Source organism: Lethenteron reissneri, chromosome 25 (assembly GCF_015708825.2).
Source record: "Lethenteron reissneri isolate LAM-NWPU_2019-01 chromosome 25, ASM1570882v1, whole genome shotgun sequence".
In the NCBI taxonomy this organism is placed as follows: domain Eukaryota; kingdom Metazoa; phylum Chordata; class Hyperoartia; order Petromyzontiformes; family Petromyzontidae; genus Lethenteron; species Lethenteron reissneri.
Window position 1 is genome coordinate 17,501,550 of NC_083803.1, and position 144,179 is coordinate 17,645,728.

Here is a 144,179-nt window from a genome sequence, read left to right on the forward strand (position 1 = left end):
TCACGGCGAACTCACGCTCTGAAAGGCTGGCGATAATTTCAATTAATATCAACATGACACTGGTTCATTGATATCGATCACCGATTAAACACTTGAACGCAGAAGAATTGCACTTTTAATTTTAAAATCCGATCCTGCAGCGAACAGGCAGGGTAAGGCTGATCGCTTGTCTGTCTGTCTGTGAGTCTCTGCGTTTCTGTCCGCATGTCTCTTTGCGTGTCTGTTTGCATGGCCGTATGCCTGCTTGCTAGACGATGACTAATTGAATGATTGTTTCATAGATTGATTTGATTTATTGAACGCTTCTTTAATTTAAAGTGTTAATTTGAAATGGATGATAATTGATGCCCTGCACAGCCAAGCTAAAATAATTAAAATGATTACCGGAAATATATATTTATATATCTTGCGAGGAGAATGGAGCAGTGGCAGAGTGGTTTGTGCACTGTGCAAGTCACGCGGCAACCTGAGTTTGATTTCCGGCTGTGGCAAACATCGGTTGTTGAGTGATATCTCAACCAGCATGGGGAAGTATGTTCACATCGGCCCCACGGCCGTCATCTACTGCTGCGAAATAAATTATCGCGTGATACTGCGGTGACCGCTGGATTTAATTGTTTAAAAAATGCAAATAAGTTATCTTTATTGGGTAGGAAAAGTTTTAAAATTCATAGAAGTACATTTAGAAATGTCCTTTATGTTATTTGTAATACATTATGTTATGATGCAGTGAGTGAGCAGGACAAATAAGCAACTTGTGACAATTTCCATCCAATCACGGACAGCTGTAATAATGATCAGGCACGCTTCTGGACAAGCGATGCATCAATCACACTACATTGTTTTGGAGGACACATTGGTAGGCATATAACTTTAGGACGAAATATCATTCCCACAAGTCCAGTTATTCTTCTTACCTCCTCCATGGAAACTCAGGAACCCAGTCACCTGGAATTATAATGTCAGCTGAAAACAACTGCTCTGTTAATTGAAATTGATAAATCAATAGGGGCAACATAGGGGGGAGGGGGTTGCTTTGGGAACACCCGAATTGGTGTGAGATGTCAAACGGACTCGATTTGAGACCGTGTCGGGCCCTGTATCCCACAGCTGGGTGGGGTCGTGAACCCGGAGCGATGTCGACGCACGGCGCGCCGGGCTCAGACTCTCGTGCACAGCTCACGGGGACCGCCGCAGACGCTTTGACGGAGATCGCCGCGGTTCGCTCGCTCGCTCGCCGACGAGGAGGAGGAGGGGCCCGCCGGGCGGTGCGGTGCCCGAGTCGTGTTCAAAAGCAACCTTTTTTTTTACACATTACCTTCAGCCACACAGCCCTCTGGGAGTGTAGAAATTCAGAGGAATTGGTTCAACGCAAACAAAACTCAGGATCTGTTGCAACATTCAGTGTCTCGACATCAAAGTGAGGCGTGCTTGAGCCAATTCTGGTGAACTGCTCGATGTCTAATATTCGTGCAGTAACACAGATGGCAAGGATCTTCTCTGTTAGAGATTGGTACATTGCGGACATCACGTGACCGTCAAGGGAAGTCGTGAATGTGCCTGGCAGCTCACATTTGCCACAGGTCTCGATGGATGAGACTGGTGACAGAGTGGCAGTGAAAGGCGTGGATCACACCCGAGGGGACCACCGCCGTGGAGACGGAGCCAAGAGAGGAGTCCATGGGCAGCAGCAGCAACGTGGATGGATCGTTGATGGATCGTGGCATCGCGGAGCCATGAGGGATGGTGATGCAATGAGGAGGCCTTCGGCCGATCACGGAGAAATGGAATTCTGGCAAGTGGCACTGCGGTAATGAACTCGGTGTTTGTGTCCACGCATTTACAAACCAAAGTTGGCAAAAAGAGGGCTTATATAGGTACATATAAATTAACTAACGAGTGTGCATTCTCTTGTTATCCTGATTGTGTTGCGTGTTTATCGATATGGTAAAGTTATTTTGCCTCCAAACGTCTAATATTGACGTTTGCAATGAAACTCGATATTTTAATGTTGCGGTACCGATAAATTACAGATATTGAGTTTCAGCGGTAAACTTCATTGTTCCAATAAATTGTGCCTATAAACGATTAAGCAATTACGCGGCTTCTAAAACAATACCGCTTGTATTTGTCCTGGATTGCGGGTCTAGGATCAATAGTTGACTTCGATGCTGCTGATATTCTACAAGATGAATTGTACAAACGCCACCAGCGTGGCGTCAGTAGTGGCAATGTCGCAGTGGAAGACTCTAAATGGAGCCCCAGCCTTTTGAAGAACCCTTCTCGTTGTTGAGCCTCATTTGAAAGATATAATATAGTACCATGCTACGGATAATCATGCACGCATATATATATATAAAAACCAAAGCAAAGTGGGGGGGGGGGGGGGGGGGGGCTTTGTATATCTAGGAGATTGTGAAAGGGAAATGATTCACGTGGTAAACTTGGCGGAGGTCACCTCGTGAGTGATTTGCCGGAACGTCGCCGGCGTCATTCCTCTAATTGGGGTGTCGTCGTCTGGGTAATGCTGGAGGAGGGTGACGTGCGCGTGAGTGATGCAGCACTTAAACATTTAGCACTTCGTGACGGTGGCGACAACAAACATATCCAGAAATGTACTTTTGCGGTGCCAAGTTCTCAAGTGGGAGAGGCCGAAAAACGATTCCACTCGGGTTAAACCCACGCACGCTATGGTGAACGCGTGGGCAGGCACGAGTGGGGCAATCACGCGGCCAACATCACCCCATCGAGGCACCAGCACGGGCTGGGTGGTGCCCACACGGCTTGGGATCGCCTATCCATATTCGCATCATAATTCGAAGCCCTTGGTACATCCACTGCCTGATGAAGAGCTTGCCACGTCATGCTCAGTCGCGGTATTTGTTTGACCATCATTGACCACGTGGGTCGGTGTGGGTTGGTGTGAAGGGGTGGCCCAGGACCGGGTGGAATGTCACCCGCCACTGGTGTCAGTGATGGTCGGGAATCGAACTCTGTTCGCCAGATTCGTAGCGCCCTGTGCCATTGTTGAATGCCTCGATTATAAACAAATATTTCTGTTAAGAGGTCCTTGGCCTTTACAGTGTTGTTTTTTTTAAAGTAACTTAATGCCGAGGGAAAACAACTGCGGCAAACGAACGCTGTGGGTGAAGACAGCCTGGGACAAGTGGTGCGCGCGCGTGCATTCTTTTATTCTTGCGCAAACAGCTAATCCTGCCCACTTGACTTTATTGGGATCAGAGGTCGTATTATTACGATGGAGAGGTGCCGCTCCAGGGTGAGAGTAGGTGAACAAGATTATTGCAAGGTGTTTACTTTGTAACCGAATGCGCCTATAGAACAGTGTCAAACGCAGCACGCTATTGGGGTGCTTTTTCCCTCGCCACGTGGCACGATTTCACCAAATCGTGCGCCTCCTTCGCACTCCCGAGATGTTATTTTTAGGCCAAAGATATTTTTCTATCGGGGATTTGGGTGGCGCCAGCTGTCCCGTAATGAGATGCATCTCATTCTGGCTTCCGTGAGCAAAAAAGCCGCCTGCATCAGGTGCCATCATCGCGCCGACTTCGCCGCGGGACCCGTGGGAGGAATTAAAACGTGTGCGCAAGGGGAGGAGAGCTGCGGACGTGCACTCGGAGAGACGGCCCCACGAAATCTTCGGCGCCAAGAAACACAAAAACAACGCAATAACCCCCCCCCACGCACGCGGCCGATTTACCCATTTTGGACGCCAAAATCGATTGCAGGGTTTAATTTTTCACGTTCACATCATGAATCCATTATCCTCTCAACTTGGCCCTATTTTCAGAGTGTGTTAACTATATTGCCGTTATATTTTGTGTTTGCTGCAAATGGTGATAGAAGCTATGTGTATGTGACGAAGTGAACTTAAATGTGATATGTACGTACATTGCTGAATTTATTGTGTTACACGTTAAACACGGCATAGAAAAGCTGGTGATATGTTTTTTACTTTGTATTGCCAGAGCAATGTCTATAACATAAATACAAACTACAAATATAAATAACCTATACTGCGTTGGCATGTGTTGGTAATTTGAACTGTCTGCTGAATTAAAAAAAATAATACTACGAATAACAAAGAAGAGACTATGTGCATGCAAAAAGTGTTTTTTTACGTGGTGGGAAGATCAAAATAGGTAAATTGTATTTCTTCAAATCGTTAGAATATCCACGTAGGAATATGATGTTGCGATCGTGATTGCGAACAAGTCACCGACGATAGTGGCGTGCGCAGTCGGAGACTGCTCCGATCGGCACACCCAGTAAATAGCGACAATTCGTTGCGGATAGAACGCCCTGTTATGCCTCGGCGCTTTACTACGCGATAAGCGACTTGCATCGCATCTCGATACATTTGAAAGGGCACCCCCGATGGCAGCTGTCCCTGTGCCACACAACGTAACGCAGCAGCTGGCCTGCAAGCGGGCCAGTAGGCGGCGTAGGCTTTCAGCGTAGCAGGCTTTTCGGGACCAACATGATTCGTGCTCGATTTGTGGGTCGGATTGCGAAGAGTAAAATGCTGCGTGTCGTAAACCCTCCCTCACCCGACACAGCCAATCAATAACGTTGTCAAGCAAGCACACGTGTCAATGTATGGCTGCTTCAGCACCACCGGTGTGTTGGAGAGCGGTCCAGGGCTTTTTCACCATTCTGGCAACAGCCTGGTGATGCTGGCTGTAACTACCAGCGACACGTCACCACCCATTTGTGTTACACGTTGTGCATTGCTCTCCAACACACAGGTGGTGCTGAAGCAGTAATACATTGGCCACGTTTGCTCAAGTTATTTTTTTTATTAATCGGCTGTGTTGGGTGCAGGAGGGTGTACGACACACATTTTACTCACGCGATCTGACCCACCAATCAAGTAACAGACTGTTGGGGCAAGTGCTGTTAGCGAGCACCTGTGAAGGCCGCCACGGCACACAAAGGGGTGGGTGGCCAGCACTACGTTCGGCCGCCTTTGTCTCCCCAGTACTGATGTTTACACACCGCACCCGGTATTCATTTGAGGCTGAGCCGACCTAGACGAGGCCCGGGACTGGTGCAGTTGATCGTCACCGATGTTGGCCGTGAGCCGGAATCAAACTTGGACAGTCGGGTTCGTAGCGCAGCGTAGCGCTAACCGTTGCACCACCGCTCCCCATACACACACACAGGCACACGCACACGCACGGACGAATGTTCACGGACATGCAACCGCAAATGACGTTTACTTGATAATTACATTATGGGTCTCATTCCTAATGTTGGCAAATAAATCGATGATGATCAACATTTGTGCGTTTTGATGAGGATAATTGAATTGTCGATGTGAGGACGTTCAGGGTTCGTTTACAGGATTGATTATGGGTTGTAGTTTGTTTGTGAAATTTCGATAATAGTCTCTGTGGTGTACGTTCAATGTCAGTGCATTTATTATCGCTCTCGAAAATCCTTTCAGCCAGGAAATAACCGTTGTCGCAGGAAGATTCAGGCAGAAATTAATGCGTCGTGCTTGTAATTATAATTAAATACATGCACGGAGAATTCAAAGTGTGTAAATGATGTTTAACTTCAACTTTTGACCTTTACTCTCGCTTGAATGCGACTCTGTCTGCCCATCACAATACAATTGTTGCAGAGGTTGTAATTGTGCGGCTGTAAACAGAGCGCGATGAAAACCTTTTCCAACATTGATTTTGATGCGGACAACGGGGGGTGGGGGGGGTCTCTGTCACCACGGGCACGTCTTCGTGAAGTGCGCGCCCCAGGGGCTGTCGCTCTTCCCCTCCTTGTCGGCGGTTCAACTCCAGCCTCGAGCTGCTCGCGGCCGAAGTGGGCGTAGCAGACATCGGCTCGCGATGGCGCAAGACGAAAACAAAATGGCATTGAAGCGGAGCGTTTTCAGGAATTGCTGCAAATGACAGAAACCCCACTCCCCACTCCATGATCAGCCCCCACTTTCTGAAATCCAATTCCCCTGCCTCCCCACTCACACCGCCAGCTCTCTCACCTCTTGTCCGTTTGGGGCCTCCCCGCTGCGCATTGTTCATCCAAGCATCGCCTCGGAAGGTATTTAGCGGCAATCTCGCGTCACCCCGTCAAGAGAGGCGCCCACCGCGGGTCGATCCCGCATCGTCCCCGGCCCCCCGCCCCCCCCTCCCTCTCCCCCACTCCGAGCGAGTTCCCTGCCTCCACCCCTGGGCACCCGCTGCGCTCATCGTAATCAGGGCCCATCGACAGCCCGAGCGTGGACAGCAGCAGCAGCGGCAGCGGCAGCAGCAGAAGCGGCGGCGGCATTATAGCAGCAATTGGAAATTGACATGGTTTGGAGGAGATCCTCCCCTTCTGACAACAGAGGCTGGGGGTGCGGGGATGCAATTTAGCCACCCACCCCTCTCCCCCTTTTCTAATGAGAATAGAATTTTAAAAGAATTCCCAGCTTTGGCTTTTCATACCTCGACTTGGTAGCCCTCCGTGCGCGTCGTGACACTAATAGAAGCTCTGTGCAAATACGCGAGCAGAGAAATAATTCCTATATAAATACAAAAAAAAACATCCAAATGAGTGTTAATGAAAAAAATGCCGCGCGTGAATGTGTAATGAACGACTGATTTTGACCTGTATTTATTTAATGGTGTGAGCTTTTGACGTGTGATTTGCTTTCATATGCTTGCAAATTACTCATTCCTGGGCTTGTGCCAGGTCACACTTTCTTGTACATTCCATCTGCTTCTCCTACCCAGGTGAAAACAAATTTAGAAAAGTTGTGGGGCAGGTCCCTTGCGTCTCAAAGTGTTGCGGGGCGGGAAGGCGGGGAAGGGGGTGGAGGGGGGTGGAGAGAAGAAATGAAAAAGCGTTCGATTAGCGTCACAGAGGTTCCTCGTAGCAATTTTTCGGATTTGTCTTGCTCGGGGTGGGGTGGTTTGAATAATTGAACGCTCGCCTGAAGCTGGCACATGAAGCGCACCAAATCCGCAGAAGGCACCGCATGCCGTAATTAGGTCTATATGCCACACCTGGAGCGGGGAAATTTGGGTCTTGGCATGGAGTCGCACCACACTCGCTAATCGAAATCTGCTCTTCTCGTATTATTATTATCTCGCCTGCACAAGGAGACGGCTGATGGACGTGGAAAGCGGCAACTTTCAAACGCTCGCACGCCGGTGTGTGCCGTTTTCGTTGTCCCTTTGTGGCATTAACAACAGCTTGATAAGGATTAAATACATCGCTGGCCAATTTTGCATTACGCTGAGCTCGAATTTTAAATATGAAGGCGTTCAGGTCTTCATTTGTTTGGCGGTGAGAACGCAACGCAAGATTTGATTCTTTTTAAGCTTTCTCCAGTCAAATTTTAGAAATGGACCGCCTGCGTTCTTTTTGCATTCCAAAAGGTGATTGATGCAAATGCCATCAAACGCCTCTTTCTGCACAGTTAAATAGAGAAGTGAGAGAAAGTAGAAAACTTAAGAAATGTGTGGGTTTTGTCACTGGGGTTAACTTGTCAGGGCTGGAGATCGGCCGTCCTATTTTTTGGGAAAAACGCTCCGCCGCTGAACCCGGCGTGTCTGGCTAGAGCCGGGCCCCTTCCTGCCAGGTGGAATCCCAACGCGGGCCTCGCGCAGCGGAACGGAAGCTCGCGGCCGTTACAAAAAGCTGCCACCGCCGTCACCGCGACCCAGGGCTGACTGGTGGTGACACTGCCTCCTTACATAATGTCAGTCAGCTGGAGCCTTTATTTTATAGAAAAAAAATCAAAAGGGAATTCCTGCTCCAATGAGCAATGAGGCAGTGCTAATGTTCTATATACATCTCGAAGCCAGAGGTGGAAACCCTACATTCCTATAGCAGGGACGAGTCTATAGGTTCACTTCCCCACAAAAGTGGTACCAATTTTATTGACCGTGAAGGGATAATGGGTCAAGTCAGCCCCAACCACAATTTGAACTCACCAGTGAGACACACGAATACCATCGCCTCCTTTGCAAGAGCGACCTGGATGCAACCAAATTACGACGAGCCGATAAGTGACCATCACGATAAACGACCACGATCGATTCAATGCTAGATGATGGCCTTCTGGAGCTGTTTCGATGTAACCAGAGTTGCAGGTGACCGAGTGACGTGGCTCAGGCTGCATTACGCGACCATACTTCCCCACGCTGGTCAGTGCGGGCTGACCCAGCAACGGGGGGTGTTTCACTCACACGAGGTCGACAAGAGGGAGAGGCGCTTTGTCTGGCCGTCCACCTGTGTAGGTTTTGGCAACCGCGTCATGTGCCGCTGCCACGTGGTCACTTACCCAAGCCGCGCTTTTCACCTGGCGGCCCGTGGACCCAAAGGCTCTGGCGGGGGGCCCGCCGATCTCTGGCACCGCGGAGAGTTGTGGACTCAGTAAGACAAGGAGATAGAATCGTGAGATGAGATAGAAACAAGAGATAGGGGTTGAGACAGCTGTAGACGAGCGATGAGAATTAGTGAGGTGAAAGCGAGATAAACATGACAGAGAGAGAGAGAGAGAAAGAGATGGGAGATCTGAAGACAAGAGGTAAAGATTAGATGTCACGACGCCATGTGACATTACAACGCCTGTACACGCGACGTAATATGTCACGCGTACCCGCCAGCGCACGTGAATTTCCCCGTGCGGAAAGTGTGTGGCCTGCGGGCCGAGTGCAGGAGGCTCCGTCACCCCGGGGTGCCGCTGGACCCTGGTGACGGAGGGCACGGGACACTGTGTGCCCGCGAGTCGTGGGCCACCGGGGGCCTCCGGGTCACTACCAGGGCCGGCTCCGGCTGCTGCAAGGAGCAACTCTGCGACACGGCTTATTTGGACCCGCGCGCCAGCGACACGCTGCATGTGGATGTTGCACAGGGCAAGGTTAGAGTACGGATTCTATTGAGCCCGTAGCTCCGTCACATTTGTGTTGCTGACCAAGGTACACACCTGTATCTATCCTGGGCATGATACACAAGTCACAACGTTTAAGTGCAGTTAAACCTCTCTGCGCTGGACTCGAGTAATCTGGAATTCGGGCATAAACCGGAAGGTTACCCGAATGAAATGAAGATGAAGTGAACACACACACCGATATGAATTAAAAAAACAATCCAAAGCAACACACAGAGTGTCCGAAGGAAAACGTTTTCACGAGCGTGTAAAAGGGAGCACAAGCTGAAGAATGTGCAAAGAAGCGTCGGGAGTCGCGCGCTCGTAATTCGACGGGAAGAGACGGTGACATTGAGAGCGTTGGGAATGGTGAGCGGGCCTGAGTGGAGCGGCGTCGCTGGCAAGGCTCTTGAGCAACAACAAGGAGGAGGTGACAGCCGAAGGAGGGAACGCATCCGAGAGGATTGCGACAACGGAGATGGAGCAATGAAATCGGCCCTTGTGTGGGGGATTGATGATGGATTGTTGCCTTGCGAGATCGTGACAGATGGCGATGGTTAGGGGAGGCCTTCGTCCAGCAGTGGAAGGCATTTGTCTGTGCTTGGCTCGTATCTAAAAGTGACAAAAAAGCAAATGCGAGGTATCGTTTCCCTGACAAAAATCACTTATCAATTTATAAGAAACTTAAATTAATATAAAATGCATTTGTTGACCCTCACAGATGAGAGCTGTTACCACCACGGATACACACGTGCGGCGATAACTCGAGGGTAACTATAGGCATCTGAAAAGCAATGTCTGTTGTGCGTAGAAGAACAAAAACAACACTGGCCAAGTTCCCTGACTTTTTGTGAACTTGATTGTCCAAAGCGTGTCGGCTGGCCACGACCTGGCATTCCGCAGCCAGACGTGATCGGTGTTCCTCACGCAGAACGTGCGACGCCCGGGCTATGAGGGAGGACAACGCGGAATGTGTTGCGCTGGACGAGGGCTCTCGGGGTTGGACTGCTGCTTTGAAACCCTGCCACCTTGGCTAATCCCTAGTATTTCCTGCCTTGAGAGGAATGCGACCATTCACTTAGACAGACCCCACCAGTCTCCCCCTCCCACTCTGCACAGCCACAAGCACCCTGCAGCTATTGAGGGGTGTGTGTGTACGTGTGCGCGCGCGTGTGCGTGTGCGCGCGCGTGTGTGTGTGCGTGTGTGGGTGTGAGTGTGCGTGTGCGCGCGTGTGTGTGTGTGCGTGTGTGTGCGCGCGTGTGTGTGCGTGTGTGAGTGTGTGTGTGCGTGCGCGCGCGTGTGTGTGTGCGTAGTGTAGTGGTTAGCGCGTTGCGCTACAAACCTGGCCACCCGTGTTCGATTCCCGCTCACGGCCAACACCGGTGACGATTATCTGAACCGGTCCTGGGCCTTCCCTAGGTCGACTCAGCCTCTAATGAGTACCTGGTGCGATGTGTAAACTTCGCCATTGGGGAGACAAAGGCGGCCGGGCGTGGTGTTGGCCACCCACCCCCTCGTGTGTCGTGCCGGCCTTCATAGGTGCTCGCTAACACCACTTGCCCCTACAGTCTGTTATAGGCTACACGGGTGATCTTTGTCTTTGCTGCTATTGTTTTGGGATAAATGCCTGAACAAGTCTCAGTGTCTGTCATTTTAATTTCCCCCCTCCTGCAGATGTGGCGCTGGGACTGAAGGCTGCCGAGGAAGTGAGTACTCGAGTGCGGCGAACAGCGGCGTCATTTTTATACCCAAAAAATACGGTCATGAGGAAATTATGTTTTCTTCCTTGCACCCCATCCCCCATCCACAGCCACACCGCCCCCTTTCCCTTTCTGAGAAATCTCCCCGCTCCCCGCATTGAACTTGACCTCGGCCAACCCTGGGCACGGGCGCGCGAGTGAGTTTAATAGAAAGCACGTTTGCTGCGGAATGTGCTGGGGCCGCGCAGCTTGGACAGGCGCGGCGGCAGCTGCGCGGCCCCCCCCCCCGCCCCCCCGGAGTGCGCAGGGCGGCGGGGGTGCCGGCCCGAGCGACGAGGGCCCCCCGATCTCGGCCCGTGGTGTCCACCCTGCGACGCAGCCGCGCGTGGCTTTTTGTTTGGTGGGGGGGGGGGGGCGGTGGCGATCGGCGCGCCGCCTTAAGATGTCCTCGCATTCACGGCCGTGAGCGAAATCGTTGATAGCGGCCCTTTAAAAAAGCACGTGCAGATGCGAAAACGCACATTTTTGCAAAAGTTTCAGAACGATTTGGTAGGTCAAAGGGCACGATCCTCCAGCAGGCAACCGCAGTGGCTCCGGAGGGTTCTGTTTCTGTCTCGTGTGTAATTAGTTCGTCGTTGCGTTTGTTGAGGGGGCCTGGGGGCAGGGGTTATAATTGCGTGGTGCCACTGCATTTGACCGGTCCTTGTTGACAAACTTGTGCCAATGGGTAGATGTTACAGATAGCTTGAGGTGGATATCACGCCTTTCAGTTTTGTGTTACATCGATAAAAACGGTAAACTTTGAAAGTAAATAATATTTTTTTCCCACTTGAATAGGGCCGTTGTGCCCGCTTGCCCACCCGCCAGGGCTCGAGTTAAGACTCCGTGTTTAATCTCCTTGGTCCCTTTATACCTCTCCTTAAACGATATTATTTTAATAATTGTAACAGAAATTATTAATTGAAAATATTTTACGGGCAAAACTCCGTTGGGAGATTGAAATCCCATTTACAAGGACATTGCTGGTTAATTATTATTAATGTATGAAATTAATTAATTTAAAGAAATGTATAGGAAGAATTCCTTTGAAAAATTGAAACAAATCCTACAGGAACTGTTAGAAGGTATCCTACAGCATCCCAAAGGCATTTTAATGTCTTCCTACGGGGCCCATTTAAAATGATCTGTTTTGTATTTCTGCATAGGAGCAAGGATTAATGGACCGATCTCCAACTGGTAGCGCAGACAAAAATATCTTCACAAAAGAAGCATGAATTTTACACCGTCTATAGAAGTGTCATTCGTTACAACCGAGGCACAGCCCGATGCAGAGTAACGTTACACTCCAGCATTGCGGTCTATTTAATTTTCCGTGATATTTACCACAGCCTTGTAGGCTTTTCCTTCAAACGATACTTGACTTATATGTAAACGCAGACGTTATTGCGGCTGGTGCTGCCTTTTAGGTGGTCACACGGCACCGGTGAACGGCCATTTCTGCGTGCTGTGTATGGAGTGTCGACAGCACATAGACATGCACGCTTCGAGGGCCACCCCATGGTAAAACTGCGGTTTGGAAGCTTTCATTTCATAAGTGGCTCCACAAGGCGGCTGCTGCCGCTGCTGCTGCCGCTGTCTCAGGCTCTACGCCTGCTTCCTTGCTGCGCCGTGTTGTGTCTGGCTCCGAGCTGCTGTTTGTTACATGGATGGGGGGTAGGGGGTGGAGAGGGTTGCCGAGTCGCGGCCAGACGGCTTGATTGGTGGCAGTCCCGTCTGGGGTCTGGGGCAGTTTTGGGTGAAAGTGAAGAGTAATGGGGTTTCGAGATGGCAGGCAGCCGAGGCAAGGGGCGGAGGAGGGGCGGGCTGCTGTGGAGCTGCGCAGGTTGTCGGCAGGAGAGGTCGGCACAACGGGAGGGACGAGCAAAGATCTCTCTCACTTGGCAGAGTGCGCGACCGCAGCTCGCAGCCCGGAAAGCGCTTCTCGCGGTGATCTCCCGGGCATCGTTTTACCGGGCGGACCCTTACACCCCCCCCTCACCCACCCCCAACAGAACCCTTTGCGCTGTTATTGTCGGGGTTGCCGGCTTCAGGGGTGCACATTTGATTTCAATTGTGTGGCATCGACGGGGCGATGTAGCGATCTTCAGTCGTTTCGCCAGTGGCCACGTTTTTATGAACGCCAAACATCGCTCAAATATTTATCAAATTCAGCGGGCCACCCTGGATTTCTCGGTTGACGCAGAGTCGCGCTTGTTAAAATTTAATGGTTTGGAAATTCGGAGGTTATCACTTAATAATAATAATAATTCTAGTTGGTTATATCAGCCTAACAAAAAATAATTTTTTTTTACGTTTGTTACAACACGCTTGTAAACGCCACCACTGCAAGAGTCCGGGGTTGCTGTGAAATCTTTTAAAAAGCGGCAATTTAATCGCTCCGTTCATTCTGAGCTTTAACATCTGAAGTGTAAATTGCAAAAAAAAACTTTATAATAAGGTGCTGCGCGCAGAACAGAGGCATGTAGGGGAAGTACAAAGAGGTTTTTTTTATTGAAATGAGATAGAACTGTTGCCTCAACGCCATTTATCCTCACTTCCAAATCAAGTCCGTCACACACAATACACGTGGAGAGACCGTTCCGTTTGAATTATGATACGTCAGGAATCATCATTTTATGTTTCGCTGCGAGAAAGCGCGGCTTTCCACCGCACACAGTATGCTGCACAAACGACGAATATCACTTTAATCTCGTTTAAATAGCCACCAACAATAATTTTCAAATTCATTCTATGAAAAAAAACCGGTACGTCAGTATGTAAATCATTTCTAAATGTGCCGGGTGCCAGCGTTAGCATTGAACATATTAAGTGCTTCTTATGATTTGTATTGTTTTATTTTTGAACCATAGCTGTATGTTTTTGCTTTAGCAGATTGTATTTGAGTAGATGTAGCAGGTGATTATTTTAATGATATAATTATTAAACGATTGTTTTACAAGAAATGTATGATTCTTATTGAAATTAATGAAATATATAACAATAAAAAATCAACAAAGTGTGTTATCTCATTGGACACTGCCGTGGCAAAGGTAGGCATTGCTTGCATGGAATCCCAACCTCACGACAAAATTGCCCAAGCCAACACTGTAATTATGCAAACCACTGCGTAATTGTCTGTGCCTTAATGTCTCATTTTCCTGTCATTTGATTTGCCCCGAAGTCCACCGCTGTTTGTGTGTTTTCGTGTCACCCTCAGCCCGACGAGGGGCCACTGGAGGGGGGATGTGCGTGTGTGTGAGGGGATGTGTGTGTGGGGGGGGATGTGCGTGTGTGTGAGGGGATGTGTGTGTGTGTGTGAGGGGATGTGTGTGTGGGGGGGGATGTGTGTGTGTGTGAGAGAGGATGTGTGTGTGTGTGTGGGGGGATGTGTGTGTGTGTGTGTGAGGGGATGTGTGTGTGTGAGGGGATGTGTGTGTGGGGGGGGATGTGCGTGTGTGTGAGGGGATGTGTGTGTGTGTGAGGGGATGTGTGTGTGGGGGGGATGTGCGTGTGTGAGGGGATGTGTGTGTGTGAGGTGGATGTGTGTGTGCGTGAGGGGGGATGTGCGTGTGTGTGAGGGGATGTGTGTGTGTGTGTGAGGTGGATGTGTGTGTGCGTGAGGGGGGATGTGCGTGTGTGTGAGGGGATGTGTGTGTGTGTGTCTGGGCGGATGTGTGTGTGTGTGTGACGGGATGTGTGTGTGGGGGGGGTGATGTGTGTGTGGGGGGGATGTGCGTGTGAGGGGATGTGTGTGTGTGTGGGGGGATGTGTGTGTGTGAGGGGATGTGTGTGTGTGTGAGGGGATGTGTGTGTGGGGGGGGATGTGCGTGTGTGTGAGGGGATGTGTGTGTGTGTGTCTGGGGGGATGTGTGTGTGTGTGTGAGGGGATGTGTGTGTGTGAGGGGATGTGTGTGTGTGAGGGGATGTGTGTGTGTGTGGGGATATGTGTGTGTTTGTGAGAGGATGAGTGTGTGTGGAGGGGATGTGTATGTGTGAGGGGATGTGTGTGTGTGTGTGAGGGGATGAGTGTGCGTGTTAGGGGATGTGTATGTGTGTGTGAGGGGATGTGTGTGTGTGTGAGGGGATGTGTGTGTGTGTGAGGAGATGTGTGTGTGTGAGGGGATGTGTGTGTGAGGGGATATGTGTGTGTGAGGGGATGTGTGTGTGTGTGAACGAGGGTATGTGTGTGTGTGTGTGTGGGGATGTGTGTGTGAGGAAATGTGTGTATGTGAGCGAGGGGGTATGAGTGTGTGTGAACGAGGGGATGAGTGTGTGTGTGTGAGGGGATGAGTGTGTGTGTGTGAGGGGATGTGTGTGTGTGTGAGGGTGTGTGTGTGTGAGGGTATGTGTGTGTGTGTGTGGGGATGTGTGTGTGAGGAAATGTGTGTGTGTGAGCGAGGGGGTATGAGTGTGTGTGAACGAGGGGATGAGTGTGTGTGTGTGAGGGGATGTGTGTGTGTGTGTGAGGGTGTGTGTGTGAGGGTGTGTGTGTGTGAGCGAGGGGACGCCACGGCCACCGCCGTCGTTTTCCCTACGCAGTCGCCGCTCGTCACTGTCGGCCGAGTTCGCGCTTTAATAAACTCGAGCGCGTCACATTGGGCAGCGTATCTCGGTGTCAGCCGCGCTTCAAATAAAGCCAGATACATTCCCATCTCGCTATGCAAAAGATGCCCTTTAAGCAGCGTCCCGTTGCCTTGCCTCGCCGTGTCGGGTCGTCGAGAAAATTGTTTCAAAATCTGTTGGGACATCAGTGTCACAAGGAACAGAGTGGTTTGATGCAGACAGGTGTTTTACTGCATTTGTATGCCTCTCTTCAGATGATCTGTGACAACATTTTTTTCTTCCAATTTCCCCCCTCTCCCCCACCACCACACACACTTTGAGCTTAAATCAATTGTTATGGAATATTCCTTTGTTGTGGCTCTGCAGCGCACGGGCTCGCACGAGAGCGCACATTGAGGTTTCCCGTTTGTGGTTGCACCCAGTTAGCAGGCTGAACTCTGCCATGGTCAGCCGAGAGAGAGAGAGCGGCCAGAGGGCGGCCAGAGAGGGCCTCGTGGGTCTGGCCGCTGCTGCGGTGTCTTGAGGCGGCTGCGACTGCTGCGGCTGCTGCCCGTGATGTGCCGCGGTGACACAGCGCGCATGATTATTCACTAGATGTCACTGCCTGTTCAAGCTCGGCAGAGTTAGCAATGGGCGAGGCTCACGGCGGCCATGAAATTCGCTCGCGCAGTTGTGGCCCCGCGTTTGTCTCAACACACACACACATTTTTATTGTTTTCCCCGCCAGCCTTTGGCCAACTGAAACGCGTGTCTCTGCCACAACCTAAACTTGTCCACTGAATATTTGCCTCAGATGAAGTTGTCCGTCATCACAGTGCGTCAAGTTGCATTTGCCGGATTGAAATAAACCGAGCGTCCGAAGTGGCACGTCTCTGTTAAAGCTACGCAAGGCGGCTGGCTGCAGGATTTGGCGAGGCAGCGGGGCCCACGGGTTCCGCGCGGGCCCTGGAGGCGCCCGGCTCACTCAGCGGCCCGCGGGGCTTGAGCCAGGCAGCCAAACGTTGACGGTGAGGCGTGCGTCGCAATCGGCTTTGGACCCCGTCACTGGCCTCGTGCATGCCGCCCTGGGGGCCTGGCTGACGTGGCGCTGACCCCCTACCCGGCGAGCCCCTGGCCTGAGCCCAGGTGCTCGTGAGCGGCACAGGGGCTCCGAATTCCTCGGGGAGCGCAGGTAGAGAACCATATCTCATTTAGCCACTTCATCCGTTGTTGCTATTAACTGCTACCATTTAAACATAAATTATTTGTGACAAAGGTGCCCACTTATTTTTTTTATGAATGTGATTGTTTTGCTTTCATTTATTTATAACATTAGTTTATTCATGTGTATATTTTTTTGCTGTGAGTAGAAACTTTTCTGCAAGCATGACGTGAGCGTATGAATGTCCGTAAAGTACAATTCGGAATTATTGATGGAAGAGTGAAAAAACCCCCCACACGCAACACAGCATTCACAATAAGTGGCTACGCAGTCGCTTCGCGATCTTGGCATCAGTGGCACCACTGTGCGCCTGAGAGTTTCGCGAGTGGCACACACAACATGTTTTTGCAGAGTTGTGCGTAAGCCCCTCGGGAAGCGATTGGCTGAATTGGCAGCAATGGGATGCGACGGAGCCCAGCCAGCTTTGTGAGTTGATGGTTAATCCAATAATTAGACCGGGTGCCCGGCAAGGGATTAGGTGCTCGTTTATAAAATGGCACTCGCGATACCAAATGCTAAATTGCTCTTTGACAAAAGCATCAGAACAAAGCTGGGCCCAGCCTGGGGCCTGTGCGCATCTCTGTCGTCATTCCTCTTCGCTTTCCTCAGAAATCAATTAATGTGCCCACATCTGCTTGAAACAGCTAATTAAGTCCCCTTTTAACATTTATCTTATGATTTAAAATATATAAACAGTATATAAATACTTGGTAAAAACCGGTATTACGCTGTCTCCTGTAACGTACTCTGTTGGTGCATCTTGTGAAAGGTACAAAAGTTAAACATTTCCCAACAAGCACGTTTCCTGTCTGCGTGTTTTGATTCTTCAATTGGTAGAACACAGTGTAATATATCAACTGTAATATTTAACTGTTTTGTACTGATCGTAATAATTCTACATTTACCCAGGGAAGCTTTCACTTTTTGCGTCAGGACATCGTTAGGATTGCCCTTCTGGAGACATGAAGATGGAGTGTTTTTAATGTTTAAAAACATTCCCTATTTTCAACATTTTAATGAAGAGCCCTACATGGTTAATCCTGCGTAGTGTTTCTGTCCTCTTGACAACCCGAGCACCTGCTTATTTCTCTATTTAAGTCGTCTCATCCATTGCAATCCATTGCAATGGTACAGTGGTTAGCACACTGCACCAGGAACCTGGTCACCTGCGCTCAATTCCCAGCTACAGTTGATACAAATGCATGCCTCCCTCGCTTAAAAAAGTTCACATCGGCAGCACAGTCAACCCAACATATTACTTCATCCATCAGTGGATTGACAGAGTGCTGTAAATAAGTCCTGTTAATGTAAATGCATTGGCAAATGTATATTCTATGTATTACCAATGTTGCACCACGTGTCCATGATATACCTGTACGGTTTGTCATCCAATACCACAACCTCAGATGCACTTCAGCATTTTTAGGTCTGAAGCCTGGACATATCAATGTCCAAAGCCTTCGTATAATGAAATAAACTGTTTGGTGAAAAGGAGGCATCATGTCAATGCCAATTTAAATAAAAATTGATCAATTGGGATATTTCGAATGATCGATATCGACTGCAGGCAATTGAAATTCAGGCGATGCCAGTAGTGCTTTCATCCACATCTGTGACCCTCTCTAGGGCATAACCTCCAAACCAAGGAATCTTGTTCCGTGTTCACATTCACCGCGGTTTCAACACATCACCAGCTTACAGTAGTTAAATAATGCTCATAATAGGTGCTATTTAGAGCTTGTGGCAGACCACGACTCCGTCAATGATAATGAGATTATTCTGCTTTGTTGCTGAACTGTTGATGTTCAAAGCATAGTGTTACATCGCATTGCAGAGATGGACTTGAAATACGTGAGATTAAGATTTAAAAACAATAATCGTAAAAAGTGTCAGACTTTATCAAGGTAGCTGAGAAGCCTTTGACTCGTGTTCTTCCATCTGACTCCAAGGTTCAACTGTCCAACATCTTTATCTCATCAGCTTCGTGTTCTGATGGTCCTCAGAAACACTATCAAACAAGCGTGCTGTCCTTGGAGGGTTTGTCCCAAGTGCTACATTGCGAACAGAAAACGTCTCAGTGAGTACAACTTTAATGGATAATTACCTACATTTCAACCCCCCTCAACCCCCGAATGATTCAAGCCCTGTCCGAGATGGCGCTCTGCCGATTAACTCTCCACTGAGCTGCTCAGAATAAATGTAATGCCTCTTTGCAAAGTTGATAAACGATAGAATAAATAATCACTGGACATCAATGGTTTTCCAGTACGATGCCTCGCCATCACGTCGTCTTCTGGACTCAGGGTAAATAGCCGATACGATCATCTTGAAGAACAACAGGTTTCTCAGTGTCACCAATGACTGTTTTTTGAGGATACACTTTTAAATTGCGTCTTCCCCTTCCACATACGTTGTGCTTGTGATGATCACGACAATCACAGATAGGCCTGTGGGCGTCTATTATAAGCGTCCGTGAAAGTTCTTGTTTGCTCGTGACAAGGCGAGGGCAGGTTTGAATGATTCCCGGTAATCATTCGTCCTTTCCGCAAGGGCGGGCCTAGACGAGTTGTCACTCGAGCAGCGTCACGGAAGCAAGGCCCGGCTCCACAGCAGGCCCGTGGCCTCTGGGTGTCAAACGCTCCCCTTGTGCGGGCCACGCGGAGCTCAAGTGTAGAGGCCAATGCCATTGGCGGCACGTGGCTCGGGCTGAGAGCACTCGGCCCAGACTTTGTTCACCCGCTCTGTGGCCTTGACGCGCAGTCCGCACAGAAAAAAAACAAGCCAGACGCAATCCGTTATCGACATTGATTAAATAAAAAAGATATATATTCTATCCCCCTCCCAAAGGTTATTTTCACATGCTTGCCTATGGCTGACTCCTTAACAAGGCCCTCCTGGCAGAGCCCCATTAGTCAACAGGCGGCGGTGGCCGCCGTCTCTGAGCCGACGGTGCTAAAGGTCGAGCACGGCTCGGGGAGAGGGGGGCTCAGCTCACCGGCCTGGCGCAGGGCCCAGAAGCGCCCGGAGGTTCGCTCGGCGGGGCTGCGATGTAAATGAAAGTCTATTTTTGAGTTGGGAACTGGCTTATTTTGCCGGTATCAGCCGTACAGCTTCCCCTGGATGAAGCTTATTTTTCAGTGCGGTAGTGATGTGTCATCGCAAAGGCACGTAACGCAGGCCACCTGTGTATCCACCAACGGAACGATCCCAATACTCCACCGGGTGTGTCTTTGGAACGAACGCGGTAGAGCTTGGCAGAATAGACTCGGGCAAAGGTCCACACGCAGTTGACTTGTGCTTCGCGGACGAGAAACAATCTGTGCTCGCCGAGTTGTCACGCAACCGGCAACAGGGGGGCCAATCGGGACCGAGAAAAGGCCCCCTTCCTGCGGCGGTCCGCGAAGCTCCATCGCGTTCAAGGCGGCCGCGGCGTGAGCTGCGTCGCGCCGTCCCGTCGCCTTCATCCAACCGCAATTACGCGGCGATGCCCGGGCCGGGGCACCGTGGCCTCCTCCTCCTCCTCCTCGTGCTCCTCGCCGCAGGTGGCAGCGGCCTCCTCTGGGGGCCTCGGTGGCCTCCGGAGTGAGGGCGCAGGATGGAGACGGTTCGCCTTCTGAGGAGTGGAAATGTTCAGGGCGTGGGGGCGATTGTTGGCCCAAGGGCGTCGGGAGCAGGTCGGCATGTCCCTTCCGGGTCCCGCTCTGTCTTGGCAAGTGCCAGACGCGCACCCCGGGGGAGCGTCATCACAACCCTGGCAGAGTAATCTGGCCCTCTGCTGCTTGGATGTGATGTCAGTATGACCTTCGCTAATGGGGCGTCGTCGCTCAAACGCAGGGCAGAGTTGCAGGGGACCGGTGAAGGGCGCTGGGCTGGGGGGACGGGTGGGTGGTGTGGTCATAGTGGTGGGGGGGGGGGTAAGTGTGGAGTGGCTGGGATTGAAGTTGGCCATCTCTTAGCTGGAAATCAGGGACTCTGCCCGAGCTACAAAGATCTAAAAAAGAATGTCCCTTTTTGAGGTGTCACGCGCGGTGTGTGTGTTCACACTGCTTGGTCATTGTTGATGGAGTGGTTACTTTTAAGACTCGCCTGTGCAGAGTGTGGTGCAGGTGACCGGCTGCCGGATGTAGACAAACAACTGCCGATGTGACGGCTTGTGAAGTGACACCCCGCATTGAAACCATCAAACAGCAACAGTCAGGACCGACTCTGTTGCTGCGTTCGGCTACGGAACGCAATGGCACGCAGTGGGGTGCCCGGCTATCCATAGCACAATGCACGAGGCTTTGTAAAATATCAACGTAAGCAAGGACATTTATATATCTGTAACTCTTATAACCTAGGCTATCACGGATGCACAAAGTGACATTTAATTTTATTGCAGATAAATGTTCATAATGGTGGCGTTTGTGTTTGCATGCACACGACGCACGCGGCGGTAGGGAGGGAGGGAGGGAGGCGTGCAGTGGTTTGTGCACCACGCTACGAACTCGGATACCCAAAGCTCAACTCCCGGCCACGGCTAATATCAGTGGCGAATAGAAAACCTCGACCAACCCCGGGCCCCGCTCCGCTGTCACCAAACCGCAGTGACCAGGGTGATCAAGTATGGTCAAACAAACCCCTTGACAGGTCGTGGCGAGGCCTTCACAGAGCCGTGGATTGACAAAAATCAGATGTTGACATTGCTATTCACCACTGCCAATGAATTTGCCTGAATGCTTCATGTTAATTTGTCCATTGTGCTGCCTGCAGTCGGGTGTTTTTCTCGTTTTGCGAACACATTGTGGGTGACCTGCCCGCGACGCTCCCTCTTTGTATCACGGTGGAGGGGGGGGGGGTGAGCAGGGAGATGCAGGGTCAGCTCGCCCCGCAAGGACACGCGGCGCAGATTCTCACCCGCGGCGTCGTGAAGCGGCACGGAGCACGGTCGGCGTGGACGATCTCCATCCAGCCGTGGATTGAGACTGGCCGGCGACGATCGTGGCGGCGGCGGCGGCGGCGGTGATCGTTGTAAGTGTCTACGTCTGAGGCCGCAGACAAAGGGGATGAAAAAAAAAATCTGTATTGAGAAGAAACAGTGCATCTGCTGCGACTGCAACTCGAATGTGCACGTAGACAAAGGGCACAGCTCCCCTGGGGTCCACCCTGAACCCTTCCCACCACTCTTCACCACCAAGGCTAATTAATCCCAAACTGTGGCAGCGGATAGAAGAACAACAGGTTAATAGAAATGAACGTGTGCAGAAGCTGGCCCTCCTTATTTACAGGAAGGGAGCATATGGCGAGATGAAAATGTAAAGCATTATTGCAGGTTTTTTGCGGTGAAATATAGAAGCCTGTTGTAAAGGGCTTTCAAGTAGAGCGTGTTGGTTTTCCCGTAACAGATGGCTGAAAGGGCTTCTGTTTTAAAGGTGGAGCGAGTGAGCCCAGCCACACACGGCACTTTATTAGAGAGCATGGTGAACCGTGAGCACCGCTGACTTGAGAAAGTTTCTTGAGCCCGTTTTCTCTCGTTAGAGCCGTAAAAAAAAAAATAAAGCAAATTTCGCTCTGACACGTGCCCTTGGCAATCCCGCGAAAAGCACATCACTGGTCAATTTGAGCGATGTTTGCATTGGATGGGAGACATTGGCAATTTTCTTGCAGGAGACGTGCCGGGGATGTTTAGAATAAAATGCCTCCTTGCAATGGTTCATTTTGCAGCTGTGTTTAATGGGTGGTGCGCATTTCCACGAGCAATTGTGCCCCATCGCTTAGCGCTTTCTGGGAAATCTCAACAGCCTGCGACTCGCCTAAGACACAGACGCCGGAACGACTTGAGACACCTTTTGGCACGGTGCAGCTTACAAAGCACAATCTTAGCATAGACACAACAATGTAAGGCTCTTGGTTGGCGAGGAGAGAAGACAGATTACATCTCCCTGGCCACGGACGACTTTTTATTAAAAAAAAAAACTGGAGGTCGCAGTAATTCTTAAGACACGATATAAACAGCCCAACATCGCTGACTTCTTTTAGTTTCTTCAAAGTTGTTGTTGTCATTATCATCGGTGGTTACGGCAACTTTGCCATGAGCACATTTGTGATGATGACTACTTTCACAATTTATGTTTGTTCCTTTATATTTCCAATCAAATGTCTTTGGAAAACATCTTCGCATGTCTCTCTGTCGGCCTTGGAGAGAGCGTGTCTCCTTGCCCGACTCCTCTTCCGATGTGCATTCTCTTACTTGGTTCGTGTAATATTGGTTTTGATAATTTCTCCCTGTTTTATTGTGGCCTTGGTTCGTGAAGCTCGGATGACTGCGTCCGGTTTGACTCAATCAAGTGCCCTTCTCATGGTCTACAGCAAGCAGGGCACAATCCGTGTTCTTTACTTTCATTTGTCTCTTCTTGGGTATAATTTCCACACGCGAATTTCCGAGGAGAATGCGGATATAAGCACACGTGGTGGAAGCGCAGCTTTCCTTCACTCTCAAGGGTTGTGTTTTTATGTGGCTCCTACTCGGATGCGAAATGAGTAGATTGTCCCAATCGTGCTCCAGAGCTCAAAAAACCCTCCGCTGACTAAACCTGTATCAGGCAAAACTTGGCTTAGCATGACGGAAATGATGATGATGCGTGCTCGCTACTTCTCTTCTCTTTGAAGTAGTGAACCTGAACGAGTGTCTGCGAATGCGCCATTTGTAGAGGTGGCACGGCGCTCCTTGTTGTTTGTTTGGGCGCCGATGGCTCCAACCTTTAGAACGGTGCCACGTGGTCTGAGACTTTGCCAAGCAGATGGCTTTTGTGCCTCGTTAAAAATGCCACGCGTTAGCGAGGTCCGAGGGCGGCACACCACCTCTGGAACTCAACCAGATGTGCATGCTTTTGCTTTAATTGGAATATTTATTTATTTAGGATTTTGAGCCCACGCTATTTCCGGTGGGCCGTTGTCACGCTCGAGTCTCTTTAAATTCGCCCAGGCTGATTTCAGTAAGCTGGCGGCCAGGTGCATTGAATTTATGAGGGTCAGTCAAAATGCGAGTCTACGTAACTTGCAAAGAGGGTTAGAGATTAATCCGTTCGGATCTTTGTATTTTTTTGTCGTCCATAGCACATTTCCACGACCAATGCGCACCAGTCTAAGCCAGGCTTGTTCAGTTCAAGCTCTGGGTCTGCGTCACGTCGTGGGTTGCCGTCCCAACACCCCGCGAGCCCTGAGGCTCTTTTGGCTCAGCTGCTCCCCCCCTCCGCATCACTCCCCCCTCCCTCCCTCCCTCCCTCCCTCCCTCCCTCCCTCCCTCCCTCCCTCCCTCCCTCCCTCCCTCCCTCCCTCCCTCCCTCCCTCCCTCCCTTCCACAGTCAGTGAGTGGGATTCACAATATCTTTGTTCATAAGTGTTATCACAAGCTCGGGTAGGATTGACCAAATGGTTACCAACTTTTCTCGGTCCGCAGGCCAATATGGGCCCTCAAACTAGATGTTTGTATGCAGACCACGGCACAGCAAAATACACGGAGTTTAGTGAAATGCATCGCACCTGCAACAGAGATGAGGACTACTTTCCACCAAGAGTGGTCAGTAGACCACAGATTTGGAACCAACGGGTCAGTCTATACTAAGTTGAAATCTATGATTTATTTTGTGTATTATTTCAAATGTTACTTTGAATCTTTTTTTTTATCAATAACTTTTATTTTATTCCAGTTGTGCTGTTGGCATCATGTCATGAGATGAAGTATATTTTCTAAGAGCAGTGAATCACACCGTGTTAGATCAGTACCCTTTGAAGTAGATTTCACAGAACTACTTTTGAGACCCCCTTCAATTGGCTTCTTATGTGCACTGCAGGTGCTGCACTCTTCAAGGCACCCTTTTGCCGAGATTAACATTATTGGTTACCCTTCTGAATATTTGTATCCTATTTTTTTAGTGGCAATATAACCCTAAACACAGCCAGAAATACATATTAGCTGGTAAGAAAGCGAATTATTCCCCTTAGGGTAGAAATATTCAGGAACATACAGTAGATTCTAAATATACATCTCCTTTGGATAGACCCCCCTTGCCATTGGAATGCTGAATTCCAACCACTGACTCAGAGATTGTGAGCAGGAAATTAGCACCGCCTCAATGCTCATTTAAGCAGCAAATCACTCTGATTAAACATTACCACTGCCTCAGCGCTCTGACCCATCTGATGCGAGCCCTTTGACCCCTGACCCACCTAGCCTCCTCGGCCGCCGTCTGTTTGTGGCACGGACAGGGCCTTGAACTTGACCTGACCCAGCGATCCCGTGTGTCGCGACAGTTCCAAGGACGGCCCGGGCAACCTGGTGTGTAGAATCTTTCTCAAAAGCGAGCCGCTGTCCCCGTCTGAGATGCCCACTCGCCGTAGTGTTGGCCGGACAGGGCTGCTGCGGGAGTGCAGAGGGCCAAGCCGTCGAGCCCGTGAGCAGCGGCACCGGGGCTGGCTCACTCTTGAGCGGCAGCGCTGGAAACGCAGCGCTCGCGTGCAACTTGTGCTGTGAGAGCACTGGTGAGGTCACCGCTTGATCATTTTCAGATTTCTTGTCGTTGTGCACAAGGGTAGGCTATTATGTCGCATGACATGGTTGATATATATATATTTAATTACCACTTATACTAAATTCTGCATTCGTCATTAGTGAAGCACTTGCTTTGCTGGTGTCGAGTGGGGGTATACATTTTTTTCTTTGAGGTAATTTATAAATGACCGTTGTGGTGGTGATGATTGGATTAATTTAATTCTGCGTTGCAGCACATAAGAGAGTAAGATCACTAATACTCACAGGTTAACATAACACGCTCAATAGAGCACTTTCTCTTTTAGAGATTGCTTTTTTGATTAGTGTATGAGTTTTTATTCATGTACATGAGCTGCATTTGATAATTGTAACACTATTTTACACGTCAATCCACTGCTGGATGAAGCCTCCCTCCCACCAATGTGCTTTTGGCCGTGAGGCTCGTTTGACCATACTTCACCAAGCTCACCATTGCGAGTTGGTGGGTGACGGGGTGATGGGGGGACCCGGGGCTGGTTGATCTATCCGCTGCCACTGATGTGTTGGCCATGGTTGGGGTCGTCGAGTTCATTGCTCAATGGACCAACCACTCCACCACCTCGAGATCTGAGCTCGTGTGGCTATATTTGTCTTAAATAAAGCGTTAAGTGTTAATGCTACGTAGAGTTTTTGCCTTTCCAAGTCTTCTGTGGCAGGCATGTAAAATGAAATACCCTCCATGTATATTCTATTCATTCTTCAAGTATATGCATTAGTTGATATTGCAATTTTTTGATTTTGCCATTGCAAAAAAAAATTCCTCCATTTCATATTTTCTTGCAGATATGTCTCTGCTGACCTGAGCTGCATCAAGGTCCCGATGTCCTCTGGGGGAAAAGAATGAAATGAAGCCCTACGATCCTAAAGGTTGTATGTCATTAGCCTCAAACATTATGATAAGCGAATGGTGGAACTTTTCTTTGAGTTATGTTGAAACATCTCCCCTTTTGAAATATCCTTGAAAACGAATAGACAGTGGCTTTTTTAAAGACACGAAGTTCACGCCTTTGCCTTCCTTCCTTCAGTCAACCATCTGAGATAAGCTGGCAGGAGACATTTTAATAAAAATATGATGGCAAGGCACAAGCACTGTGGTAGCCTGACAATAAAACGGGAACGTGGAGCTGATTGCGCGTGTGGCTCAGCGGACTGCTACAATATAACCATAACAGCCGTGATTTTTATGAACTCGCCTTGTGAGCGGCTCTTTACAAGAATGCATCGTCCCTTTCAGTTTCTGCTCCTACGGGCCGTTGGAGGAGGATAAAAGTTTTTACAGTCCGCCGTGCGAGTCTGTTTCTGGTCCCGTGCCTTGTGATGGATTGTCCGTGGCACGCTGGCATTCTACATATGCACGAGCCGCGGACGGAGCCAGCCGGATGGTAATTGATGGCACGCTGACACGTTACGGTTATTCCTTCGGTGGCTAGGAACGCCGGTAATGGATAAGCCCATCTCGCCAACGTGATTAAAAGATTTGTCAAAATCCCGCTCTGAATAGGTCGTTGACCAAAAACAAGGACCCTTGCCTCGACGAGCGGCAGACTGTAGATTAGTCTGCGATACGCGGCAGTATTTAGGGAAATGTTTTATTCATTCTTAATCACATTAAACTGACAAAGGGATCGATCAACAAACGTTTGATGCCGCGGCTGAAAAATGTTCACCTTGCCGCCGCAACTTCTGTCGAGCATCTCAAGGTCACTGGAAATTAACTTTCGGACGCGGGCGGAGGTATCTTGGAGCGTGGCTGGCACCGTAGGGCAGAGATCAAAGGTGGCGCATAATGGCACTGTGCTGCTTAATTAGCAGATGTTTCTGTTCATTAGACAACAAGGTTATTAATATTAAAATCCAATTAAGTTCCTTTGCACAGGTTTATAATTAAGAGGCACATTGTCTAAAAAAATTAATATACAATGTAGCGCATTCAATGTCTTGCTTTGTTTCCGTTATATTTCGCTCTTTGAACAAAAAACAGTGATGGAAATGCACAAAGTGCTTTTTGCGTTTTATGAATTTGGACAAAAGCTACGGTTCTGAGAGCACTTAATTTTGCGTGACGGAGATGTAATCGCTCACTTATTGATGTTGTCCTTAAAGGGAAGTGCTCACGGGCGCACGTGAACACGTGTTGGGCGTCCCGTCCGCTAGCGCGCTTTGCCGCACAGCGCCGATCCGCAGCGTGTCGCGGACTGTTCGTGGCAGAGAGTGGCTTGGAGCTAATCAAAGCATGTCAATTAATAAATTCGTCCCATGCGACGATTTCTGCCGCAGCCCGTGCGAAAGGGCGTGTTTTTTATCCATCAAAATACGTTTGTTGAAACATTTAAGTTGCTGAGGACGGCTGTTTGCGTTGTGGCCGAAACGTCGCGAGAATTATTTTATTATGTTTTATTTTTATTATTTTATTATTTCCATTCTACGTGACTTTACCGAAAGAACCAAGAAGATGAATCCCTGCAGTCACGAAAACTTTAAATCGAAATTTGCTTTTATTTGTTCCACGGGTGATGCTGTTTAGCTAGCTGCCCAGATATTTTACAGGGGAGATCCGTGGTGTACGTGAGCACAGCAACAACAGGAACATTTTATAGCACGAAACATCCAGCAAAATTTCAACACAGTGTCCACGCATGCGGGCAATGAGTTAGGTTTGCTGTGCTTTCAAGTGAGAATATAGTGCCTACGTTGCCATAGCAATATAACGCGACGCTTAGCAGTGATCCTTGTAGGTGAGATGAATATATCCAAGTCCGCGCCAGCATACGGACGGACGGACGTAGCAGAACGTGCCCACATTTATTTTGTGCAGAAGCCACAGTCCACAGCTCTACGTGCAATCAGCAATGGACGAACGTTAAAATGTCAGGACGGCAAACCTGGGCACACAGTCTGCATCGCTTTGAAAGTGGTCCTCTGCGTGAGTTTACACGACGAGTGGCGTGCTACGTCTAAATTCTAGCGGTAGACCCATTTGACAAACGGTGGTCGTGCGATGGCATCGAGGAGTGGGTGGAGTTGGGGGTAGAATACTACCCCACGATGCCACCCGCCCGAGTTCGATCTCCAGCTAGGGTCAACGTCGGTGGCACGCGACGTCTGCACCGGTCCTGGCCTCACCTCCTCCCACCCCTTTACCAACATACACTGACCGGAATGGTGAAGTATGGTCAAACAATCCAATATGGCTCACAGGGACCTTCATCCAGCAGTGTATAAGCAGGAGTCTGTGTATTGCTATTGTTGTGATGCCTATTTGTATGCGAAAGGGGAGGCCCAAAGGATGAAACCATTCGGTAGCGAAAAACTCCCCCCCTCCCCACTCGAGACAATCCCCATAAATAAAGAAAATGGCATAATATACTTGTTTTTAATCGACCTGCTATTTGGGATGGTTTTTCTTCGTTTGGAAGTTGTCCAAAAGGCAAAATGGTTCCGAAGAGAATGATGTTCGTATACATTAAGTATGAATGATGTCAAGCACAACAGGCCTGTGTTTTTCTGCATGGAGAATGGAAATGATAGCGGAAGTCTCAAAATTGATGGCTGTATCTCCGTACCATATTTAAAATGTTGACGTTAATGGTGATGTTTATAAGTTGCCCGGGCGCGTTGGCCAAACATGTCAATTAATTTAATTTTCATGAACAAAGAGCAACGAGCAATGCATGGCCTTCTGAAAGGAAATGCCACAGATGAACTGCAAAATGCCGACTCGAGACACAAATTGCATTTGTTATGAGCGCAAACTGTTTTTAACAACTCCGCTAAAGCGTGTTGGAGGGTGCCGTGATTTTTGCGTTGAACCTCTTCAAGAGGGCTCGCCGATCAGGCCTTCCACGGTCGCAGAGAGGGGGCATGACTGATTGTAAGTGGGATCACATTACAGTTGCAAGGAACCGTTCGGTTAGGCTCGGTTCATTATCGAGCGATTTGTCATAATTTATTTATTTACATAATCTATTCGGAGAGGACATAAAGCGTACTGTACGCAAAAAATGCAGCATTTGAAGCAAAAGACTTCAAAGTGGAAAAAAGAAGAAAAAAATCTGATGCGCTTAATTGCTGATAAGATTGATGTGGGATTGTTGGTTAACGCGAAAAAAAGACTCAATTAGCAGGCAGACTAATGGCTGGGCAGTTATTAAGCTGCTTAATGGGGCAGTGAGTGACGGATGGGGGTTGAAATCAGCGGGAGGCTAAATGTGGCATCGACAGCAGCCGTGGGGGCCTGCGAGTGTGGTCGAGCCGGGCCGAACCGTCACCCCAGAGCGGCAGCGGCGGCGGTGGAGTCTCCTCCCGCCAGGGCGTCGCCCCTCCGCTCCCTCATTCGCACATCACCACCGCCGCTCATCTCCTGCAGGCTCTACGAGCGGGGTTGCTTCCACGCAAAAAAAAGACAAAGATCCCCCGTATAGCCTTAACAGACTGTTCGGGCAAGTGCTGTTAGGGAGCCCCTATGAAGGCCGGAACGGCACACGAGGGGGTGGGTGTCCAGCACCACGCCCGGCCGCCTTTGTTTCCCCAGTGGCGATGTTTACACACCGCACCAGGTACTCATTTGAGGCTGAGTCGACCTGGGGGCGGAGGCCCAGGACTGGTTCAGCTATAATCGTCACTGGTGGTAGCCGTGAGCGGGTTGCTCACGCACAGACGCGCACTCGCGCACGCACGTGTATTGTGGGGTGGCAGCGCCAGGACTCTGCGACGTGTCTTTGTGAGCGTCTTAGATCGCCCGCGCAGCGATGCCACGCGGGCGATCTCGGGCTCGCGACAGCGATTGTGGCGGCGTGGCCTAGACGGTTCTCAAGCCCAAGTATGCTCACCCCCCAAGGCCCAAGGTCTGCTGGCTGGGAGGCCTTATCAGCCGATAATGTGTTTTTGGGGAATGTTATCAAGTTAACGTGCCGTCCTTCAGAGGGCATGTCCCGTGCCCCTGCTCGGTCACGTAAAAGATCACACTGTGCTAATTTGAAGAGCAGGACTTTGCGAGTTGGTGTTATTTTTAGTTAAATGTGACCGCTAACCACGTGAAAACTTGCTCAGTGAATTTGCTAACCTTTATAACCTCTCAACACTGCTATCGCATACATGTTGTTTCAATGTTTTCTTTTGCAAAACTAATTGATTTACATTGATATTCTATTTTTTGTATAGAAATTATGACTCATTGCCGAACCAGGGAGATGGAGTCCCTTTAACAATTTCACCTTTGAAGCCTTGTTTTGGCACTGCTGTTGGGGCTCAGTGTGACTCACGGCACTTGTCAACACAAATGTTCTCTGGTCGTCATCAGCCATTGTCTATCCACTGCCGGATGGAGGCAACTCCACGCCATCACCATCCCTCACAGCCCAGTGCCGTTACAATCCACGATGGCCTCGCAATACCGTGTCAGTCATCGGGGTTTTTGAGCATACTTCACCATGGTGGTCAGTGCGAGTTGGTGACGGGGGCTCGGAGAAAGCCAGCACCACTTCAGGTAGCAATTGCCACTGGTGCTGGCTACAGCCGAGACTCTCACTCGAGTCTGCGGCGCATAGCGCAGTGCGCTCACCACTGCGCGACAGGGTCCACCCCCAGTATTGCATCGCTTGAGGTCGAGGCCACCTCTTCATGTCCTGCACAATTCTTCCATGGTATTTTACAATTGGACTTCGGTTTTGCGAATCACTATCACGACCACCGCAACTATCTTCATCGCCACCACCACCACAAAACGACCGCCAGCGCTCCCATGGTCGCCATCCGTAGCACCACTATTGTGATTTCGCAATAACATTGGCTGATTGCGCAATCACTCTATGATTATTACTGGTGCCACGTGATTTATCACCGGACAAAGCCCCCACCCCCACCCCTCAGAATCCCCGTATCCGCCAGTGATTAGGGAGGCCGCACTTGAGAGATGATTGGTAGCGCAAGGGGGGGGGGGCTCGTCGATGCTTCCGCAGCCCATGCCGTTTCAGGGACAAGGGCCCCCCCCCCCTTCCTGCAGGTCACACGGCACCCAGCGCCAGCGCCCCCTCCCCCACGAGTCACTCGGATCCTCGCCTACCCCACAACATACGACGCGGGCTCCTAGCACCGGCCGTGGCTGGCAGCAACCTGGCCAGCAACGGTGCAACGGATTGTCTCAGGGTGTTCTGTGTGTGTCCCACGGAGGATGGTGAAGACTCTGAGAGCAGTGCTGAGGTTATCGGGCATGCTGGGGTGTGACCGGGGTGCTGGCTGACTGGTCACATCCTTAAGGTTCAAGTCGAATACCCAAGGCAATTGAAACGTGCAGGCCGTTAACGGGTGCCTCTGTCATTGTTCAAAGGATCATGCCATTGTGTATCCATGTGATGATTAAAGTGGCACGTTTTTTATTTGCCCAAAATGACTAATTTATGGATGCGATATATATTGAAGTGATAAAAGCGTTAAAGTTACTCGTATTGAATCATCGAATGGCATGGCAATATGCGCACACTAATTTGGTGGCCAAACTGTTGCAAGGTAATAGTTGACATGCAGCAGGCGAGAAGTCGACTCCACCCCTCCTCACTGTAGCATTGCGAAGTTTGTAGCACCGGCTCAGGAGGGCCGCTCATGCAAGTTGACACCACCCAGTGACTGCGCCTGGAGATACCTCGACTTGACTACGGCGTCACTACGTCATTTACGTTTTTGTTGTACTTTTGCAATTACGTAAAACCCCTTGTAGGGTTGCTTTGGATTACAACGTTCTGCTGTGCTACAGGAGGCATCATACCCTTTCCCGCGGTGTCGTAGGAAGGCGTTACGAGCGCGCAAGAAAAACAGATTAACAAATGAACACGCTAATGGCGGTCGGTTGGTTCCGGATGCTCAGGCGCACCTTGATCAATTGCCGTGTAAACGGCCATTGCCGTCACTTCCAGGAGTTGAAGCCCTCGTCCCAGAGACTTTAAACAAATAACGACAATTTGCAGGCGCGTTACTGTGAGTCCCCCTTGTTTTTTAGCAACCAAAATGGAGAGGAAAGGTGTAAACAATGACCCTCTCTAGACGGCGGCGTAATTGCTGCAGATTGTAATTTATCATGGCTAATTTTGGGCCACCAGGGAAAGCCTGTACTGGAATTAACGGGCAAGTCTCTCGTAAAGAAGGAAAATGTCCTTAATTTAAAACTTGTTTTTTTTACCCTTTATTCCTCTGAAACTAATTAGAATTGATAGGAATGTTGGCAAGTGAAATGTCATTTTTTACCCCAGAAAGCAATATTTCCTTCTCAGCAGAACTAGCATTTAAGTAAATGTTGCATGAGGTGGCGAGCATTTTAGCACTTCCGTTTAACGTGCGCTGTTTAAAAATACCACGATTACTTTTTGTAACTATTTTTCTCTTTCTCCACAAAAAACGCCAATGTCATCATTTCCATTAAAATAAAACACGTACAAAGCGGAATCGTGTACAAAATATTTACCAGTCGAGCATGGGAGTTAGTCTTATGGATTAAAATTACCAGATGAATAGGAATAAATAGTGCTTAACAAGGAACGTATTATTTCCAAGCTATTACCGTGTGTTAAGCCAGCGTTCAAGGTGTAATTTTAAATGGCCGTTCAGCTTTGAGTGTTTTATTACCGTTTCAGATAATACAGTTTAATTATTTTCATTAAACCCTTTTAAACTTATAAGCCGTGCACATTTGTTACTAATGTTTGCAATTACACTTCCCGGCTGGAGGAGTTGCTCGCAAGTTTCGCGAACACAGACAATTACCGGTGTTTAGGTAAACGCGTGTGCGTGTATGTCTTTGTGTGTGTGTATGTGTGTGTATGTGTGCGTGTATGTCTTTGTGTATGTGTGTGTGTGTATGTGTGCGTGTATGTCTTTGTGTATGTGTGTGTGGTTCTGGCCACCCACCCCCTTATGTACCGTTCCAGCCTTCATATGTGTGTGTATGTGTGTGTATGTCTTTGTGTGTGTGTGTAAGTGTGTATGTGCGTGTGCGTGTGTGTATGTGTGTGTGTGTATATGTCGGGTCCAAGCAAGAACATCTGCTGGACTATATAGTGACGGAATAGCGGATGCGGGTCCATGTCCTTGACACCGGGACCTACCGTGGAACTGATCTGCCCACTGACCATCGACTTGCCATCTGTAAGATGCGCCTGCCATTCTTCCACTCCGGTGGTAGGTGTATACTCAGGACCCAATTCAAACCCTTAGTGGCATTATCTCAGCTAGCGGATGAAAGTTGCAAGTGATAATTTCTTCATCGCTTGAGGCTGGGGTTGGCATCGTCACCTATTCCTCCTGATGTCGAGGGGAAATGGGCGAGGATTAGGACTGTGGCTCATGCAGCTGCAATGGCCGCTTTGGGTACACGGTCCAGACCTCCCCAGAGACCCTGGCTGACAGAGGAGGTGTTCAAGCTGGCTGAGAAAAAGCGACAGGCCCACTCTCATCGGCTACAGCATCCCACGTCAGAGAATGAGGAGGCTTACCGCAGCCTTCGCTCGGAGGTTTGGAGAGCCATGAGGCGCTGCAAGGATGGGTGGTGGTCGTGGCTTGCTGAGGAGATGGAGTCTGCCTCAATGGTCCGCGATCACAAATCGCTCTTTAATGCCATAAAAAAGTAACCTGCAACGCCAAACCTATTACCATCATTAGGGGAAAGAACGGTGATCCAATCTTTGACCCCCAGGAACAGGTTTTCAGATTTTCTGAGAATTTCTGTGAGGTCCTGGGGGAGGTGAAATTCCTCAGCTTGGAAAACAATGTGGGACAAAGTGGGGATGACCCGACCGAGGCTGCGGTGCCTCAAATATTAGAAGAAGAAGAAGTCACCCCCTGTGAGTGGCTGGCTGAAGTGCCATCTGTTGAGGAAGTACTGAAGGCGATCCAGAGTCTGAGACCAGGAAAGGCACCGGGCAGAGATGATCTCCAAAGCGAAATGCTGAGGGAGGGTGGCGTTTGTGCACAGACTACCCTACATGACATCATAACAACAGTCTGGACCACTGGATGGGTTCCGCAGGATTAGAAGGATGCCCTTTTGGTCCCCCTCTTTAAGAAGGGGGACCACACAGACTGTAACAACTACAGGGGCATCTCTCTCCTCAGTGCGCCAGGAAAGGTCCTGGCAAGGATTATTCAACATCACCTTGCGAGGCATGCTGAGCAGAGGCTTGCGGAGCCCCAATGCACAGATTTCATATTTTCTGTGCGTCTGCTACAGCAGAGGTGTAGGGAATTTCAACAAGACCTACATATTTGCTTTATTGATCTGGTCAAGGCCTATGATACCATAAGTAGGCCTGGGCTCTGGGTAGTTCTTCGTGCTTTCGGAGTCCCTGACCCTCTGCTCACAATTATTAAGCGGGCCCTGGGTAAAACTACGCGGCTGGGAGTCGGAACCATCCCTGTTCACCTTGGGGTGCGACAGGAATGTCCTCTGGCTCCCACATTATTTAACATCTAATTTGACCACGTAGTTCGTGAAGCCTTCAATAGTTGTACCGGATGAATTTCCATTTGCTACAGATATAATGGGAGGCTGATCGATGCCTGGGTGCGGTCAAGGGATGGCTCCCTGTTGGTCAACCACGTTATGTATGCCGATGATTTGGTAATTGCTGATCATTCAGAGGAGGAGTTGGAGACCCTGCTGCTGAAACTGGAGCGTGCAACTAAAAGCACATTCCTGGGTATTTTGTACCATGGGACACTCCACCCCCACAACTCCCAATCGGTGATCGGGCAGTTGTGGAAAAAGTGGAGAGTTTCCCATACCTGGGCAGTGCGCTCATGACCGGCTCCGGTTTAGAAGCAGAGGTCTCACTCCGAATCAGTCGAGTGGCAATATCTTTTCATCGGTTGTGTAACACTGTCTGGAAGCTACCTGTTCTGTCGCTCCGCACGAAGTTTCAGGTCTTTTCGGCCACGGTCATTCCCTCCCTTCTCTACGCTTGCGAAACGTGGACCCCCCTAATGGAACATCTTCGCCGGTTAGAAACATTTAGGCTGGCCTGCCTACGATCCATCCTGGGTTTAACCAAGCTGGATTGTGTGAGGAGCTCACAAATCCTTGAAAGATCAAGTCCCATCGGTGAGCTCCTCCGGCAGGCAAGGCTGCGTTGGCTGGGTCATGTAGCCCGCATGCCCAGCCACCGCATGCCTAAACAGCTTTTGTTTGGCCGGATAGAGGGGGCTAAACGGGCGCGGTACGGGCTAGAGAAGAGATGGAGTGATGTGGTACAGGAGGACGTGGAGCTGAGTAGACTTGCCGATGACTGGTACCAGCGGTGTCAAGATCGGCCTCAGTGGAGGAGGCTCGTGAAGGACGCTACTGGGCAGTTGGAGGCAGTCCGCCCTCCAACAACAACGGAGGGCGGAGGAGCGACGCTCACAACAACGAGCGGAGCGCCGGGTGGCTAAAGCACAGCAAGTTGGCCCAGTAGGGGGCACATGTGGTGCATCAGCCAGTCATCTCAGTCAGTCAACCCGTGGCACCTGGGTCTGCCCCGTGACCTCCTGCCAGCGGGCGTTCGACACTTCACGTGGCCTCAAGGTGCATATATCCTGGCACAAGCGTCGTGGTGACGTCACCGCCACTTAGTGGCGAATGGCGGTTGTTGTTGTATGTATGTGTCTATGTGTGTGTGTGTGCACCTCTTGGTAAGCGCGACCCGCCGCGCTGCTGCTGCACGGCGTCTGGGCGCCAATGACTCTGGCGGCGGCAGCGGCAGCAGCGGCAGCAGCCACCGCCAGGCCACGTGGCACCGCAATGGGTGACGTCGTTCATAGAAATCAGGCGCCGTTATTTCTTCAATTGATCGTCATCACTTTGCATCACTGGTTGAGGTGCCCTTACTGCCTCAACGTGCACGGCTAATTTGATATACGGGAAGACGATGGGGTGGAGGGGAACCATACACACACACACGTTCTATATTACATCTGTAGATTGGTCAAATACGATGGTGGAAATGTGCAGGTACAAACGAATACGATTTCAACATCAGTGCTTGAGCGGGGTGGGGGGGAACCCTGTTTGCACCTCCCTGCGTCTCACGTCCGGTCGGAGGCTGCTTCTGTTTCGCGCAGCATTGTTTCATGAAGCGATAAAGGCGAGCTATTAAGTACGTTTGCATTCAGAGATTTGTAATTTTAAAATTTGCGTTTCCAAAACAAGCAAAATGCCTGCCTGCGGTTTAATACAAAATAGATCAAAAAGTCCATCAGTGATCTATCAATGGCTGAAAATGCGCGTCCGTATAGTTATAGTAATGAAACATTCACATGTTTTTATCGCGATAGAATGTTGCGCGCTTATTCTTTTCGTCTCGAACGTCGCGGCAAGCGGGAGGTGGCGGCGATCCCGGCGGCCTCCGCTGTCTCCCCGGGTTTGCTCCGTGGAGCAGGAACGCGATCGGGGCGCAGCAAAAAAAAACTGTCAGGTCGGCTGAGACGTGTGCGACGTGTAATTATGATAATACACAATCTGCCAGGGAACGGCTCGTGTATCCCGTAATTTAAACGTCCGTTTGGGCATCTTCTTCCCTTTCCCTTTAGTTTTATTTTATTATTTTCTGTTATTATTTTTTTGTTCACACCACGCCAGGGAATCCGTTATCTGTGCACTCTGTCCGTTATTGCACAGTTCGTGGCTACCATCCTCGCCGTGATTTTTGTCTTTTTAAGAGTAATTTAAAGTGTAATTTTAAGTGTAATTGTTGCAGGCAGCCTGTCTGCTGCACGGCCGGTGGATTATGAAATAACAGCAGGACAAAGTGGTTACATAGGAGGCATTTGTTGAAAAGTACAGTTGCTCATGAGAGAATAAAAAACGGTAATTTTCTTTGTATGAAATGCTTGCAATTATCAAATCATGTACATGTTTCTGTAGAACTGAAAAATAATTGCCTGTTTTTGGAAATTGTATTTTGAATGATTAATTACGACCATGAGACGGTAAACGCAAAAACAAATGCTATATCCTGAAGATTTCGCGTCACATTTAATCATTGTCTTTAAGCGTCATAAATAAATATGAAGCGGTCGTTTTGCGAGGTGATCAAAAGTCGCGCAGCAAAATAACGGCGTCAATATTTTAAAGAACACCCATTGCTTGCCGAGACGCTTTGCAGCAGTTGTCTGCGCAGCGGCGGCTGCCATGATCGACGTGCGTTGGTTTGCCGGTGCGGCGGCGGCGGTCCGAGCGGAGGGTGCCACGCGTCCCTGCGCCGCGCGCCTGTGCCGCGTGCCACGGTCGCACCGGCCCCTGGCGGCAACTCGCACGAAGTCGCCGTCGCGCGCCCCGACGCACGATGGCTGCTCTCGACGACCGCAGTCGCAAATTCCCCCGCCCCCCCTTGGCGTTGCACAAACGGCGGCCGTGCCTCTCCGCACGTTTGAGCGAAGGGAGCCAGCGTGCTCGATCGGGAGGGACGCGTGCGCGCTCGCGTGCGCGGGCCTCCGATGAGGAAGCCTCGGACACGCTCGGTGTGCGAGAATCGCTTATCGCCACATGTTCGGCCGAGTGATCGGGACCCTTTCTTCTCGCGCTCACTTTTTTTTTTCTCATCCAGAAGGTGCCTCTGGTGCCCACATTAAAGGGCAGAAGCTCCAGGCATGTTCAATTAACGCTGGCAAACACCCGAGACTTGTAACATAAGATTAATGAATATCGCCCGCAGTCTCTGTAGCATTCAGACAATTAAGGCTTTGTTTATCAAAAACAAGTTATATTAGGCACAGGACACTCTGAGTAATTATTCATAATCCTAACAACTCATGTGTAGCAACCTCATTTTTGCTTTTAATTCTTTCCCTTAATTTCTCTGCATAAATTTGCATAAACTTTTATGCTTGGCTGCAAAGCTTTGAATATTCATTAGCGAGAATAATTAACTTATGCAGCGCATTAATGTCGCGCCGATTTGCATAATTTTAATTTCTTCGGTGAAGTTTTTTTTGCGTGTGAAATTTTTATTTATTTTTTCGTAAAAAAAATGTCTTCAAGCACCAGTAACCTTCAGCACAGAGGGAATGGAAGTGCCAGCCATTCAGGTGTCGCCTGGGCCGATCAGAAAACCTGCCGTCGGATCTCTGGGTTCCCAAATCTCGAGGAAGGCCGCTTTCCTCTCCGCGCTTGAATAAACGAGCCGCAGGAATTGAGCGCTTGCGGCTTAACAACGCCACCATCGTTCTGCAGCGGCAAGGATTGTGGTTGGGATTGCGGTTCGGATTGTGGTAAGGAAGCGATTGATGGGGTTGGCTAATGTGCCCTGTTGGGCTGTTGGGCCCTGAAGGATGCGCGGCGAGAGAAGCCGGGGAAAGCGGTGGGGAGGGGGGGGATAGAGTTTGGGGCGAAAAGGCTTTGACCGAGGACCCGGAACCTTGGATTAATTTGATTTGGTTTCTAATGTCGCGGCAGTAGCTGTAGAACATGCTTTTCATGGGGAAAGAATCTAGGCAATTAAAAGCCAATCGGTCCCTAAATAAACGCTCTAATGCAGCGGACGGTTCGCTCGGTCAGACTGAACACGGCCGCCGCCTGTAATAATTGGCAGATTAAAAATGTTGCTTTGATATTGGCGCTTCATATTGATTCTCATGCTCTCTGTTCTTCAGAAGCAGCACTTGAGTGAGTTAATTGGATAAACGTTAAATGTTTGCCCTTCATTTCACTTTTTTTTTAAGTTTGTAACAACAGCGTGGTAGGAGGGATAAGCGTGATTGAAGACGCGAGCCTTCGTCAACGCCGAAGCACATTACCGGATCCTTTCTGCACCTTGTAAAACGAGATTGCAGTGTTTGAAATTTTTGAATTACCTGAGAATTTGTATAACACTTGTGACTCAGTACTGGCTATAAAGGGAAGCTTGTGTTTATATACCAGAGAGGCTTTATGCATAAAGCATTCGTGCTATGCACAGTCCTGCGGTAAACATTACACTCTGAAACAAAAACACATTTTTGTCCCCGGGTAGTAAGTGTTAAATCCTAAATTGCTTATGCCTCAAAAGTACAGAAAATGGCTATTATGCCCCACAAACTTTGCTTTTGTGACCAGGACAGTGGTATTTAGAAATGTAGCTATTTTCAATGAGAAAACGTGGTGTGCACGTAAAGTTCTGGTCACAAAAGCAAAGTTTGTAGGGGAATAATAGCCATTTTCTATACTTATTAGGCATAGGCAATTAAAAAATAACATAAAAAATAACACTTGCTATCCAGGGACAAAAATCGTGTTACATAGTGAATTATCAGTCTGTCAGTTTTTGAATTGTGGGCAGATTGCAAACCTCCACGCTCATCATGAACAAATCATGAAGAGTGGTAGCCAAGCAGTGGATAGACCACTGCCGCTGCTGTTAATATCTCAGAGTTCGGTGATTACCAGTGACTTGAAAATGTCGGCAGTGATAATTCAGCCGCAACCGGCCCCAAAAAAGAGCAAATTCAGTAATTGACTTTTTTGATTGGATTGTGTTCTCGCAATTGTGTGGTCAGCGCTGTCTCTGTCTTCTTTTACCAAATGTGCTGCCTCCTGCTCATCCCCTGTCTCATTTATTTGCCTCATCTGCACCATCTACCTCATTGTGTCTCGTTCATAGGAAAGTTTCTACGAAGTTTGTGCCCGAATCGATGCGTGCATTGATTTGATTATTCGTTTAAAATCAATTTAAACAATGAATCCATAGATCACCACATGGCCTGGCAGCCTCTCCTTGTGAGTGACGTCGCAGGGCCTCTCTAGGTTCGTCTGACCGCAGAAGCCAACGAAGGTTGGAATTTGCATCGCTGCAATCCTGGAGCCTCACCGAAGCCCCTCGCGTCCCACCAGACAACCCCCGAGCATTCTTCTCCTGATCCAGGAAAGCCACACACTGGCAGGTGTACGGGCGGCCCCAGTGGCGTCGTGTGTCACTGGCCATGGGCCCTGGTGTGAGGAATGAAATGGGCCCCACCTCCTGTCCCCCCCCCACCCCCTCTACTGGGCCCTTCCGGCCCATGGATCCCAGCGTCTTTGTACCACCTGCACACTCGCGAGCTAGGCCGCTGGCCAGCCCTGAGCATTCGCGTGATTGTACGATTTCATGCACCACACAGTTCCCTGTGGCAGTTTGGCAGCAAGAGAGTTCAAGGATGCACCTCACCTGAGAAATTACGGATGTGTTGCAACGTGAAGTTACGCTATCTTACTTAGGAGATTGAAATGCTACTCTCATAATTATATTTGCATTGTGTGTGCATATATATAATATTAATAACTAATTAATGAATGAGTGCTCAAGGGGATATTATTAACAATTTATGGCACTGTTATCTCCAGTCGTAACCTTTAGGCTGCGGGGTATCACAAACACACTAAAGACATTTGAAGGATTGTGTAACAAAATGATTAAATATTTTTACGACCAAACTTTGTTAATTATTTTATGTAAAGATTAAAGAGAATTTCAGTATCTTAACCAATTAATAAACACTCGGTAAAGTTTCAGCCACAATAGTTCTCAGACTGGAAGGAAAAGGTGAGTATTGTTTCTGTCTTCAGAGCCTTTTCTATGTCAACTACTTGGTGCTGCTGATGAAGCCACAACCGGCACATTCGTGTAAAATCAATTGAAGACTTTGGGTAAAGACGTGACAACGGTCAGATTTTCGATAACTGCGCTGTGATCTTCAGAAACTTCAGTTTGGATGACACCGGCTTAGAGTATGGCTAAACGTCTACAGTTATAACTACAACTGGCGCGCTTGTGATTAAAATTCACGTTTACATTGGAGCGTTGTGGCCAAATTTAGTGTTCACTTTACATAACGGAGTACGAAGCACTTGCCGTAAATTGGTGCATCGTGCACACGGTCATGCGCGCGCTAACACGCGTGTCGCTTTGTGCGTGTGGGCGCGTCGGTGGCCAAACAATGCGACGGCACGAAAGCGGCCAGCTTGTATTATCCTCGGCCTAATGACACTAACGAAGCCACGCTCAGAGAGCGGATCCTGTTTAGCCAGGGACAGGATTATATTTCTGGCCGAGGAGCTGAACGGAGGGGGCGTGACATTTCGGTAATGTTTTAATCAAATTTTCATGAGTGGCTGCGTGCAATTAAAAAGCTGTCACTTTGTTTGAACCCGGCAGCTGTCGGACATTTGAAACCTCCGGATTATGCTTATAATTTCACGCAGCTTGATCGTGGCGTGGGATTTACATAAAGAAGGTTATTTGTATGGATGACCTTTAACCTGCTGTTTAAGGGGTCATCTGACCCGTGCGGGGGGATGGACTTGTGCAGCTTATTGTGGCGGCTGTTTGAAATGTGCATGGCATGGCGGTTTTAATTGGTCCGGTTGTCAAGGTGGCCGCAGAGTTCTTGTCATGGAGGGCCCACTGTGGCTTGCAGCCCACCCAGAAGCAAAAACAATTTTCCAAAATTAGCCCACTTGTGCCCCGTTGGCCTTTTGAATCGGCAATAATCCCTCCTGAAGCACTTGGCCAAACATTTCACAATGGGTGACTGTAGCGATTTGCGAATATTACATTTCCATAGGAAGCACATGTGGGAATTTTAGCAGACTCGCCCAAGTGTTTGCCCTGACCATATTTGTACAAGTTGTGAGCTCTGGAATGTACTGTTACTGCATGGGGCAACTCAATAATTGATGTAATTCGCTAATTGATGCTAAATAATTTTTATGTTTTTAAACATGTTAAATGTCTGAAGCAGCTGACGGGTAACTATGAGGAGCTTGTTTTGTTGAAAACATTATCATAATCATCGGCCATAATCCACTGCTGCATGAGTGCCTCCCCACACTCACACAAGGTTCCATGATGCCACAGATACATCTCACTCTTGCACATGACCCATGACTGCTGGATTATTGCAGCGGTTATCCTCCCAGGAGTGTTTACCGCCATTTCATCATGGCTTTAATTGATTCACCACCATCCCTTCTGGGGCTAATGGGCACCCCCCCCCCCCCCCCCCCATTTTGCAGCCTACCCCCACTATGACATTCTTTTGGGGGCTGAAACTCACAGACTCAGACCTGCTGCACTAAACCATGCTTTTGTGATCCCCTCTATTTTATTTTCCTCGGTTGCGGGCCTGGTCCTGCCGCTGCCTCCTGGCCCTTGCCTGACTCCGATTCCACGTGATGAGGCCTCTCCCAGGGCCTACCGTGGTCCCATGGTGTGGTGTCGTGCCTCCATTTTCTTTTGGATGTCTTCCTGCCACCATTTTGGTAGAGTGTCTTTAGGTGCTTTTGCAATTAGATGCTCTATAAATACAACACTTGGAAAGACACATTGGGAGGGAATTCCAAAGTCAAGCAGTGTGAGGGAAGAGAGCAGAACGAGAAGGGTTTGACTTGAATGATGGTGGCTGAACAACGTTGATAACATGAAATGGTCTGGCAGATCAAGTACTCAACACACGTGGAGGAATCAAAGAATGAAGTTCACGGAGACGATAACCGTGGTCGTAGTGATAGAAGAGTGATAGAGGCGGCGACTGACCCGCGGGCGAGCGAGCGACTGTGGAGTGAATCAGCGAGTGCTGGACCATCGATCACCCTCCTGGCCGCTGCTTCACGTTGAGTTCTATGAGGTGCAATGAGGTGGGAATTTTCTGCTCCACCCCGGGTATGGCAGCAGCAGGATTTCAACTACACACCTGTCAAGCCATACGATTTACCCGTATTCTTGTACAGGGAATAAAAAAGTGTTTGTTTATTTGCTTGTGTTTCTCCCTTGTGATGGGACTTTGTAGGATGAACGTTGATTTATAAGGGCACGGGGTGACCAATAAGGTCTGAATTTGTCCGTAATAAGGTAGGGCACTGATACGGGGTTGACAGGTATGCAGCGATGGTACATTGCCGAACGTGTGGTTTGTAAAATGATAATAATTGTTCAGGGTTAAAGACGACGACTGTGGCATGGAAAAGGAAAACAAAAGCTTTGTTGATTCCTCCTTAGCCCGATTACTAATACGTACTGTGTGGCTATTTCATGTCAAGTCAGAAGAGATTGTTGTGCCCGGCAGATTAACAGTTTTACTTTGGCAGAGAAATTACATTGTTAAATGTGATGGAAGGGACTGTGCTTTGCCCAACCTTATGCAATAGTATCACTGACTGGGTTTTTAAGAGTGAAACACAAACGAGTTTTTTTGTGTGGCCCCATTTGAGGATTGTTTTCAAGGCTGTGGTCATTGATGCCGAGGTATCTGTGAGTTGTGCAGATAAATGTCTATAACAGTAAAACCTTTATAATTTTTATTGATAGTAAACGATGTTATTCACAAATGATACCGCAAACTACTGAACAACATGTCATAAGTAAATGACAAATAATGAAATATTTACAATCACAATGTGAAGTAGACAGTCATATTCGAGTCACCAGCAGCGTGAAGCAGAGGTGGGAGGCTGACTCTTCAACCCAAGAGACGATTTTCGTGCGATTGAAGAGTTCATTTGTTTTATTGTAAAATTTAAATCGAAAAACGAGAATGAGAGAGAGCCCTAGTCAAGGACGTGGACGCACGTGGCGTTCCAGTGAATGGATTCACCCAATTCCATACAACAGATACGTACACACCTCTATATATAGCTTTAGAATTGATATTACAATAGCCAGGGATAGTGTCTTATACTTCCTCGTCACATCGAATGTTCTACATAAGATCTGCATAGCTTCACGCCGTGTCCCCACCGTGCGCACATCAGCTACCCATTGATCGTCTTCTAATCTGAGTTATTTTGGGGTATCATTTCATTTATTTTTTATTGTAATCTTTTCTGTCTTAACCCGACTCTAGCTTACCCCCGAATTCCGACTCATCCGAGTCTGGCTTCGTGAGGTTTCAGTGTACCGTACATTCTGATGATGTAAATTTGTTTGATGCATGAAGTGTCCTGTCACCTGCACAGGAGTAGATCACATCACGAGTTTGAAGATGGTGAGATAATAAATAATGCAGATCCTTGCGGAACGCCAGAGATACTGGATGCAAGTATCATCAGATTGACCACCATCAACTATTGCCAACATTGACCTGTGAGCAAGCGAGAATTACAAGCTTGCAGATTCGAGTAGACTTCAAATGACAGCAGCTTAGCAGGCGGTGCGCAGGGTCAAGGGCTTTGGTTGCAGCTCCTCTAAATGAGTTTGAACGTTGACATGATGATTTTCATACACCTTCAAGTTGGGTAAAACAAAAAGAAAAATCAGCAAATATATATTTTTCGCATCGTACAAAGCAGAGGCTATAAGTTAAACATCTATTCAGATTTAGTGTGCGTGCCAAAACCGCCCACGCGGACGAATGGTGTCCCCCTTGACGTATATTGTGTAAATGTTGCAAGTGTTGTACGTATTAGTCAAATGACTCGTAAACATTTTATGGCACATTAGTACATGTCTCCCATTAAATAACTTATAAATATTCTCTGATTTACTCTAATATTCAATAAATATTAAAGACAGCTATTAGGTGAGTCTCACGTGTTGTTAAAGTGTGGCCCCGCTCACGTCTCTATCTGTGACGCGCAAGACAAACACGGCGAAGAGCTGTGAGAGGCAGAAGCGAATTGGGTCGGGCGATTTGCGTGGAAAATTTAACTAGTGACACGTGGACAGATTGCCGCTAACTAACGATTGATTTCACGGATTAAAAACAGAACGGGGCGCTTGGTTAAAAATTCATAGCGGAGGACTGCCATAAATGTCCATTGCGGATGAAGTTTGCTGATGGCTCTGATGGCTTGCATGACGCATTATATCAATGGCCCAAATTTAATCAAGCGGCATGCCAGCAGTGCGCGCCCCATAAATCACACCTGCTTACCATGTTTACTGTAGTACTGGGATTCAAATAACGCGGACGACGGCGACTAGACAAACGGACACTTTTGTGCCTGCGAAATCGCTGACGCCCTGGCCTGCTCCTCATTTTAATAATGACTCTAAAGCGCGTGATATATACGCGCGCTCGCCATTCTCCGCATGAACAATAACGCGCGCGCTCTCGCCGGCGGTGATTTACGTGCGGCGCCGGAACGAGGCCGCCGCGCTCGAGCGCTGGCGACCGGGCAGGGAGGGTCGACTCTCGGGGTGCGGGGGAGGTGGTGCCAGGGGTGCGGGGGAGGTGGTGCGGGGGTACCGGGGGTAGGTGGGTGCTCAGCAAGGTGGTTGGTTGTGGCAATCGCAAGGAAATTCTGGCAGTCTGTTTGGTCTGGGCTGCACCCTAAATCCGCGGGTACCATGGGGGTTGAGAGGGTGTTTATTCTCTCCCCCATCTCGTCCTGGTTTTTCTAGAAATGAAGGTGGATTTGCATTGCAGATGCCGGAGGGGGGGGGGGGGGGGGGGTTGCGTGGCACATCAGTCATGGGGAATGGATGCGAGTGATCTTTTCCTATCCTCTCTGCAGGGCCGCATGCCGGGAGTGTGACATTTAGATGGATTACCGACAATACCCAACGCAAACTTCTGCTCCCTTAATTACCGCTTCCCAACCACGTGATTGTTTGCTCAGGATGACAAGTCAATTAAACAGCCGTCACTCATCCCAAAGTCTTAATTTCTGACGGTCCCCCCTTCATATGAGGGATTAGGTTCATGGCCATCTACTTAATTAAGTGCAATTACCATGTGGTAATTGCTGCACTATACGTCTAATGGCTGATCTGCGATTATTAACAAATGTTTTAATTTTTGGATGTTTTAATATAGTGGGTAGAGGTAGAGATCTGTTGTAAGAATATTATAACCGACGCTGTGGACACTCGTGAGGTCCCGGAGAGAACTTTAAGTGGCTGCTGCTCTGTTTAAATCTGGCGAGGCTGCCTTAGATGGCACGGGCACTCGTGCAGCCGTGTTAAACTGTAATGTAACAGTTTATCAGATTAAAACGGTAATTTTGTAATGCCGTTTTCCTTTTAAGCTTAACCTTCCAGAATATCGTCAATTCTAATATATAAGTTTTATTAATTTATACACTGAAATTTAAACAGAAACAAACAATTGATCATGTAACAGATTTTACACAGTCCTGTTTTTGTACTCTGATGAGCATTGACTGATTTGGCCACTCCAGCTGGTCAGTGGACATCCTCTGGTTAATGGACATCCTCTGGTTGGTGGACATCCTTTGGTTGGTGGACATCCTCTGGTCAGTGGACATCCTCTGGTTGGTGGACATCCTCTGGTTGGTGGACATCCTCTGGTTGGTGGACATCCTCTAGTTGGTGGACATCCTCTGGTCAGTGGACATCCTCTGGTTGGTGGACATCCTCTGGTTGGTGGACATCCTCTGGTTGGTGGACATCCTCTGGTCAGTGGACATCCTCTGGTTGGTGGACATTCTCTGGTTGGTGGACACCCTCTGGTCGGTGAACATCCTCTGGTCGGTGGACATCCTCTGGTCGGTGGACATCCTCTGGTTGGGGGACATCCTCTGGTTGGTGGAAATCCTCTGGTCAATGGACATCCTCTGGTTGGTGGACATCCTCTGGTCGGTGGACATCCTCTCGTTGGTTGACATCCTCTGGTCGGTGGACATCCGTTTTATCCCTCAGCTGCTATTCCACCATAATCCTCGACCATCAGCCAATGCGACACTGGGTAACCACAGCATCGCTAAAAGAGGATGAGCCTCCGTTCGTGATAATGGCCTCACAAACAGTGGCAGGGGAGTAGCTGCCACTAAGCGGGTGATCAGCTGCCACAACGGGATCTGGAAAATGTTGCCAGAGATAATAACGAACCAGATTTAGGTGATCTTCTAAAACATCAGCTGCACTCTGCCGGCCACGTAGTTTAAAACTCGAGCAGTAATACATAAATAATCAACCAATATTCACAATAATTAAGTTTTTTTTTACCTCGAATGCAAATGTGACAGGTTTGATCGGGGTCAGGCTGACTGGGAGTAAAACTGAACATCACACTGCTTCGGAGTGACGTGGAGTCTTCTCACCGTGACGAGTTGGAGGGCGAAGGGGCAGCCCTGCATCTATTGCTCACGCCACTGTTGGCGGTAGGGCCCCACGGAATTCAGGAGAGGCCCTCAGGAGGGGATGTGGCACCAATCTTCCACGCTGCCGAGATGTCTTTATAGACGTGGGATACCCACACTTTACCCCACCACATATGTCCTGCTGATCGACTGACTTTGATGTAGCCGTGTATTTATGCCGCTGGGTGACAGCGCCGCGAGGTAGAATCGAATGGGTGACCTTTGGATTGCAAGTCCAGTGCGATAAACATTGCACCACCGTGGCATGCTTCTTCTTTTTTACATAAAAGAGGCTTAAATGCAATTTATCTTGGAGCGAAGGTTATTTCACACTCAGAGTGCACAGGTTTTTGCAATGGAAGGGGCCATGGACTTGAGCATTTAGGTTTTTTTCCTCCACAATGCAACTTAACATACATTAATCATAGATATCATGTCTCTGTAATAATGTTAGAATGACTTCCACAAGAACTGTGGAGAAAATAATTCTGTTTGTTGACCTTTGTCAAGAGGCTGACTTTAGGCATCGAAGGTTCATAGGTTGTGTTGTTGTTGTTGATGAAATAATGCATGATGCTGTTTCCATTGCAGTTTCTATTCCATGTCACTTTGAACCGGTCGACAGCATTTGGAGATGCCTTCGTATTTAGACACTTCGTAAATTAAAATTATTATTATTATTATTTAAATGCTGTCCGATGTCTCTTGCGCAGGATACACTGGCGACGGGCGCAATGAGAGCTCGTCACTGGAGACTGTTTAAGGGCCACACGATCGATCCACTGCTGGATGAAGCCTTTCCCAAGCTACGGCTTCCTTCCCCCCGCACCTCCGATTCGCACGGTGGGCTACGTGCGGTGCAACACAAGTTCCACATGCGTACATCTGTCTCTCACGATCCTGCGATGCAATAATAAAAGTGGCATCCGCAAATGATGCCATTTCACCGCTCCATCTCCTCAGTTCACGTCCTCTTAGACACGTGCTATCCCTTGGCTGCCACGCTGTTATTAAGCTTGACCATCGGGCCCCCTTCCCTCCGGCGGCGGCGTGCCCTCCACTCGCACGTTGTCAACAGTAAATGCTGCGTCATCACCCTGCACATGTCCCCTCAGCCACGTGGTCCTCTTTCTGTTTCCCACTGACATTCTAAGCATCTCGTCTCGCTCCTCTACACACTTGCCAGTTTTCATTCCACCCCTAAGTCAAGGGCCGGGGAGGGGGGGGGGGTTAATCTTACACATGGTCAATCTACTGCTGGATGAAGGCCTCTCCACGCCATCATAATCATGGAGATTGTTTGACAATAATTCACCACACTAGTCAGTTGTGGGTGTATGGGTTGGTGAAGGGGTGAGAGGAGCGGAAGACAAATTCCGATACCACCACCACCACCACCGCCACCACCACCACCGCCACCACCACCACTACCACCGCCACCGCTGTTGGCCGTGGCCGGAACCCAAGTTGGAGGTTCAGAACGCGGCGTGATAATCGCTGCGACGCCACTCCGCCCCTTGCATTCAGTTTATTTCATCGGCATACACTGCAAGGCAGAATAAATTACTTGGCAATGACTTTTAAAATGACTAGACCAAGTTCAAAAGGAGTCAAACCTATCAGTTGTGCGGACTGGCTCGTGCTGCTGCTGATATTCTTGGGCAATGTTTAGCGATTAACAGTGGGGTTTTTTCCCGCGCGTGGAGGCACGCAGTGCCATGCTGCGTCCTCACGCCATTATTCTTGTCATTATTAGCGCTTCGCTGCACTCTGTGAGCCATCATGAGCCGCTGTCGTTCCATAATCGCTGCAGAAAATTCCACTCACTCATCTCATCGGGGCCGCTCGGCGGGGCCGCTCGGCGCGGCCGCCGAACTCGCCGCTCGCGGCCGCGGCGCTGCCGGTTTTAAATCCCGTTCGGGAGGCCGGCTCGGACCTCAGCCACTTCAACTCTCCGGGGTCAATAAAATGAACACCACTTTGTAGAGGGGGTGGGGGAAGTCAAGAGTGCCTGTTCTGTCGGAAGACTCATCCCCACGCTCGGAGGGTGGAACTTCCATCACTGGCTCCGGGCTGTAAACGATAGAGGAGTACCTCCCGCCACTCAGTTGGGCAAGAAGTCACTTTTGATGTTGACTTCCCACTCTGAGCGTAGACCCCAACCAACTTGGGAAGCTCCTGCTGCTGCTGCGTGGTGGAGGAGAGGGACATTGCGATGGGTTTGGTCACGAGGGCTGTGCTGGCTCCTCTTGGCGCTGAGCTGGCAGCACCCCAGGCTTTCTCGGGGCATTCCGGTTTCCTCCCAAGTGCAAATTACTCACGAAGGGATTGGCCGAACATCCCATTGCAGCAACCTTTCCGAAAAAGTCTCAATACTCCACAGCGAGGCTTTTGCTGGATACATAAAGGACATCATCGTGATAATTGTTATTATCTCATTTTGTGCCAGCGGGATTCGCCTCCTCGCTCACGGCACCGCGCTGCCTACGACCTCTCCGTGACCTCTCCGTGCAGAGGAGAGTTTGCCCCGTTGTGGTATTTCGTGTCCGCGTTCTGGCGCACAATGATACCGCAAACTGCTCCGTCGAGCCTCTCGTCTGCCCATGAAACCGTGCTTTACAGGAATGTAAGAAACTTGTCATCTAACAATAACAATTGTCATGCACTTACGTTCATTCCCCAAACAAAGCATGTGTTGCAATGCCAATCTTTTCCCCGTGCTCAGTGCCACAAATGCCGACTTTATTGCGCTGGTGTGTTACCACTGTTGTTGGTCCAAGATGACATCGTTGTGAACTCTCTACCTCTTGACCACTGTTGGTGCCAAGCAGATTCTATCCTGACAAATAACGGCGGATTTCTCTTTCCATTCTCTCCACTATTACGGACTGACTCTTAATTTAGCTTCAGTCTTTGTTTGAGCTCTAAACGATGACAGCGATGATTATTTCTGAGCACTCGGCATCGGGGAGTCGTCTCTCTGATCCTGTAGGGGCTTTGAGAACGCGTTGGATTTTAAGATCCCATCGGTTAATATTAAAACACGTAATAAAATGACTTCTGACAATATTTATGTAAAAAATCGAATGATAAACAAATAACGTGACACTTTTTATTTTGCTTCAAGATTTCCACTGCTTCTCGTCTCGTTTGAGGTTTTCCGAATGCACAGTCGAGCACAAATAAAACAAAGCCCCTTTTAAAGTAATCTGGATTTTGCAATTATGTAAGCTTATGCGTTTACTTACATGCCCACTGCTGCATTGTAGTACAAATGATCTGCGTTGTTAATTAACTCATAAACAAATGTACGTTTATTTTGAAAGCGACTAATCGTTGATATTTCAGATGCCTGGAGAGTAATGAAATTGTAATGTCTCAAAATAAATTATTTGGATTACGGGAAAGAAATATAAATGGAGCTAATGACTTTTTATATTAAAGGTGTTTATTTTATTCATACCCATATTTTTCCAAGGCAGCACATTATTTAAAAAGGTAAAATATATATATCACATTCATCAATAACATAGCGGTTATTTAATCTATTTCATACTAACCCCGTGACTTGACACAATATGGAGGAGGCATTCATCCATGGCAGTTAACTATTATTATTCAAAACTAAACTTATGTACCAGCAACAATGACAATACCAATCTTTAAAATAAACGCAGATGATCACTGCAGATGGATGGTTTGGCAGAGACACCAACCATAAGCTCTGGAGCCCCCGGGGATTAGATGCCCTGATGTTTCTGCTACGGAATTTACAAATTGCCTGGGACAGGTGTGAACTGTGATTTCAATCTGACTCTAACACGATTCAACCTCTTATTTAATTCACTCCTATTACACACACACACCTGGGGGAAGGGGAATGGGAAAACACGTTGATGCCCGCTCCCATTTAGCGCACCTTCGCGCCCGGCGTACTTCCACAGACAAAGCCTTGCAGCCCACGAGCGCGCGCTCAAGGGCCCCTTTTAATTTCCGTGAGTGGCTCGAGCAACGCGCAGGGCCGCCCGTCGGCAGCTCGGCTGCGGCCGCAGCTCAGACGCGTCTGAGCATCGCGTCTCCCAAGTCGTGATGCTTGCCGCTTGTGATCGCGCCCCCCTGATGCCGCTGGGAGTCGTCACCACAGCACGCGACTGTGGCCGCTGAACAAAAAGGGCACGGTCAAGATCCTGTGAGAATGTGCGCGCGAGTCGTTCTGTCGTGTGCCTGTTCCCAATGCGAAAGTTACCCTCATGCCGAATATGGAACGTCATTCACGCCATTCTACTATCACTCGTCCCCCTCGCCTGAACACGCTGGTGTCCTTACATACCAGTAACCCTCTTGCTGATTGTTCACTTCATTGGTGAATGTTGGTTTCCATGCGCCGTGATGGAACCCGTGCCTTGCCGCCCCCAATAACCTGGGGATGAGCAGTGCGTCTCGAGCTGCGAGAGGCAGAAGCTGCCGAATGGGCGCTGACACGAGACACAGACACGGCCCACGCCGCTCCACGCGGCAGCAGCGGCAGCAGCAGCAGCAGCAGCCCTCCTGCCCCTTCCGCCTGTCACCTCCCGCCCGATGGAGCGCTCGCACCTTGTGGTGGTTCTCACGCGTTGTTTGGAAGTGGAGATGGCGGCGCGACCTGTGACGGCCGCGCGGCGCTGGGGGTGGAGGTCTTAGGCAGTGGGCGCCCTGGGGGAGGGGTCGGGGTTGGGATTGAGCGGATGGAAGTTTTTGAAGAGTTGACGCAACTGAGGCAGTAGCGGTGGTCGGAGTGAACTCGAGGATTGTGATGAGGTTAGTTGCTTTATCCAGATTTGCGCTTCGCAGAAGCCCTCTTAGCACAAACCATTGATCTTCGTTGCGCGGCAGAGGGCACCTAATTGACGACTGGGTCATCAGCATTGATTTGCTCGGGTTAATTACTCGTGCCGTTCCCGCGGGGCAACCGCCCCTTCTTCCTCGGACGCTCCCGTCACGCGCCCCTCCAGGAAATGTCCGTGTAGCCGAAGTCTTCCTCGACGCGCTCCCAAGTGCCTCGCCTCCCACCGCGAAGGGACGCGCCCAAGGAGTGGCGGCGGAGCAATTGAAATCGAGAAGGGGGAGCCGCTCGTCGCAATTCACGATTCACGGCCGTCTAATCTGCGGCTCCCATTCTGCACGGCCGCATGTGTCGCCCGAGATAAAGCGCGTGGCTTTACTCTTCTTCGCCCTGACAGGGCGCAGCCGTTTAAAAAATGTTCTGCGCGGACGAAAGCGGGTCAGCTGGCACACGGCTGTAAGCACATTACCTCTGGCACGGCGGGGGACCGTGGAAAGTTACCCCGTTCAATGCCGCGTGTTTCCCCCCCCACGCCCCTTCTCAATTTAATTTTTTTTAATGTCATGGGTGTAACACGGCTGATGTGATGGAGGGGCAGGTGAAATCGCATCCGCTCTGCTCCGGCTGCTCGCGTGGACTCCTGTGATAGGCCGCTTGTCACTCGGCGTAGCGGCCGAGTGGATCGCGGCTGAACAAGGCGGACTGTGGCGTGACGCCGAAGCCTCGCGCCGGCAGCGCTCAGCTCGGCCGCTCTCCGACTCCGGCCGCGGAGTTCCGCGCCACGGGGAGATGTTTACCGGCGACTCCGACGCTCACCTGGCGCGGCGCGGCAAGGGGAGCCGCCGGCTTCTCTCCGGCGTTGCCTTCACCGCCCGCGTCCTCTGCGGGGAGTCGAACCCGGATCGCGCGAGGCGTCTGTCGGTGCGAGTTCATGAGCAGTGCTGCTCCCGTGCCAAACTGAGCCAAAAACACGGCCGTGAAATTTATTTGCCAGGTAACTTAAAAGCAACAATCAATTTCAATTTAAGCGGAATGTGAGATGTGATTGTATCTGTTTGCGGTGCGTGCCTGGCAGGGATAGCCCGGCAGGCAGTGTGCTCGTCGCTGCACGGCACAGGACGCCTGTGATTCCATTCCAGAGGCTGTGGAGACCTCTTGACAGCGTTTTGAAGATGTAATCATGGTTCAACAAAAAAAGAGCATACAAAGAAATAACGCCAGCGTTTGCATAACTACGGCAACCCAGTTTTCCCATTCGGTATAAGTGAGTGGGTCACCTGATTACAGAAAAAAATGTGAATCTTTAATTATCGTGCAAAATCCATTGCCCCAAATGCTGCCGTGAATCCCGCGCGTCTGGGACTGTGCTTTGTGCTGAACGTCGGCATTATGCAGGAGATCCACTCGGGTTCAGTACACATCGTGGGTTTAAGGTGAAAGTATGAGTAACTTGGCTGAAAAGCATTTCGCTTGTCGGGACCTGTTTAGCATTTCAAAACCGCTACCGTCTATGGGGCCAAGGGGTAGCACGTGGCAGCGGAACAAGGGGGGGGGGGGTGGGCAAGGGTGCGCCACGTGTTGGGTTGTCCCCCCCGCCCCACCTTGTCAGCTGCTCCCCTGGGTGAGCACCTTGCAATGTCCTGAAGGGAACTCCGAGCAGACACGAGCACAAGTACGGTGGCCTTTTGTTTGGATGTTTGACACATGGTGCAGTCACATCATGGGCAACAATGGACGACTTAATACATTCAAAGAGTACGCCGCGCGCAATCGCATTAAAGCGATGCACGCTGGGAGTTTAGCGCAAGTCAGGATGGCAAGATGAATAATGAAAGGCAACTTGACATTTTATTTTTATTCCTTTAAAACATTTATTTAAACTAATGACTCAGCCGCGCAGGCTGCGGCTGACGCGGTCTCAGTGGTCTCATAAACAATGCCCGCGCGCCGGGAGTGCGAGCCTCCCACCCCTGACTTCAGACCCACGAGGGCAGCCTGACATTACACCTGTAACGATGCCCCCGCATTCTGCATCCTTCCCTTCCGCTCTGGCAGACGCCCGCTGTCGCGTGTCACTCTCGATCCGCCGCAGTGGGAAGGGCCGCCCTTGTGCCCCGCCACGGTCACGTGTGGCCGTGGGCCTCGGCAGCCAACTGCGACTCGCGACGGCCGCGTCCATCCCGGGCGGCTCACGGCGCAAGTGCTGGCGGCACGGGCCGCTGGGTTTGCCACGCGCGTTCCTGCCAGTTCACTTCGAACCTTCCAGCTTCGGCACAAAGTCCACCCTTGCTCACGGGAATAGCTCTCTGTAGAAGCCCTCAATCGGTTTCATTCACCGGTTGAGAGCCGATTGAGAGGTAGAATTTTTGTTTTTAAGCTCTGGGAAACACGCGGTTACACGTGAACCGTTTCGATTTAAAGCTTTCGTGACTGCAGGGATTCATCTTCTTGGTTCTTTCGGTAAAGTCACGTGACTTTACCGAAAGAACCAAGAAGACGTGAACCGTTATTATTGGTCTCAGTTCCATTTCACGTTGACGTAAATGCCCAGATTTGTAATAAAGCTCAAAGCCCTGACGCTGTCACGTCACACGGCCCAACCTTGCGCTCACGGCGCACACCTCGGGGTCTCCGAAGTCGGTGCGGTATCTGCTGGGCACCTCACGGGTTGGGACTTCCACGTGCCCTCGCTCGGGCAGGTCTCGGCACGCGCCCCGCTCACGGTGGCCCGAGCGTGCGCGTGCCACGCCTGCCGTCTGGGCGCGGATCCGCCTTAGGATTGGGGCGCTCCGCTGTTTCGTATGCTGATGAGAGACGTGCGCATTGTTTTATCCTGCAAATGCAGGTACGTCCTTCTGTAGTTGGTGCCTACAGAGGCTTTCCGTCGTCGGGCTGCGTCTGAGCCACTCCAAGACAAATCCCTGAGTGGCGCTGCGGGGAGCTCGGATTTTGCGTTTGCGTTACCGGAGCGTCTCGGCGTCCGCTGCTTGTTTCACGTTAACCTTCGCGCCGTGTCTTGCTTTGTTTTACCCACTGAAAAAATGCAGAGAGGGGGAAAAATGATGATGAAACTAAATAAATAAAACCGAAATAATAAAAGAAATCCAACAATCTGGAGGTTTTTTTTTATCAGATACAGAAGCGCCATATTTTGATATCTGCGAGATGTGAAAATTTACACAGACGCTGCCGTATGGCATTTCATGCGGATTGTGCTGGATTCGTAGCAGATGGTGCAATTAAGTTTATTGTTCGAAGAAAAAGGTCAGAGTGGTTGTGACGGTTGGGGGAATTTTTTTTTTAGAACTTGATGCAATGGAAAAACGTCAACTGTGTAAAGCTGTGCCGTTATCTCCATCCGAATTAATTTGTTTGTTGAAAATAAAATACCAATCCTCTTTTAATTGAGCACATCGCAGTCTAATTTATTTGATAAATATGAAACAACTTTAAATTAGAATGGATAACTCTACCTGCTGTAAAGCGATTTAATAGCAAATAATAGGCGTCAGTGTGCATCGCAAATAACTTTAACTTAGGCGTTGCGTTATGAATATGTACAACGCGTTCCGTACGGCAATTCAAGCGCTGCTAAGAGGTTATCTCGTTAATGGGTGATATGTGGGACTCGGTGTCCCGCGCGCGGAGCTGGAGGGTGAACCGCTGCTCGACTCGGCACGCAACCCCCTCTCTGCTTGTAGCTCAGTTGCTGAGCACAGGGCCTCGGGACCAACAACATCAAGCGGACAGCAACAAGCGGCACTGCCAAAGCTGTCATCGGTAAGAGTTCAAACAGAATGCTATTGAACTATGGCAAGGTTATAACACGCGCTTGAGTTCAGAGAAGATGGGAGGGAATTCAAAAGTTGGGTGGTTGAACGCCAGCGCGGCGGTGGGTCGGTTCACCGAAACCTCAACATGGGACGAGGAATCAACGAGCGAAGGCCACGGAGGCAGTAACCATCGTGGTGGCGATTAGCGTATGATGAGGAGACAACTGTTAGCGAAGTGAGTGGAGTGAATCTGTGAGTGCTGGATCATCATGCACCCTCACTGCTGCCTGACGGTGAATTCTATCCGGTGCAGCGAAGTCAGGTTTCATGACATGAAAATAGATTTTTCGTCTCATGACGTGAAACCATTTAAAAAGACCAAACATATACTGCAGACATTTACCCAAAATATCTCACAGATAGGAACCTAGAGGGGTGGTGTCAAGAGAAACTAAGCGACATCGAAAACATCGCGCGAGGCCGAAAAGTGTGGGATCGCTCAACATCCCTTACCCCCCCCCACGTGCGCGCGCGAGAGAGAGAGAGACACACACCAGCAAGGCGAGACTGCTCAGGAATTGAACGGCGGCAGCGATGTGTGGGCCTGCTGGGGCACGCCGATCCGCACCTGCCACCGGACGAAATCTTCGCTGATCAAGCCGAGCCTCTCACGCTGCCCCTCGCGCTGCCCCTCGCTGCCCGCGCTGCTCCCCGCGCTGCTGCTGCTGCTGCAAGAAGTGCACGATGGTTCACCGCGTGGTGGCTCGGAGTGAAACTTGTCAGTCCCAGATTTTTATCCCAACACCGCCACTTATTGACAAGTTCTTTCCAATCATTTCCATCGATCTCACGGCTGCAAATTGAGTGAGCCGGCCCAGGACTTTCCAGGATCTTGGGCAGCCTTGCCGACACCTGCGAAAATCAAGAGCCAAAGTGGATTGTGTCTGCGTTTTCCATTAAACTCGCGTTGCGCAAACCCTACGACGCATGAACAAAGCCAAATTTGCATTAAAAAAAAAATATTTGCGTTACTGATACAGCCATTAATGTTGGATTTAACGGAGCCAGTAAAAAATAAATAGATACCCCCCCCCCCTCCCCACGTGTCATTCAACATCAGCCGGAGTCCGGTGTCAAAAAGCGACGTGGATCTGAGCCACCCCGGCAAGGAGCGCGCCCGCCCGCCCCCGCCCCCCTCTCAAGCCTATAACACCTGAGAGCCTCGAGGGCCCCGGGCCTTGGCACGCTGGCTGCCCGGGGCGTGCGTCGCATCGCGGTGGCTTGGGCCGGCAGAGGGGCGCTTTCAAATAAAGTTCACATTGTGGAGAACATGTGCGTTTCACCTCTGCCCATTAGGATGATTTAATAGCTCTGTTTAAGGAGTGTAGGGCTGACATTTGGCCCCAGCTAATTGCTCTGCATTTCGGTCCCTTTGTAGTCTGTGACCTACATAAATTGGCACTCCATTATTATTCTATTACCTGACAGTGTGGATTAGAATTATGGTAATGCTCTCTTCTGAAGGCTGGCTTTCAGAAACTATTATCACTTCACATTAAGGGTGACAGAGCGGCGAGCGTTGTAAAACACCGTTAAGAGGCTTTTAATGAAATCGGAGCGCGTTTGCCGTCACTCTATCCGCGGCTGCATGCCTGTTTGAAGATTTCCAGCTCAATTTGAAATTGCGGTAATTATCAAGAACAGGAGCACAGCTTATTTGGTGCCCTCGCAGATAAATTGACATTTTGATCTTTGCAAATTTGCACGTTAATCAATTTGTTGCAATAAAGGCGCGAGCTCTTATCTTTGACGCGGTAATATGTGGATTGTGAATTCCGTGATAACAAATAAAAGGTTCCGTGCGGGCTATTTTACACTGCACGGGAAGCCGTCGTATGTCTGCGATGCTTCACAGTGCTGCTGGTGATAATGTCAGTTGCTCCCAAGAGCGTGAGGCCTGTATTAAAGGCTGAAACTGAATTAGCACAAAAGAGACTCAAAGAATTCCACTGTTATTCACCGCATTAGCAATTAGCGCGAGGTTACTCCATGGTAAAACCCACCGCCGCTGCCGTTTAACGCGGCTCACGGCCATGAGCGTTGCCGACGAGGTTTTGTTGATTTATTTTGTAAGCCGCAGTGGCCGAGCCCAGGGCTCAAAAAGGCCCAACGCGCCATGCGGCCAGCAGCAAACAGCACCGTCAACGTTGTCATCGATAAGAGGGTAACACGTTTCTTGAATTGAGCAGGGTTATTATTGTTATTCTTTTCAGAAGAGCTTTGGAAAATGGGACGGATGATGGAAGGGAATTTAAAATACGAGCAGTGCAAGGGAAGAAGAAATAGTAAGATACATGTTGTGACCTGCAGTGTGGTGAGTGGGTGAGTGTAAGAGTGAATGGGTGAGCGAGTGAGTGTTGTTGTGACATGCAGTGTGGTGAGTGGGTGAGTGTAAGAGTAAATGGGTGAGCGAGTGAGTGTTGTTGTGACCTGCAGTGTGGTGAGTGTAAGAGTGAATGGGTGAGCGAGTGAGTGTTGTTGTGACCTGCAGTGTGGTGAGTGGGTGAGTGTAAGAGTGAATGGGTGAGCGAGTGAGTGTTGTAACCTGCAGTGTGGTGATGAGTGTGAGACAGTGAGTGAGTGGTTGAACACAGTGCGGATGCAGGGCAGCAGTCGTTGTGTGGTGGTCCTCAACACTGCAGGAGGAAGAAACGAAAGGAACTTTACAGAGTGGGTGGGTGGGTACACATCAGGAGCGCGTTCGGGCAACGTCTGCGGATGAACCTGTGCGGCCGACGTCGTGGCTCTCCGTGGTTTGTGTGTGTGTATGTATATGTGTGTGTATGTGTGTGTGTATGTGTGTGTATGTGTGTGTGTGCGTCGTGTTTATTTATTTAATTGCAGTGCCTGCGATTTGTCTGCTGTTTGAGTGCAAAAGAGAGCGGAGTGACGCGTCAAAATACATCAGGCACCGAATCGCTTTAACATATGAAAGCAAAAGCGTACACAGAAGGAAGTGTCACAGTGTATCAGCCAACAAATCACTTTAATGTATGACGGTAAAAGCAGGGATGCTGCACAGAGGCACGCTGTACCATTGGTCTTTTTCGAACAGACATTCAATGTAATTTTTCACGTACGCAGTCGAGCATTGGTCTGCGTCAAAGACTGGCGCTCCTCCACCTGCGAGTAACGATTGTCCCTGCATACCTGCAACTACACCCACTGCTCCGTGTGTTGACGATAACAATGTCCACTTGTTTACGTTGAGTTGGCAGAGGGATTCTCGGTGGGTGATTTAGCACGACCGCTTCAACTAAAGTGAAACAAACATCACCGATTTCGGCGTCAACTCAGTCCGCTGCGGATTTCACGGACAATACTGAATGCACGATGTTCCGTAGCTCTGGCCGGTTTGGCTGCGTTTCACGGTAAATTATCGCCGAGGCCCTTGGTGGACCTGGTGACTGTTCGCCCCGTCACGGATTGTGCCGCGGAGCGACTCTCGGAGTTTGGTTTTGTCATCTCGGCTCACTCCCGCAAATAAGACTCATCCTGCTCTCGTGGCTTCTCACCCGGTCGAACAAAGTCAACTTTAAACTTTAGACGTGTTCCTGACCTCGATGAGTGGATTCCCAGTGTCGCTAACAGCTCGCCGGCATCACTGGCAAATGTGTACAACTCATTGCTTGGTTTCTGGATCTAACATATCGAGATGAAGAGATGCGCCCTTGTCGTGTAGAATGAGTCGCGGATGGATGGGTAAACGCTTGCTAAAGTTTGAGAAGGTGTCTTTACATGATGCGACACCCTACTTATGTTCACATGGCATTGCATATCCTTTACATTTGTGTACAGCCTTTGATCAATCCACTGCTGAATGAAAGCCTCCCCCATGCTACGTCAGCCATAGGAGTTGTTTGACCGTACTACATCATGGTGGTTCGTAAAGGTTGGTCAAGTTGGGGGAGAGTGGCCGGATACCGGTTCAGATCTCTCTTGCCACTGATGTTAGCCGTTGCCGGGAATCAAACTCAGGCCACTGGGTCGCTAACGCCGTGCGCCACCAAATTATACCGCCAAGAGGTCAAACGACTGGAAGTTCATCCAAACATCGGTCTCCTTTGTTGTGTGCCTTTGATATTAGATGACAGAGTCATTAAAGGCAAAGGTAAAACTGTGCTCTACTTTGTCAGAACTCCTCCACAGCTGCCATAGCAGCAAGTTGTGTTTACCGTGCGCCCGTTGTGATGTATGTGCTGCAGGTCGATTGCCTCGTGCTCCACGAGCGCCTCCCACGTGGTTCCACACGGCTTCACGTTCGCAGCGGAACACGACTCGCGCTATCAACGAAATGGATTCACGATGCGAGTGTCGTTAAAAAGAGGAACAACATTTTCAGATCATTTTTCAGATCATTATGTTGAATTCAAACGCTCGGACCAAGCCAACGCGGGCAACTCACGAAATGTCACGAGCGGATAAAACAAAACAAAAATCCGCAAATAAATGATGGTGGTTGGACAGTGTTTCAAGAGCCCTCTTGTAAAGCGCGCACACAGCTGCACGGACAAAAACGACCTCCTCGCGAACGTTTAGAGAGGGCAAGCCGAGAACACTGCTCCCAAGTTCACCGGTTTAGAGCGGGCGAGGCGACTCGAGAGCATTGCACCCAAGTTCACCGGTTTAGAGCGGGCGAGGCGACTCGAGAACATTGCACCCAAGTTCACCGGTTTAGAGCGGGCGAGGCGACTCGAGAGCATTACACCCAAGTTCACTGGTTTAGAGCGGGCGAGCCGACTCGAGAACATTGCACCCAAGTTCACCGGTTTAGAGCGGGCGAGGCGACTCGAGAGCATTGCACCCAAGTTCACTGGTTTAGAGCGGGCGAGGCGACTCGAGAACATTGCACCCAAGTTCACCGGTTTAGAGCGGGCGAGGCGACTCGAGAGCATTGCACCCAAGTTCACCGGTTTAGAGCGGGCGAGGCGACTCGAGAACATTGCACCCAAGTTCACCGGTTTAGAGCGGGCGAGGCGACTCGAGAGCATTGCACCCAAGTTCACCGGTTTAGAGCGGGCGAGGCGACTCGAGAACATTGCACCCAAGTTCACCGGTTTAGAGCGGGCGAGGCGACTCGAGAGCATTGCACCCAAGTTCACCGGTTTAGAGCGGGCGAGGCGACTCGAGAACATTGCACCCAAGTTCACCGGTTTAGAGCGGGCGAGGCGACTCGAGAACATTGCACCCAAGTTCACCGGTTTAGAGCGGGCGAGGCGACTCGAGAACATTGCACCCAAGTTCACTGGTTTAGAGCGGGCGAGGCGACTCGAGAGCATTGCACCCAAGTTCACTGGTTTAGAGCGGGCGAGGCGACTCGAGAGCATTGCACCCAAGTTCACCGGTTTAGAGCGGGCGAGGCGACTCGAGAACATTGCACCCAAGTTCACCGGTTTAGAGCGGGCGAGGCGACTCGAGAACATTGCACCCAAGTTCACCGGTTTAGAGCGGGCGAGGCAACTCGAGAACATTGCACCCAAGTTCACTGGTTTAGAGCGGGCGAGGCGACTCGAGAACATTGCACCCAAGTTCACCAGTTTAGAGCGGGCGAGGCAACTCGAGAACACTGCACCCAAGTTCACCGGTTTAGAGCGGGCGAGCCGACTCGAGAACATTGCACCCAAGTTCACTGGTTTAGAGCGGGCGAGCCGACTCGAGAGCATTGCACCCAAGTTCACTGGTTTAGAGCGGGCGAGGCGACTCGAGAGCATTGCACCCAAGTTCACTGGTTTAGAGCGGGCGAGGCGACTCGAGAGCATTGCACCCAAGTTCACTGGTTTAGAGCGGGCAAGGCGACTCGAGAACATTGCACCCAAGTTCACCGGTTTAGAGCGGGCGAGGCGACTCGAGAGCATTGCACCCAAGTTCACTGGTTTAGAGCGGGCGAGCCGACTCGAGAACATTGCACCCAAGTTCACTGGTTTAGAGCGGGCGAGCCGACTCGAGAACATTGCACCCAAGTTCACCGGTTTAGAGCGGGCGAGCCGACTCGAGAGCATTGCACCCAAGTTCACCGGTTTAGAGCGGGCGAGCCGACTCGAGAACATTGCACCCAAGTTCACTGGTTTAGAGCGGGCGAGCCGACTCGAGAACATTGCACCCAAGTTCACTGGTTTAGAGCGGGCGAGCCGACTCGAGAACACTGCACCCAAGTTCACCGGTTTAGAGCGGGCGAGGCGACTAGAGAGCATTGTACCCAAGTTCACTGGTTTAGAGCGGGCGAGGCGACTCGAGAACACTGCACCCAAGTTCACCGGTTTAGAGCGGGCGAGGCGACTAGAGAGCATTGCACCCAAGTTCACTGGTTTAGAGCGGGCGAGCCGACTCGAGAACACTGCACCCAAGTTCACTGGTTTAGAGCGGGCGAGGCGACTAGAGAGCACTGCACCCAAGTTCACTGGTTTAGAGCGGGCGAGGCGACTCGAGAGCACTGCACCCAAGTTCACCGGTTTAGAGCGGGCGAGGCGACTAGAGAGCACTGCACCCAAGTTCACCGGTTTAGAGCGGGCGAGGCGACTAGAGAGCATTGCACCCAAGTTCACTGGTTTAGAGCGGGCGAGCCGACTCGAGAACACTGCACCCAAGTTCACTGGTTTAGAGCGGGCGAGGCGACTCGAGAACACTGCACCCAAGTTCACCGGTTTAGAGCGGGCGAGGCGACTAGAGAGCATTGCACCCAAGTTCACTGGTTTAGAGCGGGCGAGGCGACTCGAGAACACTGCACCCAAGTTCACCGGTTTAGAGCGGGCGAGGCGACTAGAGAGCATTGCACCCAAGTTCACTGGTTTAGAGCGGGCGAGCCGACTCGAGAACACTGCACCCAAGTTCACCGGTTTAGAGCAGGCGAGGCGACTAGAGAGCATTGCACCCAAGTTCACTGGTTTAGAGTGGGCGAGCCGACTCGAGAACACTGCACCCAAGTTCACCGGTTTAGAGCGGGCGAGGCGACTAGAGAGCATTGCACCCAAGTTCACTGGTTTAGAGCGGGCGAGCCGACTCGAGAACACTGCACCCAAGTTCACCGGTTTAGAGCAGGCGAGGCGACTAGAGAGCATTGCACCCAAGTTCACTGGTTTAGAGTGGGCGAGCCGACTCGAGAACACTGCACCCAAGTTCACTGGTTTAGAGCGGGCGAGGCGACTCGAGAACACTGCACCCAAGTTCACCGGTTTAGAGCGGGCGAGGCGACTAGAGAGCATTGCACCCAAGTTCACTGGTTTAGAGCGGGCGAGCCGACTCGAGAACATTGCACCCAAGTTCACTGGTTTAGAGCGGGCGAGCCGACTCGAGAACATTGCACCCAAGTTCACCGGTTTAGAGCGGGCGAGCCGACTCGAGAGCATTGCACCCAAGTTCACCGGTTTAGAGCGGGCGAGCCGACTCGAGAACATTGCACCCAAGTTCACTGGTTTAGAGCGGGCGAGCCAACTCGAGAACATTGCACCCAAGTTCACTGGTTTAGAGCGGGCGAGCCGACTCGAGAACACTGCACCCAAGTTCACCGGTTTAGAGCGGGCGAGGCGACTAGAGAGCATTGTACCCGAGTTCACTGGTTTAGAGCGGGCGAGGCGACTCGAGAACACTGCACCCAAGTTCACCGGTTTAGAGCGGGCGAGGCGACTAGAGAGCATTGCACCCAAGTTCACTGGTTTAGAGCGGGCGAGCCGACTCGAGAACACTGCACCCAAGTTCACTGGTTTAGAGCGGGCGAGGCGACTAGAGAGCACTGCACCCAAGTTCACTGGTTTAGAGCGGGCGAGGCGACTCGAGAGCACTGCACCCAAGTTCACCGGTTTAGAGCGGGCGAGGCGACTAGAGAGCACTGCACCCAAGTTCACCGGTTTAGAGCGGGCGAGGCGACTAGAGAGCATTGCACCCAAGTTCACTGGTTTAGAGCGGGCGAGCCGACTCGAGAACACTGCACCCAAGTTCACTGGTTTAGAGCGGGCGAGGCGACTCGAGAACACTGCACCCAAGTTCACCGGTTTAGAGCGGGCGAGGCGACTAGAGAGCATTGCACCCAAGTTCACTGGTTTAGAGCGGGCGAGGCGACTCGAGAACACTGCACCCAAGTTCACCGGTTTAGAGCGGGCGAGGCGACTAGAGAGCATTGCACCCAAGTTCACTGGTTTAGAGCGGGCGAGCCGACTCGAGAACACTGCACCCAAGTTCACCGGTTTAGAGCAGGCGAGGCGACTAGAGAGCATTGCACCCAAGTTCACTGGTTTAGAGTGGGCGAGCCGACTCGAGAACACTGCACCCAAGTTCACCGGTTTAGAGCGGGCGAGGCGACTAGAGAGCATTGCACCCAAGTTCACTGGTTTAGAGCGGGCGAGCCGACTCGAGAACACTGCACCCAAGTTCACCGGTTTAGAGCAGGCGAGGCGACTAGAGAGCATTGCACCCAAGTTCACTGGTTTAGAGTGGGCGAGCCGACTCGAGAACACTGCACCCAAGTTCACTGGTTTAGAGCGGGCGAGGCGACTCGAGAACACTGCACCCAAGTTCACCGGTTTAGAGCGGGCGAGGCGACTAGAGAGCATTGCACCCAAGTTCACTGGTTTAGAGCGGGCGAGGCGACTCGAGAACACTGCACCCAAGTTCACCGGTTTAGAGCGGGCGAGGCGACTAGAGAGCATTGCACCCAAGTTCACTGGTTTAGAGCGGGCGAGCCGACTCGAGAACACTGCACCCAAGTTCACCGGTTTAGAGCAGGCGAGGCGACTAGAGAGCATTGCACCCAAGTTCACTGGTTTAGAGTGGGCGAGCCGACTCGAGAACACTGCGCCCAAGTTCACCGGTTTAGAGCGGGCGAGGCGACTAGAGAGCATTGCACCCAAGTTCACTGGTTTAGAGCGGGCGAGCCGACTCGAGAACACTGCACCCAAGTTCACCGGTTTAGAGCAGGCGAGGCGACTAGAGAGCATTGCACCCAAGTTCACTGGCGTGTGCCGCGTGGCGCCGCCGCTCCTGCGGACACCGCCGGGCGGCGGCACCGCGCTCGCCCGCGTGCCGTCTCCGCGGCAAAATGGATTAATCATAAAAATGATGGTGATGAGGATGGTGACCTGCAGTTCATTTGGTCCTGCATAAGTTAACCGTCGGTTGATTGAAACCTTTTCAAAGCGGCTAAGACATCGCCCTCCCAACGTAAGCACCCCACTGGATGATGATGTTTAATGAAGCATTACAGCGATGATCACTGAAGTCAATGAGAACCTCTCTTGACAGGTTGCTGCCATAAGCTGTTTGAGAAAGTATCGTTTGAGAAATGCGGATTATAATTTAACACCGGGAAATAAATCTTCGGAGAAGATTTCTTTTTTGGTTTTTGTTTTTCCGTTTGTGGAAGAAGAGCGCAAATGCGCAAACAAGCAGATAAACGCACGCGTTAGGCAGCGCTAATGCAGCGGCGTCTTGTCGCAGGGAAGTATTTACACCCATCCCGCCGTAACCTTTTGGTCCGCCTATTGTTGAGCAGTGGTTAGCGAGCGGCAGGTATGGTGATCACGTAGACTTTTCAATCACTTTGCCTTCTCGTCTGGGAATAAGGAGCGGTAGGGGGAGGGACGTGGTGGGGGGTGGGGAGAGCGGGGGCCCGGGAGAAAGTCGGCCGAGTTAATCTGATTATATGGGAAATCAACTGAATCATTGTGGAATACTTTCTGACTGATCTCCTGTGATAGAGCACATCAATTGCTTTCTGGTTCATAACCCAGGGCCACTGATGGCACCGATTTCCATTGCAATCTAATTTCCATTCGCCTAATATTATGCCGAGCGACTGAACTGTCAATTTATCCAGATAATTGGACCCTGCAAGAGGCGCAGTGGCCTTTGATTTGCGTGGGGAATGGGCTGCCACCAAGATGGAGACCCCGGGCCTTATATATATATATATTCTTTTTTTTATTTTCAGAGTTGTTTTGCATAAACCTCTTTCTTGCGGTGCGCAGTAGGAAATAAATAAAATGCGAGGCAAGTGCGCCAACGTGGCGTTTGGCAGTGTCCGCATGCTAATGACGACGGCATCCCTCTCCGCGCCTCGCTTGCTCTGTCGCCCCAACCTCCCTTTCGACTCGCCAAGTGCGCGGCCCTTATTTATTTATTTATGCGTTTGTAAAATTGCATTTCCCTTTTGTCTCTTATTCCCCTTGCGGGGGGGGGGGGGGGGGGAGCTCTCTGAGACGCGAGTGGCACCCGTGGCTCGCTCGTCACCGCGAAGCGCCGGGCGCCGTGTCGGCACCCTCGCCGACTTGGGAAGGCCTGCGTCACGCTCGTTGTTTCCTGCTGGAGGGATTTTGTTGTTGTTGGTGACCGCGCCATTGCCGGGGTTTGACTCGATGGGTAGCACGGGAAAGGTGGGGGCGGAGGAGCGGTGGTGCGGCGATGAGCACATTGCGCCGTGAACCTGGCGACCCGGGTTCAATTCCTGGTCCCAGAGAACGCGAGGGGCGTGTGAATTGGCCCTGGCCTTCACCGATCCACCCTGGCCAGCATGGTGAAGTATGGTCAAAAAGCCCTCGCTCTCCGCACGGTGCCGAGAGACCTTCATCCAACTGTAGATGGACAAAGGACTGTTAATTTAACAATATGTGTTTTTCAATAGATGAAACATATTTTCTTCTGTTTAAAAAGTATTCGTTCATGGGAGCGAATGAATCGTAAACAAAAAGTAAATTTTGTAAAGAAAACATACATTCTTTAGAGAAGCATATTTTTTATATGAAGGTTTGTGTGGGCATTGTCTACACCGGCATGCTGGCAGCCAGGAACGGGCGACATTCACACAAACAGCCTTCTTGTATAACCTTGCTTGTGACAAGCAAATCGGTGGGTAGGTCTAATGGATGTGCATAAATTTGGCCCGGCTAAATCGGCTGAGCAAATGCAGTTTCCTGTCGCTTAATCTGTCGGCCAAAATAAATGCAGGCTACCCTAGCACTGACTGTTTCTGCGCTGGAATGGGGTCGTACGGCTTAGATTAGCATGACGCTGTTGACAAGTAAACATTAGCCCGGATAGGCAGGCTTGCGACAAAAAAAAAATCTCATGGCTCGGTGCGGTTTTATACTCGTCAACACCTGCGAGTGTCGACTGGGTACACGGCGCATTGCGTTTACCCACGACGATGCTTGAGTCCCCCCCCCACCACCCCCGATGAGCAAGGTTGGCTACGTATGGTGCGAAAGAAGTTCAACATACATAGATAGACCCGTTGGGATCCTAGGCCAGTGCTGGAAATTCCACATTTTTATTGTATACACCGTATGTTGAACTTCGTTTGCACCGTACGTGACCGACCGTGATAATTCACTGGGGTACTAAGTGTTATTGTTGTATTCCTTATGCATAAAACGTATAGAAAATGGCTATTATTCCCCACAAACTTTGCTTTTGTGACAGAAACACATTTTTCGTTACACAGTGACATAATCGGAGGTGTCGGTGGAAGGACAACAAACAAAACACAAAAAGCAGTTTTAGATTTTAAAGTGCATAGCTCCAGTCGCTTCCTAATATCGGCTTCCGATTGCTGGGTGCATTTTCTGCACTTGACAGTCACTGCGGAAATCCCACAAAGTTGTGCTTCTTTTATCAACCCCGGAGGGAGGGATGATGGGCTGTGGGTTCATGACCGTCAGATCGTGAGGTTGGCAGCTCTGACCAGAGAGTGGGCAAATAAAACAACAACAACAACAACCGATTTTCGCGCACACGACGCGATGCTCGCATCTCCACCCCGCCCCCCCCCATGGACATTCCACTCTCACCACCGAGCTGCGTCGTGTGAGTGCTCTTGACCATCATCAACAACAACAACAACCGCCATTCACCACTCAATGGCGGTGAAGTCACCACGGCGCTCGTGCCAGGCTATGTGCACTTCAAGATCAACGCGGTGCCTGTGCGTCACGTGGAGCAGCGGGGAGCACTTCCTGCCTGGCTGCGCAGGGCTTCCTCTCCAGCACAGGGCATCGCTTCCCAGCTCGGGCAACGCGATGTTAGCGAGCGACCCCATGGAGGTCTGGGCCTTAATGGGTTGACACCAGGTCACTGCCAGTTACCGGGGCTGAGTAGTTTATTAGCGATTGGAGCGCTGTGTATTAATTCTTCTCGAATTGCGATCTGGGATCGAATGTACGCACAATTACAGGATCGTGAGAGCGCACGTTTCGTCGGAGTAAGCGTTTGGAAAATTAGTATTGAGGCATTAATTAAACTATCAGTATCAAGTTGCAGGAGTCATTGAAAAAGCTGTATTTTCCAGTGTTCTGTAATAATGGCCACGGGTAATCAATGCATACAATTAAGACAGCTCAATACTGCATAAACAATTAAGGTCTGAAGGTTATGCGTAATTCAGCGGAAGGGAAACTCACTGCGGTCAATTCATCAATGATAGAGTGATGGTCAGTGTTCTGTGGGGTGTATCTTGCCAATGCAGGCTGACCCAAGGCAATGCCCTTGCCTCAGACCTAAACGCACACCGGTTCAATCCTGGTGCCCAATCCACGTCTTCGGGCTGCCTTACTGCGGCACAGAGCGGTTGGCACGGGCCCTGGTGGCAAGGAATGAAATGGGGCCTCCAGTCGATGGTCCCACCGCTTCGTAACCTTTTAGCTGGGCCCCTGTAGGCCATGCGCCCCGGTGCAGTTGCACCGCCTGCACACTCGATAGCCACGCCCCTGGTGCAAGAGAGGTGTGGAATTCAGCCCACGTCTTATGCCGGGATTTTAAGCGGGTCCCAAATTGTGATTGCGGAATTTGCACCACTATTTTGAGAGCAGCGTCTGCAGCAGGGGTTTGGTGTCGCGGGGGCAGCGAGACACCTCGACTCGTGTGCCGGCCTCACACGGAGGGCAGCCGACGCGCGTCCGTAGCGCTGGGGAAATGTGTCGAGCGAGTCGATTTATTGACTCGATCTTTCAAAAATAAGATAAACAAAAACTACGACGTTTCGATCGCAACACCAGCGACCGTCATCAGGTGGATACAACACCTATCTACGTGACTTTACCGAAAGACCCAAATAATATGAATTCCTGCAGTCACGAAAGCTTCAAGTCAAGATTTATTGACTAGATATTCAAATCGGTGGCCGCCTTGACATCCTGCCTCTCGAAGGTGGGAAACCCCCTGGAGCGCCACGCCCAGTGCGACACGAACGCGACAGCGTCACGAAGCCACGCCCCGTCACCTCCCGTTCAGTGGCACACACGAGGGAACAAGAGGTGAAGACTTTTTTCTTCTCTCGAACTATTTTCCCGTTGCCCGACTAGTTGAGTGACGGCACCGAGAATCGCTGTAGAGTAGCCGATCGTGTCCACCCCCCCCCCCCAGCTTTGCACGGTGGGCCCAGGAGGGACGACGCCACCCCCAGCTCTGTACGGAGCGGCGGCAGCAGCGACCCGGCTCTTCGCCGCCGCGCCCGTGCCGACTCGGCGGCGGCGGCGTTACGCTGGGTGATTCACGGCCACACGCGCCCATCAGGGTATTAAGGGCAATAGAGTGTATGCGCCGCGGTGCTTTCCAGCGCATTGGCGGTAATAAAAACGGTAGCGGTCGATAATGGCCGGGGTGCTTTGGGGTGTTGCGGAGCAGGTAATAAGTTCACAGCACGTTTTAATTAAAAATATTTCATTTTCTATTGCTTCTTTGGGATGCCTCTCCTTATAGAAAGTTTAATTGGAATTGCCTGGGTGTAAAACCAACCTTTCAGCGTGTAGTGTTTAATAAGGAACAGGGAAAACGCTGTGAGCTGCCCGATCTGGCACGAACAAACGGGGAATTGGTCCTACAACGCCTGTCGCTTAAACGAAAATGTGTGCCTTCATTACGCTGTTATTTCTCAGCGTTAATTGCGCTGTTATTGAAATACAGTATTTAGCTTCAAATGACTTACGTTCGCTATGATAGTTGTCTGGCGTCTATCGGAAATATTACATTTCACCGAGGGTTACACAAATTACCACACTGCATTTGTTATTATGCGATCCTGGAGTTATGCTGTCTAGTTTTATAATGTGCATACCATGTTAATAACTATCATAAAACAATAAATTAACGAGGTTCAGCACGACTACTAATCGCCTGTTGCTAAGGACGGTGAAGTGGGTCGGTTAGACTTCCCCAGGAATCTGCACATTCATGAGACACCATGAGAAGCTTTCACTCTGACTACTGAAACGACGAGTTAAAAAATAAAACACAATGTTTTTTGTTCGTCAAATTGTCTTCGTGTGCTCAAGCCTCAACACGAGGCACTCTCAAATGGTAGCAATGTAAAGTCTGTTACCAGTCCACTGCTGGATGTAGGCCTCCCCATGCCATGCCAGTCACGTGGGTTGACGACCATACGTCATCACACTGGTCCGTGCAAGGAGAGCCAGACACAAAGTCAGTCGCCACTGACGGCGGCCACGGCGGGGGGTCGAACTCTGGTTTGCTGGGTTCACAGTGCGGTGCCCGAACCACTCCACCCCTCTTACATACACACGGAGAAATGTACTTAAATATATTTATATACATAAGAGAACTAAAAGAACAAAATAATGAGATAAAAAAACTAAAATCTCACCATCCTAATAGGAGGCTTTTTCTAATCTCAATCTTCATGTTTTGCTAAGAAGTTAGAATAGGAACATCAGTGGCAGCGGATTCTATAATGAGGCGTAACGCGAGACGCGTGAATCTGGCCGTGTCCCTCAACAGCCGCCGTGGAGACAGGCAAAGTGTGAGGTGCTCTGTTGAACTCTGCAGAACACTCACAAACAATGTCACGTGGGAGTAATATAAACAGTGCCCTTTGTTCATCCAGGAAAGCCTCACTTAGCCTCGAGACTCTTTTGCAGGAGGATCCTGCATTGGGATGTTTGACCGATTGCAATAAAATGTGGGAGGAAACCAGAAAATCCATAGAAATCTTGTCACACATGGGAGGCAGTAACACGACCATCTCTGCACAGATGGATTCAACACAGTGCTGCGCTGCCGTCTGGATACCTCGCAGCCTCGGCCGACAACACCGATAACTCTCCGAGCACTCTCTCTCTCTTCCAATCCTACTCCGCTTCGATGCCACTTGTTCGCCTCTGAGAGCGCAGGAGATCGGACGCATGTGTGTAGGGTGATTTGGTCATCGGCAGAATAAAGGGTCTGGTTAAATGTCTAAACATCTACAGCTCAAGGAGGCACACGCGTTGTGGGGATGGAGAGTGAATCAGACAGCACTGTCACTAAATGGGGCCAACTGCAGCCTTGCCACCGCTGCTCGTAATAACGTAACTCATGACTGATCAAGTGGCACCTCTTTTCCTAAAAGCCTGTCTGCTGGTCTAAGTGGTTTCCTGCTCATATGAGCGTTGTATCGAGGTGGTGATTGTATCCTATTTCTAAAGCCCTGAGCCCGTGATGGAAATTCCACATTCCTATGACAGGGGCTTGTATATCGGTAGGACAGCTACTGCTAACTTCCCCACAAAGTGGTCCCTATTTTATCGACCCTGGAAGGATGGTGTGACAAGCCGACCCCCAAACGAGGATTTGAACTCGCAATGGCACGCACCACGCGTGTCACGTGTCCACACGAACACCTTGCCACGCCATGTTGGTCACGAGGGCCGTTTACCATGGGTGAAGGGGTTGCTCAGGAATGGTTCAGATATCACTTGCCACTGATGTTAGCCGTGAACCAATCACTGCGCCAGCACTCCTCCCCATGCATAGGCACACAAGCAATACGCACAACGGTATTTACGTGCATAATCGCATTCTACACACGTACACACCAGCATGTACACCCGCATACAAACCGTGACATGACACACAGCGCCCGGGCACATTAGGCATGCACCGCCGTGTACACAATCGTGTTACAGCCCTTCAGAGCACATCACACACACACATACACACACCGTGTGTGTGTGTATGTGTGTGTGTGTAGACACTCGTAGGAGGATGAGGAGGTGGTGTGCTCAGCTCGTGTGTGTTGATGAGTAATGACGGCTCCACTATTTCGCCACAAACCACGAGTGGATGGGGCTTGAGTGATGTGACCTTGCCGTGCCACGGTGATCAGCAATCAAGCCGGGCGGCCTGATGGGACGCGAAGGGGGGGGGGGGGTAGAAAGCGCCACGGCCACGGCGCGGGGTGCTGGGGGTGCTGGGGGGTGGGGGCCACGCCGGGGGTCGCCCGAGGTCGGCTCCCTGCGGAGCAAGAAGGACGCCGCTGACGCCTCGCGCCGCTCACGACGTTGCCGACGGGCGGCCGAGGGGTAACGGAGGCCGCGGCCGTCATCCCCCCTCGAATCCCGCCGGCTCGCGCCGTCTCTCGCCTGCCGGCGGCACGAGACGGCACGGGCGGGGGGGGGGGGGCAGCGTTGACATCGACTCCACGCCGAGGCCGCAGGGCCGGGAGGTTGGGGCCGGTGTCGCGGGAACGACGTTCCGCGCCGTGACCTTGCGCCGTGCTCGCAGAGTCGACGGCGTCGCGCGCGAGCACCGAAGCGGTCTTTGATCTGAGACCGCAGGTCGCGCCCCCCACGGTACAAAAGACACAAACGCGACACGTTCGCAGATAACGCTGCGGCCGCACAAGGGACGTTGAATATAATAGGCGACGTTTCGCGCAACGCCCTTCTTCGCGGTCCAGCTTTCCGTGATGACCCACCCGTCAGGTTGCGCGTCGAGGCGGACTTTGCATCTGGATAGAAGGGACGCGTGACACGGGAGAGGCGGTGATGTGGGGTAGCGGGGGGCTGAAGTTGACAGGCAGGGCCCCAGGCTGGAGGCTGCCACCGTCTAAGTGGGGCACGTGGGCTCTGGCAACGCAAGCACAAAAAAAACAAACACCGTGGGGCGCATTTCCTCGACATTCGACAAGGGGAATAAAAAAAAACAATAAGCACGGAGCAGGGTTAACTCGAGCACGGTAACTTATTATATTATCTGTGTTTCCCAGTCAGATCCTCTCAATGGGTTCGCTAATTCGCAAAGTAGGCTCCGAATATTACTTCGCAAAATGTGCAATTGGCAACACATTCATTTGTTTCAGTCACGAACACTAAACACATTATTTGCCGTTGCTACGTTGGTCGTGGTCCACAGGCACAATTAACAAAAACATTCAACACACTCGTCAACAACAATGTGGCGTAAACACATTTAATCAGCAACGTTTCAGGTAATGGCTTCTCTGCGCCCTTCAGAAGGGCCGTTGCCAGAGCATTGGCATCTGGCAGAGGCGTCCGCGTCTCCGAACCTCAGGCGTTGGATCCGAAGTTTGATTTCCAGCTGGGCGGAGATCAGCTGTTGTTGAACACGCGCAAGCTCACCAAGTTTGAAAACGTCCGCGGTTGTCATCTTGTGTCGCCTTTAAGCGTCGCTTCTTGAATTGTCAGTGGCAGTAGTGATCTGTTTGCGGTGCCTTATTCCAGATCAATGTTCAGCCGTTCGCACTTTGCAATCTACGCGAGAAATTTGATTTCCTTGTGAATACGTGCTATTTCCAGCAGAGCACCGCTGTATCTAAAACCTGCCCGACCAAAAATGTGCGACGCACTCGAAGCAAAACAAACAAACAAATGACGTCAGTGTCGGATTCCTCCCTGCTGAAGAATTTGTTTTTAAATATATAGCTGTTTGCAAAAAAGCAAATGACCATATTTGATGTTATCAAGTTCCTTGCTTGCGTGCACTTATTTTTGTTTGCACTACATCAATCCGAGTGTGCACTGCATTATGAAGTCAAGTGGGGCTTAACGCCGCACGAGCACACGCATTGAACATCTCCCGAGCAGTCGCTCTCGTAGAGCGCAGGGCCGGCAGGTGCACGGGGCCTGCCCTCCAGGTGCACGGGGCCTGCCCGCCAGGTACGCAGCGCCACTAGTTTTTATCGCTGGAGAAGCGGACCTGTTCGGGAACAGCTGCATCCATTGGGGTCGGGAAATTATTGAATAGGAACAATGCAAATAGCCTCATTGGTGAGAGAGATAATTCGCTACCCTGGGTTCAGCTGCTGCGATATTAACGGGCTGCCGAAACCAGAGAGAGGAAGGCACGAAGCTGTGGCTACGTAATGGTGTGGCCGCTGCTGCCGTGATGGCGCTGCTGTTGATGCGGTTTCTGCTGCTGTGATGGAGATGATGACTATGCCGATGCTGCTGCTGCTGTGAGCCTGTGAGTGATAATAATGAGTTAACAACGAAGCCTCTTTCGGAGTTCACTTGAGAGCACGAGAACGACCCTGTTACGAGCAGACACAAGCGCATTGAGCCTTCAGAGTGTGCCCACGTTAGTCAGAATCTTACGTTTCTGAGAAACGAGGTGGCGGGCTGAATGCCCCACTTGCTTGACGCCACCAGGAGGACACAGGCTTCCGTGTTGTGGTTCCCTTTTCATTGAGAATGAAGGGACGCTGAAAGTCGATCCCGACTGACGGCTGTTTGGAGGCGCGGAGCCGAGAGCGGCCCCTGCGTGTCGTCTCGTCGCGAGCCGCGTGGCCAATCGCAGCGGCGCTGATGCCGCCGTGTTGGTGGTGACTGAGAGGAATCAAGGACAAAGGTGCGACACATTATTACATTATTGTGTAATTCGCGCTAATTGTGAAAAATGTGTTTAATTACACAGAGTGAGTGGTTTTGTGACCTGCATATGTGAAAATGAAGGCAGGTGTTCAAGCTAAACCCGCCCCCCCCCATCTTGTACATTTTACATGACGTTGGTTGTAGTGCTTGCAAAGGAGGCTGTTTTTTATTTTAATAGAAAATAGTAAAACGTGACATCCATATGACAACCATTGTGATATATATAGGGTATAACAACGCATATAAGGATAGTAGAATATTGATTTTGTATGGCTAATGATACACTAGCTGCATTTAGGCTAATGGAGTGGGCCAGAATGTACAATAATAGACAAGAAAGAGAAACAAGGCAAGCGAGTTGGTGAAAATGAGATAAACAAGATTTGAGTCTTGAATGGAGCGACAGCCCTGCATTTCCACGATTCATTGACTCATGGGGGTAACGGGAGCGGTGTAATTTGGAAACATTCCAGTCTGCACAGTGGTGATGTTGTGATCACTATTATCAGTGTCACATCAGAAGCCCGTTTAATGATTACTCCAAACGAACGCACACCAGCCTCTATTACGCAGCCCTGTGTAGCCGGGATTTATATGATCAAATTGAGGTCCCTGCTCTATAGCGAAGCATTAAAATAAAACAAAATGCATTGGTATCGGTTACAGCTGAAGTAAAAAAAGATGATTCTGCAAATCTGGTAAAAAAAAAAATACAACTCTGATATGAGCCCAAATTTCGAGGACAAATCCCATCTGCCGCGGAGATCTTTACCCCGCCTCGACATCACACTGCCCATACGTGGATGCTTTGCAGAGCGGTGGATTAGGGCTGTAACCATTCGCCTCCTGGAAGTTCTATGTTTCGTCATGATTGGAGTGATTCCCTGCTCAAGTGAGCCTAGAGGTGGTGCTAAATCTCCTGTTTACATTCCTGAGCCAGTAGTGGAAATTCCGCATTCCTATGCCAGATGAGAATCTATCCATATGACAACCACTTAACTTTCCACAAAGTGTTGAATAGCATGTCTGTAACTTGCAAATATTAACTGATCCTCGTGTTCCTCTTCCCGTTTCACAGTGCAAGTCCAAGCGTGCTTCTCTCCATGTTGCTTTGTGCACTTTCCATTATTTGTTAAATTGTCTCGGTCAATGTCATTGTTTCTGATCCCTACGTCATAGCAGGTGACATACATCAGAGGGGGAAGATGAGAACAGCGTGGAGGGGTGCTTTTGGATTCATCAGTCCCCTATCCTCAAAGAGTTGATGGACAGGGTTCATTTGTGTTCATGATCCTGAGCCAGGGAAGTAAATTCTATGTTCTTGTGGCAAGGGTCAGTCTCTCCATTGTTGCCTCCCAACCAAGCAGTGCAGCCTCATTAGATGGTACTCGCTTTACCCACCATAGACAGATGGTGATGATGGTGATGGTGGCCGCCCTTGGTGCTTGTGTGGCTGTCTGAGACGACCCCTCTCACACGACTGCCGGGACGTCGCACGCGGGAAGCGGACGAGCCGGGAGGGGTCGCGACGTGAAACGACGACGCGACGTTTAATCGCCTCTCGGAGTGCACTTTTGCGAGGTGGGAGGAGTGGGAGGTGGGGCACGAGAGTGCTCTCTGCCCGCCCGTGATGGAATTGATGATAATTATTATGGAGGACCGACCCCTTACCCTCGCGTAAAGATTTTCAATACTCGAATGCCGCCTTGCGGGAATCCACGCATTCACTTGCAGTCGAATCGCACGTCCCGATACAGGCGACAGCCGACATCACTCCACCTCGCTACTGCTTTCGCCGCTGATTCCCCGTCGTTATCACCCTCCATTTCAATTCTTGATCTCATCATCTCCCTGTGTATCTCTCTGCCTCTCTCGCAGCATCTCTCCTCCCCACCCCGTCTCTCTCTTTTTGCCTCCCTCTGCACATGTCTTGTTCTCCCTCGCTCTCAATCGCTCTCTCCATCTACCCTTTATTTCTCTGTCTGCCACATCTCTCTCTCTCTCCCTGTTGCTCTATCTCGCTCTCTATCTCCATCCCGGCTGTTCCTGCGCGGCTCCCCTCCTCCCCGTCATCTCGCGAGCCAAGCCGGCACGAGGCCGCCACCGCGCGCGCTTCGCTCGCTCGCTCGCTCTCTCGCCGCTCTTGGGTGATCGTCAATCACAGAGTCGCCCCCCGCACCCAGCGATTTACGGCGGCGGCGGCGCTGCGCTGCCCGCCGAGCCAGCGCCGGTCCTCTCGGGACTCTCGCCTTGAGATGGCACGCGGTCTCTGCGCGTGCTCTTCCCCGCACGATGGACATTGCCGACACAATGTAAACGAGATAACACTTGCCTCGCCTGGGCCGTGATGTATTACACGGATTTATTTTCTTGTTTCGATATTTCTGAGCACCGCTCGGTAGTTGCTGGGGTTGAGGGGGGGGGGGGTTCTCCCATATTAACGGTGACGGCTCTATAGCCCGCAATTTCAGGAGGCAGCGATGTCGTTCGCGATTGTGGGATTCTTAGGCACGCGGCGGCGAACAGAGCCAATGTGGATTTGGAGGCTTGCAGACTTGATTACTAGTGACGGCCTGCAATGTAATCCAGTGTAGGGAACCTGTAATACCTTGGCAGATCACTCTCCGCCTGTTTTCATGAGCGTGTGCGGCTGTATTGTTCGCATTACTAGAGCAACACGGGTCGCGCAGATTCCACACAGTTTTAGAATTCGCCCTCTCTGGGCTGCCCCATGGAAATGTGCGTCGCTGCGTAATTCACGGAGAGACAGCGGTCCCAGCTCCTCCGCGTGTGAGCATAATCGTCAAATGCCTGACACCCGATTTGAAAATCATTTTGGAGGCGCGCGTAATAACGGTTTCGGGCCCGGCTCGTGTGAAACGTCCGGTGTTGGATTGGCAGGCCGGGGGCTCGGGATTGGTGGCGTGCAGGGGGATGCTGCCGTGAGTCTCCAGCGAGCAGCTTCTGCACGAGTCGAGCCCGGCCGAACTTCTCCTTAGGGGGTTTCTCTCTTCTTCTTCTGTGGTTCCGTCGAGACGGAGGGGACTGCTCCGAGCTCAGACGGCGCTCTGCGGTCTCCCCGCGCCCCGACACCTCTCGAGGCCTTGCGGCCTGCTCACGGTGCATCGCTGGTCCACAGCGCCCTGGCCGCGATTGTTTGTTAGGTCAAAAGGTTAGAGATAGACAAGCTACTGTAGTTTTTTTAAATGTTGAAAATGCTCAATTCAGAATCTGAGCCTTGCGTCGCGATTGATGGTTCAGCTTTTTGTGCGGCACTTTCATAAATCCACTGCGCAATGAGGACTGTTGTTAGAGTTTAAGATATTTACCCACACATATGCATGTCTGCACAGAAGTGTAATGCTTCTTATGTGCATACACCCCCATGTGTGTGTGTGTGTAATAGCCGTGACTCATCTCAACTATTGCGAATAGTTTGAAATGAGCACGCCACTGTAAAAACCACAAGAATAGAAATCTGCGTGGGAGTTGGTTGCCAGGATGGTGAATTGTTCCAAAGTCAGGCGCGGCGCCGTGCCGCCGCTACACAAAGCCGAGCGCGAAAGTGGGCATTTTCACCTCTCCCGTTCTGCCTCCTCCTCCTCCTCCTCCCTCTCCCCGGCTGTCTGCCTCTCCTCCCCGCGGTCAGACTAATTTCCATTCACGGCCGTCTCGACGGCTCGGACTGTGTGATTGCGGCGAGAGGCAGCGGGCGGCCGAGGCTATAAATATTCGGGAGCCCCTTATCAGCGGCTGTCAGATCCTGGACATTCAATTGGCCCGGTCCGTCGTGCGCGGATTATTCCTCGGCCAAGTGCATAAACGGGGGGGGCGCTCTCACGCACCCCCCCCCCACTCCCTCGCCCCCCCGCCGCGCGCGCCCGCCCGCGAGGGGCGACGATTAAAGCGGTCGCCAGGCGGGTTGCGGCTGCCGCTGGAGTTGATAACGCGACCTCGGTGTTGGCAGGCGAGCCAGTGTGTAGGCCACCGCCGGCTCGTCCGCGTGAGAGTCGCCCTGCCCATGGCGAGAGACCTCGACGCTCATGGGGGCGTGGGGCCTGGGGGTGGGCGGCTCTGTTTGTCTTTCTTTCCCCGAGCCCACGTCGTCTCGAGTTGCATGGCGCTGTCGAGGGCGGCCGTCACTCGGCCGTGTCGCGGGGGGCGGCGAGTGCCCTGCGAGTGGGCGCCCTGGGAGGGCGTGGTGGCTGCTTGCAGATAAAACTCGCTCCGTGAGGTCATTCACGCGATAATCAGCTATTAAAAATCCACCGCTGGAGCAGCGATTAATATATTTGCATCATCCCTTCTCTATTTCACTCTCACGTGCAGCATGATTCCATCACTCCATCTCCACTTTGGTGACCCCTATAAGAGACTTAAAGCAAATTACCCCGAGCACTACCAAAAATAACAATTGATTGGGATAACGGAATATATCAGGGACCGTCTCGGCGCATAACTCTGCGTAAAAACCCTCGCGTGCAGGGAGTCGGGGACCCCCCTGAGAGATCCAGATTAACAAATGAGCGGTTCCGTTACCAATTTTTAATTTGCAAGAGTCACCGAAATAGCATCCCTGCGTGCTGTTTGGGAGCGTGTACCACTGACGAACCGGCAAATTACTACAGCGCACAGTAATTGCAAGAGGCCATCGCTGGGTTCGCGTCGAGGCCTCCGAAGGATGCGAAGCGGCCCGGCACCCGGTGGTGGTGGAGGAGGAGCCCGTAACGCCACGGAGCCGCGCCCGCTCTCGTCGCCGATAGAAGTCCCGAGCTAATCGTGTTGCCACGAGGACAGTCGCGTTTCACCTTGGACTGCCACGGGAACCCATTACAGCAGCAGCAGCAGCACAGTCGGGCGGCACAGAGAGCAAGGCAAAGGGACCTTCCCAGTTGCTTATGCGCTGCACAGGTTGCGCATTGATTACATTGCTTACAATGATTCATTGATCAACCATTCATTGATCAATCATTCATCAATCAATCATTCATACAATTATTCATTGCTTACATTGCTTACAATGATTAATTACTTACAATAATTGATCAATGTTTCATCGATCAATCAATTATGCATTCATTGATCGATCATTCGTGCAGTGATTCATTGCTTAAATTGATTACAATCATTAATTGCTTACAATCATTTATCGATCAATAATGAATTGATCATTTATCAATGGATCAATAATTCTTACAATAATTCATTGCTGACATTGCTTATAATCATTCACTTAAGCGCTCTCCAAGTGCCGTTTGATTCCCCGTAAAGGTTCTGGGCAGGCGACTGCATCACTCCGATCCACACTCACATTTTACTTTTAATATTTAACATTTTACTTTTAATATTTAACATTTTACTTTTAATATTGATGCGCTGTAGTTGTCCTCGTCCACCTTGGACATCTTTATACTTTTGAATATATTTATTATTTTCTGTCGCGCATGGATTTGCCTCGACTTGATGTAACAATTTGTTAAGTCCACAATTCACGGTGGTTTTGAATCTAAGCTTCAGTGTGCGAGCCGTAAACGTACCCGTTCTACTAAGTTATTGGGCAATATAACGGGACGGCCTTAGGAAGAGCTGACGGAGTGGAAATGAAGGTTGTCAATTGTTAGTAGACTTATCACAAATCAAAGCCGATTTTATTTAACTTTTGTACTTTTAATAGCAAAGGAGATGTATAAGCACAGTGTTTAGTAGTGATAAGTGATAAAGCGGCGTTTATTTTATTGTTCTTGTGTAAAAATATTGAGATAATGTCCGCGAAGCAAGCTTAGCAGAAGTGTGAGGACGACGCGACACTCCGCAAATGATGAAGCTGCTACCGGGCTCGGCGCAAACGCGTGCCCTAAATAACGACAAACTTTAAACCAAACTACACCTGGATGGGGCATCTCTGCTGCAAAGGCGTCCAGGGTGTCGATTGACACGCACATAGCAAACACGCAATAACACGTGTACACACATTCCAAAGCTATAACGTACACGGTATGTGTTTATACAACACCCCATCCAGTCAAACATATATATGGAAATATATTTCACTAGAGGGTGCGCGTGCAGAATGTACTCTAGCGGCAACGTTTGAGATTTGACAACGTTAATTTGGCCCACCGTGGTCTGGTTTGTCCGGCAGATCGCGTCACGTCGAAGCAGCTGTGTGTCTGGACGCGAGCGTGCTTGATTGGTTTTATACTCGAGCCGGGGACAGTTACATTATTATGATTTTGGCACCGAAGAGCGAAGTTTTTTGCCGGAGTAAAACGATCGCTGGTGAGCTCGTTGGATGAACGCGAGAGACGCGTGCCTCCGACGCAGGAGAAACGTTGGAATGTTTCAAACGAAGCAGCTGATAAAATAAATAAGCGGAAGACAGGTTGCCAGCAGACGCATTCCAGTGATTCCTACTCTTCTTGTTGGAAGCAAAACGCCTTGGGGTTCGCTGAGCCAACCCAAGCTGTATTGGCGCAATTGACGTGAGACCACACGGCACGACACCTTTACTCGCAAACCCGGAGGTAGAAGCCTCGCCCGAGGTGTCGGGAGGGGTGTTGTTGTTGTGCGTGCTGTGTAGTGGCGGCCGTGGAGAGGTATTGGAGAGGTCTGTCAGTCAAATCCACATCCGCCCCCTTGCTGTTGACGCCACGGTTCAAGGTCTCCGCTTGCTGAACGTGGCTTTTTTGGTACGCTCCAAGGACACTGCTCTGAGTTCTCCGGGGAAGTGGCGGCGAGTCGGAGAGAAACGTCGAGAAATCGGGCAGATCAGATCTACATTTATTCATCCAGATTCAGAATCTCTGTTTAGACTGGAGAACTGACGAAGGTATGGAGATCGTCTTCACAGACGTCCAGAGGGACGGGTCGGCAAGTTACATAAAAACATAACAGAAAGATACAGAAAAAGTGAAGTTACAAAATATATAAAGTATACAAGTGTAGTGACATCGCGGGCACCACGTGGGTGTGGGTGGAGGAGCTCGGTGAGCGCCGTCCGACAGTGCTGAGTGGCACCGCGCTCTGCGTGCAGTGCCGACCCCTACAGGATGAGGTGTCAGGGTGCCGGCCATGGGAATGGGGTTACTAAGGGCCATGGCACTCTGGCTGACCCCAGAGGACACGTGACCGGTAAAGTCTACACAGGGGCCCCAGGTGGGGGCTAGGGGTGGTCACGTGTCAGGGTCGAGGACCTGCAAGAGGATTCTAGAAGGTGGGCGTGGCTAAGGGCGGAGCCAGCCCCGCCACAGAGGATAGAAGCCGGGTCCCCCAGAGGGACCGGCTGCTGTTGTTCATTCTGAAGAATCGACGTTCTACGTCCTACAGAGTCTCCAACACGTGGACCCGGACCCAGGACAGGGTCCGGTCCGTCGTAGCTCGTTCCAGTGTAATTAGTGCAGTTAGCCTGGTGGTCACCACCATAGGTTGTTATCTTGTTAAGGGGTAGTTACCCCGTGTGTTGGTGTTCATAAATGTGTTGCCTCCAAGAAGTGCATCTGCGACTCAGTTGAACTCACTACAGAAGTACACATTGCACAAGTACATGCATTCCTGAAGGTTTGTAAGACCAAAAGCCAGGCTCTGCAGTCTCCTCGAGTGAGGATGCGTCTCTGGCTCTCCGTGTGGATGGGTAGTGCGGCAGGAAGAGCAGCATCAGCAGCATCAGCAGCGTCAGGTCAACTTAATTCCTTGCTCAAATGAGCATTGAGGCAGTGCTCATCTCCTGTTTATGGTCCTGAGCCAGTGGTGGCAATTCCACATTCCTACGGCGGAGGACCAGTGGTTAGATGGGGATAGATATCTGTACAGTACCGTGCATGCCCACTATAACTCTAACCTACAACTCAGAGACGTACACACTATTCGAGATGTTTGTGGTTCCCCAACTGCTTGCCAGGTGCAAATGCAGCGACTCGGTACGCGACGGCTCCCTCTCAAGGGTGGGGCGGTGATGTGGTGCTTAGCCCACTGCACTCTTGAACCCGGCCACCTGGGTTCAATTCCTAGTCAGCGTTGACATCTGTTGCGAGTGAAACGTGAACTAATCCTGGGCCCCGCTTCCCTTCACCAATCCGCACTGACCAGCGTGGTGAAGTATGGTTAAACAGTCCCCACAGATGACGTTCTAACGTGGAGGACTTCGGTAGTCGACCGGCAAAAGGCTGTATAGTACATGTTTTAATGCCGTTATATATTCACACGGTAACAATCACGGGGTACAAATAAAACCTGTTTTCATGCTCACTCGCGAACGTTGAACGCGAGTCAAGGATCCCTCGTGACACGACGACGTCGTAGATGCACGGCAAAATAACCTTGCGAGAGAACGACACAACTTCATGTTAAAGCTCCCACCTACAGCAAACATTCGACGTGTCTAAACAGCTCTACAAGGCATTTCTGCCTTGTGTGTGTATGCATGGATGCGTGATATGTGCATCATAAAAGGCTGTGTTTAATTAACAAAAAATGATACTGTGCTTATGAAAACCGCTCCAATGACATTTCACATTTCCATTGCTATTCACCATGGAACGCACAAAGTAACTCCTGACACAAGTAATGCGCGCGCCGTGGAGACATTGTCGTACCGGTGCTCGCGGCTCTCCTCCCGAGTCCTCGAGAATATAAAAGCGTGGCCCCCCTGAGACGGTACAGGGGGGGGGGGGGGTGGGGGGCTTGGGGGCCTCCCCTCGTCGTGCCCTAGGGGGCCCTCTCGGTGGCCTACGTCACCCCGTGCCTCTGCTCTCCGGAGCCGGGTCTTTGTGCCGTGAGTGCCGCTCACGTGCCCCGTGCCTGCGCCGTCTCTTCTCTGTCTCTCTCTGTGTCTCTCTAGAGAGACAGCGAGAGGGAGAGGGACCAGCACGAGTCCCCGGTCCCCAGTGCCCGGGCTCGCATTGTCTCTGCCCGACAGGCGGCTCCCAATGGCTGGAGGCTGATTTGATGCGACTACACAATATCGCGATTGCCTTTGTCGATACGTGACACGATGAGACTTGATGCAATAAGAGCGACAGACGTGATTGCCAACGATATTGAAAGTCTCCAGAAATTGCGAAGCATAATTTTAATTTTATATATTGCATATGCATGTACGGTATATGGTGCATGGTCACAAAGTTTTGGTAGTATAGTATTCCAAGCACCGCATATACAGCGGCACGTGTACTGACTGGTGCTCTCTTTCTGTATTTGCTGATAAATTAACTGCGCTATGATGAGCTACAGCGGATAAGAAAATGGACATTCGGTCAGCAGCACCCTGTTAATATAACATATACAGAGTACCATCACCAGCAGCATCGGCTTTAGTGCAGCACTCACTCCTGCACACCGTGAACTGATCTTGGCGTTCATTCTCCGCGGTGGTCATCGTCTCGGGCGTTTTATCTCCTTTGGCTGCCATTCAGGCACGAGCTTCTTTCACTGGCCATGGTCCCTTCCCGCCGAGTTTTCTGCTCAATGCCTCCTACTTGTTCGCGATACTCAATGCAACGTCTCTCATTTGTGTTCTCTGATGCCCGTTCACCTCTGTCTTCGGTGTTATTCCCAGCATGCACCTCTTCGTACTTCTTTGGGTGTTGTTCAGATTTTGTTCCCATGTTCTGCGTAAGTGTCCGTGTTTCCGATCCATCTGTTATGGCAGGTGGTATGGGTACGCACCGAAAGAAAACTTTCTTATCTCAGCCAATGAATGTTTATTTTCTTCATCATCATCGCCATGTTCCACTTTACGTCCTGCCCTCACTCATCTCTGTATTTCATGTGAATCCTTGTCTGCCTTCAACAATTGAACCTGATGGCGGGGCCCCGGGGTCCGATAAGCCCCCGGCTCTCGCGTAAACATTAATGTAAACACAAACTTAGCTCTTTTTCACCAATGGGTTTGAAGGATGGTTGCAAGTGTTGTCTCGTTAAATTATGCCTTTAAAACTGAAAACTACTTACCTGCAGTACCTGTCAATCATCGTGTTTCTCAGTGTGGATTTGTGAACACACTTTGTAAACAGTACATAAAATAGTACGCGTTTCAATGCACTGTGCATATTGTAACAAGCGTTTATACCAATGTTATTCTACAGAGTAGTGGGTCGCCGCTCCTCTTATCCGCATTTATACGAGCAGTATGTGGGGACTGTGGCTTAACCGCAAAAAACCCCTATCTGAACAGATGCATACGGACAAGAGAAGTATTATCAAACAGGAGGAATTAACGGTGCAACGCATCTCATCTGTTAAATATCTGCAGGTAATAGGATTGTCATCGATTGATCCTGGCTGCAGACATTGGTAGGTCACAAATAATAATGAAGAAGATAAGAGAGCAGTTTCACTGTATGATGCATCCCGTGATGACAAATAAAGGACTTGAGTCGTGTAGGCAGTTTGAGCAGCTTTGGGTAAGACTTATGATCCTGCCCATACCCGAGCGTGGAGTGCAGCATTCGCTTGTTCAGCTCTTCTGCGCGTTCGTCCTCGCTGCTGCTGCGCTTAGACACGAAACGAGAACAGAACGATCCGCGCCAGGTGCGCCAAAAATAAATAAATTAATTAATATTTTGACTTCCGTTTATTCGGGACTCAGGCGTCCCGCCATAAGGTTAAATTGCCCAAGTTGTACTCACTCGCTGTGTTTTCTAATCATGCTCCTCTCACACTCATTCAATTTTGTTTCATTGCATTTGTTGTACGTGAATTTTGGCCCAAATTGGTCTTCACACTTGGCATAGTTTTTTGTTAAGTTCTGCAATAGCTTCTTCTTTTTGTTATTACCAATGTTTGTAATTACGACTCTGTCATCAGCGAATCTGAGAACGCTCACTATGTATCTTTGTTGCGTCGACCAACTTGTAACGTTGTCTTTGCAATCTCTGTGTGTATGTGGTCTGTCTCGAGAATCGTTTTGATAATTGATAAACATTTTCATGAAGGCCTTGGGTTTGTGAGAGCTTTGGTGACTTAGTTTCCGCTTAATGAAATGCCTTGGGACAAAACTGATGTGATGAATGTCGATCCTCTTACCCCACGTAAATAAACTCTCAAAGCAAATAATAGTCAATTTAAAGGCCAAACGCAAAAAGCACGCCGGTTTAGAAAAAGTATGTTCTACCAGTGACAACAACATACTATCAATCAGCTTCACGAAAATTGAACTTGAATATCAAACGCCACTATGCCTATAGATTTTGAAAAAAAAACCCATTTCATTCAGTGGAAACGTACAGGATAGACGGATACATCAATCGAATGTCCGTGTGCGCAGCTGCAGCAGTGCCACGGAAAGGGCCGAACTTTCGCAGGGGTCAACACCGGGCACACGAGCACACGAATGGGCCTGCCCGTTTTGGTTTCTCTGTACTGACACTTGGGGGCCGACGAGAGAGAGGAGGGGGGGGGGGTGATTTCGGCGCGGGATGGCAGGCGAGGGAATCGCGCCTCGGGATCGTGGGCGCGATTGCCGCTATCATAATTTCGTTGCAATTTTCTTTTTGGCGCCGATAAAAGTGCCTCGTCAGAAAAAAAAGTCCCCACTAAAGTTGCCGATAAACAACGGACACATAATTTCCGGCAGACGGAAGATAAACACGGCTCCGCGTGGTGAGCGCACTCTGGCATTTATTGCGCTGTCATGCCCAGTCGCAGTGACACCGCGTGGGATACAGAGAAACAAAAAAATATATAAACATATACGAAGATAGGGACACCGCGCCTGTACGCAGGAGAGGAGAAGCACTCAGTGGCTTCGAGCGTTGCAGAATTGGAGGGTTAAACGCGCTCGGCTGCACGATTTATGTAACGCAATATTTAAAGGTGCTGTAAGCGATACAGTAGGAAAATTAGCTTTTGTTATGAAGCTAAGGCAAGTAATAGTTCGTCATTTCATGTCCATAAATGTGCCGACGAGAAAAAATCACTCTGACCCGTTTAATTTTTTTTTCGCAGGCGACGATAAACGTGATGAAACGTTGTAACGTCACACGTCGTAAAAGATGAGCCGGGCCTTACCATCCAGGCCTCCGGGATTACACACCGCGGCTGTTTCAATCTCCTGGCCCACCCGATGGATTTTTTTTCTTCCCTCCAACAACTTTTACCGCTTGCCAGCCTTTAAATATCAATAAAACAGAGAAACATCTTAAAAGCAACATTTGTTTTGCAGAGAGTTGCTTATTTTCCGGTTAAGTAGCTCACCGATAGGAAAATTGTGTCCTGTGTCGTATCTGTGCCGTGCTCGTGGTTCCCGTGCCGTCGTGGCGTTTTAAATTTCTTATGCACGCGGCTTTCAAAACGTCTATGCTAGCGTGTGAAATGGACATCTGTGGTGTACACAATAAATACATCAACACGTAGAAACACTGTGATCCCCTGATTTATGCCCAGCATGTTGTTGAGTGCAGGGTGACATAATTTATTAAATACTAATTTGCCATGTATGTCTTTAAATCCACTGCTGGATGAAACCTTACGGCACACCTATTAGCCGTGGGGGTTGTTTGACCCCTTTGATGTGCTTTTTTTCTTCTGAATTCTCTGAAACAAATGGCTCCAAATTCACAAAATGTGGCACCTCCTCCTCAACTAGCCACCCACCATTGCGCTACCAGACATTTATTACGCGAATTGTTCATGGCACAGGCAGGTTTTTGTAACCGTTGGAGAGCGCTTCTGATGAAAGGTAATTCCTACGTTAATTATTTGCGATTGAAGTCCCTTTGGGCTTACGCTTATTCGACTCTGGGAATCTCAACGGCGGGCCTGATTGATGGCAGAGTGTGGCGGCAGGTATAAGTAATCAGCTTGTTACCTGTGTCCTGATTGATCCAAACGCTTCCTGACCTTGCCCCTCCACGTTGCAGAGTGTAATTAATTCATCGCTGATACCCCTTGCTGCCACATATAACCACAGCGCCAGCTCGCTCTGCAGACATACTGACTCGCGCGGGCTTCTCCTGCTCCCTGAACTTCAATCCAATGGGGAGGCGGGATTGGTGGGTCACGTGTGGATGGAGGCATCATGTGCGTGAGACACCCTTTGACAAGCGGTACTTGGTGAGAGGCTGAACAACAAGAGTTTTTGTGTCCGTGAATGTTGTCACATAATCTTTGTAGGTTTTATCCAGAAGCTGGAGTTCCATCTCACGCGCAGAATGATAAAAGGAATTGGTGCGATTTCGGCCGACGAATGCATTCCAGAGATAAATTTCTCCCACTTTCTTTGCTCGTTTATTTGTTTCTCGTTGTTGTATCTTCTGCTCGGTACCCATTTGGCTCGCCAGCCCGGAACGCAATATGTGCATGCATTTGCATATCATTCGCAAGAAATATCCATAGCAAAGATAAAGATCGATTCTCAAACACCCGATGCAATGCATGAATCGTAATGCTGATGAATAAATATGCATGGGCGAATCGATGCATCGTTGAACCCCCTATCTCTCAGCTATCCATAATGGGATATTAAATACCCACCTGGATTTGATAGGCATATACAGGCACCTCACGATGAACGAGACTCTGTAACGTGCATAGTTGTTGTTCACTCTCAGGGAGAGCGAATCATTCGGAGGCGCGGTAGGCCTGCGGACGAGCGGGGAGGTCGGCAGGACTGGCGCTAACTGTAAACCACGGTCCACGGTCCCGTATTTGGATGTGGGGACAATTCCAATCACGGGTGTGTGTCCATACGGGAGGAAACCGGAGTGCCCAGAGAAGCCCCCACGTGTGCGAGGAGGGTGACGCTGCAACGCCGCAGAAACGGGACTGAATGAGATGTCAGTCCCTGTAAGAAATGAGTCGGAAGTTTACAAGATGCTCACCTGCCTGGTTGCGTGAAAGCAAACGGACGAGGGTAAATGTTGACCCGCTCTATCTTCTAGAGGGACTATATCTCACTCAAGACATCTCGGTCAATTAACAAAACACCATCCCGCTGTCTTTGACCTATATTCGCAATTTACAAAACCAGACCACTTGATTATGAAATACGTTGCATTCTAATATACCGTTTTTCAAACAGACCCAAGTCCAATAACATTGCTCTCTTTGTCAGTAACTGCATGCAAACGCCGTATTATATCAGGACAGAAACTGCTCTTTTTTGCACAGTTTTTCGTTACTATTTTGCTGCGACATTGGCACACCATCGTCTCGTCTTGCAGATGATGTCACAGGGGTCATTGTCATCCACTCACACAACACATGACGACACTCAACGATTCCTGGCATCATTTAATCTATTCGTGGTAGGAGTTGAACAATGGTTACTGTCTGACATCACGACGTGGCCCAAACAATCTATAAAGTTACATTTCCATTGGGCGTGTGACCACGAAACAAAAGGCACAACCACCAACCACCCCCAGAGCACAACCACCAACCACCCCCAGAGCACAACCACCAACCACCCCCAGGGCACAACCACCAACCACCCCCAGAGCACAACCAACCACCCCAGAACCCAACCCCCCAGGGCACAACCACCAACCACCCCCAGAGCACAACCACCAACCACCCCCAGAGCACAACCACCAACCACCCCCAGAGCACAACCACCAACCACCCCCAGAGCACAACCACCAACCACCCCCAGAGCACAACCACCAACCACCCCCAGAGCACAACCACCAACCACCCCCAGAGCACAACCACCAACCACCCCCAGAGCACAACCACCAACCACCCCCAGGGCGCAACCACCAACCACCCCCAGAGCACAACCACCAACCACCCCCAGAGCACAACCACCAACCACCCCCAGAGCACAACCACCAACCACCCCAGGGCACAACCACCAACCACCCCCAGGGCACAACCACCAACCACCCCCAGGGCACAACCACCAACCACCCCCAGGGCACAACCACCAACCACCCCAGGGCACAACCACCAACCACCCCCAGGGCACAACCACCAACCACCCCCAGGCACAACCACCAACCACCCCCAGAGCACAACCACCAACCACCCCCAGAGCACAACCACCAACCACCCCCAGGCACAACCACCAACCACCCCCAGAGCACAACCACCAACCACCCCCAGAGCACAACCACCAACCACCCCCAGAGCACAACCACCAACCACCCCCAGAGCACAACCACCAACCACCCCCAGAGCACAACCACCAACCACCCCCAGAGCACAACCACCAACCACCCCAGAGCACAACCACCAACCACCCCCAGAGCACAACCACCAACCACCCCCAGGGCACAACCACCAACCACCCCCAGGGCACAACCACCAACCACCCCCAGGGCACAACCACCAACCACCCCCAGGGCACAACCACCAACCACCCTCAGGGCACAACCACCAACCACCCCCAGGGCACAACCACCAACCACCCCCAGAGCACAACCACCAACCACCCCCAGGGCACAACCACCAACCACCCCCAGAGCACAACCACCAACCACCCCCAGGGCACAACCACCAACCACCCCCAGAGCACAACCACCAACCACCCCCAGGGCACAACCACCAACCACCCCCAGGGCACAACCACCAACCACCCCCAGAGCACAACCACCAACCACCCCCAGAGCACAACCACCAACCACCCCCAGAGCACAACCACCAACCACCCCCAGAGCACAACCACCAACCACCCCCAGAGCACAACCACCAACCACCCCCAGAGCGCAACCACCAACCACCCCCAGGGCACAACCACCAACCACCCCCAGAGCACAACCACCAACCACCCCCAGAGCACAACCACCAACCACCCCCAGAGCACAACCACCAACCACCCCCAGAGCACAACCACCAACCACCCCCAGAGCACAACCACCAACCACCCCCAGAGCACAACCACCAACCACCCCCAGAGCGCAACCACCAACCACCCCCAGGGCACAACCACCAACCACCCCCAGAGCACAACCACCAACCACCCCCAGAGCACAACCACCAACCACCCCCCAGAGCACAACCACCAACCACCCCCAGGGCACCACCACCAACCACCCCCAGGGCACCACCACCAACCATCCCCAGAGCACAACCACCAACCACCCCCAGAGCACAACCACCAACCACCCCCAGGGCACAACCACCAACCACCCCCAGAGCACAACCACCAACCACCCCCCAGGGCACAACCACCAACCACCCCCAGAGCACAACCACCAACCACCCCCCAGGGCACAACCACCAACCACCCCCCAGGGCACAACCACCACGCACCCCCAGGGCACAACCACCAACCACCCCCAGAGCACAACCACCAACCACCCCCCAGAGCACAACCACCAACCACCCCCCAGGGCACAACCACCACGCACCCCCAGGGCACAACCACCAACCACCCCCAGAGCACAACCACCAACCACCCCCAGGGCACCACCACCACGCACCCCCAGGTATGCACAGGGATGCATCTGCTGGAGAGGTAGACAGAGCACCTGGATGATACGCGTCTCCACACGGCTCTACTGAAACATTGCCTCAGACGTGTTGAGTAGGAGCCCGGGTACTACAGACGATACACGGCGTTTGTTCACGATTTTTCATAACCCGTAAGTAGATTTCCAGGTGAGTACTTTACGAATGCCTGTTGCCAAATCACCCCAGTTGGTACCTGATCGCATCAGATCTCACAAGCCAAGCGAAGCTGAGCCTGCGTCGTGCTTGGATGAGTGACACACGTGACACACGTGCGTGAATAGGTATTTAGAGGCAGCTGTGGGTGTCACGGTGTGGCCATCAGAGGGCGGTGCAGCAAAACGCATCGTTGTATTGTACTCTACATCCACATCTATGCTCCCCGTCTTCACTGACCAACGTGGTGAAGTATGGTCGCGTAACCCCATGACCACCGTGGCAAGGGAAAGCCCTCATCCAGCAGTGGATTTTGACTCGATGGGCTGCACACGCGCATCACGTGGGCACGCCGAGAGCTCCTCATACAACTCGTGCACTCGCGGAGCTGCGAGCACAATAAACAAGCAACGCACCTCTCTCCCGCACCCCTCCCTCCCCCTGAAATATATATTGTTGTACACATCACATCAGCCGCACGGCCCTCCTGGAGCGCACAACCTCAGCGGCTTTATTTTCAACACAAACCGTGGCCCGTATTGGACAATCAGTGTCTCGTCAGCAGAGTTGTCAGGCTTGCTTGGACCGATGCTAATCAGGTGGGGGTCGGTTTCCAGTTTCCCGTCGCCGCTGCTGCTGCACCACGCACGCGTGGTCTGCCTCGTGGAACCACGGTGAGCAGATCGGGGGGGGGGGGGGCTAGGCCGAGAGAGGGTGCGGGGTGGGGGGCACTGGTTGTGGAGCAGGGAGAGTGGGGGTGTAGGAGGTGTGTGGGGGATGGTTGTGGGGGAGGTGATAAGTGGGCTGCAAGAAGAGTTTCATTGTAGAGAGAGAGAGAGGGGAGAAGCTGTGTGTGGAGAGAGCTCCGCTGAAGCGGCGTTGGCATTGAACTCGACTCGCTCGCCAGCTACCTTGAGACCAGGGTCGCCTGGATGCGCCCGTGACCCCGAGGCACCAGGGGCTTCCTTGCGGCAGGACCTCTATCTCTCACACTCCCCCCTCCCTCCACGCTTACCACGCGGCACGCACCCGATGCTTGTTAAACACGCCCACGTGATGTGCTGATCCGCACTGATTGGGTAATCTGAGTTTCATCCCCGACCATTGCTAACGTCAGTAGCGAGTAATATCTGAACCGGGCTTGGCCATCTTTTAGGTTGATTCGGCCTTAAACAAAGGTACCTGTTGCGTTGTAAAGAAACATCAACATTTGTGAGAGATCGTGACATGTGTGGTGCTGGCCACGCCAGGCCCTCGGCCTGGATAGGCGCTCGTGACGAGCCCTCGACGTGTCTCCAGTGTGATCACGTGGCGTGTCGCGACTTCGACATGCCTTCTCAGAGACGCTCGCGTGACCATCAACAGACCAATGCGCACATCTTAAACACCGTGGTGAATCCATAGAGACGCATCGAGATATGTCGATTCATAGACACCCATAGAGACATATGGAGGTGCACAGAGACACATTTAGACAACAGTTGTGCGATTGTGGCAATGCGATACAAACTCTGGACCGTATCGTCAACCACTGCAATCTGTGCTCCTTCAGCCGAGGATGAGGAGGAGCTCAACTACACAACATCTCTGCTGAAGCCCTCTCGTTGTGACAACAGCAAACCTGGATGTTGGCATTTAATCCCTGAACACCCTGAACACCCTGAACACCCTGCTGATGCCATCATTGCAAGAATCGAATTAAAGACGGGGGGGGGGGGGGGTGGTCCGTCACTGCCTTTGTACGTGCACACAAACAGTCGGCGGCCTGTGCGTGTGCGCGTGTGTGTGATCGCGGGCTCGTGTACACACAGACACCCGTGCGTACACGCGGCCCCGAGCCAGAGAGCGGGCGGGCCCCGCGCTGAGCCCCACGCAGATAGTGGCTCCAGGCTCCACGCCGTTTGTCACCGCCTAGGGACGCGATTTGCATCGCGTCTCTACGCGGGGGGGGGGGGGGGGGGGGCATCTCTCAGCAGCCAGCGCCTGTCTCGGAGGCGGCCTCCCAATATTAAAAAAATGAGCCGCCGTCCTAACAAGACTGCCACGCTCTCAAGGTCGCGGTGTTTTATAGAGCAGCGGTTTTCAATCTCATTTCAATATGCAGCGATACACAGGGCGCAGCAGAGTCGGGCAGGGCGGGTGGAGGGGGCAGCCTCGCTCGCCCTCCGCCCCCACTCATTCTCTCCCCCACCCTCAGCCATCCACCCGCGCTCTCAACCACCACCACCACCTCCCACACCGACAATGCCATAGCGCGCACTACTAAAGCCCACGAACCACCCTTCCGACCTCACCCCACAATGGACACCTCAACCACTATCATCATCATCACCACCAGCAACCAAAACCTCATCGCCACAACGCACGCCGCACACCCTCCCACACCATCATAATCACCACCACCACCACCCACAGCCTCCACGACCAAACCCGACAGAACAACCCCCCCCCCCCGCAACGCGCCCCGTCCCACAGTCCCCTCCTCTACCCCCTTTTGCTCCGAGGCCGTTGATTGAATGGCTACTACAGTGCCGCTCTCCCGCTCTCTCCCCTTTTTTTTTTTAAAGCCAAGGCTTGAGAGTTAATGCATTTCGATATATAAAGAGCGACCTTTATTATAAGAAGGCCGTCAGCCTTGTAATGACATCGGATGGATCTGCGGTTGGGGGCTCAGGCGACCGTGCGGCACGCGGCCTTGGGAACGCGAGCCCGCAGCGCGCGCTGCCGCCGCCGCCGCCTCTGCATCGCATCCGCCGCCGCCGTTATTGATTGAGCGGAAAGCGGCGCTTTGTGTCCGCGCGCCCGAGTTGCGTTCTGAATAATTTAGTGCCGCCGCGTTGCGCAATGGGCCCACTTCGCACGTGTGCTGTGGGTGCCCCTCACCTGGTCCACACCCCCCCCACCCCCAGCGCCCGCTCTGTCCAACCCTTCGGTTTCTCGCGCGGATGGACTCAGCACCGGCCGTGGGAATGTGGAATTGCCACCGCCAGCCCAGCGCACGAGCACAGCCACCAAACCCACCACGCTCGGTTAAGCTGGACGAACGCTATCTTCATAAACTAGGAAAACGTCGACGTTGCCGAGATCGAGTAGAGCAGAGTGCTTAAGGTGTATTGCACAGCGGACCAGCGATGTATCTAGCTCGTAAACGAAACGCAGTGCCCGAGTGAACAACAGTGCGTGGAAGTTAGGTACAGGCGCACGTCAGCTCTGTACACACAACGTGCAAGGCTGTACATTAAGACATTGTAGCACAAGGATGGCTGCTTTTAACATTTCGAGATGTTTTTCTCTCCCTTTTGCTATCACTTCACACGAGAGAGAATGGGGTTCTTCGAATAGTGACCCGAGATTTGACACCGCACGTGTTGGACATCGGAACCAGATATTGCTGCATCCAATATCGTCTCGAGCTCCGTCTCACTCAAGACGGTGCTCAATTTTGTTTTGCAAAATTACTCTTAACAGAGAGGGAATCCATCCGCGATCACTGCCCGCAGCCACTCCAAAAGTTTGATGCAAACAGCCCACGGACTGCCGTGTATTTATTGTGCTCCGGAAAGTTTTCACACTTCCCACGGTTTAAAGGTACATTATAATTTACTAGGACAACTTCATACCTTCCGTATTTGGACGAGGCCTCAAACGAACACACCCATGCAATAACCGTGCCGTGCATAGCGCGAGCTTTCCACAAGATATATGTTTAGTTCCGTACGCGGGCATACATCACGTCAGCTCGCCGCCACGGTGACGCGCTGGGATAATTCCTTTCTTGAGACGAGAGGCGGGGGGGGGGGGCGTAGGAGACGCCGTGGGGACATCCTTTATTTTGGGGGTTATAATCTCTCTCTCACTCCCTCTCCACCTCCAAAGAACAAATGTTCCCTTGCCTGTAAGTGAGAAGTGGCGGATGTGATGACGGTGAACGCCTGTGATCCGACCACGCTGGGGTTGGTGGCTCACGCAGAGATGGAGCTTTCACGTGGGTGCGTATCCAGCCTGCAGGGCCTGCAGAGCAGTGGAGTGGCACACGTAGGCGGCAGCACCGCAAGTTCAGCGCTAACCTATTTAAATTGAGTTTGTCCTTCCCACAAACCTGTGTGCTCTCTGTGGGCACGCTGAATGCTTCGCTATCCAAAAAATTGCTTTAAAAAATAATCAAGCATACATACCTAGGCGGGCAATCCTGAGAACGAGGCTTTGCAGAGTAAGAAAATACATTTTGTAGGTATAGTTTATAATTTCCATGGAGACAGATGCCATGCTGGGATGCTTTATTCGAGGCCCGGTGGACACGACTCTTCTGTCTCTTTCAATGCGTACCTTGACAGCTTTTGTTACGTAATAATAAATAATTAGTTATAATTATAATCATAGCCCCTTGTCACTTCACAACTGGATGAAGGCCGTACGATGCTATGTTAGTTACGGGGGGTTGTTCGACCATACTTCACCACGCTGGGCTAATGAAGCAGGTAACCCAGGTACCGGTTCAGATATCGCTCGCCTTCGGTGTTATCTGCGACTGGGTGGTGAACTTAGGTCGCTGGGTTCATAGCACAGTGTGCTAAGCACTGCACCACAACCCCACGCGTTAGTCGCATTATCAGTCAGCCATTGGGATTAGAACTTTCGACTCGGATCACACTCGCTGGTGTTAGGGCCCTAACACGCGCACACAAGAGAACAACCTCCCACGGATGACACTGCCAGGGGTTGAACTTCCACTTCAGGGTGGGCGGCTGTGAAAGCCGCCTGAGCAGCAGCAAAGTCGTAATAGGTGAAAGCGTTCGCACGTTTCTTGAGTCGAGCAAGGTGGTTGTCATCAGAGCTTAGGGAAAAGCGACGATGGGAGGGAATCCCACAGAGTCCGGCAGTGTGAGGGTAGAAGGAGGAGGAGGGGAGCGGTGAGAGCCGCAGTGTTGGTGGTGGATTACACGAAATGCCGTTTCGTGAACATCCCGTGACGTGCGCGACCTTTCCCAGTTCATGCCAAGCGCGCTGCATAATTTCACCGCACCTCACAAGCTAAGCGGTGCTGAGCCTGGATATTACTCTGATGGGCACTCAAAACAGCTACACGACTTGCTGCTGTGCCCAGCGGTGGCCAGCAGAGGGTGGTGTAGTAAAATCCGTTGTTGTATTGTACTCCAGTGAACTATGCATGTTGAACTTCATTTCGCCCCGTACGTTGCCAACCGTACTAATCCTACATCTATGCCTCCTGCGTTCACCTATCCGCGCTGACCATTGTGGTGAAGTATGGTTAAAAAAAACCCACGACCTCCACGGGGCGGGGAGGCCCTCGTCTTGCAGTGGATCGACAGCGGGGGCTCTTCTGATGATGTTATTATTTGTACATTCATCTACCCATCCATATGCTTGTTGGCTGTACATCGCACTATCTGAATACACTACGGCCGTGTGCCGTGTCCTGTCTTCTTAATGCCCAAGAATAAAAGTCGTGACGACCCCGAGATGAGAACCTCTGCAGCATCAGCTGAAACAAATCCGGAGTACTCTTTCGTTTTGCAAAGCAAAACAGGGGACGTTCATATTTTCAAAGTAGTTAAACAGCATCCAAGCCGTCAACGAAGAATTGTTTTAAAATTTAGTTTTGGAGCAAACAACAACCCCTCAAACATTTGCATTGCAAGATTTTCATCAACACAACCCCGAAACCTAGAAAGAAAACCTCTGTTTTGGGAAGGATAGAAAAAAAATGTGAATATTATTTTTGAACGTTTTCAGCTTATCACAATGGAGCAGGGGTATTGGTGAAGAGAGAGAGAGAGAGAGTGCGGCGATGGGGCGGCGGCGGCGGCGGGGGGCAGCGTGCAGTCCACGTGGCGCGTTTGAAGACGCACGGGGAGGCGCATATCGACTCGCCCGGCCGGAGAGGCGTCTTTGTGGCACAGCGAGTCGCAGAGTCGGAGGCGGCAGGATTATCTGCCTCGCTCTCCACTCCCGTGAAATATTGTAACTTTAATCATGACATAACAGCAATTGGGAGGTGTAACTTAACACAGTGTACATCTACAGGGATTGAATAACCGCGTGTAATAATGTTTGCGTTGATATACCGTTGTTTCAAGGATGTTGCAAGCACGCTGCTATAACCCACGTATCTGTTTTACCAACAGCCAAAGCTTTTTTTTTTACTAAATCCCCCATGGTTTGTTTCTGCTTGTGCCCTCGTTTGTGCCGGCCACACAACGCAGGATGAGCCGTCCCAGCCGCACTGTCGACGCGCGGCACCGGTCTGCCATGAGTACCCACGCAAGTAAACTCCATTGAGCCGTGACTGGCTCTCCCGGAGCGAGGGTTAAAGAGCAATCCATCGTCTTCACGCTCTCATGGGGGGGGGGGGGGGGACGCGCATTTTTGTTTGGGAGATAGATAGCTTGGCTGCCCGATTCTGCTAACTGACAGAGAGGGCCGGCGCTCTCTGGACTTGCCCCAAAGGATGCCGGCGAGTTTCTTCGGCGGGATTCGCAGGGGCCAACCTGTCCGATGCCCGTTGACAACGGGTTGAGGAGGAGGTCTCGGATACCACGCGCGATCGAGCGATCAAACACCGGAGCCCGTGATGGAGATGAGAAGCAGCAACAGCAGCAACAACAGCAGCAACAGCAGCAACAGCAGCCACAGCAGCAACAGCAGCAACAGCAGCAGCAGCAACAGCAGCAACAGCAGCAACAGCAGCAACAGCAGCAACAGCAGCAACAGCAGCGGGTGTCCCCCGCTCGTACGTAGCGGCCCACCAGGGCTCCCGTGCCCATGGCGTGCAGGAGGAACTAACCACGATGGGCTTGTCGAGGCAGGGCAATGGCAGAGCGGGTGGGCCGGTGTGGGGTGTGCGTGGTGCCACGGGGAGCGGTGAGGTCGGGGTGGGTGTGGGGGTGATCAATGCACTTTAACCTCCCCCTGCTAGAATTCCCGCAGTCACGTTGGTGGTGGAAGCCAATTGAGTTTATTTGGACGGTGACGGCGTTCGTTACCGTTACGCGTTGTGATTTACACGTGGATTGTGTCGTTAAGGTGAAACGTCCTTACGTAACCTGAGCTGAGGATGGGAATCAAACCTGTGTTTTGTTCCATGCCTGGTAGCCACCCAGTGCCCCCTCGGCTACAGCTCCCCCAGCATCAGCGCCGAAACACGCGACGCATCGCCGCAGCTCCGCGTCATACCACCCCCTCCCCCAAGTCCACCCCCCTCAATTTGTAAATTGGTGCTAGCCCATAGGGAGGGAAGGGGGGGGCAATTTATTGAACAGTGCTGGAACAGGGAACATGCTGTAGGTTACCTGACCAGGATGGCGAGCAACGGGGGCACTACCACCACTACCACCACCGCACTCTGTAAGGTGGCGCTTCGTAGTGTGCGCGCCTTCGACAGCTGTGCTCATTGGTGTGCGCGCCGTCCCTGCGCCTCTCGTTGGTGGAGAGTGGCTGCTGATCAGTAGCATCATTCAAGATCTCCCTTCACAAAGGCCGATCTCGATTTAGCTGGTGCCAGCCATCGGCAAGGCCACTCAACTTGAGGTCTTCCTGTGCCACATCAATCCGTCTCTTCTCTAGCCATGTACCTGTTGAGACCTCTTCATTTCACCAATTGAGAGCTGCTTGGCCACGCAGGGCATGTGGACACACCGCATGAACAAACCAAGCGTTCCGGGAGGCTGCCCTTGACGAGCTGCTGCCAGCAACTGGCGCCCCAGGAGAGCCATGCAAACCCCAAGCGCAGATCGAGGCTGAGGTTTTTGGTAAACTGAGAACATACTCTTTCTGGGAACACTTTGCCCCCATTTTCCGTTTAATGTTTTTTAAGCGTATGTTCAACCAATACATTCTCAGAAATGTTGAGAAATTAATTATAATTAATATTCCCTCTGTACGTGCACGGGAATTGAAATAATTACATCTCCATTATGTTATTTGTATTTATTTTCTCGAATTTGGCGCCCCACTTAAATTGGCGTCCTAAGTGACCGCCTAGTTCACCTATATGGACGGGCCGCCCCTGCAAGCGTTACACACTTATACCCCATGCACACGAATGAATTAAATAATGAATGTATCAAATAAGTTATATAAATAGCACAACGCGACAAAAATGAAAACGGTCAAAAAATATACATTTAGAATCAATGTTTATTTAAAAATAGATTTCACAGTTTTGTAAAAAAAAATATATGACCATGTCATTGCACAGGTAATTATCGTAGATAAGTAAAAAAAAATTAGAAATCATGGATTTCAATCAGACTTCTGGCTTGATTTATTCAGTCAGAATTCCTGGATTTTATCCTGACTTTTTAGATTTTCCTGAAGACGCGACACGTGGAATTTAACTTCTTCATCTTCCTGTGAGAGTTGTTCTTTAACTTACCGGTGAGCTGAAACCATAACGCGTGCACACGTGACAGTTTCATTTGTTTAGCCAAATCAGGCGGCGGAGGGTCTCAATGACACACATTTGTCCCGATCATTATGTGACCTAACCCCAAAAAAAACATTGTGGAATAAATGAGGAATAGTGAAGCCGAAATCTGCGCCTGCGATGCACGCAGGCTACCACCGGTTGGCCTCTCCATCAGACCAAGGGAGGGGTCCCTGGCGCCACAGAGAGCGCGCGGCCCCTTTGTGAGGGCCGCGCGGGCCACCGCCGTCCCATCTGCCCATGGACGACGGGGTGCTCGCCAAAGCGCTTCTGTGAGGCGACCCCTTTGTGCGCTCGCGTCCCACCGGCAAACACGCAAAGTCACGGCGCGTAACGTTACACCCAAGCAGATGTGAGGTAGGCAACGGGAACGATCATATTCGCGTGTACAACAGCACGGGCGTGCATCGTGTACGTGCGTACAGGAGGAGGAGGAGGCCCGGATCTCGTGACCGGCGCGCGGAGCCGACCGTCCCCTCTGCGGCGGACACATTCCTGGTTTCCCATTCTCCTCCCCTCCCCCGCCGCGACCCACAAATGCAATTCTGCTCGTACAACAGCCTCTCCCACTCACCCCTTTCACACGGGCGTCCCTTCTGTCAAACCTCGCCAGGATTAAGATACTCGACAGAGATCCAGGAGGAGAGAGGTCTGCTGCTGAAGTGCTTTCATCATCATCATTATTGTTATCTAGTAATTCCGTACGCCAGGCCAGGTGGGTCCAAGCACTCCAAACAGAGGCGGCCGAATGCACTGCCAAACAATGGACGTGGGCCTCTTCATCTGCCCCTCTCGCGGCCCCGGCTGAGGGAGGGCAGCTTTTAAACATCGCGGCGGCGGCGGCAGTGGCGGCAGTGGCGATATCGTCCCAGCGAGGCGGAGCCGTGCGCGCGGAGACAGCGACGGGATGCGCTTCGGCTTTGCCGGAGATTTTCAATGCAGAGCGCACCACGCACGCCTGCCGAACAATACTTGTGTCAATATAGGGCCATTATGAAGAGCTCATTATGAAATTAGTTACGAGAGTACAGCGTGTAAGCCTCTGCAACTAATTTTTCGTAATGAATTCTAGCGTGGCTTAAATAACGCTTTTCTGGTAAAGAGACACTGTGCTAATTGAAACAACAATAATTGACACTGACGGTGACAGACATCGCATGGTGTGCTTAATTCATTTGGTCCAATTATGTTCAATTATACGTTAAAGGATTCATTTATGTCATATACCATACTTTTATGACTTTTCTAATTTCTATTTTTAAAGGCAATGCATGCTTGAGCCGGGGAAAAAAACGATTGATAGGCTAATTCTAATTATTGAGTTTATGAAAGAAAAAAGTTCGTTAATCGGACTCGAATTACCAATTGCGTTGCTGTTCCGCTTAATAGCCTGCGCCACGACACTGCGATGGGAGGCCCATTCAGATCAGCTTTCCTGCCCGGATTGCGGCAGGGAATTGCTTTTTATTCATGGAGATTATTTCCCTTTGCCCCTAAGTGCTCGCCAGGTGCAGCTATGATTGGGCTGCAGGCCTCGTCGTGGAACGGAGCTGTTTGTCCGGAATTACCTTTCCCGAATTCCCCCCTCGTCGTGACGATGGCTGGCCCACGCGGCACCAAGCCCGGCGCGTTATTGCTGCCCTCGTGTTTGTTCTAGGATATTTTTCTACGTTTTATGTTCGTTTGTTTGAGCAAGTTAATTCGGCACACGCCGCGTTAGCAGCATTTGTTTAACAAAGAGGGCCGCTGTTTTCAAAAGGCTTTAAAATATTTTTCTGATTTTAAAAAAAATCGGCAGTCGCCATCCTGAGCATGATGCGAGTTGAAGTTACCGAACACAGCCCTGGTTATGAACAGCAAATAGCAGCACACTTGAAAGTCGGGTTGTGATTAAAAGGAATGCGTATTTTGGTGTTGGCTTTTGTTGTGCGTGTGCGTATATATATAGTTCATACTTATTCATTCATTGAAGTGTGTATTTTTAAAACGCCAGAGCGGTCCTCGAGGAAGAGGGATTATGACGAGAGGAAAGAAACAAAATTTTCACCTGAAGATTATCAGGGTCCCGTGGCGAAGTGAGTGGGCTCCAGTCACAGCCCCCCACTGTCCAGCCTCGCCCCCCTTCTTAGCCTCGTGCGTGGTGGGAGCAGAAGGAACAGAACGCAGCTGCTGCTGCTGCTCCACACTCCGCACTCATCGTGGGCGGGGAGTGTCTCTAGGCGGCTCTTTGCATGCTCACTCGGCGGCTCTTTGCATGCTCACTCGGCGGCTCTTTGCATGCTCACTCGGCGGCTCTTTGCATGCTCACTCGGCGGCTCTTTGCATGCTCACTCGGCGGCTCTTTGCGTGCTCACTCGGCGGCTCTTTGCATGCTCACTCGGCGGCTCTTTGCATGCTCACTCGGCGGCTCTTTGCGTGCTCACTCGGCGGCTCTTTGCATGCTCACTCGGCGGCTCTTTGCATGCTCACTCGGCGGCTCTTTGCATGCTCACTCGGCGGCTCTTTGCATGCTCACTCGGCGGCTCTTTGCATGCTCACTCGGCGGCTCTTTGCATGCTCACTCGGCGGCTCTTTGCGTGCTCACTCGGCGGCTCTTTGCATGCTCACTCGGCGGCTCTTTGCATGCTCACTCGGCGGCTCTTTGCGTGCTCACTTGGCGGCTCTTTGCGTGCTCACTCGGCGGCTCTTTGCATGCTCACTCGGCGTCAGGGATGGGCGTGCGACTTGCGAAAGCGGACGCGACGCTCAGCGCCGTTGCTTGTCCACCGTATCCACGTGTGCCCCCCTTCCCAGCCCCCCAGCACCCCCAGCTTCAGCGGCGAGCATGGGACGAGGTTCCGCAGGCAGGAGCGGTATTTATTTATTTGTTCATGACTCGTAGGCGGACTCTGTAAGGATGAAGTCGACGCGGTGGACAGCGGCATGCGATAGATACGAGTTCATTGTAGGGAGGTGGGGGGGGTGTGCATAACGTAGATTTATGATCCGTCTGTGCAGCGTATGGTCGCATGCACGTATGTTTGTTGAACGTCTTTCGCACCGTACGTAGCCAACCGTACCATAATGGGATGCGCGGGGGAAGGACAACAAACTGAATACAAAATGCAGTTTGAAAGAAATTCGTTTTCAATTTAGATGTAAAAGTGCATAGCTCCAGTGACTTCCTAACATCGGAAAGAAAAGCGTTCCAGACGGCCGCATCATATGCGTGTGCGTGAGTTTTGCGTTGGGAATCGTGGTTTCTTCCCACGAGCAAAAATACTCAACCCACAATTTTTGCGAATCGTTCCAGGGACCTCCTGAAAAAAAATCCGAGACTCGGCGAAGCGTTCAAGTTGTCAGCAAGGGATGTCGCAGCATTATGACGATGCTTCTTCGTGTAAGCCAGGGATCTCCAGTGCAAGGCCCGCGGGTCACCGGCGGCCCCTGGTGGCCTTGAGTGCGGCCCCCGACAGCCCACAACGAGTGGCGAGAACACCCCTCGTAGAAGGCGCGGTGAGCGGAGAAGTCACGGGTGCCAGTCACTGGAGCTTTACATTTTAAAAGTTGAAAACCTCATTTCTCTAGAGCAGTTGTTTTGTGTTCAATTCTCTTTCCCCCGCACATCCGATGAGCACGGTTGGCTACGTGCGGTGCGAAAGAAGTTGAACATAGTGTTTCAAACATCAAATCAATTCTCACTCTCGTGACGCGTGAATCGATTCTATGTACGTGCACACGGGCTGACGTCACCCCTGCAGCCACTGGAGGCGCTACATCACCCCCACATCGACTTGAGTCGATGCGAGGGGCCGGCCGATTGAGGCGTCTCTGCGTGTTGGGCGAGGGAGAGATTGTCGCTTGCACTCTTTCTTTTTACGATCAGTGGAAACAAGAAGATGCTCGGTGTAGTTAGCACTTTGCTTCGTTCATCATTTCGTATTTTTTAATGCTTTGCTTTATGTAACCCCCCCCCCTCCGCTCGCTCTCTCGCTCTCTCTCGTTCTGCACGCAGCCCTTCTCGCAGTCCAACGGCCTCCGACGGGTAGCTCATAACTGCATGCAGAGCTCTCCGTCATCTGCCACCGAGCACACGGCCTCCTCCATCGCCCACTGCTCCTTGAATGTCGGCACGGCGTGGGTCAGCCGCGCCATGGCGGAACTCCAGCCCACACACTCTAGCTCCGACCAGAGCGCGGAAGATGCCCAGGCTGCTGGCCGGACGTTTCCCCTCCACGGCCAACTTCCTCGCCCTGTATATGGCGAGATTGGCGTAGTCCGACGAGCACGTTGACCAGCCCCTGAAGATGTTGGGGTCCGTCGCCCTTTGGGTATCCAAAGATGAAGACCGTCGGGGAGAAGTGGAGGCTGAACCTTAGGAGGATGTTTCTCAGGACCTTGAACAGCGAGTCCAGGCTCTTGCACTCCACGTATTGGTGCGCCACCGTCTCCACTTTACCGCAGAACCGGCACTCCGGGGACGTGTCGGTGAAGCGCGCCAGGGAGGCGTTTGGTGCCGGTGCTCTCTCTCTCTGTGCTTTTCGAAACACAGGTGCTGAGCACAGACCCAAAGGGCCACAGACAAGCGGCCAGTAACTATCAGCACCGTAATTGGTAACATAGATCAGAGTTCAGACTTTTCTTGAATTGAGCGAGGTTATTATTGTAAGTGCTTGGACAAAAATGACGATGGGATGGAGGGAATTCCAAGATGGAGAGGTGCGAGGAAGAAGCAGAGAGAACGCTTCACGAATTTGCGTGCAGAGAGAAGCGAGGTGATCTGCAGTGTAGGTGAGTGGGCGGGTAGGTGAGCAAGTGGGTGGGTGAGCGGGTGGGTGATTGAGTGGGTGGGTGAGCGGGTGGGTGATTGGTGGGTGATGGGCGGGAGTGGGTGGGTGATTGGGTGAGTGAATGGGTAAGTGGATATGTGAATGTGTTTTTGTGGTCTGCAATGGTAGTTGAACACGGTACGGATGAGTTGAAACGGGCAGTCTGGTAGACTGAGAACATCCCCAACGTGATTTGCGTAATCGATGAGCGAAGTTCACGGGTAAGAGTCATTTCAAGTTTATTTTGTTCAACCAGGTGAGAACTCTACAGATAAGGGTCGTCTCACGTACAAGAGTGAACCTGGCTCAGGGTCGTAGCCGCAGCAGCGTGACGAGGAGATGACTGACCGCTGGGGGCGAGCGGCTGGAGCTGCTACCAGTTCACGCCCTGGGGTTTCCGCTCTTCAGATCGCGAGAGTCTGCCGGGAGTGCTGATTATGTCGCCTTAATTAGCAATAGGCTAGCGAGGAGGCATGGAACACCACACACACACAAAAACATAATTTGCAAGTCTTCAACCCCCATTCTTCTGAGCACCTGGCATTTTTGGGAGCAACAGAACAAGTGGCCGCCCCTAACGAGCTGTTAGCGATTTGTAGCGCTAACAATGAACCTTCGGATTTTGAGGTTAAAAACATTTTGTGCATCACGTCCCCCCCCACGTCACCCCCCCACGCCCACCCCCCACGTCACCCCCCACCACTTTACACAGACCAAACGAGAGCAGGGCGTTGTGTTCCGCAGCTTGTGTCACCCCCTTGTGTCACCGTCTTGTGTCACCCCCTTGTGTCACCGTCTTGTGTCACCACCTTGTGTCACCACCTTGTGTCACCGCGGGCCTCGCATCGAACTTTCAATTAATGAACAAAATCGAACCGAGGAAGGTAAAAGTCTCCAGAATGTAATTAAACAAAAAACTGTGCCCGAGACTGACTCTCGACATTCGTTCGGTGCCGGCTGTAATATTTGTGTTATTAAAGCCCCCCCCCCCCCCCGCGCACGTAAACGAGCGCGCGCAAGGAAGGCAGCAGCAGCGCTTCAATTTGCGAGGTGTTAATTTCACGAGGATGACATCTGAAAATTATGAAGTTATCATGTAAGATTGGAGTTTGGCATTTAAATTACTAATGTTTCTCTGTCTCGTAGTTCGTGCTTCTTTTTCCCTTTAATTTACGGCACAAAATGAAATGGAGTAATTGGCCCGATTCCGTATCCTTTTAAATGCCCCCCCCCGCCCTCGGTACCCATGGTAATTGGATCGTGATAAGTGTTAATGTAAAGGCATTCTATACTTACAATCGGGTGGCCCTGATTCTTAGCATCTTGCCATTTCCAAAATTACATTTTGTCATTTCCCCTAATTATCGGAGCTATATTTACCCCTCGTTTGTTAGTGCGCTACAATTACGGCGGCGATGTTTAAGTGCATTGACAGTTCTGGCAGCCCTCTCTATTGCAAGTGCAAATATGCATGTTCTGAGTTGATGGCACATGCATTTGCTAAGAATTCATTTTGGGTTCTACTTCTAGAATGTTGTATTAATTATGAAAAGAGCTGTTATACAAATTAGACTGGTGTGTGGTATTAATATTGCATACTAATTCAATGCGCGGCCCCGTGTTCCTGCGAGTTTGATTGCTACCCGCCGCCCGGGTGAATGAAACGTGGCCAGAGGATTGACACGGCACGCCACGCGGTGTCCCCCCCCCCCCCCGATCCGTTGTTGTTGTTGTTGTTTCGGTTGGACTGTAGAGAGCGTGCGTGTGTGCGTGCAGGCTGGGGGGCAGCAGGGGGCAACGATGGCCACACCGTACTGGTGACTCCTAACAAGGGTAAAACCGCCACACGGCTGTGTGCTTGCCCTGCCGCCGTCTAAGTTAATCCGGCCACAAGTTAGACTCGTTTGAGATGGTGGTCTCAACCAAGGCTCTGCGTGTGTGTAAACTCGTATCTACCATGATGACCCACTGGTCATAATGGTAATTGTGTCTCATGCAGCCTAGAAATCGCCGTGCGTGTGTGTAATTGCTCTAAAGTGTTTATGGACATTGGTGCTGAAGTTCAAAAAGTCCAACCTCTCCTCCGTTCGAGACATGCCACCCCACTCCAGGAACGCTGTGTCTCAGAATCAGAATATGAATTCACGCTGGATGAATCCGATGAGCTGCAAAGCTCTTTTTCACAGCTGTCATCAACGCAGTCTAGAATCAACGTAGTCTAGAATCAACATAGTCTAGAATCAACGTAGTCTAGAAGCAACGTAGTCTAGAATCAACGTAGTCTAGAATCAACGTAGCCTTATGAAATCTCGTGTCTACAGACTCGAGTCTCCAGCTGCACAGCTGCAGCCGAAGTCCCAGCCAACAATCGTGCGATCTCCAAGTCTCGTACGTTCATCTTCAGTCACCAACTTTGTTAACCCCATTCGTGGTGTTAGTGAATCAGTACACAATCAAGCGCAACATTCAACATGGGAGACTAAATACAACCTTGACGAATACCCGTCTTGACGTCAAACCATTCAAACAAGAATGAACAGCTCAGTTGGCTCATCTTACCTGGGGTGCCACAACAGCCACAGCGGTTCCCACACAGAAGCGTGGGCTTACAGCCGACAGAGCAATCCAGAGATCCTTCCCATGCTTCCACCTTTTCTCGATCAACTGCCTTACCGTGAAGATCTCATCACTACAACGCTTCCCTGATCTAAATCCACACTAATTGTCCCTTACGTGTGTTTTTTTACATTTCTATCTGACTCTTTATTCTATTGAACAAACTCCCGGTATATACCTGTGACCTGGAATGCTCAGCAGCCTTAATCTCATGGAGTCATTGCACTACTTTCTATCCCCCTTGCTAATGCGTGCCGTGGCGGTGGTGGCGGTGGTGGTGGTGGTGGTGGCGGCGGTGGTGGTGGCGGTGGTGGCGGTGGTGATGGTGGTGGTGGTGGCGGTGGTGGTGGCGGCGGTGGTGGTGGCGGTGGTGGTGGCGGCGGTGGTGGTGGGTGGTGGTGGCGGTGGTGGTGGTGGTGGCGGTGGTGGTGGTGGCGGTGGTGGTGGCGGTGGTGGTGGTGGTGCTGCACGATGATTGCCTTCCTCCAGTCCCGCGGCAGCCGTCACCTACTGCGTGCTACTTGTGTTGTGCAACTCATCACCCTTCGTATGATCCTCTTCTTTCAACGTCTCAACAATTAGTGCCACACGTTCCTGCCACTTTGCCTGATCTCATCCAACGCGCCTGACCTCTTCTAGGGTATTCTTTGGTTCTTTCGGTAGAGTCACGTGAATAGAAAATAAAAATAAACTAAAAATTATAATGGGGTTTTGGCTTTTACTTTTTTTTTATCTGCGTGACTTTGCCGAAAAAACCAAAGAATATGAATTCCTGCAGTCACGAAAGTTTAAAGTCAAAACTCTTCTAGGGTACCCTCTCCATCCCTTCCATCATCTCTTGATTCTGCACATAGACCTTCTTCTTACGCCGCCCGATATCCCTTCTGCAGAGTCTTTAGATTCTTCCCGGACGACGCTTGCCGTACCTCGAGCGCGTCCTCCTCTCCAGAGCGCTCCACCCCAATGCCCTCTCTAAGCAGCCCGAGGCCGGCGTCCTTAGACATCTTCTGCCCGCGTAATCGATCGACCCTCAACAATTACTTTTGATCTCGGGACCGGTAATGAACACCTTCTGGAAGTTCCACACTTCTCGGACAACTTGCCAGTGTCCTTGTGCTCAGATGAACGTCACGCAGCGAGCCCATCTTACTTGAGAGGCCCGAGACAGTAAATGACACTGTTAATTCCTGGTGCCAGGCTGCACTGTTTTAATGGAGGTCCAAATGCACAAAGATCTCCACGTTCATCTGGTAGCCTGCCAGTGATGTTGCCGAAACGCATACTCAGGCCCATTGTAGTACAGGAGCAGGTGATAATGTAGAGCACCGATGACATATATTAAATTAATGAATTAACTAAGTAATTTAATTCATTTATTTGTTTTGCTTTTGTGATTTTGGTGACCCAAGTGGCTCTTGCCAGACTTCTTTGACTTCCCACCACTGGCTAGACAAACACACGTGGACTTCCACTGCTGATGTAAAATAGGCTGTTTGAATGTTTTCCCTAATACGATGTTTTCTCCTTTTTCAAACCATCCAATGTGCAGATAAAAGACCCGAATTTTCGGGCGTTGGGAATAACCGAACGTCAGTCTGCGGCGCCGGCTGCAGTTTCCTGCGGAGTCACGCGAACTAATTTGCAACTACTCTTCGCAACCGAAGCGGGGAGAATGGAGCTGACTTTAAATATTTAATTGGCTACTTTTTTTTAATCCTTTATATTAAGTTCACTTGCTTGCTTGCGCGCTTACGACCGTGCAAATCTTTCGGTCGTTTTTTAACCCACTTCCCGTGATCCAATCGAGCTGACATTTTGCACACAGACTCGTTGTGCATGACAATTTCTTTTCGTGAATTTTTTTTTTCAAAATGTTACACTTTTTAGGTAAAAGATAATTATATTTAATTACCAATTGCTTAATGGTGGCAGGCAATCATCTGACCCATAGGTGGCAGCCATCTCAAGCCAGAGGACGAGAGGACTCTAGCCGTCCGTTTTAAAGACCAATGTGGGACTGGTTGTGGCCCATTGAACACGCATATAAAGGCTTTATAGTGAAAAACTTTGTTTTTACAAGGATAATTTTTGACGTTGCTGTTGAGGCTATTTTGTGTTGGTATTGTTTACAAATCAGTGTTTTACAGCTGAAACAATGAGCAATATTGATTAGGGGTGGCTGATTTTGCTGCAGTAGAAATGCTGCTTCGATGGGATAGGAGAGGGAGTTTAATTTGCGCGCACGCACGCACATGGACGCACAAAGACAAAGATCCCCCATATAGCTTACAGAGACATGTCTTTGTCTCCCCAGTGCTCATGGTTACATACTGGACCTGCTATTCACTTAAGGTCACGTCGACCTGGGGGAAGCCCATGACCGGTTCAGATAATCACCACTGATGTTAGCCCGTGGGTGGAATTCCAACCTGGGCTGCTGGGTTCGTATCGCAGTGCGCTAACCACCATGTTACTGCTTCCCAGTTGCAAAAAGACACCCACGTATCGCCTCTGCGAGAACCTATGAAGGCCGTTACAGCACATGAGTGGGTGGCCAGCACTACGCCTGGCCGCCTTAGTCTCACTCGTGGTAGTCATTTGGTTTTGGCCATGAGCGGGAATCGAACTCAGGTGGTCAGGCTCATCGTGCAGAGTGCTGATCACCGTGCAACCACTTCAAATGCATGCACACACGCACATACATTCGCTTAGGTGCTCAGGCAAACGCATCGCTCTCTATACTTAATCCTGTTTTTACAAAAATACGAAATTTTGGATGAGAGAAAAATATTATTTTTTCCTTGCAATACATTACACAACTAATTTGAGTGGGCATGTTTTTGAGTAATCGCGCAATGAAGACTTCGTAATGAATGACAGATCCCAGATGAAAATATTAAACTTGTTAGAGTGCAATGAGAGCAGCGATGGCGTTGACAGCGTGTGCACAACGTGGCACACTCTCCGTCTGCAAGACTCTCGTTGGCTTGAATGGGGAGAATTTCATGAAATTCTACCAAATAGTTAGAAAAAGCACAACACTGCCATCATTACGAAGATAGGTTCTCTGTGGTTATGGCACGGAAATTATGCAAAATAATTATGTTGAACGAAAAAAAATGTGACAGAATTGCGGTATAATAATTACATGCAAACCATACATTGGATTTTACATACGCGTTGTGTGAATAATAACGAAAAGTCGTTATGGCAATTTACAAAAAAAAGCCACATATGCTGAATTAATATAAGCGCAGACATAATAGCCCACTCTCTGCTCTGGCGTATGCACAAAACTAGGCCTTCCTCTAACTGATTTAACTTCTCGTGTTGAATCAGCGTTTGTTTTACTCGCTGGCTTGTGGTGGCCCCACGTCGGGGTACGTACGTATGTTGAACTTCCTTCGCACCGTACGTAGCCAGCCGTGCTCGTCGGAGGTGCGACCCATTGACCGGGTGCCACCAGGGTTAATGGGTCATGCAGAAATCGCGCCCGTGACGTACGCAGCCGGAGACGCAGCAAGGCCATGTGTACAAGCAGTACTGCGAGGACGTCGCTGACCTACCCGCTGTGGATTTTGAGCCGTCTTTGTCTGTACCCCCTGGGCTTTCTCTGCCGGGTTGCTCTCACGTGAAACACTTTGAGCAAGACCCTCATTAAAACGAGTCCCGAGACTCCTGTGAGTTTTTTTAATATGTCAAGGAAAGTCAACTGAGAGCGGATGCTTTGTTTAGAAATGCGTTTTAGTGGTTCTCGCCTCTGACTTGCAGGAGTACCAGGACAGTTCTGAGTCGGTAGTGGGAATTCCGCATTATCATGGTAGGGACCAGGTGGAGGGGAGAAACACCACGTCGACATCGTGTCCTGATGGGTTTGCCGTGTACGAGGATGCGTCAGCCGGCTCCCTGGAAACCCTGGCAAGCGAGACGTTCCGTCTCAAGGGATTTCTCCAGGTGAAATATTTAACCAAAATAAAAACTGCGGCAATTTGTACCAAGTAACCTTGGGAGTGATGAGTCGAGCGTTCGACCCACCGCTCACGCCAGGATTTCCACACTGCAGGGTGATGAGAGCCAGCGGAGAGAGAGAGTTGCTGGGGGGGTAGCGCGTGGTGAAATCAGTGATGTGTCGAGAGGCAGGGTGACGGGGTTGAGGTTGAGAGCGAGACGGAGTTTGGGTGGGCGGTGGGTGGGGCCAACGGGGGTCAGATTGCGTAAGTGGCTGCGGAGTGACGCCCGCCGCGGCAAAGCCGGCGACGTTGGGGGCGACGCCGCGACCACCCGCCTCTCGGAGTGCGCCGTCGCCGCCCGTCGTCTCACCCCCAATTCCACGGGCACCGCGGAGGGCGCGCCGCTCGCTGCGGCTCCACCCACCGGAGCCGCGAGGAGTGTGGCCTCTCGACAATGGCACTGCGAGCGACTCCGCTGCTGCTGCTGCTACTGCTGCTGATGATGACGACGATGGCTTCACACGCAGTAGCAGCTCGGTTTTATTGAACTTGGGTTTGACCGGACAAGACTGGGATAAACAAAGCCGACACTGTTCGAGTGGGAGTTTTTAACTGGTAGGAATACGAAAAAGACGTATTAGAAGGGCGCTGTTCTACAGTAATAATAATGTAGAATATCAACCGATAGTAATACCCAATGTTGTATTGACAAGTGCTCTTAAAGCAGAGGACGCACATGAACATGCACATTTAACAAGCACTTAATCAATTGATCAATGAAATGCTATACCACAGTTTTAAAGCCAGCATGTATTAATATTGTAAACATGGCACGTGCTTCTGTGTTGTATTTTTCTCCATTCGACTGCAAATGTTTCCAACAAAGTCAGCTTGTTCCTTTAAGGTACTTAAATTTATATTGTTCATGATCTAAATACGTGTTCAGTTAGATTGTGTATATATATATTGTTGCCTGTATCGATGGATCTATTTTTAGCACTTGCAAACGTTGGTTCTTGATTATGGTTAACTCAGTTAATGTTATGTTGTACTTTAGGAAAGTTTTTCCAATATTAGTAATACATTGATCGTGATGATGGCGATGTATAGTGCACACACTGATTTTGTGCAGAGAGTGTGTGCGAGGTTGGTTGAAGAGAGGACAATTTATCATCATCACCATCAGGCTCGATCCCCTGTTGGATGTAGGCCTCCGCACGACACCACCATCTCCCATGATCCCACGATGCCACAATCCCTCTTTATGGCGGGTGTCCTCTAATGCGTATTCTCTCCATCGGCTGCCATTCCATCATGAGCCTCAAACATTGGCCGTCGGCCCGTCCGGCGACCTGTCCACCCACTCACTTTGAGTCACTATGGTGCCTCCGGCTCATGTTTGTCCTTTGATCCGCGAGTTACTCCCTTGGTCTTTCTCGATGTAATCCCAGGCACGCATCTCCCCACGCTTCTCCCCGCGCACCTTTCAGCTTTTGCCCCGCGCCGTTTCAGAGCGTTCACGTTTCACGCAGTGCGCGCGTCGCAATTCACGCGCAATCTGGGCACGGTCACCCTCGAGTGGCACGACAGCAGAGTTTGGTTGCCACCTGTCGCCCTCCATGGCCGTAACGTGGGGGGGGGGTTGGAGGGGGTAGAGGGCGACTCTGGGTCCGGGCCTCGCGCGACAGACATCACCCCACCGCACCTGCCGGCCTACAGCCGGCAAAGCCTAGACGAGCGGCCGTAACGTCCACTTCTCTGTCCCGGTGGCTCGCCCCACGGGGGCGTCCATTGCAGGGCGGGTGTTGCACCCCCACCGCAAATCATCTCAGGAGGCGACAGGTCCTAGAATAACCCCGCAGATATCGGACACCTATTGATATAATTGCTTTGAAATAAATTGGCGGTTCATAATAGCACGCCATTGTTCTGTAATCTGCATTGTCTGTTTTACGTACGTCGTTGGGGGTGTGTTAAGCCCAGTGGAGCTTACAAGGCGGAGTGAATGTGTTGAGCGATGGACTTTCCTGAGGTGTTCCCAAACAGAGCAGTACATGCGATTGTGAAAATAAAATGAACTTTAAATTTTGTTATTTTACCAGGTAAAGCCCACTGAGCTACATAGCAATTTTACAGAAGCGACCTGGCCACAAATGATAGCTCAACGAAGTGGCTAATGTGGGAATGTATAGCAGCCAAATACTCTAAACGCACGTTGATTCTAAGAGTGAAGGGAACAACTGGAGGACATGGAGAAAAATCCACGTGACCACGGGGAGAACGTGCAAACTCCAAATATACAGCAGGCGTGAGGGTTGGGATCGAAGCCACGACCTCCTGTATACTAGGTGAGATATTTAACATCTCACCACTGATTGTGACAGTGGGACACGCACGCGCTGGGTGTGTGTGGGACACGCGCTGGGTGTGTGGGACACGCACGCGCTGGGTGTGTGTGTGGGACACGCGCTGGGTGTGTGGGACACGCACGCGCTGGGCGCACGTGGCCCAGGGTGACCTCGCTGACCCCACTCGCCCGATTGCAAATGGAAAACTGAATTTGTGCTAAATTGGAGCGTTAACGTGACATCAGCCAGGTGGCTGACGCAAATATCTGATATAAGTTTAGAGCTGAAGATTGGTCAAAGTAGACGAGAGGGTTTGGGGGCAGGAGGGGGCGATTGCGGGGGGCAGGAGGAGGGGTGTGAATGCATTCGCTGCTCCACGGGGCCTCTGTTGCTCGAGGATAGTTTCCTCTTTTTGGACGGCGCGCTCACTGCAGTTTGTGCAAATTAATCGTAACACCCCGAGCCACGGGGGTTTGGCGAACCAATGGGAGGCGCCGTGATACGCACGTGCAATCATCCGCGTGTTAAAATGTTTCGTGTCATTTTAAATGCTGACTACGTGCCAAGTATTGCCTTGAAACAAATTGGTCCAGATGGGATGGGGCCCGATCTGCACGGGGGGAACCAGCTGACAAGTGCTTGAGAAGAGACAATCGTCGGTGTTTGCGGTAGAACCCCACAGATTAGTCTCGCACGCGATACTCGGTCAGTGCCGCAATGGCCGCTTGTTAAACTACGTGCGTGGATAGAGCGACGCGAGCGACTCTGTTTTTAATCCTTTATATTAAGTTCACTTGCTTGCTTGCTTGCGCGCTTACGACCGTGCAAATCTTTCGGTCGTTTTTTAACCCACTTCCCGTGATCCAATCGAGCTGACATTTTGCACACAGACTCGTTGTGCGTGACATTTGATTTTCGTGAAAATGTTTTCTAAAATTTTACACTTTTTAGGAAAAAATAAATTATATTTAATTACCAATTGCTTAATGGTGGCAGGCAATCATCTGACCCATAGGTGGCAGCCATCTCAAGCCAGAGGACGAGAGGACTCTAGCCGCCACGCATATCAAGGATTTATAGTGAAAAACTTTGTTTTTACGGGTCAATTTTTTTACATTTCAATAGACCCCCCTTGCCTCTGATGCTCAAAAGTCACCGCTTGCCGCACGGAAAGGTGCACTGGCGTCTTGCCATCGATTGCAGAGCGGGACTCGTGGGTACTGCGTCGCCGTGAGAGCCGCCGAGCGCCCCACGTCTCGGTGTCGCCTCACCGACGGGGAGGGTGGAGGGGTCAAGGTGCACGCCGACCAGCGGCGCCGCGGGCGACCCGTGGGGGGGTCCCGTGCTCCGAAGGGCGACTCGGAGCGACGCTCGAGCCCCCGGGCGGGATGTCGCCCACCCCAACGGAACAGTTCCGGCTCCAGAATTCGAGGCCGCCACCGCTGCCCTCGGCACCCGCCGTTTTGCCCCCCCCGCCCCCCCCGCCCCCCCGCCCCCCCCCGCCACCACCCCCGTCCCGCTGGCGTCTCCGCTCGCTCGCGAGGGGCGGCCCCCACCCACCATGGCGGGTCGTCGCCCGTCCCGCTTAGATGCCGGGGCCCGCCCCCCCCCTGCCGCCAGCCCCGCTCGTCGTCAGCTAAACAAATAGTTCTGAGCCGCGAGTGTGTTCTGGCCCACGCCAGCTTCATCGTGGCGCGTACTCGAGACGGGACCGAGGATTGCCACGGCGTGGCGTGAAGCAGCCAATTAAAGGCACACGGTGTCACCGAGTGCGGAATATATTGTGGCGTGAATTATGCATATGCCGAAACTTTTCCGGCTCTCTTTTCGTCATTGTGTTGTTAAATACCTAGCCCCCGCGAACGATGGCAAGGTTTTACTGATCCCCGGGGGATTAGGTCAAGCTTTTCGCATTTCGGTTTTTGCATAAGGGGGTTGACACGAAGCCGAATTCGCCGCATGCCAGTCACACGCGCTAACCGCTTCGTTTCGCTCGTGGAGACTGCGCCACGGTGTGGGATTTGAGGTCGGGTTTGGTAAGCAGGTCACAAGCCTTCTCCGCCGCACCGCGTCTGCATTCGTCTCCCCCGACTTCGTTCACGGCCAGCGCTTAAATGCACACAGCTCGAGTTTGACATCATCGCATGAGTTGGCCGCGAGCTCGCGAACGCCGTCGCCGTGCGACCGGACAACAACGCGCCCCGCGCGGAGCGCGACGAGAGAGCGCCGCCGCCGCCGCCGCGGAGGAGGAGGGGAGAGATCTGTATGGATTTTGTTTGGTCAAAAAAAAGAGAGAAAAGCGGGGTGGGGAAAAAAGGTGATTGCAATCGTTGCACGATAACCTTTATGGACACGGAGAGGTTTTTTTCAGTTATTAACTCGCGATAAAAACGCACTCCATTCGGCGGCGCAAAAATGTTAATGTTGCCCATCCTTTAAGCCTGCGCCCCGGAGACGCAAAGCGGCAGACAATGGGCGGATTTCCGACGGGTCAGCCTTTGTAGATGCCTTGAAGGTTATCTGTAATAAATTCGAGTATGGAAAAAAATAAATAACGGCCGCAAGGGGATTTGATTTGTGAGCGTGAATTTGGCTTTCAAACCGGCGCGGATTCATTCCCCAGCGCTGAGGGGCCGGAGGATTTATACTGCCGACTCGCCTTTTAATCTGCATTTTGCAGCGAGTCTCCCTTTACCTCCCCGAGCTCTCCCCAGCCCCTCCCCTCCCCCGGCCAACTTTTGAAAAACTCGCCCTTTCATTTCCGTGACATTATGATACTGTCTTGCCTTTTCTCTGGGCTTTTCAAACGGCGGCTAAAGGCCACGTTGCACGGAGGGCCGCGCCGCGCCGTGGCTAAGCGCGGGCTGGTTTCGGGACGCTCGCGGCCGCGCGTCGGCTGAGCGCCGATCCGCTCGTGCGCCGTCCACGCCGCTCTGCTGACCGTGCCCCTCCCCTCCGTCCCCTCCAACCCCACCCCACACCACCCCACACCACCCCACACCCGTCATCCGCTTCCTCAGGCCTTCCTGCCGCTGCCAACCGCGCGTTTCCATATCAATTTCCCGCAGGCTTCCCCTCCCCTTTAATCAGCCATTCTTCCCTCTCCTCGCCGGGCCTCTGGTCTCAGGGGTCAGCCATCGTGTTAATGTAATTCGGCAGGGGATCGATAGTTAATCTGGGAGTGATGGGATTTCTCGCCCCTAATGAAGAGGCGCGCCATCCAAAGCCGCGGAGCGCGCCAGTCAGTGTCCGAGCGCCGCTCCATCCATCCTGCTCCATCCATCCTCCATCCATCCTGCTCCCGCGGCTGATGGATGCGGCTCGCAGCCCGTGCCAGCGGCTGCACGGGCGCGATTTGTCGCCAGTGTGGCGCTAAGCCCGCTTCATCGCAGCGGCGCGCCCAATGAGCGCCACGTAATGAAATATACACACACACAATAAACCGGGATGGCGAAGAAAGAGAGATTGAGGGTTTAAACATGAGCTTCGGACGAAGTCCGTTAAAGAGCGTCTTTCTACTGTGAGGAATGTAATGAGCGTCGCAGTGATGTCTCACCGCTCGGAGTCGGAGCCCAGTGCAGGGCAGAGAGAGAGAGAGAGCAAACTCCGCCGAGTGGTCTCATTTCGCCTTGCTTCGGAAGGAATGAAGAAGCGCTGACGTTCGTGTGTGGTCAAACAGTTCGGTGAAATACATGTCAGATGTTTTGAGAGGCGCCAATGTAAATAGGTCGCATTGTCACATTTGTGCTAATAATTATAATAAGAGTATGAATTATGAATCCCACATTTGTTGGTGAGAGGCGGTGAAATGCACGGCAGAGGCACGTGGATGTCGATTCTAGTGGCTGTGACTCGTGCGAATGTCACCAACTCGGAGCCACGTGGGCACTGCCGCCTGGCTCCGGGCTCGTGCCCACGTGCCCACACCGGGGCCATCCTCGGTGAGTCGCACGTCCAACGCAGGCTTTGCAATGTTGAGAGCGAGATGTTTAAATATCCGTTCTATTTGTTTCACGTTGTAGACGTGATTTACGTTAATGAGTCCTTATTTAACATTTTAAAGATTCAATTAGGTTTTCATTCTGCTGTTTTTGCAGATTTTTTTTGTATTTCTTGTCTTCATATAGTCATTAAACTCAAGTCTGCTTTCGTTTAGATTTCATGGAGATGAGATACAGATTTAAACAAGATAATTCACACACAGCAATACAGTTTTTATAAATGTGTATTTCACCGCTTGTTTTTTTTGCATTATATTTGTACGTTTCAAGAGATCCGTGGTACACGGGCTATTTTACTGTCATTTGGACACTGACAAGGTTCAGCCCACATATGGCCTTTAATACTCACACTTACCACAAACAATTTGCCACAAAATGAAATATTGTAAAAGCACCGTGTCCCTTCATGTGCCGTGAAGATGGCGGTGTGAAAAGTGCTTATTCCGTTATTAATGTGACATCCAAACCCTTGATTAGAGCTCATCATTCATTCATTTGCATATGTTAATGAGGTTTCCCTAATTAGCAAAAGCTACAGGGTTCCAGCTAATTATAGTGATGGAGCTGTGCATATTAATGACTGGAGCGATGCACAGTTCGTAATGTGCGTATGTGGCAGGAATAACAGTTTTGCTGCAGCTTTTGCTGTTTTAGTCCAATCTCTTTACACTTCACATAAATCCGATAGCGCACACTTATACTCAGCATGCTTTCCATGCCCGCACTACCACTCCTCTAATCTAGCTCCTGCGCCCCGGATGAAAAGATACACATTTCATTTCTCTCTCCGCTGCTCACCATCACTATCGCTCTTCCCTCCGTCTGTCATTTTCTTCTCTTTTCGTTTCTCTTTCCATTTCGTTCTCGCACTCTGCACGTCTCCGTCCAATTCGCGATGTTTGGCCCCTTCTTTTGAGCCACTCTATCTTTCTCACGGCACATCTTCCTACACATGTCTCTCTGTTTGCCCGCATGCTCCTGTCACTCCGTGTCTCCCCCGTCTCTGCGTTTATTGTCTCTCCCCATTCACACGACCACCCGGTCCGTTTCTCTTTGTGTGTGAACGCGGATCTTCTTTCTTATCTCTCCTCCCGATCCCTCTCGTTAATCTGTTGTCTATAGCCACGTGCGCATACATCTCTCTCCTCTCACTCGTCCTTACCCACCCACCCGCCTACCCTCGGCACCTCGAGGCAGCACGCTCTGACTAACACGTATCTCCGTGCACACTCCCGTTATTTCGCAGGCTGATGTTTGCGGGAGGGCCGACCCGGCTTAAGTGTGCCAGTGGATTCTCAACAGCTGCCAGTCACAGAGGGCTATTATTATTATTCGTGTTTGCGTAATGGTCTTTTCTCTCCTCTACCCCCACCCCCCTCGAAAGAATAAGCCTGCCGTCGATGTGTGATGCCAGCAGCTCGAGTGTGCCCTGTTGTCCGGCAGAGTGTGCTGGCTGCCAATGCGGCACGCGGGGAAGGGAACGGCGCTCTCTCGTCCTGGTGGCACGTGTCCATTTTTGGCGCACGGAGTATTTTTGGCAAATTGTCACGGAAAACATTTGTGTAATCTTGCGTCGCTTGCCATCCCAATTAGCACCTGGAGTGGCCTCAATTGAACCGGGAACGTTCGGGGGGATTTTGTTTTTAATGCCAGAGCGTGGCGCAACAACAGCCGATGGTGCAGACTGTCGGCGGTGCGCGCTGAGGAGCGTGTCGCTGCGCCGTTTGTGAGTTTAGTCACCCTCGGTCGTCGTCGTCGTTGTTGTTTGCCTGATAGATCAACAAACGACTTCACATATTTTAATTTTTTTAGTATGATTCTTTGTTTGATTATACACTCTACGTCAGTATGTCTCGACACTTCAAGTTAATGACGTATTGACTCAATTTGGCGTGAACTGAGGCAGGTGATTACTTAGTCCCACGGAAGCTTGAAATGTATTTTAATTTTCGTTACTTCCACTTTCCACTCTTCTTTCTGTCACACGGGAAGACATGCGCTGCTCATTGTCTTCAACAAATGGTCACGTGTCTTGGTCTTAGGTCTGACCTTGAATGCGTCTTGTTTAGCCAAGGAGATTTCTTTCTGCCTTCACCGTTCTGAACGTACCACCTTGGTTATTTTGCACGGTTGATAATAAACCATCATGCGGGTGATCTTATAGTACTGTGTGCGTCTTACAGGTGAAGCGACGCATTGATTCACCGATTAACATAGATTCTCGTGCTCACAATTGACGCCATCGAATTGCGCGTCTAAGAAACATAATTCCCATTTGCATTCTCTATTTGATCATGCAGTTGGTGGCATGGCCTAGCAGCAGTGCATTTGCCGCTTGTTGCAGATGTTCATCGGGAAAAAAATCGAAATGCTATTTTTTATTTTACCAGGACAGGCCCACTGAGCCATGTCGCTCTTTTCACCTTTTCAGAAGCGACCTGGCCACAAGTTACAGCTCAACGAAGTGGCTTATCGCGTGAAAATTTATATCAGCCACATACTCTAAAGGCATATTTCTAAATGTGGAGGGAAATACCGGAGGACCTGGGGAGAAATATTTGCGACCACGCCGAGAGAGACGTACAAACTCCGAATTACAGGTGTCAGGGTTTGAATCAAACCCACGACCTCCGGTATTCCGAGAGGTAGTTAACATCTCATCACCGTGGCGCCAGTTCAAATCCAGTGGCTGCCCTGGTTATTACCGCGGTGTGCAATGACCGTAATAATACCACGCGCCGTCTGCTTCGCATTGGACGTTCAAGATTCGATGACGTCATCCGCAAGATTAGGGCCACTGTGCGCTGGCATCTGGGTCCACGTTTTACAAATTTACAGCAGCAATCACTTCCACCTACTGGCAGACTAATGGGCCAGGTTACACTTGCAAATGACACTCATCCCGGTCTCCTGAGTTCTCACCACCTGGATGAACACGTGGCCCCTGCTGCCAATAGAATAATGGCAATCGAATCGCGACCCCGAGTCACGGCAGTTAATTGAATCTCGAGAGATGTAAATATCATTACAAGGCGAATGTCAAGATCACATTATACAGGACACTGCAAAGTGTCTTGAAGCAAGTCATCGACCAAAGCAGGCAAATGTATGCTCTATACTTCACTAAAACCCAACAATTAAGAAAGCAAAGCCCAATACCCCCTTTTGTATTGAACTCGATGCACAAACCAATTCTCCCAGATTCATCCTCAAGATCAATTAGGGAATCGTTGAACTTTGCACATGTGGATACGGCATCGCTGCGCGTACGGTGTGTGTAGGGCCCCGCAAACCCAGTCTGAACTAAAACAACTACAAACTATTTTATTTCACCAGGCAAGGCCCACGAGTTTTATAGCTCTTTTTTAGAAGTGACCTGGCCACAAATGATCGCTCAACGAAGTAGCTTATGTGGAAATGTATTGCAGCGAAGTACTCTAAATGCATATTGATTCCAAATGTGAAGGTAAAAACCGGAGGACCCGGAGAAAAATCCATGCCACCACAGGGCGAGAGACGCGCAAATTCCACATATATACGCGTCCGGGTCGTAATTGAACCCACGACCTCTTGTCTACCAGGCGACGTCGTTAACATCTCGGCACCGTAGGAGCCAGGTCCAACTTCTAGCCGCATGCCACGGTCGCGATTGTTGTGCCCCGCGGCTGCTGCTGCTGCTGCTGCGCGCGTGCGCACGCTCGCGACGAGAGGCATGGTCGCAGGTGGAGTGGGCGAATTATAACAACATTGCCCAACCATTTCAGTTCCTCTCGTATTGTACCAGCGTCAATCCACTGCTGGGTGAGACCCTGCCGAGGTCACGCAGGTCATGGGACCACGTGATCATACTTCACCGTGGAAGTCAGTGCGGGTCGGCGAAGGCAGGGACCGTAGACATGGAGGCATAGAAGTCGAGTACGACAATGGGGGTTGCCCTCTTGCCCTCTGACGCCCACCACATAGCCTGATGTCCTGTAGCACCTGGTATGCATGGTGGTCGCCCATCCAAGTACTATGCAGGCTCGGGCCTGCTTAGCTCCCAATATCTGATGCGATCGCGGTGCATTTCAGGTGATTTGGTCATAGGCTGAATGTACAATTTACTTTACAATCAAAGACCACCGTCCCGCCTGCATACAGCAGCATAAGGTATCCACTTTCACAGTTGGTGCTGTTAGCGAGCACCTATTACAGATTCTATTGTGCACTGTGCACCAGCGCCAATGTTCAAACCCCATACCAGATACTCATTTAAAGATAACCTGACCTAGGGGAGACCCAGGACCTGGTTCGTATACCACAATGGCAAGTGCCGGTGGTGGGCATGATCATGGAAAAAATCCAGTCACTTGATTCGCAGCGCCATTCCACGTCCCCCGCTCCCGTACAGGGACGATGCAGGTCCCAGGCACAGCCAACCGTTGGGCCGGTGGTCGTGGCGAGCACCGACTGAGGCCGGCACGAGGCGCGAGGGACCGTTGTGGCCAACACCACGCACCGGCTGGCTTCGTTTCCCCACACATCGGCACCGGGAACCTATTTGAGGCCGAATCGACCAAGCGGATGCCCAGGGCTGGTTCACCGGTGTTGGCCGTGAGCGGCAATCAAACTCGGGTGGACGGGTCCGTAGCGCGGTGCGCTAACCACGGCGCCACCGCTCTACTCGCGCACGCCTCGACCACTGTACATGAAGACACGGGAGGGACCGACTCGAGTGCGTTAGTTCACCACCGCGTGCGGAAACTAAAAAGTACCCCCCCCCCTTCTGCAGACCAAAGCATTTAAAACGAAGTATATGCCACAGCATGATTAGGTTGTAAAGTCTCCAGGCACTAAATTGTGTTTGTGCCTGTCTGGCACTTTAAAACTCTTTATTAAATGACAACAAAGAGTTGAGTGGGAGCTACATCACAGGCTAATGTCCTGGTTTTTTATTTCGATTTTTTATTTTTTGTTGTTGTTTTTTTTTTTGCTACACCTGCTTCCGAGTTTTAATTTCACACGTATTCAAGTTTAATGGCGTTCCACCGCCCTGCAGTGCAATTCATGTGCAATACCTCATTGCGCTAATAGTACTTCATTTGGTACAAGGCATTAACTAAATTGACCCATATGTGCCGTCTATTTGCCCAAACTCCGCTAGCAAATGAGCCAGAGGCGGCTTAGCAGCCAGCAAGCTATTAATTCCCACGCCAAAGCATATGCTCCCTTCTCCCAGCCCGTGCGGGTCTCCTCCCCCTCCCATCCGCTATCTCATTCCCTCTCACTCTGCCCGCTCCCAGCCCCACTATTCCTGTCTTTACTTCAGAGCCCACTTACACATTTGATATGCACCAATGCAGAAAAGGGACACTATATATACACACACACGTACTTTTCTTTACATCTCTCGTTCTTTAATCCTGGTAAATAAAACGAGAGAGCGTTAAACGTGAAATCGACGATTTCTTTTTCTTCAAGAAACGGTAGCACACAAAACAAAATAAATGCGTGGTTACTTTTGAAGCGTCGAGCAAGAGGTCTGGCTGTTTGTTTTCGTGAGAATATTTCTGCTTCTAAAAATCATACGAGATATAAAGCTGAATTATATTGCGACCACTGCTGCTAATAACATTATAGCTGCCGAGGAATCCCTCCGCGAGCCCCACCCCACGTTTTGTTGTGCGGAGCGACGAGGACGACGCACTTCAATATGAATTCTTCTGAAGCTGCCTCTAATTGCCATTTGTATGGCTCTCCAATCATCATCAGTTGTTATTTTGTTTTCTTTGACTCATTCAAAAGAGTCCCTAGTGCAGCAGGCATGAGCAATTTAGTGATTAGGTAATCAAGTCCTTGTAAGATAATTTTTGGCCACTGCGAGGATTTAAAGACTTTTTTTCGGAGCAAAATGTAACCGTCGCTGCGATAAAAACGTCGCGGTGAGGAGCCTTGGCACCAAAGAATGCCCATTGAGATGCACCATTTCTAAATTGGCTCCTCAGAGGGTTCGCTGCATTAAGACGTTCCCTTGAATGAAATTGAAACATTTTTTTAAAATGGGTCCCGGACTCGCCAACATGCCGACAGGGCTCAGAGATGTAAGCAGAGAGCGATCCGCCTCCTCCTCCTCCCCCCTCGCCGCTCGTCCCGAGGCGAGCCGGCGACGCGACAGGGACGGGGCGCGCCGCGGCCGCAGCGTCGCTCACGCGGTGGGCCGGGCCAGGCCGGACGGGCCGGACGGGCCGGGGCGAGCGAGGGAGCGAGCGAGGGGCGAGCGAGGGAGCGAGGAGCGGGCGAGGGAGCGAGGAGCGAGCGAGGGAGCGAGGAGGCGAGCGTGTCGGGGCGATTCATTAACGCGCGCGCGGCTCCGGGGAGCGAGACACCGAGTCGCGTCCTTGGAGCTTCAAGTGGGACGAGCGCCGGCGTTGTTGAAATCTGCATGTGAGGACACGGAGGAGTGGGGGGGGCAGCGGGGGCAGTGCGTGGCGGGGGTGGAGCGCCGGGGTGGAGGGGGGAGGCAAATGGGGCGCGGGGTGCGGGGGGAGGTGGAAAACCCCCACCCCGAGTCGCGTGCGCGGCTCATCAATCCTGCCGGCCAGGCCTGTCTAGGGGGACTCGTTTGCTTGATGTGTAAATGAGTGGTGCAGAGCCCGTGCCAGCTTGACGACATAAATGATTCACCAAAGTCTGAGAATGATGCTCTCATAAGCAAATGACTCGCAGGAGCGCTGGCGCACACTGCTGCTGTGAGAGACGCAGCGCCTCACCCCCCCCTCCTCCTCCTCCTCCTCAGATTCACTTCCCCCGCTCCCTCCTCAGATTCACTTCACCCCCCTCCCTCCTCAGATTCACTTCACCCCCTCCCTCCTCAGATTCACTTCACCCCCCTCCCTCCTCAGATTCACTTCACCCCCTCCCTCATCCAATTCACTTCCCCCCTCCCTCCTCAGATTCACTTCCCCCTCCCTCCTCAGATTCACTTCCCCCCCCTCCTCAGATTCACTTCCCCCCTCCCTCCTCAGATTCACTTCCCCCCTCCCTCCTCAGATTCACTTCACCCCCTCCCTCATCCAATTCACTTCCCCCCTCCCTCCTCAGATTCACTTCCCCCCTCCCTCCTCAGATTCACTTCCCCCCCCTCCTCAGATTCACTTCACCCCCCCTCCTCAGATTCACTTCACCCCCTCCCTCCTCAGATTCACTTCACCCCCTCCCTCCTCAGATTCACTTCACCCCCCCTCCTCAGATTCACTTCACCCCTCCCTCCTCAGATTCACTTCACCCCCTCCCTCCTCAGATTCACTTAACGCCCTTCTCTCCTCAGATTCACTTCACCCCCCCCTCCTCAGATTCACTTCACCCCCCCCTCCTCAGATTCACTTCACCCCCTCCCTCCTCAGATTCACTTCACCCTCCTCTCCTCAGATTCACTTCACCCCTCCCTCCTCAGATTCACTTCACCCCCCTCCTCCTCAGATTCACTTCACCCCCTCCCTCATCCAATTCACTTCCCCCCTCCCTCCTCAGATTCACTTCCCCCCTCCCTCCTCAGATTCACTTCCCCCCCCTCCTCAGATTCACTTCACCCCCCCTCCTCAGATTCACTTCACCCCCTCCCTCCTCAGATTCACTTCACCCCCCTCCCTCCTCAGATTCACTTCACCCCCCCTCCTCAGATTCACTTCACCCCCTCCCTCCTCAGATTCACTTCACCCCCTCCCTCCTCAGATTCACTTAACGCCCTTCTCTCCTCAGATTCACTTCACCCCCCCCTCCTCAGATTCACTTCACCCCCCCCTCCTCAGATTCACTTCACCCCCTCCCTCCTCAGATTCACTTCCCCCTCCTCTCCTCAGATTCACTTCACCCCCCCCTCCTCAGATTCACTTCACCCCCCCCTCCTCAGATTCACTTCACCCCCTCCCTCCTCAGATTCACTTCACCCTCCTCTCCTCAGATTCACTTCACCCCTCCCTCCTCAGATTCACTTCACCCCCCTCCCTCCTCAGATTCACTTCACCCTCCTCTCCTCAGATTCACTTCACCCTCCCTCCTCAGATTCACTTCCCCCCTCCCTCTTCAGATTCACTTAACGCCCCTCTCTCCTCAGATTCACTTCCCCCCCTCCCTCCTCAGATTCACTTCCCCCCCTCCCTCTTCAAATTCACTTAACGCCCCCTCCCTCCTCAGATTCACTTCCCCCCTCCCTCCTCAGATTCACTTCCCCCCCTCCCTCCTCAGATTCACTTCCCCCCTCCCTCCTCAGATTCACTCCCCCCCCTCCCTCCTCAGATTCACTTAACGCCCCTCTCTCCTCAGATTCACTTCACCCCCTCCCTCCTCAGATTCACTTCCCCCCCTCCCTCTTCAGATTCACTTAACGCCCCCCCTCCCTCCTCAGATTCACTTCCCTCCCTCCCTCCTCAGATTCACTTCCTCCCCTCCCTCCTCAGATTCACTTCCCCCCCTCCCTCTTCAGATTCACTTAACGCCTCCCCTCCCTCCTCAGATTCACTTCCCCCCCTCCCTCCTCAGATTCACTTCCCCCCCTCCCTCCTCAGATTCACTTCCCCCCCTCCCTCCTCAGATTCACTTAACGCCCCTCTCTCCTCAGATTCACTTCCCCCCCTTCCTCCTCAGATTCACTTCCCCCCCTCCCTCCTCAGATTCACTTAACGCCCCTCTCTCCTCAGATTCACTTCACCCCCTCCCTCCTCAGATTCACTTCCCCCCCTCCCTCCTCAGATTCACTTCACCCCCTCCCTCCTCAGATTCACTTCCCCCCCTCTCTCCTCAGATTCACTTAACGCCCCTCTCTCCTCAGATTCACTTCACCCCTCCCTCCTCAGATTCACTTCACCCCCTCCCTCCTCAGATTCACTTCCCCCCCTCCCTCCTCAGATTCACTTAACGCCCCTCTCTCCTCTGATTCGCTTCCCCCCCTCCCTCCTCAGATTCACTTCCCCCCCTCCCTCCTCAGATTCACTTCCCCCCCTCCCTCCTCAGATTCACTTCCCCCCCTCCCTCCTCAGATTCACTTAACGCCCCTCTCTCCTCAGATTCACTTCACCCCCTCCCTCCTCAGATTCACTTCCCCCCCTCCCTCCTCAGATTCACTTCCCCCCCTCCCTCCTCAGATTCACTTAACGCCCCTCTCTCCTCAGCTTCACTTCACCCCCTCCCTCCTCAGATTCACTTCCCCCCCTCCCTCCTCAGATTCACTTCCCCCCCTCCCTCCTCAGATTCACTTCCCCCCCTCCCTCCTCAGATTCACTTAACGCCCCTCTCTCCTCAGATTCACTTCACCCCCTCCCTCCTCAGATTCACTTCCCCCCCTCCCTCCTCAGATTCACTTCACCCCCTCCCTCCTCAGATTCACTTCACGCCCCTCTCTCGTCCGCGTCTCGCCGCCGCCCCGTGCTGCCCGGCTGCCCCCCACACCGGCGCTCCATTGAACGCGTGGTGCCGAGTGTGCACGCTCGCGAGTGTGCACGCTCGCGAGTGTGCACACTCGCGAGCGGTCATCGGGAATCAGAGCGCACGACGCGTTTTGTGTATAAAGAGAAGATCCAATTTAAGGGAGGAGGAGGAGGAGCGTAAGTGCGGGTTGATGGCGCGGGAGCTTTGTGCGTGCTCGTTATCAGGGTGGCACGCGAGGGGCATCCTCATGGCGACCACAGCCGCTGGACGCTCCTCGTGGCGAGCGGCTTGTCTCGCGCGACGAGCTCCCAGCGCCGCCCGTGCCCTGCTCGAGTTGACGTCCGTTGACGAGTTAAGGGGGGGGGGGGGGGGGAGTTGCTCCTGGAAATGAAGCCAGCTATTTTATTTCGCTTTGAAATCTAAATCTCCGCTTAGTTTGTGATGTGAAGTGGCCTTGTGCGGTGCAGTATTAATGCATTTTGCCATTAATTTAAATAACCACAAGCAGTGGCTTTGCCAAAAATCCGAAAACGCCGCTTTGAAGTGGTGAAACGGCAAAATGAAAAGAAAAAGTTCGTGCTGCTCATGGACGAAAAAAACCCCATGCACACTGACACGGTTGTGATGTTCCATTTTTTGTATTCAATGTTTCATGCCGCAGTCCTTATTTTAGTTAGGCGCGGGCTGTGTTTGTCATCGTTAGTTAAATCCCGGCCGGTGGGGCGTGCCGTGGCGCGGGCCGCGTTTGAGGCCGCGCTTCATCTCCGGCCGCGGCTCGCCACGGCAGCCCCCCCCCCACCCACCCACGCCGCGTGCGTCACGCCGACGTTCAACCTCGAGCCCCCCCCAAACCGTGCCGACAAAACGACGCCTCATCAGCCTCTCCGCCGCCTCCCTCCTCCTCCTCCTCGGCCGCAAACGGTTGTGTGCCCGACGTCGTAAAAACGTGATGAACAGTTGTCCAATTTAAAAAAAAAAAACCCGCAATAAAAATCGTCGGCGCTCGACGGCATGGCGTTATCATTATCGCAGTTGTGGGGCCGCGCTATTTAAACAGTTAAAATGGCATCTGATATGCAGCTGGCAGGAAGCAATGATGTACTTGATTTGAATGCATCTTTTTATTCGTGCAAGGATCTCTTTTGCATCGTCGGTAGGTGCAGGGTGGGGGGCGACGGTGGCGAGTTGTAAAGGTAGCAGGATGCACGCACAGAAGCCACGGGGTTAATAACATACAGGCGCGCGCAACATCATATTCATGACACGCGCATGCGGTTCACAAAGGACGAGGTCCCGTACGCGTGTGTGCTGCCTTCAAGCGCGCTTCCACGTTGCAGCCCAAGGCCCAACGCTGAAAATCGACGCACGGGTGGATTTTGAAAACGGCGAAGAGTTCGAGTCGGCGTTCGGCTCCGTGGTGACCGTGCGTTGCATCGCACGACCCTCGCGACACACCGCACGGACACGCGGCAGGGAGTTGTTGTGACGTCAGGGAGTTGTTGTGACGTCAGGGAGTTGTTGTGACGTCAGGGAGTTGTTGTGACGTCAGGGAGTTGTTGTGATGCCAGGAAGTTGTTGTGATGCCAGGGAGTTGTTGTGACGTCAGGGAGTTGTTGTGACGTCAGGGAGTTGTTGTGACGTCAGGGAGTTGTTGTGGTCTCAGGGAGTTGTTGTGATGTCAGGGCCGAGTCGTTGTGAATGTGCGCCTCTCTCCTCACTGCGGCGTGAACTTGCAGCAAGCCAACGCGGCGCTCGCTCGTGAGAGGCCTGGCGAGTTTGAGTGTCGATCGCAGACAAATAGAAAAGCGACTTTACAGAGACATGAGCGGCAGCCAGAGTTGTACTCCACTCATGATGTTCCTTGCATGTGCAGTCGAATTATAATCGGCCAACCCTTGGCCCAACGTACACCTGGCTTTACATTGCCATACGAGTCAACATCGGAATACATTCACTTCGTGAATGTTAAATTAATGTATACGTTACAATTGTTGTTGATCTGGAGAGCGGTGGCACAGTGGTTGGCACACCGCACCATGAACCCACAAATCTTAGTTCGGTTCCCAAATGTAATATCTACACCAGTCCTAGGAACCTCTCCTTCACCAACCCGCACTGATAGGAATAGTGAAGGATGGTCAAACAATCCCCACGATTATCATCGCGTGGTACAAATTTACATTCCATTTTATTTGAGATGAAACGAAATATTGAATGCTTTGGCAGACTGAACTTCTGGGTATGGAGGTATTAGGCACAAGGACGTCCTGTGGATGTGCTAGGGCATGAGGAGGGTGTGGGGTGCGGGGTTTAATCTCCAGTGCCAGGTCGATGGGGTCGGTGTGGGGGAGGTGAAGGGAGGAGGCGCGGGGAGGTGGTGCCCTGTCGACAGGCTGTCACCAGCACCCTTGGCTCATTCTCTTTGTCGTCTCTTTCCTTCGGCGCACGTAAGTACGCGCGCACGCACGTAAGTTCAACTTCTTTCGCACCGTACGTAGCCAACCGCGCTAATTGTCGTCCGCACCGCAGACGGTGGCCGCGGTGCCTGGGGGCCTGCATCGACCTGGACACACACAAAGCAACCACCGCGGGTGGCAGTAGAGACTCGCTCTCATTGTTGGGACGAAGCTGCGTCGAGGCGAGGAGCCCCCCCCCCCCCCGGTGCTGAACGAGAGGCTGAGAGACTCTGGTGTGAAGCCGGGCGAGAGCTCATCGATTGACACTCGTCGTCCGCCTTCCAAGAGGATGTCACTATGTGTGATGCGCGTTTGACCAGTTTACACAGAATAATAACACGTCCCCTATATTTACCTACAGAGGGTCCTGCATTGGGATGTTTGGCCAGTTCCATTTAAACAGTGTTTGCTTTCATGTCGGAGAAAAGTATAGTAACTAAAGACAACCTTCAAACGTATAAAAGGTTTAGCGAAGCTCTGCACAGAGAGATCCAACAATCCATCACTCAGATGGCCACCTGACAGCCAAAAGCCGACAACACCTGGGTTCCTGGAATCTTCCACTTGAGTACTAACTAGGCCCAACGCTGCTGAGCTCCTGTGAGTTGGGGAAGGGTGAGTGGATGGAGAGAGGTCAACGTGAGGCCCGTCCTGTGGCTGAGTGGCACGACGCTGGAGGACACTGGACAGATCGGATTCTCATCGTATGTAATCACGGTATGTTGCATTTCTTTCGCACCGTACGTAGCCGACTGTGCTCATCAGAGGTTGTGGAGGCAGAGCAACAAACTAAGCACCACAAGCACGCGGGAGTGCTGCTCGCCGTGCATTACATGGGATAAACTGGGCACCACGGAATCTTGCTACAGCGGAACGCAACTCTTCACTCAAGAATTGGACAAACATCTCAAAGCAGTGTCCCTCTGAAAAGAAAGAGGCCTGACCCTCGGTGAGGCGAGCCTGGGAAAAACGAACAAGAAGACAAAGTTATTGATGGCTGCTAACAACGTGATCTGCGTGTATCACGTGCAGGTATTTGTGCTCACGCGGGATGTCTTATTCGGAGAGCATATAAATGCATTTAACATCTTTCTTATTTTTCTGCTTTATGCGGTCAATCTCGTGGACGTTGGTTAATTTTACTTCAAACTATCTAAATCTGGCTGAATGCTACATGTGATTTAGATTCTAGGGTTTGAAGGCATGGATTTTCTAAAATCTGGGGTAGTGGGTGACTCATCTTTATTTATTTTAGCGACTGCCACTTCACTTCGAGACGAAGACATCCGAGACCCATCGGAGTAAACGTCTCCCGCTCAGGTCAAGAGAATCCGTTGCCACCGGCCAGGCCTGAGACTCGGACGAGTCGCGCGTCGCGGATGCCCTCGGAAGCAGCTGTGACATGATCGCGGGGTTAACGGGGGCGAGAGATTGCGTGCCTCATGGCATCTCGGTCACTTGCGATCCTCGTCGGTAAGCGTGGGCTGGGATCGCTGGAGGAGCGGCACATTGTGCGGTGCTCGCGGAGCCGCGCGGCTGTTGAAGCTTTTTGCTGAGCCGCTCTTGGCATGGCCGTGCAAATGCAGCGTCGCTGAACTGATGATGGAGCACTTTCACGGTGTGGCCGCAGAATGTTGTGAATGGTAGTTTCTCTGCTCGTGGTAGGATAACTTTTAAAGCAGCATCGTAACAGAAAGGAATGAATTGTTGAAACTTAGCACACCATAACCACTTGCTGCTTGAAGGAATGTTGCTGGGATGTGCAGAAGGCTGATAGGCTGATGGACAAACAATTATTTTATTTTATTGCCCACAGTTCTTTCTAACGGTCCAAAATGCATTTAGTAGATAACTTTCTCTCCGATAGTTTTGTTCAGCAGAAGGAGTTCCCTTGACAGGAGAGGTAATTTTAAGCAATGGGATATGAAGACTCTTGCCGGCCTTAATTTTCTCCTGACTGGCTTGAATCACCGCACGCAGACCCGGCTCATGGCAGCCCCAGCGCCGGGCTACGAGAAAGGACGACGGTGATTGGACAGGGGACCCCCCCTCCCGTTTAATTCCACGCAGCGGGCCCTGTGCCCACGACGCTCCGCCACTGGAAGGCATCGATGTCACTCGACGGATAAGCTCCACGTTCTGTTGGACCTTATTATCGTTTGGCTGTTTGTTTCATTTTTCACTGTCAGCGTGCGCATTTGTCAGTCAGAAGCGATGGAAAGTGACTCCTTTGTCCTATCTTGTCACTGCAATGTGGCTCAGCTCTCGGAAGCCACTGTAGCCCGACACATTGGGGGGCGTGGGGAATTTTCAGTGGAAAGTATTTCCTCCCTAACCCGGTGTGACAATGCTGTGCACAAGCGTGCTCTGATAATTCCCACCGGTGAGCGGAGTCATCGATCGCGCTGCCGTCCCGATGCCAAATGGACACGTTATTAAAAAACAAACACAAAGGGGAGACTGCATTCGCGCGTGCTGCCTGCTCTCAGGCACATCCCACTCGTTTAAACATTGGCATGCAACGTCGGCGGATTTGTGGTCGTTGGCGGCGGATAAGTTGTCAATGCTTGTGACGCACAGATGGACAGTAAGAGGGACCACGCGGATGCAAGAACAGGCACGGGACGTCAGAGCTGAAGAAGAGCACGACGTGTCACTCAAAAGAGATGATGGCCAATGGTAGAGACTTGGAGTTCAGTGCCTCGGCCAAAGGGGGAAACGCGTCCCTAAGGACGACCACTGCAGAGACGCAGGGATGAGATCGGCTCGTGAGCAAGATGGATCACTAAATGGCAGGATCAATCGGAGATGTCTTCGGCGTTAGGAAGCTTTCATCCAGCAGTGGATATATAATGGCTTCTGCTGATGATGATCGTGGCACCGCCAATGACCCGCTGCTGTTGGGAAAGAATTTGTGGGAGTCCAATTGGACAGCAAGAAAATTGTTCGCTGCTTTAATAGTGATCTCAGACAAATGGAACTTTTGTTGGTAGTTTTACTTCGAGGCAAGCACGCAAGGGCTGTGTCAGACTCCGCTGTCAGCGGAGTCACTGACGGACAATTCGGCCTCGTGAATTTATGATGGGAACCTCGTTGCCGTGCGTTGGGGAATTCCTCGCAGGATCGGTGCTACGTTTCGAGCAGGGCCCTTTGGAAGCAATCAAGGGCCGGATGAGTTTAAATCAATGGCGGGACTTTCTGGTGTCAAAAAGACGCGGCCGATGGATTGGACATTCACGGTGGGAATTTATTTTTGGAATTACATTTTTATAGCGGAACTTTACCACGAGAGACGCCGGCAGCAGCCTCCGTTCGGGGATTGAGTCCGCGCCTGAGCACTTTGTGTTACCCACACGCGTGGATAATTGGGATAATTGAAAAGTCAAGGTAAACACGATAGTTGCCAAAAAGAATAAGCTTTTAAGATGTTCAAACGCCAAATAGACGACTTTTGCAAGGCGTCGAGTCTGCTTTCACCACGCGCGCTTGTGATTCAACATGCAATCAGCCTGTTATGTGTTCTTATCATCTTCAAACGGGCAGCAAGTGTGACATAGATCGGATTGTTGCCACTTTGATTGACGAGTGGCGTTGTGAAAGGAGCCACTTCCGGGCCCGGGTCTTGCGTCTCGCCGCGCGTGGGAACCGTCTTGGTGGTAAATAATGATGATGATGATGATGATTTACCGTCTTTTGTCATCTCATTGCTGGATGAAGGCCCTCTACATACCATGCCAATCATGGGAGATGCTTGACCATGCTGGACAGTGTGGGCTGGTGGAGTGAGGGCGCAGGAGTGATTTCCGATATCACTCGCCACTGATCTTCACCATCGTAGAGAATTGAACTCGGGTCAGTGGGTTCATAGCGAGGCGCGCTAATCGCCGTACCACCACTCCCTCCGACACCATCATCTATCATGGTAAAAGCGCCATGATGCTCTTCTTAAGCCAGCTTCACAAAGCATTCCTCTTTTCCTTATCCTCGTTGTCACCTCCATTATAACAGCGCCACGACCGCCACCGTTGCGTTCATTGTGCACACAGCGTCTCCGTGTGCACTCGGTAGTTGATCTAATTTGAAAGTCCACCGAGGTCAGTCCAAGATAAGTACAGATCTGATGTAATCCATTACGGACGTCATAGTAAATCAGGATATTTTACACTCCACACTTCTGGATTGGCCATTTTGATTGAAATTCTTAAATCCATAGTTCGCTAGGGTCACGGGTTACAGTTATATAGGATTATAGTTGAGAGTTTTCTAGGGTCACAGGTTAGAGTTTACTAGGGTCATGGGTAAGAGACTGCTAGGGTCATGGTTTACAGTCTTCTAGAGTCACGGGTTAGAGTTTACTAGGGTCACGGTTTAGTTCAGTAGCATTGCAGTTTACAAGCCTCAAGTCACAAATATAAACTTTGAAACATTCAGTAAACATTGCCGTTATGAAATGTGGCATTTTACATAATTGCAGCTAAAATCAATATAAATGTATAAATACCTTATTAGTGATGCATTATTTATGATAATCAACCCAACTGATAAATCTATAACAAATGTCACGAAATGTCATGGGCTCATAACCTTCATTAATGCACCTTTAATAGGGACAGCCACTTGAAAAAAGGGCAGCGCTTTATTTTAAATGGGTGTTCAGTATTAATAGTATATTAATGAGTGCCTTGGCGCCGTGTTAATGATGCATTATTAATAATTAATGTCCATGAACATTAATAACAAATTAATAACATGTAATTAACTGTTCCACGAGCAAAGCGCACATTGCTAAAAGTGGGAATATGGAACATGTATACAAATTAAATATACATAACAGTGCATAGTATTTAGACATCTTTTGAAATATATCATGGCAATCAATACATAATGCATATTAAAGAAATCATGATACAGGGTATTAAAGTGATAAATGATTGATGTCATGCATAATGAGAATGCTTCATGTCGTATGCTGTAGGTTAAGAATACATTATGAGGAACAAATACATTGAAGAATAGTTATAATTACATAATGCCGGACTACATGCAATAAATGTTGATGATTCATTTAAGAGCAATAACCAAGATGAATTAAGTACTTATTTGTATTTCAATATACCACCTAATGTAGACAGCTCATACATACAAAGCGTGCGATCGTATAACTGCTTTGGCACGTGCGTTACTCTGAGCGCAACGCTGCGTCATCGTGCGAGGCGCCGCACGGCGTGCACGTGCTCTCTACTGAACCCCGATGTCGCGGCGCGTGCGCAGAACGCGTCGCGGTCAGCTCGCCGCACTCTGAATCCGCCAACCCGAGTTCGATCCCCAGCCATGTGCGGCCATGGCACCACGCCGTGCCAGGCCGAGCGTGCCGCTCCAGAACAACCCTGGTTGAGCCCGCTCGCCGATGGACGCGAGCGGGCGGGCGTGCGGGCTACGCGAATGCTCCAATGCGGCAAGGTGTTACATCTGAGGGCCCCGTGCGTGACATCAGGCGAAGCGTCAAGTGTGCGCCGTGCGGTTAATGTGGAGCGGCTTTGTTCCGGATTTCTTGACGAGTGTCTCCGCATGCATTTCTTATGAGCGAGTTAACACGAAGGACCCCTGCCTCGCATTATGTGTCATTAAGGCCCTTCCATCAACACCGCCATTAGAGCACTTTGGCTTTCAGCATCATGGTACGTTTTTTTAAAAGTACGTTTTGAAGGTCCTGATCAAAAATGGGTGGGGAGGGGGGGAGCGGGAAGTCTCGGTTTGATATCAAAGTCAATTATCTGGCACCACTTAAGCCATGAGCCGTCACGTGCCGATTTACCGCAATTCCTGACGCCTTTCCATTAGCTCCGACACCGCTCTGCGGCTGTCACTCCCTCCATTGCACCTGCTCATTGTTTCGCAGTGACTTTTCTCTTCTTCTGTTGTTGTAGCAGAATTAATGGGCGGCATTGTAATTTATTAATACACGCGCCTGTGTCCGAGTGCACGTTCGTTATTTACATCTCGAAGTCGGCGCTTGGCCGTGCGCCGGTAATCGCTAATCATCGCCAGCTGCTCTCCACCCTCTGCTCTGATGTTCTCTAAATGGGCAGAGTGTTTTTTTCCCACCCACCAAAGTACAATGATCACGCGTGCGTCGCGTTTCACAACGTTAAATTGATCTCTTTTAAATCTCGAGATGGATGTGTGTGAGAGTGATTATGCGCATACCGCATTTGACAAAAAAAAATACTTTTTTTTTATCAGCACAACACATCGAACTTATTTCTCATTTCACTGTCAACTTCCACAATAAACAAGAATAGCGACTAACAATCGTCCACTCGCAGTGATATAGTTAAACTCTATAACCCATTTTTAACATATGGACAGATATTCGTCCTTTAACTAAATCATCTCCCTTTGTAACCCTCAGTCATCCTTATCGCCTCTCACCCGATTCTTCTCTGCCAAGAACCGTACACACATTCGTTCTCATTGTCTCTGCTGCCTTGCTCCGGCCCTACCTCATTTTTCAATCATTCTCAACTTATTCTTAATCTTGAACTCTTTTTTTTGTCTCGCTCAAGATTCCCGGCAGCTTGGGCCCTTTCCCCGTGCGTTCTCCCTACCCGTTTACACCTCTCGCTTGGCTTTAACCACCTCTCTGCATTTGTAATTGGCTCCGCGTCTGCTGCACAGCGAACGCTCGCTACCCTCGCTAACGACGTGGGGACATCTCTGCCTGGCAGCCCGCGCTCTCTCTTGTTGTTCGTCAACACGCTGCCGCCTCCCCTCCGTTGCCGAGTTCTGAGAAACTTTCTTGACTCCCTCCAGCTCCCCCAGCTCCCCCTCCTTTCCCTCCCCACCTCTCCCCACACCTTCCGCCTCTCTCTCTTCAGCTCCCTGTCTTATTTACATCGACCCTCGCAGTGCTCCACACCCCGACCCCCTCTGTCCTCTCCCTGCCCTCCCTCCCCTTCTTCCTGTCGCTTTCCCCTCCTCCTCCGGCCGCAGTCCTCGCTCTCCTCGGCTAATGGAGAATAAATTATGCATGATCACAGGCCGGCCCTGTAACGCCAGAAGACACGGCACTAATGACAAGGCACATCAAGGTCCGCCGTCTCGGCTGCTCCGGCTTTGTTTGTCTCGGTCCTTTACGCTCGAGCCGGGAGGCTCGCGCGCACGCACGCACAGTGCATGCACAGCGCGCGTGTGTGTGTGGGTTCGTGCAGGTACGTGCGCTCGCGCCCGTGCGTTTCTCATTGCATTTACAGACAGCAAAGCCATCTGCATTTCAGAGCCGCGGGGAGGCTCACGGCGCACGTGACAGTCTGGCAAGGCACTACATTACATTGCCTCGGGGTCACGATGGGTCACCCAGGTGCTGTTCCGTATACAGGCGCTGCTTCTGATGCAGTAAACAGAGTCTCTATACATTTTTCCATTCATAGATAAGTGGTCATGTCAAGCCAAGCATAGATATGCACTTAGCATAAACTGTAACTTGCCGAGCGTAAACCCACCTGACCCTGATTGTTGTGGACATGTAGCAGCAGACAACCGTTTTCTCCCGAACACATTTAGCAAGATGGAGAATTAGTCTTTGGATACCGACAGAGAAGAGAGGTTCCTTTTCATGAACAGCCATCGTGTCCTTTTGGGTTGCTGTTTGTCTGTCGCAGAGGAAAGTTTGGTGTCGTGCGGTGGTTGTGCCACTTACTCGCTCGGACAACAATGAGATTCCCCGGGGTGTCGAGTGTATAAGCCTGTGCGTAATTTCACAAGCACTCTCGCAACGTGCGTTTTCGAGTGTCTCGCTGTAACTCATCGCTGCGACGCTCCAGCTGACTGAAAAACCGGCGCAGAGTGGGAGGAGGAGGCATGAGAGAGAGGGGGGGGGCGGCGTGGCGGCGACCGTCCGTGTCACCTTGTTGGCGCGACTCCGAAGGAGCGACGGGGCAACGGGGCGGTGAGGGCGCACGCGGCCTGGCATGGCGAGGCTGGAGCGCCGCTCTTACGGGATGCCCCGTCCCTCCACTAAGCCTCACGTGAGATCGGGCCCATCTATTCGGGAGGTCTGCAAATGGTGCAGCTTCACTCCTTCCCACGGCACAAAGCTACACTGCCGACAGCCATGAACCCTTGACCCCTGGCCACCAGGGTTCAATTGAACCAAAAGTTAGACCCGGTGTCCTCGTCTCAAGGCCACGCTCTCGGCATCGAGTGCGATGGGGGCCCAACGTCACGCACAAGAGGTGGTGGCGTCGGGCCTCGGGCCAGTGGGACGCTCGAGTCTGGATTCGACATTGGGCCCCAGGTGCGTTCGCCAGGCCTGAAGCGGAGCAGACGGCCACCTCCATGACCCGCGGGGCGCACGGCGGGGGAGCGGGAAGCGGTGAGTAAAGAGGCTTTGTAGGGGGCCCGAAATAGCATCCTGGCTAAGGGCCCGGGTTGTCCGCAAAGCTGGGCCCTGTCCTAGAACGGCACGGGTGCTGCCGTGCACGGGGACCCAGGGTTCCTGGGGCAAATGGCGTTTCCGTTCCAAAACCAACAATGCAGTGTTGATTTTGGGAAATATAAGAAACCCCACACTACAAACACAACCTCCTCCTCCCACTGAGTATATGAGCTGGGCGGGCGCTTTGAAAGATTGCTGGAGGCACACTGGTGAGAAATTACACTTATTGGGCCAATTTGATGTTTCAACTAGCACGTTGGGGATGGGATATCCGAGTCTAGACTCGGGATACCCGGGTCTAGCCGCCTCTTGTAAACAACTGCGCGGCAGGAGTGGAAGCTTGTTTATTTGCCGATTCGTTTATTTACAGTTTTCAAACTAACCAGATAAAAAAACTAGTTATTTTTCCGAGTATTTGGAGTAAAATGAGGATTGTCATGGAGCAAGTCTTGTGTGGATTTTCTATTTTCACTCTAAACGTGAGCCCTGGTTTTCTTCCTTCAACAACTGCCACTTGAACGCAGCGTGGACCCCGGGCTCACCGTGGGTCCGCGGCTCACCATGCTGGCTCGCTTCCTTTCTGCCAGATTCTTTATTTGGCAGAAAACGAGCCAACGTCTCAGTGAACCGACGATGGGGAAATTCGCCGAGGTGACGCGTTACGGCCGTTCTCATCGCCACGCGAATCCGGCTCTTGGTGGTCGTGCTCCCACTCTCTCAAATGACGACGTGATTACACTTTTCGCCCCCTCCCACTACCCTGACAACACGCATCGTTCGTTTCTACTCTGCGGCCTGGATTTCACAAAAAATGGAAGAGGTGAGCGGGCGCGGCGCGGTAATTAAATGGCCGGGGCGGCGGTGTTGGCGGGCTGGTGCTGTGTGCCCTGCAGGAGGTGCTGTGATCCAAGCTGCTCCGAGTCAGGGTTCGAGAGGCCGCTATAATCTGTGCTAATCGCCGCGCCACAACGCCACGCTGCCATATGGCACGGCGCGCACGCTGGTCTCGAGCCAGGGACACGAGATCCTCGCATATGCCAAGCCCGCGCGTGCCGCTGAGAAAGATATCTCTCCTTTAATTACGCTCTCGAAAATTACAAGATTACCATTTTGACGGCGCCGTGAATGTTGATGTCATTACAGGTCGACAATGGAGCACGGCATTAGATTCCATTTGTGGAGTGTTATTATCGTGACTCGCAGAATGGATTTGAAACGTTTGAATCGCTGCGTAATATTTATTATGTAGAGACGGGCAGAGAGACGGCAAGAGATGCTAATACACTGGACTTGCAAATCAGCGATGCCACTTTTGATTTCTGATACCGGCCTTCAAAAATGTCGGTCATTGAATTTGGATTATATAAAAATGATACGCGAATTAGACATTAAGGTGACACATTAATAACAATGCTTTCATTGATAATTCAGTAACGAAACGGGAACGGCCGTGTGTATAGTCAGCAGTGCCTGCCTCTTCCTCCTGTGGCTCTGACGGCAATGTTGATACAACTGGCTCCATCCCGGTCCTGTACAGCAGTACGTCAGAGATCTTATGGCGGGGTAACGAGTGTGTACTCTGGCCATTTCTCTCGCCTCTGGGCAATATGTAAATGTTGGGATACATGCTCTGTAACAAAGAGGTTTTGTAAAAAAAACTAAATGGTAACATCACGGACACAGTGGGGTTTTGAAAGTGATTTGAAAACTGATTGGAAGCCAGTGAAGGCAGAACAGAATTGAGATGTAAATTGCATGAATGATGCTAAATCAAATGCTCTCATAGGTAGATGGATAGATGGATATGTAAGTAGGTACGTAGTTATGTATGTAGGTGGATGAGTTGGTAAGTAACTTGGTAGGTTGGTATGTTGAACTTCTTTCGCACCGTACATAGCCAACCGTGCTAATCGGAAGTGCGGAATGGAGGTATGTGCATAAGTGGTTAGGTATATGGGTGGGTAGTTGGGTAAAAAGATGGGTATGTCAGCACATAGATGGGTGATGAGGTAGGTAGGCATGTATGTATGTATGTACTCTTTAAATGAACCCATTGAGACAAAGTCTCTCATGATGACCTGTTTAACTGTGAATCAAGTATCACATTGGTCCAATTGCGTTAAATAAATCACCTCATTTCCATTGCCCTCGCGCTTTGTTTGACAAGGCTCGGTGGTCATTGAATGGTTGTATCTTTGTCAATTTCAAGCATTGCCTCCAAGATGCACAGCGAGCTGAGAATGGTGTGCATCGTGTCGCGAGTCGCAGTACTTAGAGGTGACATCCCATTGCATTCGCTGCTCTTCGTGCGCCCACTGCTGGGTAAAGATCTCCCAACGCCAGGGGTCATTTGACCATACTTCACCACGCTGAGCAGTACGGGCTGGTGAAGGGGTGGTGGGGGTGGGAGTAGGACCGGTTCGGATATCACTCGCCACCGATATTAGCCGCGGCGGGGAATCGAAGTGAAGCGACGCTGAGCGCTGCGCCACGGATCTCCCACGACGTAGCCACGTGTGTACAAAAGTCACTCGACACAGGAACACAATTAAGCACCGAAGTGTCAAGCAGCAGGCGAGCTGACAAGTTAAATAGATTCAGCCCGAAGATGTCTGCTGCAAGGGATTAATGTAAAAGACGGCGAGGTCAGCGGGAGCGATACCGATTGAAACGCCACCTCGGCGGAGCCCTCGCGCGGCACACGCGGCCCGCCTCTCTCTGTGCCTCTGCCTGAAGCGCGGCGCCTTCGCTCTGCTGCTGCTGCTGCTCCGCATCACGACGACGACGACAACGTCGACGTCGTGTGCGGGGAGAAGGCGCCCGTGGAGGTCAGCGCGGGGAGCGAGTCGCCTCGCCACGGGAGAGCCGCCGGTGGCGTGCGGGGCTGAGCCGGCTTCGCTGAGCCAGCCCAGTGAGCCAGCCCAGTGAGCCGGCTTTGCTGAGCCAGCCCAGCGAGTCGGCTTTGCTGAGCCGGCCCAGTGAGCCGGCTTTACTGAGCCGGCTTTGCTGAGTCGGCTTTGCTGAGCCGGCCCAGTGAGCCGGCTTTGCTGAGCCGGCTTTGCTGAGCCGGCTTGGCTGAGCCAGCCCAGTGAGCCGGCTTTGCTGAGCCAGCCCAGTGAGCCGGCTTTGCTGAGCCGGCTCGCTGGGCCCCCGAGACGGCGTCGTGTGCGGCGTGGACGGCGGCGGCGGCGGTGTCCGCTCCGTGCCACGGTTCCTATTTCTACCCTCGGCCCAACCGGGTGGATTCCTCACCCCCCCCACACACCTCTCTCGCATCTACCCCCCCCCCCCACCCGGCTCGTGTAATGCACGCCTGGCTCTCCATGCCCCCCCACTCCTCACTGATTATGCCTCCCTTGCCTGTCAAAAACATGTTGGGGGGGGGGGGCATCGCGGCTGTAACTAACAGAGGGCGGCTGTGGGGGCGGCCGTGCCGCTGAGGACCTGTGGGGGAAGGGGCGGCGAGGGGGGGGGGTCACGGACCGGCCCCCCCCCCCCCGTGTGGAGCCGCGCGGAGGGGCTCCTCCTCTGCGCGTTCGAGGCGCCCGTGGCGCAATGGACCCGTGCCTAACTCCATTGTTTGAATCCCCTCCCCCCGGCCCTGGCCACGGCGAGTGTACACGTCTCGGTTTTAATAGTTACCGCGCTCGTGTAAATCAAACACTTAACAACAATAATAATAACTGCTGCAAGGCAATGCGAGTGCTCTGGTGTTGGAGTGTACCGATTTGCTATTATTCCTTTTTCATAGCTTACATCTTAATGAAAACATTAACCCATCGTCGTGTATGTGTAGTGGCAGGCAAATTAATATCGAAATAATGATATAACATAAGTGGTGGCTTGTTGTTTCCGCGTTGCTTGTTCAATGTGTGAGTGTTGTATTACTGAGATTTGCATAGAAACCCGTTCTATGGCGAGCAGCCTGGTACGGCTTCAGCAAGAGTGAAGTTCTCACTGGAACATTACAGGCGAAGACAAACGAGGCACAAGGTCGAGGTGAGTGATCCACGCGAGCGGCGATTTCTAGCCAGCAAGAGGTGCCACTGCTTCCACAAGCCCCCTGCCCACAGCGTGCATGGCGTGTTCAGAGGCGTCACAGCGCGCGTGCGATGCGCGCACACCAACACCCAGAACGGTGGCCACCCCATTATCTGAGACGGCATCGGGACAACGAGACAACCACATCCTGGTTTCTTTCTCGTTCGGAATCATCGGTGCAGTATAGCCACCATTGCCTCACGAACCGTCTTGCTGTACTGCCCCCTCCACAGGCTCCTAGTTTCCCATGCAGGTGAGTCAACGCACACGCCTAGGAGGAATGCGGAGGTTTAGAGTCGAACCGACCGGACTTTTTCAGCAAAATAAATCTGACCGCGTTTGATGATTCTCACCACCCGCGACTGGGATGGAGCGGAGGCTGGGGCGTCCACTCGTCCCCAAGTGGACGCCCGTCACGTGGAGCCGCGCTTCTCCACCCCAGTCCTCGTGACCCCCCCTCCCCATCCCCTCCGCGGGTCCTCCTTGGTTTGATTACGAATCCCTTGCATTCATTTTCAGATGTAGCCGCAGCGCCACACCGCCTGCACCTGCTAGTTGGTAACCGTGGGCGCGTGTACCGTGCGGGGTTAGCATGGCCTGGAGCTGGGAATCACCACCGTGGACTAAAGACATAAATGGCTGCAGGGGTCACACTACAGTGGACATTTTTTTACTTCAGAATTATTAATAATGTTGAGCATTAAAACTGACCGGCAGGAGCCACGGGTTCAATTGACAAAGCAATTGTTTGACTGCACAGGACGATGTCGTGGCGTTAGACCCGCTGTGATGGCGAGATGTCTGTAAACACGTGGATTAATGAACCCATCTTTGCAGACATCTCGCATGCATGGTGGGTCTTCTCTGGGTGCTTCGCCTTTCTTCGTGGGACTGCTTGAAGTATCCTAACTCAGGACCCTACTCAAAATAGTCTTAATACTCAGACCTTATTTTTACTTAAATGACAACGGGTAGGCTAATTGCAGTGTTCAGTTGTTACTAAATCATTAAAAAAAATATCGCACAATGCATGATCAATACATTACAATGAAATTATTAAAATCGAGTCCCCATTGACGCAGATAGGATCGGTAGATCTGATCTGGGTCGGATTTGCAGGAACGTGGCTCGGATCATTTAGGCGATGGATGACATTGTACCGATCCGATCCGCGGGATTGAGTCCAATTGCACCTAAACCACCCCCATTTAGTCGGTCTTGTTAAACCGCGCAGCCTCGTGCGAGCGTCCGACTGAGTCGGTGCCCTAGCCACGGGGCCGGTTCACTGGAAGGGGTTAACGGATCAAAGTCCCCAGCGAGCGGGCACGTCAAGCTTACGAGACACAGCGCCCATTTTAAAGCACATTTTGCCCTAAAATAGACATTAAAGAATCTTTGTCATCATTATCATAGGCCACTGTGTACTCGCATCAAGGCTCAACATTTCCACAATTTGGAAAGAATAAATACACATAACAAGCAAACAGACCCTGCCCCGTTTGTTGCAGAGGAGGTGCAGCATATATCTGTGTGCTTCACCTGCCCGTAAAGAGAAGACTTTCATTAATTGACATGCGCGGCCAAGTGTGTGAATTCTGTCCATGCATTCAATTCCTGCAGTCCAAACAAACGCTGCACGAGTGTAAACAAAGGCCCCCTCGTTTGAGTAAATAGCCCAGCGACGCTGTGCTGCTCTGATAGACAACACTCTTTCTGGTTCCACAAAAGAGTTTGTTATTTTCTTGAGGGCCTGTGGACAAAGTGGCAACACTTGGGCCAGTGTACAGATATTTGTGTTTGACGAAAGATTTAATTTCATGGGAAGGCAGCTGCTGTGTTTGTCTGCTCCCACAATCCTGTTTTTTATTGAATCTGAGCTCCAGTTTGCATCTCAGACGATTTTTTTTTGTAAAGACTCATCTTGTTTGGAATCACAGGTTGATTTTCAGACCAGAAAGCAGCCTCGTGATTGGTCGTTGTGGCGACGCGATGAGATTACAGTCCTGTACTCACTTTGCTCAACAGACTCCCACAGACGACATTCTCTTTCTCTTTTGCATTTGAGCTGCCTCCTTGCGTCTGCAGCTCTGCTATAGTCCGCTGCTTGGATGTGTATTCGACACCAGGACAATTGTTGCCTCCCTGCTGAGCTGTGCAGCAGATACACACGTGCTTATTTATGCAAATATCGATGGCAGCCCGCGTGTCGTCGAGCTCTCCGCGGCCTTCACGTCGGGAGAATGGCCAGAGGCAATCATGGCTGCACTGACTCATGAACAGCGGATGTTATTCAAATCTCTGTGGCGTGATTTTAGCAAAACATTTGATTGGCAACTGCATGCACAGAGGGCCTCCCATGGGTCAAGTCACCCTGACATTGAAGCACCCGTCTCTGGCCTTCCTTGGGTCGGATGTACATGTACAATGAGTACATTTACAGTCCTGAAAAGGGCTACGCCTAGGTCACCTCGGCTTGAAATGAGTGTCCTGAGTTGCATTCTCGAGCACACTTATTGAGAAGCGCAACTGGGTCAGCTCCCCCCTTGCGGTTGGGGATCAAGGATGGGTCTCAGAGCACCAGTGTCCCTACGGCCCCAGATTTAGCTGTAAAAAAACGATCAGATGGTATGTTTACAATAAACGCCGCTCACCTTTATCGAGGGAGCCGGTACATTTTGTTCGCTCAAGCTGAGAGTAAAGTTTATGTTTGTGCGCAAATGACGACAACAACATCCCGAGTTTTAAATCCGCCGGAGCGACTTTTCCGCATCGCCGCCCGACCGCTGTCGTGGCCGGTGCGATGGCGCACGGTGCTTGTAATGCCGCTTGCAAACGTGCACAAAATAATTGTTCTCTGCTTTCTTCTCCAATTTGTCAACACACACTTTGTCCCGTGCTCCCTCAGG